The sequence below is a fragment of the Rutidosis leptorrhynchoides genome, chromosome 2 (genome assembly GCF_046630445.1).
Source record: "Rutidosis leptorrhynchoides isolate AG116_Rl617_1_P2 chromosome 2, CSIRO_AGI_Rlap_v1, whole genome shotgun sequence".
NCBI lineage: Eukaryota > Viridiplantae > Streptophyta > Magnoliopsida > Asterales > Asteraceae > Rutidosis > Rutidosis leptorrhynchoides.
The window spans coordinates 169,852,501-169,996,679 of NC_092334.1; the positions used below are offsets into that span (position 1 = coordinate 169,852,501).

The 144,179-nt window shown below is 31.9% G+C and overlaps 1 pseudogene; it reads left to right on the forward strand.

Annotated features, from left to right (window-relative positions):
• Positions 1 to 69,136: 69,136 nt before the first annotated feature.
• LOC139894244 (aldehyde oxidase GLOX1-like) lies at positions 69,137 to 70,630 on the forward strand (annotated as a pseudogene).
• Positions 70,631 to 144,179: the final 73,549 nt, after the last annotated feature.

The window sequence follows — 144,179 nt, forward strand, 5'->3', positions numbered from 1 at the left end:
ACGCGCTCCGAATAAGTGGGGGAGAGTTGTAAGACCCTAATCAGTTTGTACAGCAGTGTAAATATGTTACATAGAGTGTGGGTGATGTTGTGCAGTTAACAGAAGTCACTGAGTGAGCTGAGCCTAGTGCGCGCCGCGCACACTAAAGGGAGCACGCCGCGCACCCCTTACTGTAGCCGGGTTCCAGCTCTTTAAATCAGATATTTTGATGGGCATTTTGGTAAATTCACTTATGGACGAATTAAAGGCCCTAGATCAGTTTGGTTAAGCCTCATTACTCCATTTCTAACCACCAAACTTCATCCACTTAAATCCTAGTGCGAGAGTGTGATTCAAGTGTGAGAAAGCTCAAATCGGAGAAGAAGAAGCGTGTTTCGGGTTTTAGCTCGAGCATTAAAGTTGTTCATCTCCTCGTTAGCTTCGTTTTGATTGTGGTGGTAAGCCCTAAACTTGATTACCTTAGTTTAATGTGTTTAAGGGTTAGGGTTTGGGTTAGTGTTGCACATAAAACCCATTTGTAAGTAATTTGGGGGTTTTGGGTAAGTTTGGGTCATGAAGACCTAAATGGTGACTAACTTAGGGTTTTGAAAGGGTAAATGGGTCTTAAAGGCCTAGCAAATCACTAGTACACTTATAGTTAATGTTAGTGGGTGTCATTTGGGTTGTGGATGACCCAAATGGGTGTGTTGACCTTGAAATGGGTCAAATGGGTCTTTAATGACCTAAGTGGTCTTGCATGTGTGAAAATGAGTTAAATTGGTGATTTAAAAAAATGTAATAAGACCATATTTGACTAGAGTTAGGGTTTTTGGTGAAGTTGACCCATTATTAGGGTTAATGGTGCAAAATGGGTCGGGATTGCACTTTGGTTCAAAATGACTTAGGAATGGTGAAAGAATTGGTTAACCGACTTGACTTTACGTTTGATAATATGTATAATGTGATAGGTACGTTACTTTGAGGTTTCGCAAGCTCGGGTATCTTTTCACAAGACTTTGAGGTGAGTGGAATAATTATATTCGTAGGTATATAATGTATCTATTTGTTGTAGCGTGAAATGTGTAGTGTCGAGGTGTTAAGACACCACGTTTCACGTGAAGGGTGTAGCATCGAGGTGTTAAGATGCCACTCGGGTGTAGCATCGAGGTGTTAAGATGCCACCTAGGAGTGTAGTGTCGAGGTGTTAAGACACCACTCCGTAAAATAATGAGTGTTACATCGATGTGTTAAGATGCCACTCGGGGTGATGTGCCGAGGTGTTAAGGTGCCACCCTAGGGGTTAGTGGTGCGAGGTGTTAAGTGCCCTAATGGATGTTATGAACACCGATGGCTTTTTCGCGAGTGCCGTTCCCTTGTGCTATTGGTCGACCATGGTTACTTGTGTTGTAAGCATATTATATCATTTCGAGTTATATTATTATGCGGTTGTTGCTAACTTGTGGTATTGGAGATTATAGCTTGTTAATGTGACGATAAGATAATTGTGTTGCTAGCATGTTTGCGGTTTGTGTAAGTGTATGCAAGTAGGTATAATTATATATGTATTCGTATAATTATTGCATTCACTAAGCTTTGCTTACCCTCTCGTTGTTTACCATTTTATAGGTTCAGTTTTGGACAAGGGTAAGGGCATCGTATTGGACTAGAGATCCCGCTTGATACTAGGGGACGCTTTTGGCTTTAGTAGCTCTTGGAGTTTGACCGGTAGTTGGGTAGTTTAATCCCAAACGCCATGCTCATTGTGTAGTTTAGAACTTAAACTTTTTGGTGGTCGAAACTCTAAACTTGTATTAAACTTGTATTTTGGGTCGTGTGGGCCCCGCTTGTAAAACATCATTTTTATGTTTGATTCGTGTTAGTTTTACATATATAAGTTTGTTGTGAAAAGCGTTCGGTCTAAAAGTGTCGGGAAGTCGAAGATCTTTTCGCGAAAAATGGACATTTTGATCAGAACTGTCTCAGGCCTTGTGCGCGCCGCGCACCCTCCAAATCAGTTTTAAATTTTTTTTTTATTCCGCGTTTTTGATTGGTTAACGGGTTGGGTTTTTACAGCGATGGAATCTTTTTCCAGTCCTTCAAACCAAGTTTGAGCATGATGAGTGAGAGAATAGGGGAACACGTATAGCCGGACTATATCTTATCCTATCCCTGGCTATTTGTAGGAGTTCGAAAGAGATTTGAATTTATCAAGGTGAGAATTAGGATCGTCATTCGGTAATCCATGAAACTGACGGTTATTCTAAATGAGCTGGATGATGTGATGTTTTAACTCAAACGAGTGTCCATGAATCTCCGAAAATCTGATTGGTCCTCCTCGACCTTCAATCAAGGGTTTGGTGTTTTCTGCTAAAGTAACGTGTAACTCCATTCGATTTCTGATTCGTGCTTCCTTGCGTACTTTAGAGATTATTGCGTCTGGATCAGGTACGAATAACAACGGTCCTGGTCTAGATCGGGTTTGGGTCATACACTGGGTATGCCTTTTTGTTTTTAATTTTTCGCAAATAACCTAAAATTATCGAAAGTTATCTAAAATAAGCTAATCTAATTCTATTGTAATCTTGTCTAGGGTAATCTAATTCTAAGGTAATCTAATTTAATTTAATTTTAATCTAAGGTAATCTAAGGTAGTCTAAAGTAATCTAAGGTAATTAATTAACTATACTACGGTTGAATATGTTTTTGGTTCTGGCTCCTGATTCCCTGGTATTTTGGTAACAGAGCTCCGCACAAACTATTCAACAAACCAAGTGGCCAGGCTAACTACGGAGAGGCAGGAACCTTTTGGTCCCAATATAATTGGCGACTGTTCGGAAAATCCAACAACTAAGTCCGTGTATAATTGTCTTTCTTAGACACCACTAAATGTTTGTGAATGAGTTTGATAGAGAGCAGTATTGCCTGATACCAGTTCCCCGGCAGCGGCGCCAAAAACTAGGCTCCCCCTTGATATGGCCGAAACGGACGGTTTTTGTTCGCGCGGTGTCGTCGGGCCACTGCTCGCCAGGATCGGCCACTCGAGGGGGAGGTACTGTTTTAAATTTATATTTAGCGGGTCCTAAATCTTACAACTCCTTATAAGTAAGGGAAGTATGACCTAGAGTCGTATTTTTGAGATATCAGTAGAATCGAACCTATATTTAAACCTAAGGTAGTTAAGACGGAGTAGTGGTTACCTAATTTTTGGGATTTTATAATATATGAGATAGACAAAGTAAATGCGATAAAATTCGTATTTCAGATAAGGTTAAAGTGAGTGCATACTATGACTTCATCAGTTATTTTGCCGAGATTATGGAATGCTGGCTCATGAATAGGTAGAGGCCTTGTATTCATTGCACTGGTCCTAAACGCCCCTGTCATAAGATATGTCACTAGGTACTGCATTAGGCTTAGAGATTCTGAACAGATAGCAACGTCCCTTACCCCCGACGCATGTGCAGTCTTACTACAGGCATACACGTTCAGACGGCTCATCCAATTGAGCGACTTGGTTGGGTGACGTATTAACATTCCAAAATGGTCTAAACTTTCTTAAGCATAATAGAATACATGGTTTACCATATCTGAGAGACATGATGTGTTTCAATGCTTTCGTTAATGATTGGTCTTAAAAGATAGTTAGGCCCTTTAAAAAGAGTTCAACCATAAAGAACACCATGACCAAGTCAAGCTGACTTCCATGAACACGTTCGGTTATCCTAATGGCCCAATCCTTTATGTGTCTAAACAAATAGTTCCTTAATTAACTAAGAATCCCTCAAGCGGGGTGCAATGCTTGAGACTGCGTTCTGGTGCAGTGTACTGGTCAACAGTAACCGGGTTCCATGGCCTTACTTAGCAGAGGTACAGCTTACAACAACTGCTGTGCTTCAGCCTGCACGTACGAAGTTTATATGCTTGGTGACTACACTAGCATGGTCTATGACCGACAATGTACTAAGGGTCTAGTCAGATGTTTCACTACGAAAGAGTCCTCGGTCAGAGTCCAAAGCTTGATAGACTTAATACAACCGGTGTGCCTCGGTCGATCTTACATTGTATCCGACAAACTTCTCTTACCAAGGGGTGACACAGATAGTGTACTCTGAATCGGGGTTCGCGACTTCCCAATAACAGAGCCAATAACTACGTTCTATTAGTTGGAAAAGCGATTGAGTTTAAAGCATAATCGGAAAGCATTTCGACAGCATACACAAGCCATAATATTATTTCGGCATTATAGCTGCTTACATCATAGCATACACTAAAGATAACTACTCGCTTATCATGGCAACAATATCATAAAACATTATAAAAGATAAGGGATAGAAGTATCAGTAGATTAAACTAGTTCTGAATACAAAAGTGACAACTTCAAGACTCCAGACCTCTCCTAATACAATCTTCAGCGTTCTTCTCCGGGTACTAGGTTTCCCGCACGGAGTCGAAGGCCTTGAGAGTATGACTAATATTGTACAAGAGAGAGAAAGAAGTGAATTGAAGTGTGTGTTGAAATAGCTGACAAAGACCCTTTAAATAGACAAGAATTTTTCCTGCAAATGGCTGGCAAGCCGTTTGGCAAGCCGTTTGGAAGGCCGTATTTGGCAAGCCGTTTGCCAGGCAAGCCGTTTCTTGGGGCTGTTTGCTGGACCGTTTGGCATGCCGTTTTCCATACTGGCAACCCGTATGGAAAGCTGTATGGCAGGCCATTTTTGTGCCTGATCAGTCTTGATTCGCTGGATCTTAACTTGATTTCTTGTGTTTCACCGTTTTCGCTCTAGAATCTTCGTTTTAGCTCTGATTCTCTTGATTCTTTTTGCACCGTCTTCGTAATTACATGTTCTTCAATTTTAACCAACGAAGTGGGTATTTTGCCGACAAAGTTCTAATCTTTCTTGTTTTTTGTCCTTAATACCGGGGTGAAAACGTGACTTTTTAGCCGATATCACTTATCTCAGTAGCATATATATTAAATTCATGATTTATCATAAACTATATAGCGACGAAAATAAACATTCAAGCATGCATAATCATATATACTCGAGCACTAGTCAGGGATACACTATTAATATATAAAAGATAAGATATGAATGCTCACGTATCAATATTGAGATTCAATATTGCAGGAAAGTACGTAGACGTAACGGAGATGATAAACACTAGGTTGACCTCACGAGCTATACCCCTGAACCAAACCCATAACCTCCATAGCTATAACCTGTAATTTCCTTAGCTCTATCCCACTCGAAAAACCCATTTCGAAAAACACTTGGGCAGAACCTCGTCGTAGTAATTTATGTATAATACTTATAATAACGCTTCCTAATAATACTAATACCAAATAATAATAGGATTAATAATCTTAATATTTATAATTTATATATATGTGTGTTTTTTACGGAGTGCAAGAAGAAAAAAAATGAAATGATTCACAAACACAGAGTTTGTTCGGTTTAAAAAGGATGTTGAGCACACCTAACCCCCCATGCGATCGTATGGGGTTTGCATGGGTTAGCCATGCGATCACATGGATCAAGTGGCCAGCTCACTTTCGTTTAACCTATGTTGCCGACACTCTTTTATTATTATTATAAATATATATTTAATCTAATTAATTAATTATATAATATATTATATTTACATGCATAGTGGACTTGTAATTTTTGTTCCAATGACTTGTACGTTGACACTCGACTAATGTCTCAATTTCGGTTTTTCGAACGACGTTTCGTACGCTTAGAAAACTAGCGTTTTACGTTTCGTGATGCGTACATTTAACAAAAATATAGACTTAACTTATCAATAACTAAATCATTCGAAGTGTAACTTGAATGTTAGAGTGTTTTGGTCATTAGCTTTTATAAATCGACGTCTCGTTATATAATAATATTATTTTAAATTTAAACGTTTTATGACTATGTTATTATTATATCTCGTTATATTGTAAAGTATATATATATATATATATATATATATATATATATATATATATATATATATATATATATATATATATATATATATTATCTCAAAATATAAGTTTGAAATATTTATTATATGATATAATATTTAATTTTTCAAAAGTAATTATATTTCAAGACTCATTTATAATCGTTTAAATGATAGAAAATATTATGTCATATTACGCTTACGTTTTGGAAACACAATATATATTTGTAATATATAATATAAAGCTTTAATTAAGTTCTTCAATATTCATTAACAAAGTATCTTATAAAAGGTTTTGATAATAAAGTTTTCTCTAGATTGAAAACATTTTAGTAGTAAATCAAATAAATATGATAGCTTTTGTTTTCCAAAACTAATATATATTTAAGAATCATTTTGTTAAAAGGTTAAAATAATGGAAATCGTTATATCATATTTGAAAAGTAAAATTTATATATAATAGGTTTCAAGTTTTTTTTTTTTTTAAATTACTAAATATTGATGAAGCGTGAGATAAAGTCCAAAGGTTAAATGAACGTACGAAATCATTTTAAGATAAAACGTCGATATTTATTTTCTAAGTTATCTATATCCCATAACTTTACTTTCATTATTTTCATCTTAAATTATATTAAAGTTAAATAGTTGACGCATATAAATAGGACATCGAACAGGGGCTACATTAACCCTTGTCTAGTTCCCGTTAGTTGACACTTTTGTTCTTACTTGTAAATCACTTTACCAACTATTCCGTATACCGTTAAAAAAAGAAAGGTTTCCTAAATCAAAGTGGACCTCTCAACAGAGATCCGTAATTATAACATAATGTATCTTGATAATTTAATCATTTGATATTATCTTATAATTCCGTCGTCAAATACGATCATGTAAAGTATTATACATATAATACTTTGTTAACGTTTTCAATTAATATAACCATATATTATATATACATATCTATACACATAAATGTTCGTGAATCATCGAGCACGGTCAAAGGGTAATTGATTACATGAATGTAGTTCCAAAATTTTGAGATTCAACATTGCAGACTTTGCTTATCATATCGGAAACATATAAAGATTAAGTTTAAATTTGGTCGGAAATTTCCTGGTTGTCACAGTTAGGACCCCAATATGTATAGTGTGTTAATGTCAATGAAGCTTAAATGGAAGGTTCTATAGAGGAGGGCTATACATAGAACCTAAGTAGTCCTAATTATATAGCTATTGCATTGTAGTGAGTTTAAGAAGCTGTGGAAATTTATTTCATCCGAATTACTCTCTATCCGAATCGGCTATTGTTCATCCGAATCTCATTCTTTCTCTTGATTCTTTGATATTCAATCATGATCTGACCTATCAGAAGTTTTGTTTATTGACATCAATACTTCAACTGATTGTCTCGTTGTTAGTGTTTCATCAAAGTATATAAAATTTTACTACACAATATATCGGAATGCAAAAGAAAAAATAAGTTTAGATTAATTTTGCAGCTTGAATGATAACTAAACTCATAAATAATGTTAATATGTGTTTATAATAATACAATTGGATTACTACGCAATAAAAATAAACATGAATTAAGAATACACATATATGATCCATTATATTGCTCATAATGTTACGGATCCAGCAAGTCTCGGCAACAACATTAGCAACCCCACGTTTTTTCTGCTTTGGCATTCGAGCGGGAGGTCATCTGTTGCCGTTTAGATGACCATGAAAGAAGGTTGTTACCGAGAAAAACACAATAGCAATAAGTAGAGCTTCTGGTGGTGGGGCAACCAGCCCAGTCAGCATCAGAGTAAGCGACTAATGTAGTAGGAGAAGATGCATAGAGCTGAAGTCCAAGATCAGTGGTCCCCTTAACGTACCTAAGGATCCGTTTAAGAGCATACAGGTGTTACTCTCGAGGATCGTGCATGAATGAAGAGACAGTCTGCTGCACAGCGTAAGAGATGTCCGGATGAGTAAAAGTGAGGTAATGTAATGATCCTGCAGGGCTCCAATAGAGAGTCGGGTCCTGCACTAGAGGGCCATGAGTAGTAAGTTTGGCACCCGGTTCGATCGGGGTCCTACAAGGATTACATGTTATCATATCAGCCCGCTCAACGATCTCTGTAGCATATTGTTTATGTGACAAGAATAATCCAGAAGCAGTGCGGGTAGCGAAGATGCCGAGAAAGTAGTTCAACATACCTAAGTCAGACATAGAGAATGCTTTATGTGATGAGGTAATGATCCGCTGAAGTAGACCTGCAGAGGACGCCGTCAACACAATATTATTAACATATAAAAGCAGGTAGGCTGTATCAGATCCCAAGTGATAGATAAAAAAAGAAGTGTCACAGCGAGTCGGGCCTTATACCTGCTGGCTGCGACCTATTGGCTGCGACTGTTAGCAACGAGTCGAGCCTTATACCTGCTTAAATTACCATTTGCATTAAACTTGTGCTTAAACAACCACATGGAGCGAACGATGTTCGTGTCTGATAGACGAGGCACAAGTCTCCAAGTACGGTTGTTAATTAAAGCATTATATTCATCAGTCTTAGCTTGTTTCCAGTTATGGTCATTAAGGGCTTCAAGGTAAGTACAAAGAATGGGAGAAATGACAGAGGTGTGAAGATTAAGACGCTGAACAGGTTTGGTGGTGCTAAGGCGGGTACCTGTGATCATGAGATGAGTGGATTGAGAAGTAGACCAAGTGGTAGCCTCGGTAGGAGGAAGATGTGTCTCCGAGAAGGGATTAGGATGATGAGCAGTCGTGGTAGCCTTATTAGGAGGAGGCGATGTCTCCGGGGGCGGATTAGGGGGAGCAGTGGTGGTAGCCTCAGTAGGAGGACGTTGTGTCTCCAGGGGCGGATTAGGAGGAGCACTGAGATGAATTGATCTAGAAAAGAGATTTGGAGGAGGATCTAGGAAGTCGTAGGACGGGGGCTGAGTGGGTGTCATGGAACCGAACGAGAAGGATGTCTCATCAAAAGTGACATGACGAGATAAGATGATTTTGTTGGTGGTTAGGTCGAGACACCGATAACCCCGGTGATTAGAGGGATGACCGAGAAATATGCAGGGGGTAGATCGAGGAGCGAGTTTATTAGTGGTGTAAAGATGGGGATAACAGAGACAACCGAAGACACGGTGGTTGGTGTAGTTCGGTTTTTTTTTTGTAGAGATGAGAGTGTGGGATGTCGTTATTAATGGCAGAAGAAAGCAAGATATTGAGAAGGTAAGCGGTCATGTGAAGAGCTTTAACTCAGTAAGTGAGCGGAAGGTGAGCTTGAAAAGGAAGTGTGCGAATTAGATTGTTGATGGTGCGAAGCATGCGTTCGGACTTTCTGTTTTGCTGAGAAGTGTGAGGACACAAAAATCAGAATTGGATGGCATTAGTTTGCAGAAGTTGGTGGAAGGAAGTGTTATCGAATTCACCACTGTTATCACATTGAAAGGCTTTTATTTCTTTTATAAATTGAGTTCTTACAAAGGAGCAAAATTGTATGAATGTATTAAGTGCATCAGATTTATTGCGTAACGGAAAAATCCATACATAATGCAGAAAATGATCGAGAAAAATAATATAATATTTTAAACCACTTAGACTATAAACATGAGACGTCCATAAATATGAATGAATAATATCAAAAAAAAAAACATTAACATTAGAGATATAAACAGAAAATGAAAGTCGCACGTGTTTTCCAAGCTGACCTGCATGGCAAAACATGGGGGACGTAGTATTATTACAATTAATATATTTATTAAAAATAAGTCTTCGAAAAACATCATGGCCGGAATGTCCAAGACGCTAATGCCAAGTGGCTGGACTAGTGAGAAGACCATGCAGAGGAAAGTGAGAGATGTGTGGCGTAATAGGATAGAGATCCCCCGCGCTATCACATCGAAGGAGGAGGTTGCGAGTTAAATAATCCCTCACAGAAAAGTCAAATTCATCAAATTCAATAGAAACTTTGTTATCACTAGTGAATTGGCGTACATATGAAGATTTTTGACTATATTAAGGGTAACAAGGACATTGTTTAAGTGGAGTGGGTGATGTATGTTAGGAAACATGCTATGACCAGTATTGATGACTGGAATTAGATTCCCGTCACCAATAAAAACATATGGATATATGTAATGATTAAAAATAGTACTTAAATTATTAATGTTAGAGGTAAGATGAGAAGAAACACATGTGTCCATGGTCCAATTTGCAACACAAACATTTTGCGAAGTGAACGTGTTAAAAATCTGCAATAGACAAATATCCTGACATGTGAAATTAGAATGTGAAGCGAGAATAAGAATTGGGTCGGCCTGACATGTGTTGTGAAGGCCTAAAATTAGAGATATGTTGTGGACTGGACTGCTGCATTATGGGCTGCGTATGGGGAGCCTGATTAGGCCCAAAATTAGAATAATAAGCTTGAGTGTTGAGAAGTTGTTCTATTTGTTTTCTTGGGCCTGAATATTACCAATTAATTGGGCCTGTCCATAAATATTATTTTACTTGCTGTTGTTGGAGAACCCAAAATTCCACATAATTGTAATTGTAATTGAGGTACTGGAGAAATAACACATATGGCGCACAATAATTTTACTGGTGATGTTTTTGCTATTGAACTAAAAATAAGAAAGAGAATATTGCTTTGTGTTATATTCTTCTATCCAAAAGATCGAGACTAGATAATATATACATATATTTTTTATGTTGTTGAGTATCAGATATAAAAAAGAAAAGAATAGTAAAGTGGCTATAAGAGCACCAGGAGTCGATGCATTTTTTCGGCGTTATCATATTTTAATGGTGGGGACGGTGGTGGTGTCGACTCCCCGCCGCCGTTAAACCACCGTTAAAGGTCGGCGTTGGAGCTCATCGTCGGGTGGGCGACGTTGTTGTTTCCTTTTTCTTTTTTCTTTTTCTTTCTTTTTTCATTCCTTATTTTAGATGTTATTTGCTTTTCTTTCTTTGTTTTGTGGTTGCAGGTGGTGATGAAGATGAAGATGAGTGAAGATGAAAGTGGTTGCAGGTGGTGATTAGGGTTACAAATAAAAATTGCGCCACGTATCATTTGGGCCATTAAAAATATAACGACCCTGGATTTTCCAACGTTTATTTATTAATAATTATTATTATTAATACGTGTGATTAAACGAAAGTATGTTATTACATTTACATGTTGCCATGATTGCCCGAACTTGACTTTAATTGCCCGAAACGTCTTTGTGACACCCGAAACTTTCACGAATAATATTTTTAGATATTATTTGCATTCATGATTAAGTTTATTAATCATTTCAATTAACTAAAGTTGTTAGTTAATTACATGGGCTTTTATTGGAATTATTTGTTAATTAAGTGAACTTGGGCTTTATTAGTAAAATGGACTTAGCTAGCCCAATATTACATGTAAGTAGTACTTATAAGAGTAACTAGTTGGTTAAGGCTCTTAGAATCTAGTTAGCAACTTATCCCCATGAAACTACATCTTTTAACCAACTTTTGTAAGCTTTTCATGCTAGTAACCAACAAACAACTCCATCCTCCCTCCCCCACTCCTAAACCGTCAGTTTAGGTGCTCCTCATGGAGTGTTTTGTTTCAATTTTGCTTACTTATTCATTCACATACCTCTCATTCCAAAACACACACACACTTACCTCTCTTTTTCTCTCAAACATTTTCTCTCTTATTTCTCTTAACTTGTAAGTATTATGTTCAAGTTTCTTCCTTCTTTCTTGTATCAAAACCGTAGCCTTGGCTACAATAATCATCATCATCATCATCAATTGTTGTTTGTTACTTGTACTTGGTTGATTGTTTGAGTTACTTGAAATTTATTGTTACTTACTTGTTGTTACATACTTGTTACAAGAATCAACTTTCTAGTTAGATTCTTCATTTTATCTTGTATTATCAAGAACACAAGAACATAAACTTACTAGTTTATGATTCTACTTTTATTGTTTCAAAAGATCAAAGTTCATGTGTTGAAAGCATACTTGTGATTCATGAAATAAACTTTAAAGTTTACTTTCCTTAATGATCAAGCTTAGGCTTGAATCTTTAAAGTATGCAACACATGAACTCAATAACTTGTTTAAATTAGTTTGTTACTTCATTTACTTGTACTTTAATTTCATGTTGTTGGTTATTATTGGTCAAGTGTTACTAGTTAACCTTGATCTCATTAATCTTGAACTTAAAGTTAACTTTAAAGTTCAAGAACATATAAATGAAACTTTTAAAATATAACTTTGTATACTTATGCTTGATCTAGACTTTTGAGTCTTGGATCTTCAAGATCTAACTAAGAACTATGTTCTACATCTTAAGATCTTGATTAGTTAGTTTACTTTCAAATTTGTAACTTGTTATTAGCTTTAAAGTTCATGTATGTGTTAGATCTAAGACTTTGATGTAACTTTGGTTCATCAAAACACTTGCAACACTTAAGTGAGTTGTACTTCATGTCTTAGACTTGCACTTGGGTTATGATGGTCAAGTCTTGGTCAATATGATGCAAACACATCAACGAGTTGTACACTTGAAGCTATATGCATCAAGGATGAGAACCGTGATAAGCATCGAGCACCGGAACCCATTATTTTACTGCTTTCTGTCTTATACCTAATGTTTTGCTGATTCTGTAACAGGACAGTAGACCTGGGCTGTTGTGGTTATGATTTTCAAATATCTCTGTTCGAGTAGATAACTTTTCATATAGGACTGGTCTTAATCCGAGTTACGGTTTAGGATTTATGGCCCTCCGGTCGTCACTATGTCCTTTTAACGTTGTGCAGAAATTTCTGACCTACTCGCACTTAGACCGTCACCACGGTCAAACGAAGACGAGTTTGCTTCTGTAAATTTTACCACACTTAAAGGGCTCATATACGGAGCCATGGCCACTGGTCTCACCTTAATTCAGTAAGGGTAGAGGCCGTGGTGACTGACCGAACTCAGCCCTTGTTTTAAACTACTTTCATAAACGAAACTTACTTTACACCTTTTGTTAAATGATGAATGATGATGACCCTTAAGACCTTATTTACATAATTTTAAACCTATTAAGACGATTTACTGACTTAGTACTAGTTGCCTTAGGTTGAGGACCTTCGGGCCGATTACTTGCACACCTTTTCCGAACCGACTTTACGACTACATTATCATTGTGAGTTACAGCATTCCCTTTTTACTTTAACTTATTTTGGGAACTGAGAATACATGCGGATTTTATGTTTTATATACTAGGCACGAGAACTTAAACTTTATATATGTGTGGGTTATACAACGGCATAAACATTCCCTTTAGCTCGATAACGTTTAATCATTGGTTTTTGAACCGTGAACGCGAATCTTAGATATGGATCCATAGGGTTTGACATCCCCACTCGGGCTAGTAGCGCTAGCATTTAATGAGTGTTTAATACTTCGTAGACATACGCACTTGCCAAGTGTACTTTCAGGGGGTATAAACGTTAAGTTAGTTACCAAGTGCCCACGGTTAACATATACTTTATCATACTGTTTTGAAACGCTCTTTGTAGCACTGAAATCTCGTGGCCTACCTTACTTACTGTTATACTTAAACTATAGCTCACCAACCTTTGTGTTGACATTTTTAAGCATGTTTTTCTCAGGTGCTTGAGGTTAGCTTCTGCTGTGTACTAGTCGTGCTGTAGACACCCGCTGCTTAGAGTTGTCATCGCATGAACTACTTTACCTTGCATTCAAACATTAGTACTTTTGAACTATGATTTGTAACGACCATTGTGGTCTCATACACTTATTATTTGCTTCTACTTAGTGAAGCATGCTTTTGAAATGTAAAACATTTGATGTCGGTTATGACATCCCCTTTTTATCGTGAATGCAACATCTTTAATTACAACATATAGTACTTAACCTTGTAATGATCCTGTTGTTGATGATTCTTACACGATGGTTTTGTACGGGGCGTCACATTTGGTATCAGAGCATTGGTTGTAGGGAATTAGGTTGCATTAGTGAGTCTAAGACCGACCCGAGTAGGAATCACTAATAGGACTAATCTACAACTTGCTAGTTTACGTGTTTCTACTGAACTTACTGCATGCTGCTGCTTACTTTTACTGCTATATGTCGTATGCTATTACATGATTTCACTACTGCATGATATTACTTGCTTTCGATTGCATGCTACATCTGTACGATTCATTATTATTGCCATGCTACTTATTGTTATACACAATTTAAACTGTTGGCCTAATACGTGCTTGCTTTATGACTTACTGACATGGAAAATTTATTTTTCCTTGTTCAAATGTCGGATGTACTACCTGCTAGCGTTTTGTGCAGTTTAGACTCTTCAGCTACTCCACCTACCACCGTTGCCGATCCACCGGTCCCGCTACCCATTAGTGATCCCGGCGCTTCTACTTCCGGAGCTAGTAGTAGTACACCTGCCCCAGTGGCTGCTTCCGATGGACACGTAGGCCCTACGGAGATTCCAGCTCTGTCTGCTTCCGGACCCTCGGGGTCACAGCCCTGCATCGGTGGGATTGAGATTCTCGCAGAGTTCGGGGAAGGGCCATTTCGTAACCATATGCGCACGCCTTGCCGACGCACTCCCGACGGACGTTTAGTGCCGATTCCGCCAGGCAGACACAGAGAGATGTTGGCCGCCTTCCGAATACCAGTTCAGCCACCCGTGTCACCACCACATGATTCTGATGATCCTTCATCCGATGGCTCCTCTACAGATGACTCCAGTGACTCCGACGAAGAGAACCTTGATGACGTACCTATACTGATGCTTTTGGTTGGTGTCGGAGGGTTACTGCCCATAAACGGCTAGTGCCGTACCCTGCCGACCCACTCATACGTAAGGCACCTCGTTATGTGCTGACTATTTCTGGAGCCGGGACATCTGCACCCCGTTTTGTGCGGTCTGCACCACCCGCTCCACCAGCATCACCCACTCCACCCGCACCATCGGCATCACTAGCACCACCCGCTCGACCGGCACCGTCTGCACCGCCGGCACCGCCTTCCCCACCATCTCCCACTTTCGAGGAATTGACAAGGGAGGTGGGAATCCTCAGAGCTCGGGTTACTGAGCTCGAGGAGCAGTTGGCTCAGGTTTTGGACATCCTACACCCACCTTCACCGTAGGACTTTTGTATTTAGATTTCATGATGTAATCTAGTTGTAGCTTCTTATATTATTTATGCATTGTACGAACTTATTCAGATGTATGAAGCTTATTATTATTAATGGAACTTTGCATTATTTAAATTCTTGCACGATGTTCTATTTACATTACTGTACGATGATTCTGTGGTATTTGTACCTAGATGCGTTAGTTAGTAACATGTGATGTTTTGATTCCATGTTGGTTACTATATACTGTATTATTACTACTTGCATACTGGATTTTGACTTGAGTCAAAATTTTTGTTTAGAACATCATGGCTAACGGTCGATCCACACCTACTGCTGCTCAAATTGAAGAGATGATCCAAGAACGTGTAGCCGCAGCCCTAGTAGAAAGAAACCTCCAAGCTCCACCTCCACCACCACCAGTTATCCCACCCGTTCGAAATGGGTGTACTTACAAGGAATTCCAGAGCTGTAAACCACATAACTTCAGCGCCACTGAGGGACCGGTTGGTCTCACCAGATGGTTCGAGAAACTTGAATCAGTATTCCGAGTTAGTAACTGTTCGGAGGACAACAAGACCAAGTTTGCTTCGTGCACGCTATCTGACGGCGCGCTAACGTGGTGGAACACGTTAGCTTAAGCAAAAGGTATCGATGAGGCATATGCTACGCCATGGGAGGAATTCAAAGCTGCTATGATTGATGAGTATTGTCCGAGAACCGAAATCCAGAAGATAGAAATCGAATTTATGCAGTTAAAGGCCGTTGGGAACGTGATAAGGCTAAAAATGAACACATATTTCATTGCATTATCCCCCAAGAAAGACAAGATTTTAGTTGCAATTGTTCCATTTTCAAGTAATATTCGTTTATATTAAATAAGTGCGAAGACGAAAGGCGAAAACGACGAATTGAAGACAGAAAGGTCCAAAAAGCTAAAAAGTACAAGATTCAATTAAAAAGGTTCAAATTATTGATAAAGAACGTCTAAAAATGACAAGAGTACAAGTTACAAAACGCAAAGTACACGATATAAAATTGTACGAAAGGACGTTCGAAAATCCGGAACCGGGACATGAGTCAACTCTCAACGCTCGACGCAACGGTGTAAAAATTACGAGTCAACTATGCACAAGAACAAAATATAATATTTAAATAATTCATAATAAGAATAATATTAAATAATAAAAAGTTGTTAATTGAGCATAGTTCAGGGGTTGTAAATGAAAATTTCAATTCTAATTTCGCCTATAAAAGGCTATGTAATCGTAATGTTGGATACATCTTTTTCTAATCTTAAATCTGTATATCCTTTTATCCCTCTTTCTACCGATCCAATATCAAATATCAATATCTATATCTAAAAATCTCTATCATAATGTTAATGTAATAAGATATAACAATAATCTTAATTTTAATTTTAAATTATAATAATAATAAGATTTATGATAGAGATCGTTTGAGTGTATAAGTCGAAATTCTGTCCGTGTAACGCTACGCTATTTTTAATCATTGTAAGTTATGTTCAACCTTTTTACATTAATGTCTCGTAGCTAAGTTATTATTATGCTTATTTAAAACGAAGTAATCATGATGTTGGGCTAATTACTAAAATTGGGTAATTGGGCTTTGTACCATAATTGGGGTTTGGAAAAAAGAACGACACTTGTGGAAATTAGACTATGGGCTATTAATGGGCTTTATATTTGTTTAACTAAATGATAGTTTGTTAATGTTAATATAAAGATTTACAATTGGGCGTCCCTATAAATTACCATATACACTCAATCGGACACGATGGGCGGGGTATTTATATGTACGAATAATCGTTCATTTAACCGGACACGGGAATGGATTAATAGCCACTAGAATAATTAAAACAGGGGTGAAATTATGTACAAGGACACTTGGTATAATTGATAACAAAATATTAAAACCTTGGGTTACACTCAGTCGACATCCTGGTGTAATTATTAAACAAAGTATTAAAATCTTGTTACAGTTTAAGTCCCCAATTAGTTGGAATATTTAACTTCGGGTATAAGAATAATTTGATGAGGACACTCGCACTTTATATTTATGACTGATGGACTGTTATGGACAAAAACCAAACGGACATATTAAATAATTCAGGACAAAGGACAATTAACCCATGGGCATAAAATTAAAATCAACACGTCAAACATCATGATTACGGAAGTTTAAATAAGCATAATTCTTTTATTTCCTATTTAATTTCCTTTATTTTATATTTAATTGCACTTCTAATTATCGCATTTTTATTGTTATTGTATTTAATTGCACTTTTAATTATCGTACTTTTTAATTATCGCAAGTTTATTTTATCGCACTTTTATTATTCGCAATTTCATTATCGTTATTTACTTTATGCTTTAATTTAAGTCTTGTATTTATTTTTAATATTTTACATTTGGTTTTAACTGCGACTAAAGTTTTAAAATCGACAAACCGGTCATTAAACGGTAAAAACCCCCCTTTATAATAATAATATTACTTATATATATATATATATATATATATATATATATATATATATATATATATATATATATATATATATATATATATATATATATATATATATATTTGTATTTTTATAAAAGTAAACTAATATAGCGTTAAGCTTTATTTAAAAAGATTCCCTGTGGAACGAACCGGACTTACTAAAAACTACACTACTGTACAATTAGGTACACTGCCTATAAGTGTTGTAGCAGGGTTTAAGTATATCCATTCTATAAATAAATAAATATCTTGTGTAAAATTGTATCGTATTTAATAGTATTTTCTGCTAAAATTAATAACTATTTTATACCACTCCGCTACCACATCAAGTATTTTTGGCGCCGCTGCCGGGGAACGCCGAAGCGAAACGCCACAGAAAATTTTTTTTTATTAAGTTTTATCTAGTTTTTGTGAAATATACATTTAAAAAAAAAAAAAACCCACTATCATTGTTCCCACTATCATTTTTCTATAAAAAAAAAAAGTTATTACATGTACTAATAACCACCAAATAACTTTAAAAGCCTCGTGGTATATGCTTAGTGGACCGGTCGTTGTTACTAACCCATCAACTTTAGAAAATTTGGAATTCATTTATTTGAATTAGGCGCAACTTTCTTATGTTGGTGGCTATGCTTAAAGCCTTCACTAGTTATAAACTAAATAGAATGTGTGGTACATATTTATTGGTACATATTTATTTATCTACAAATAATACATAATAATAACTTTTAAAAAGCCGATCCATAATGGTCCACTTAATAGCATTTTCATAGCATAAGATTTAACAAGTTTGTTTTTATATTATCTATCACGGGCTCCTACTATAAAATATTTAGTTTGGAACAAATATTCATTTTTTAATCAATTGAGAAACAACCAATTGCAACCCAATTCTCATAATTTACTGGAAAAAGGAGACACAAATTTTTAGACTAGGTTTATTATTATTATTTTTTTTTTCTTTCTTTCTTTGTTTTTCCTTCCTGGTAGGCGAAAAAAAAAAAAAAGAGAAAAAAAAATGCGCACATGGACACTTACATGAAGCAATAATTCTTCTATTATGGGCCCATGAAATTGTAGGTAAACGAATTAGTCAAATTTTTGGTTAAAACCAAAGACACATCAATTATTGAAAAAGAACTAATTTGTGGTACTGAAAAAGTAACTAGGCCGTAGCTAGGTACTGAAAAAAAAAACTAAAACGAATATAGCCTAGTTACTTGTCAATAAAAAAAAAAAAAATTTAAAAATTAAAAACTAAAAATAATATATTTTCAAGTTTTTGTCTATAAAATTAAAAAATATATATATATATTTAGTTTAAGTTTTTTTTTACCTTTAGATTTTTAGACTCTAGTTACAACTTTTAGTATTAAGTATAGTTTTTGCCTTAGTATTTATTTTTACTTCTAGAATTTTTAGGCTTTGCCGTAAAATCCCTTAAGTGCTTATTCCTTAGATTAAGTTTTAGGTGCTTTAGAATTTTGCGACGCCATTTTTCGCGCTACTTTCTTATTTTTTTTTTATTTTTTTTTTATTTTTTTTCGACGCCTTTTACCTATGTATCAATTACAATTCCAATTAGTGATCTCAATTTGTAGTTTTAATTTTAAGATAGTGATAGTAATAAGGATTGATTAGTCGTGTGTTTTAAAGTCTTATAAGCCACTTTTCGCCTTTTTCATTTATTTTTTTCGACACTTTTCGACGCGCAATCTATTTCTGCCTTATTTCTCGACACTCTAGTTATAGGACATTGAATTTTATCTACTTCTTATCTAATATTTCTTAAACGGAAAGAAAAATTATTTAAGTGGTTAAATTAATAGACGTTGACATTTTTCTGGTTCGTAGTAATAGTTGGAATTGTACGTTGAACGGGTTATTGGAGCCAAACAGTCCTCAATTATATTGAGACCAAACGAATCCTGCCCCTCTGCTGCATCTTTTGGCTATTCGAAACGTGGGCAAAAATCAGAAAAGTCTATTAATTGGATAGCTTATTTAAGTTTTTCTTATTATTTTTATAACTAATAGGATATTATGTGAATGCACCGAGCAAGACGTTCGCCGCCGGTCATACGTTCACCACCTGTAACTCGATCAAGACATCGTTTAACGAATATCGCCGCCGTTGATTTTTCTTTAGAATCGTCATCAAGTCGACCAAATCCTCAAACTCAAATTTCCGATAATCCAGTTTTTGAAACAAACCTCACAATTGAGAATCCAGAGAATACTCAGGGACAATTCCTAGACCCTGATCCATTAAACTTTCCTCCGGAACCACCAATCATTCAAACAGAGATTGTTGAGGAACGAACCATTAAATCAGAATCCTCTAGTGATTCCGATTCAACAAATTCAATTATGGAGAATCTGGAACCTTTAAGTATGGAAGACCGAATGAGAGCTAAACGCACTGGCCAAGGTCACGTAATTACTCATCCAGACATTAATGCGCCAGATTATGAAATCAAAGGACAAATTCTACACATGGTGACTAATCAATGCCAATTTAGTGGTGCGCTGAAGGAAGATCCAAATGAACATCTACGTACCTTTAATAGGATCTGCACACTATTTAAAATCCGAGAAGTGGAGGATGATCAAATATATCTCATGTTATTTCCCTGGACTTTAAAGGGAGAAGCCAAAGATTGGTTGGAATCGTTACCTGAAGGGGCGATTGATACATGGGATGTTTTAGTTGACAAATTTCTTAAACAATTCTTTCCTGCATCTAAAGCCGTAAGACTTCAAGCAGAAATTGTTACGTTCACACAAAAACCGAATGAAACTCTATATGAGGCATGGATAAGATATGGAAAGTTGTTAAGAGGATGTCCGCAACATAGTTTAGACACCTGTCAAATAGTACAAATATTCTACCAAGGACATCACTACAAGAAAAGACATAGATATAGCAGCTGGTGGTTCTATTATGAAGAAAACCGAAACTGATGCTTACAAAATTATTGATAACACTGCTTCCCACTCACATGAGTGGCACCAAGAAAAAGACATCGTTAGATCATCTAAAGCAGCTAGAGCCGATTCTAACCATGACTTAGATTCCATTTCCGCAAAGATAGATGCTGTGGAAAGACGAATGGAAAAGATGACTAAGGATATTCACTCAATACGAATTAGTTGTGCGCAGTGTGGAGGACCACATTTGACAAAAGATTGTCTCAATATTGAATTAACAATGGAACAAAGAGAGAATATTTCATACATAAACCAAAGGCCTGGAAATAATTATCAGAATAATTATCAACCGCCAAGACCTATTTACAATCAAAACCAGAATTATAACCGAAATATTCCATACAACAACCAACAAGGTCCTAGCAATCAACAAGTATCTAATAATAATTACAATCAGCAAAGACCGAATTTTCAAAACAAACCACCACAACAAACCGATGATAAAAAGCCGAATTTAGAAGATATGATGACAAAGCTAGTTGAAACTCAAACGCAGTTTTTCACATCTCAAAAACAAACCAATGAACAAAATGCTCAAGCATTTAGAAATCAACAAGCTTCTATTCAAAATCTGGAACAAGAAGTAAGTAACCTAGCAAGGTTAATAGGTGAAAGAAAACCGGGAAGTCTACCTAGTGATACAAATGCTAACCCCCGGAATGAAACAGCTAAAGCCATTACCACAAGAAGTAGTACAACACTTAAACCACCTGAAATACCTGTAACTTCTGATGAAGCCATTCCTACTCCACAAGAACCACAACCTGATCAAGATAAGGAAAAAGAACCGGTAGTTGAAAAGGTTAATGAAGATAACACAGCTAAGGCTAAACCTTATGTTAAATCATACCAACCACCACTTCCTTACCCGAGTAAAATGAAGAAAGAGAAACTTGAAGTCGAGCAATCCAAATTCTTGGATATGTTTAAACAGATAAATATAAATCTTCCTTTCATTGATGTAATTTCAGGAATGCCAAGGTATGCTAAATTCTTGAAAGATCTAATCACAAATAGAAAGAAAATGGAAGAACTCTCGGCTGTTACTATGAATGCAAATTGTTCAGCAGTGCTGTTGAATAAGATACCCGAAAAACTCTCTGATCCAGGAAGTTTCACAATTCCATGTTTTCTGGGTAGTCTTAGTTCAATAGAAGCATTGGCAGATTTAGGTGCTAGTATAAATTTAATGCCGTATTCACTATACGCTAAACTAGACCTTGGAGAATTAAAACCAACAAGAATAAGCATACAACTAGCAGATAGATCAGTAAAATATCCTAGAGGGATAATGGAGAATATGCTAGTTAAAGTTGGTAATTTAGTATTTCCAGTAGATTTTGTTATTCTGGATATGGAAGAAGATTCTCGAGTTCCTCTCATATTAGGAAGACCATTTTTAAACACGGCTAAAGCAATAATAGACGTGTTCAATAAGAAACTGACCCTAAGTATAGAGGACGAGAGTGTTACCTTTTCAGTTGATAGAGCCATGCAACAACCGCAATCTGCAGATGATACATGCTATTATATTCAAACTGTAGATTCATATGCTGAATTGTTAGAAGAATTTCCAGAATTACAAGGAACAGGAGAATGTTCTGTAGGAGAAGGAACTGAACAAATTGATGAAGCTGAAATGTTAGCTACACTTATAGATAATGAATATGAACCAAAAACAGAAGAACTTCAAATGTTAAAAGAGGAAGACAGATATCGATATAAATCATCGATAGAAGAACCGCCGATATTAGAGTTAAAGCCACTTCCAACTCATTTGGAATATGCTTATTTACATGGTGAATCTGAATTACCTGTAATAATATCGTCTTCTCTCACAAACGATGAAAAATCTCGACTCATTTCTGTACTAAAAGCTCATAAACCAGCTATTGCATGGAAGATTCATGATATTAAAGGCATAAGTCCTTCATATTGCACTCATAAAATCCTTATGGAAGAAGGTCATAAAACGTATGTGCAACGCCAACGAAGACTAAATCCTAATATGCAAGATGTTGTTAAGAAGGAAATTATTAAACTGTTAGATGCAGGTTTAATTTATCCAATTTCTGATAGTCCATGGGTAAGCCCAGTTCAATGCGTACCTAAGAAGGGTGGCATGACTGTCATCACAAATGAAAAAGATGAGCTTATTCCTACTAGGACTGTAACAGGATGGCGTGTTTGTATTGATTATAGAAAACTAAATGACGCCACCAGAAAAGATCACTTTCCCTTACCTTTCATTGACCAAATGTTGGAAAGGTTAGCCGGAAACAGTTACTATTGTTTTCTAGATGGTTTTTCCGGATACTTTCAAATTCCAATTGCACCCGAAGATCAAGAGAAAACCACATTCACGTGCCCTTATGGTACTTTTGCTTACAAACGAATGCCATTTGGACTTTGCAACACCCCTGCAACCTTTCAAAGGTGCATGATGGCGATTTTTCATGACATGATAGAAGAATGCATGGAAGTTTTCATGGATGACTTTTCAGTCTTCGGTGATACTTTTGAATCATGTCTAGTTAATCTTGAACGAATGCTTATTAGATGCGAGCAATCAAATCTAGTTCTTAATTGGGAGAAATGCCATTTCATGGTTAAAGAAGGCATCGTTCTTGGTCATAAAATTTCAAAGAAAGGAATTGAAGTGGATAGAGTTAAAGTAGATGTAATTGCTAAACTTCCACATCCCACCAATGTTAGAGGAGTTAGGAGTTTTCTAGGGCATGCCGGTTTTTACCGACGTTTCATAAAATATTTTTCTAAAATTGCCACTCCTATGAATAAACTCCTAGAAAAGGATGCTCCATTCATCTTTTCAGATGAGTGTATCAAATCTTTTAATATTCTTAAAGAAAAACTCACTAATGCGCCGATCATGATAACACCAAATTGGAATCTACCATTTGAACTAATGTGCGATGCAAGTGATTTTGCAATGGGAGCCGTTTTAGGGCAAAGGATTGAAAAACGATTTCAACCTATATATTATGCTAGTAAGACGTTACAAGGAGCACAAACGAACTATACAACTACTGAAAAAGAACTCCTTGCTATTGTCTTTGCTTTTGACAAATTTCGATCATATCTCGTTCTATCAAAAACAATAGTCTATACCGATCATTCTGCTTTTAGATACCTATTTTCGAAACAAGATGCCAAACCACGATTAATTCGTTGGATCTTACTATTACAAGAGTTTGATATTGAAATCCGAGACAAAAAGGGAGCAGAAAATCTCGCCGCCGATAATCTTTCTCGTCTTGAAAATCCCGATTTAGAAGTTCTAAATGAATCGGCCATTCAAGATAACTTTCCCGATGAATATCTATTGAAGATAGATTATAGTGAAATTCCATGGTTTGCTGACTTTGCAAACTACTTAGTATGTGGATTCCTTGAAAAAGGGTTGTCGTACCAAAAACGAAAGAAATTCTTTAGTGATATAAAACACTATTTTTGGGAAGATCCACATTTGTTTAAAAGATGTTCCGATGGAATAATACGCCGATGCGTATTCGGAGAAGAAGCCAATCAAATCTTAAACCATTGTCACACAGGACCAACAGGAGGGCATTATGGGCCTCAACTCACAGCAAGGAAAGTCTACGATGCTGGATTCTATTGGCCTACAATTTTCAAAGACGCACATCTTCTTTGCAAATCCTGTGATGCATGTCAAAGGGCCGGAAAAATAAGTCAACGTGATGAAATGCCACAAAATGTCATTCAAGTATGTGAAGTATTTGACATTTGGGGTATTGACTTTATGGGTCCATTTCCAAAATCTCCTAATAATCGATACATTCTCGTTGCCATTGATTATGTATCTAAATGGGCGGAATCACAACCTCTCCCAACTAACGATGCACGAGTTGTAGTCAACTTCTTAAAACGTCTTTTTGCAAGGTTTGGAGCACCGAAAGCTATAATAAGTGATCGGGGAACTCATTTTTGTAATAATCAACTTGAGAAAGTTCTCAAACGTTATGGAGTAACTCATAAAATCTCAACCGCTTATCATCCACAAACAAGTGGACAAGTTGAAAATACTAACCGAGCATTAAAAAGAATTCTAGAGAAAACCGTAGGATCAAATCCGAAGGAATGGTCCATGAAATTGGAGGATGCACTCTGGGCTTTTAGAACAGCCTACAAAACTCCAATTGGAACCACACCTTTTAGACTTGTTTATGGAAAAGCATGTCATCTTCCAGTAGAAATTGAACACAAAGCATTTTGGGCTTTGAAATCATGTAATCTTGATTTACATGAAGCTGGACATCTACGATTAAGTCAACTAAACGAATTAGAAGAATTAAGACATGAAGCATACGAAAATTCGTTAATCTATAAAGAAAGAACGAAGAAATGGCATGATTAAAGAATCAGAAGTTCAAAAGAATTTAAAGAAGGAGACAGAGTTCTTCTTTTCAATTCATAGTCAAAAGAGTTTTCCCATACGGAACGATAGAATTAATAAATTCAAATGGGATTGAATTTAAAGTTAATGGTCACAGAGTTAAACATTACATACATGGTCCGATGGAAGTCGACAACGAAGTTAATCACAATTTCGACACCACAGCTAACTAAGTGTGGAGAGAATCAAGTCTTTAAAGGATAATATGTATTTCTGTTAGAGTTAGATTGTCTGTTTTCGTGTAGTTCTCGAAAATGGAACCCGAATGGTCTTTCCCTAGCAGACCCTAAAGAACTAGTCTTCTCCCCCCATTCTGAATTTTTATTTTTTTTTAGGTTTTTACGAAATGAAGACTACCTGTGAACTAAACCATGGTCTAATGCTACACGCTTTGATCACTAAACGTAATAATGACATACTCCCGAGTGAATTAGTATCAGTAATCAGAGAAAGAATGGACGGAGTTAGAAAAGAATCCAGATGCGAAGATAATAAGTTACAATTTGGTAAAGGAAAATCAAAATCCGCAGCGAAAAGAAGAGCACGACACCTAGAACGATGTCACAAATGCGGAAAATGGTCACATGGAGGTAAATGTTCAAATAATCAAACATATTCAAACACTGAATTTGTTACTTTATGCAGAGATGGACCGTTCATATGTTTAGAAGAAAAGACACTGAATGCTCGAGGTTACGCCTATGTAGCCATGGAAAACCAATTAAACCGACTATCTTATGAATGGGATAGATCATATAACTAAGAAATCTATTTCACAGGTATGTCTGTACAGTTTTTATTTTTATTTTTATTTTTAACCTTTTGATAATAAACGCTAATTTGTTCGCTAAAAAGTATTAAATTGGTATTGAATAAAATTAGGTTTGGCGACCGAAATTATTGATATCATTCAAAAATTTATTACATCACTGCGAAATTTAACGTTTATTCTTAAGGCATAAATATCTTTAAACAATCAACCCAAAATATTTCAAAAATTCGTCATGAGTTAAATTAGGTTTTGGAACCGAAATTACTTTATCGAAAAGAGGGGCGCATATTTTTGATAATATTTGATTGATTAAAGTGGGATAAAAAGCCAAAAAGATTTTTAATTTTATTTTTACCATGTTTTTAAAATTAATATTTAAATCTTAAATTAATATTGTAAACTTTGTAAAAACAATATATTTAAAATTGTGAATATTTGAAAAATTAATATAAGTTTGGTGTGAATTTATAATATGAATTTTTAAATTAAGATTGGTGTGAATTTTTTCTTATTTTTAAAATATGAATTTTTAATTTTATGCATTTCAAATTTTAAGTTTGGTGTGAATTTTTAATATTAATTTTGAATTTTATATTTAAGTTGTGTGAAAAAAAAAAAAAAATTACTTTATCTCATTAAGTTAAAAATATGATTTTTAAAATTCGTCGTAAGTTGAAGACTAGGTCTTTAAACCGAAATTGCTTTACCCGAGGGAGGGACGAGAACTTTTATTATCATTATTTTTAATCTTATTGAATTAAAGTATGCCAAAAACATTGAAAAAACCCAAAAATCTTAGCTTTTAAAACAATCGCTACAAAAAGACAAATTTTAAAATTTTGTCGAGGGACGGACTAGGGCATCGTTCCAAAATGCCCTCATTCTTAAAAGAAACAAAATTTTAAAATTAATTAATATTTGTTTTATAAGTTAAAGGTTTTATAAATAAATAAAAAAAGTATGTATATATTTGTTTGTAGTTTATCTTATAAACAGGGTAAAACAACGCGTTTTCAAAGACTGGCATTAAGTTCAGCAAAAGTAACTAATTTTAACAACAAGATGCAAAATTATATGTGATGTAACAACAAACGGAATGAACAAATGACGTGCACCATTTATCATTCAAAACAAACGCCAATATGTTTGGAAGTTTTGGTAAAATTTAATCACTTTACTACGCTAATCACCCTCAATAATTTAAATTGTTACTGATTTCTTGCAAATGAGGGCATTGCAAGATCTTAAGTGTGGGAAGGGGTTAAATTCTTTCGGATTTTAAAAATTTTTTGATTTAAACACTTGGTTACCATTAAAAATACTAGTAACGCAGTAGTTGTATTAGAATCTAGTGCTCTCCGATAACAAGGAACAGCCCTAGTCTTATATACTGACTACCCACTTCTAGTAAATTTTTCAAAATTTTTAACAAAATGAATTCAAAATCATGTTTATACATATTTATGAACGATGAAAACTAGGTCATTGAGCCGAAATTATCGTTACCTCGGAAAGGACATAAATTGAGAAACAACTAAAATGTTAGAATTAATTTAAGAATGGAATAGAGGAGAAAAAGGCAAAGAAAAACATAAATAAAAGCCAAGTGTGGGAAAACTTTACCAAGTTATTCAAAACATATATCACATATTTTTGTACAAACAATTGAAAATACTTTTGTTTTGGACGATAATCAACTGTTTTACTCGAGAAAAGAAAAGAGATGGATCTACACGATGAATCAATTCCATCATTTAAAAGGAAGTAAAGTCTTCCGAAAAAGACACGCGCTTCTTGATTTAGGTCAGGAAGTTGTCGTCCAGACCAGCTGTAGGTTGACGAAAAATCTAGAAAAGTCACCACTAAAATCGGTTGGAAATCCACGGACCTCAGCATCAAACAGGGTCGCCATGTGGTCAGATTTATCCTAACCATGAGAAGGATTTATCTCGTACAATGGGGAGGCACCGTGCAAATTAGCTTGATAAGACTAATGAATCAGATCCCCAAAAAGGATAATCTCCTTAAAGATTAAAAATCAGCTTTTAAGACTGATATTACTCAATCCTTGAGATTGACCTTAAAGATTGAGAATTACAAACTCATGGAATTCGATGATATCTAAACTCGAGCTTGAACGAGAAAATATTTTGATCAAAAATACAAACCGATTTGTTTTCTGAAAACCCTATTTTCAATGCGTTCATTACCATTGAACGTAAAATCCTAGGAATTCACCTGGAATTCATTAGGTCACCTGAACTAAAACGGGTGTCAACCGTAAGAACGGTGGTTGCATAGTGGTCAAAGACAGGACCTTGTGCCATACCGAAAAATTATAAGGATGATCTTTACTATTGCTCCTACCAAGGATAGTTCTAGCATCCGACACGTTAAAAGACCATAATCATCTGCATGTCACGGGACATTGCCTTAACAGTTTCTTGTTCATCGCTTTCCTTTACAACCGGACGGTAGTTTACCGAAAGGTAATATACGGAACAAGTAAACTGGATGTGTGCTTTCCGATACCGGGATAGCAGTGGATTACACGAACCTAAAACTTTTAGCCAAAATATTAATCCACAAATATATTTTGCAACACCAATGATGGATCAAATCAGAAAACTTGTCTAGGGTAAAATCTAGCTTGAATTTTCAAAAGATCAAATGTTTTCATAAAGATCCAATTTCCTTAAGGATCTAAATTTTTATAGTCATGTGGGACTGTAAACCGCCTTTCAAATGTGCACTTTGCTTTGGAAACCGAAAGTAAATCGGCTATTTGATTGCAAGTGTCGTTGACCTAAACCCGAGGCAACTGTGGATGACACACCCACCTTTAACCATGGTTACATTGTTACTACCATTGTTCATACCGCCATATTGAAATCACTGATGTACAAAGTGTGAAGAATAAAGAAGTGATTCAAGTGTTTTTCAAGACTATATTGCTTGAGGACAAGCAACGCTTAAGTGTGGAAATATTGATAAGGCTAAAAATGAACACATATTTCATTGCATTATCCCCCAAGAAAGACAAGATTTTAGTTGCAATTGTTCCATTTTCAAGTAATATTCGTTTATATTAAATAAGTGCGAAGACAAAAGGCGAAAACGACGAATTGAAGACAGAAAGGTCCAAAAAGCTAAAAAGTACAAGATTCAATTAAAAAGGTTCAAATTATTGATAAAGAACGTCTAAAAATGACAAGAGTACAAGTTACAAAACGCATAGTACACGATATAAAATTGTACGAAAGGACGTTCGAAAATCCGGAACCGGGACATGAGTCAACTCTCAACGCTCGACGCAACGGTGTAAAAATTACGAGTCAACTATGCACAAGAATAAAATATAATATTTAAATAATTCATAATAAGAATAATATTAAATAATTCATAATCTTAAATCTATATATCCTTTTATCCCTCTTTCTACCGATCCAATATCAAATATCAATATCTATATCTAAAAATCTCTATCATAATGTTAATGTAATAAGATATAACAATAATCTTAATTTTAATTTTAAATTATAATAATAATAAGATTTATGATAGAGATCGTTTGAGTGTATAAGTCGAAATTCTGTCCGTGTAACGCTACGCTATTTTTAATCATTGTAAGTTATGTTCAACCTTTTTACATTAATGTCTCGTAGCTAAGTTATTATTATGCTTATTTAAAACGAAGTAATCATGATGTTGGGCTAATTACTAAAATTGGGTAATTGGGCTTTGTACCATAATTGGGGTTTGGACAAAAGAACGACACTTGTAGAAATTAGACTATGGGCTATTAATGGGCTTTATATTTGTTTAACTAAATGATAGTTTGTTAATGTTAATATAAAGATTTACAATTGGGCGTCCCTATAAATTACCATATATACTCAATCGGACACGATGGGCGGGGTATTTATATGTACGAATAATCGTTCATTTAACCGGACACGGGAATGGATTAATAGCCACTAGAATAATTAAAACAGGGGTGAAATTATGTACAAGGACACTTGGTATAATTGATAACAAAATATTAAAACCTTGGGTTACACTCAGTCGACATCCTGGTGTAATTATTAAACAAAGTATTAAAATCTTGTTACAGTTTAAGTCCCCAATTAGTTGGAATATTTAACTTCGGGTATAAGAATAATTTGATGAGGACACTCGCACTTTATATTTATGACTGATGGACTGTTATGGACAAAAACCAAACGGACATATTAAATAATTCAGGACAAAGGACAATTAACCCATGGGCATAAAATTAAAATCAACACGTCAAACATCATGATTACGGAAGTTTAAATAAGCATAATTCTTTTATTTCATATTTAATTTCCTTTATTTTATATTTAATTGCACTTCTAATTATCGCATTTTTATTGTTATTGTATTTAATTGCACTTTTAATTATCGTACTTTTTAATTATCGCAAGTTTATTTTATCGCACTTTTATTATTCGCAATTTCATTATCGTTATTTACTTTATGCTTTAATTTAAGTCTTGTATTTATTTTTAATATTTTACATTTGGTTTTAACTGCGACTAAAGTTTTAAAATCGACAAACCGGTCATTAAACGGTAAAAACCCCCCTTTATAATAATAATATTACTTATATATATATATATATTTGTATTTTTATAAAAGTAAACTAATATAGCGTTAAGCTTTGTTTAAAAAGATTCCCTGTGGAACGAACCGGACTTATTAAAAACTACACTACTGTACGATTAGGTACACTACCTATAAGTGTTGTAGCAAGGTTTAAGTATATCCATTCTATAAATAAATAAATATCTTGTGTAAAATTGTATCGTATTTAATAGTATTTTCTGCTAAAATTAATAACTATTTTATACCACTCCGCTACCACATCAGAACGACCTTGATGGTTACAACAGGAGGTTTCTTGAGTTAGCTCTTATGTGTCCGACAATGGTCACCCCGGAATTCAAGCGTATGGAGAGATACTTCTGGGGACTCCCTAAGTCCATCAAAGGAAACGTCACATCGTCCAAACCACCGAATGTTCCCGAAGCAATGCGCATGGCGCATACTCTCATGAACCAAATCATTATTGATGAGCTGGAGAAGGCTAAGTTTGAAGCTGGTAGTAGCGAAAAGCGAAAGTGGGATAATAACAACAACAACAACAACCACCACAACAACAGGGGGAGAACCTATGACCAGACCCCCGCCAAGAGGCACAACAACGGTGGAAACCCTAACCCCAACAACAACACCAACTCCAACCCGAACTACAAAGGGACCTTACCACAATGCAAGCGGTGCTACAAGCACCATACTGGGTATTGTAATGTTGTGTGTGAGAAGTGCCAACGGGCTGGGCATATCGGGAAAGACTGCAAGGTCACCACTTTTAATGGGAAGCCGAACACCAATGGACCGAAGAAGTGTTATGAATGCGGGCAGACGGTCCATTTCAGAAATGCGTGCCCAAATAAGCGAAAAGATGGAGGACCACCCCGTGGTAGAGCTTTTAATGTTAATACAAGGGATGCACGCGATAACCCCGACTTGGTGACAGGTATATTCACAATCAACAATCTTTTAGCTTCTGTCTTGTTTGATACTGGTGCGGATAGAAGTTATGTATGTAGACATTTTTGCGATAAGATTAATTGGTCATTGGTCCCGTTAAAAGAAAGTATGCTTGTCGAGGTCGCCAATGGAAAACTTGAGAAAGTTGACCATATTAGTCGAGGAGCTATTATCAACATAGCTGGTGCAGATTTCGAAATTGATTTGATACCAATCAAACTGGGAAGTTTTGACGTGATCGTCGGTATGGATTGGTTGAGAAAGATAAAGGCAGATATTATCTGCGGAGATAAAGCACTTTGCATACCACAAGGAGATGGCGAACCACTGGTTATCTATGGAGAGAGAAGTACCTCGAAGTTGAATCTCATTAGTTGCGTGAAAGCGCAAAAGATTATGAAGAAGGGACGTTTTGCTATCCTAGCACATGTGAAAGCGGTAGAAACTGAAGTGAAGAGCGTGAATGACGTTCGAATTGTGAACGAATTTTCCGATGTCTTCCCAGAGGAATTGCCTGGATTACCGCCGCCGAGAGCAGTAGAGTTTCAAATTGATTTGGTACCAGGAGCTGCACCTGTAGCTTGCGCACCTTATAGACTCGCACCTTCCGAGATGCAAGAATTACAGAGTCAACTAAACGAGTTGTTAGATCGTGGATTTATCCAACCAAGTTTCTCGCCTTGGGGCGCACCTGTGTTGTTTGTGAAGAAGAAGGATGGATCCTTCTGTATGTGTATCGACTACCGTGAACTCAACAAATTGACTATCAAGAATCGGTATCCTCTTCCACAAATTGACGATCTTTTTGATCAACTACAAGGATCGAGTGTCTACTCAAAGATCGATTTGCGATCTGGTTATCACCAGTTGAGGGTGAAAGAAAGCGATGTAATGAAGACTGCATTTAGAACTCGTTATGGTCATTATGAGTTTCTCGTGATGCCATTCGGTTTGACAAATGTGTGATGACCCGGGAATTTCCGACTAAATTTAAACTTAATCTTTATATAAGTTCGACACGATAAGCAAAGTCTATAATGTTGAGTCTCAAAAGTTTTGAACTGTTTCATATATTCATTTAACCCTTGACTGTTCCCAACGATTCACGAACAATGGTGTGTAAATAAATATGTATATATGCATATAAATATAAATACAAATGTATATATACTATTTTTGAATTAATAAATTATACTTTAATCATTAGCAATTTAAAATATAGAAAAATAAATAAAATAATTGAGTTACTATTATATTATTATGAATCTATATATAATTTCTATTAGTAATTATTAATATATAATATTTAATAAATATTATAATGTAAGGTTAATATATTATTTGTAATTACAAAATAAAATATAGATGATATATCAATATTATTACTATTACTTATCAATATTATTACTATTACTTTCGTTATTAATAATAATATAATATATGTATTTGTATTAACCATATTATTAATTCTAATGTGAGATTTGAATGGATATATAAAAAGTTGATATGCTTAAGTTGTATTATTATTATTATCGCTTTATTATCACTATTATAAATTAACCTTATTAAAATTATCATTATCACATTATTCTTATCATATATTTCACTAATCTATTTATCAATAAATTTGCTAATTATTAATAATATTATTAATGGTATTAATTTATTTGTTAATTGTCAAAACTTATGAATTAGGTATATATATATATATATATATATATATATATATATATATATATATATATATATATATATATATATATATATATATATAAACCGATATATATAAAAAGATATATAAACAAAAAGAATCAGATACATAAATACCTATATATATATAATTCGATTATTTATATATATAATACATAAACAACCGTTTATATAATATACGGTATTATACATATATATATATATATATATATATATATATATATATATATATATATATATATATATATATATATATATATATATATATATATAAAACAAATACATATCCTGTTATGCTTCATAATCCAAGTGTGGAAAATTTTTGTTTCTGTCCCTAAGTTGTTAGAAGTCAATCTCATATCACATAGCAACAAAAGAATCGATCAACATCAAATTGCAGCTTTTTATTTTTACTTTTTTTTTTATTTCAATATCTGAATGAATATATTTGTGTACTACTTGTCGAGCCAATGTAACTACAAAACAAATGCAATTGATTCACATTAGCTGGAATTATGTCTTATAACCCCTACATAATTCTCCAGTAATACAATTCGAGTGAAAACGAAGAAAAAAAAATAAATAAAATTTAAACTTTCAAAGAATAGCACTACAACCCAATACTTTTCCTTCTTCCTTGTAATTAATCAAACGAAACCAATCAGCAAATCATTCGCAGCTGCTGCACTTTATTTTGTTGTGATTCGATCAACTCATGAACAAATACTAATTGCCTTGATTACTTATACAGTCCGCCTTCTATTTTCACTTTGAACGTGACCCAAACACCACCATCGATTATCCTCAGCTATTACCAACACTTTCACCCAACAACCAACCCTTGAACATTTTTTTTCTTTCCTTGCTACTCGCTATCCTTCTGTTCCCATCTCTTGTTCGAATTTATAACACACGCAACCAACATAAATTATATATGCAGGTTACAAGAAGGGTTATGGTTCAAAGTGGATATCATGTGATATTTTGCTTTATTTTGTGGCCGACAATTTTGATTAGGTTACACCACTTGTTCCTTCTTTTATTTTTTTTTCGAATTTCTGTCACAACAACATAAGCTGCGTGTTTTATGATACATCACGCACATATCACCATACCACTTCTATTTTCTCAATCTCAAACATGCACCAACAACAACCTTCTATTTTTCTTCTTCTTCTTCTCGGTTGAATTATTTTAAAGAAGTGAAAAAGATTACATTCGAAAGTTTGCCAAACTTTTGTATATATAAACAATTGGCGTTTTTAATTAAGCAAGTGGGCATTATATGATCGACCAAGTGGGAGACAAAAAGAGGAAGTTTTGATTCATTCCAAACCCCACTTGACTAAAATAAGGTTGCATGATGATAAAGATAAGGTATGTGCTCGGTGGATTGTTCACTTCTTTATCTTTAAAAAAATATATAATAATAACATACACTTAGCAAGTGGTAGTATCCAAGGAAATGTGTGGAGTACAGTGCACCTTTGTTTTAAAAATGTTCCATTCCATTTCAATAAACTAGGCAAAACGAATACTAGGTGGTTACCTAGATTGGGCCGGGAACCATCGGAATTTTCTTGTGGACTAATGGACATAAACTCTTGTTAGGCCGTAATAGTAATAGAGTTTTGTTGAGCCTGTGATGATGAAGCATAAGAGACGATGATAGAATGAAATGATGATTCATGGTGAGCTGGATGATGATGACTAGCGAAGTTAGTAATGACATGAAGATGCTGATGACGTTGGCTGTGAAATGAAGAACATGATAGTGATGTTATGCGAAAATAATGAAACTAAGAAAGATGATGACGATTATGCATACGAATGATATAAATGATGACATGATGATCGATTATGTTTGTAATGAAGATGAAGGAAGGGTTATAAAGATGATGATGGTGAAGGTGTACACTGATTATGTTAAATGGGTTTGGAAGAAGAAGGAAATAGATATGTATAGGATAATTAGATTTAAGTTATCATATACTTCAGAAAAACTAAAACGGAGTAACGGTTAGGAGAGGGTTCGGGTTAGCGGGAGGTCGCGGGTTCGAACTCGGGTCGGGGCGTTTATCTTTTTAAAGATTGCTACATCAAGGTAGTCATTTTATTATTTTTATTATTATTATTATTATTGCTAGTAATATTATTATTATTATTATTTATATTATTAATTACTAGTAACATTATTATTATTATTAAAACTATCATTATTATTATCATTAATATTATCATTATTACAGTATTATTATTACTACAAATAAATTGGCTATTATTATTATCAAAATTTTTATTCCCTTTGTCACTAATAAGATTACTATTATTAATTTACTCAATGAATATTATATATATATATATATATATATATATATATATATATATATATATATATATATATATATAAGAAAAATATATTTATGACATATAATATAAATATACTGATATTTGTATAATAAATACTAACTATTTATCTAAAATAAATATAGTTAATTAAGTTATTAATGAAACATATAAGTTATTAAAATAACAATTAATATCAATAAATATATATTTGTGTGATTACAACTACGTGTGTTAATATATATATATACAAATGATATAGGTTCGTGATTCTGAGGCCAACCCTACATTTGTTCAATATCGTTATATGTATTTTTACTACAAAATACATTAGGTGAGTTCATTTACTCCCTTTTTACTCATTACATTTTTGGGCTGAGAATACATGCAAATGTTTTATTAACTGTTTTACAATAATTATATACGTGAGTTTCATTATTCCCTTTTTAAATGCTTTTGCAATATATATTTTTGGGACTGAGAATGCATGCGTTTTTATAAATGTTTTACGAAATAGACACAAGTAATCGAAACTACATTATATGGTTGAATGATCGAAATCGAATATGCCCCTTTTTATTAAGTCTGGTAATCTAAGAATTAGGGAACAGACACCCTAATTGATGCGAACTCTAAAGATAGATCTATCGGGCCCAACAAGCCCCATCCAAAGTACCGGATGCTTTAGTACTTCGAAATTTATATCATGTCCGAAGGATGATCCCGGAATGATGGGGATATTCTTATATACATATTGTGAATGTCGGTTACCAGGTGTTCAATCCATATGAATGATATTTTTGTCTCTATGCATGGGACGTATGTTTAAGAGAAATGGAAATATGAAATCTTGTGGTCTATTAGAATTACGAAATGATTATTTATGTTAAACTAATGAACTCACCAACCTTTTGGTTGACACTTGAAAGCATGTTTATTCTCAGGTATGAAAGAAACATTCCGCTGTGCATTTGCTCATTTTAAAGACATGATTTAGAGTCGATCATCGCAATGGAACCAGATGTTGGTGACTTCGTCCAGATGGATTAGGACGGGTCCTTTCAGTTGGTATCAGAGCGGTGGTCTTAGTGATCCAGGTCTTGCATTAGAATGTCTAACTGATAGTTGTTATGATGCATTAGTAAGTCTGGACTTTGACCGTGTCTGCACGTCAAAAGTTTTGCTTATCATTTTCTAGTCGGAAATCATCTGCTTATCATCCTTAGGAAATTACCTGCTTATCATTCTTAGTCTAGACACGTTTTACTGCATTGACTGCATGAATAGTGTAAAGACCAAAATTCATATCTTAGCGTATCTGCTACTTTATATCTTAGCGTATCTGTTACTGTAACTTTGCCTGACAACTTTCGTAGATTCCTCCGTAACTTATGGGATTTTAGTATTATATATGCATATGTAAATTATGTATTGTAGAGTACCAATCTACATCCTATAACCTATTTCTTATCGAAAATCCTTCATCTGATCGTACGAGATGAATCCCTCAACCAGTTCGAGTCCCTCAGATTTCGATAGCTATTCTGATAGTTATTTCGACAGCTATTCCGACATGGATATTCACCTAAGCTCCGAAAGCGATGTCACCAGAATGAATTAATCAATCAGCCATTCCCAATTCATCTGATGGTTTCGTAGTCGACTAAATCAATGGAGACGAGAAGAAGGCGATCCTTTCCACTCACCAACCTGCACTCTTGGTGAAGAACCTGAAGCACTTACCGGCGAACCTGTTGGTAACACCATTTTCTCTCTCATTTCCAGAGTACCTCACCACGACTATATCACAAGTCATATTCAAAACCTTATTCATTCGCTCGTTCATACCGACAAACATCCCGGAGTAATAAAGTCAATGAGTTTCGCGCCCGAGTTGTAGCCTTGGAAAATATGGTGCAAAATGTACCAGCTTCAGCAACATCAACTACATCAACTGTACCACCAGCAACAACACAAACCACAACAACACACGCCTCAACATCACAATCGGTACCCCGAGCATAATCATCGTTCTACATGACGTCCTGCATCATTTATCTTCGTTCAACATGGCGAATATGTAATCTCTAATGTTTTAGAGATTATGTATTCTAGTCTAACTGTAAACCAAATGAGTTTAATATCATATTAACTCAATGAATCCATGATTACTTCTGAAGAAAATATATATGTATATATGTTTTCATAAAGATTGTAATTAAAAATTCTTTCGTACAAAGTGTTAATTGTGAAAATATTTTAACGGGTTGGTAATACCCGAGTAATATTTAAATTTCACGTTAATAAGTTACACTTACATTCTTCAAAGAGGATTCAACAGTCATTTACTATCCTACTTGCAACCACAGCTATACGAATCCGTTCATCACAGAATAACCATTTTCATTCAATTTCATATTCGGATTTTGATTTATCAGAATCCAACAAGTGGCATAATGAAGAAAACATTTGACAAAAATAAAATTTGTTAGAAACAAACAAATTAACTATGAGAAATTTTGTTAAGAATCCACGCTAACTGTTCCTAACTAATTGTTCCCAGCTAACTGATTACACTTTATTTATCGCAATTTAATTATCGCAATTTACATTCTCGCAATTTTATTTATCGTCATTTAATTTCTGTTATTTACTTTACGCACTTTATTTATCATCATTTAATTTCTGTTATTTATTTTTACGCACTTTAAATATCGGGACACGTATACAAGGTTTTGACATATCATATCGACCCATCTATATATATTATTTGGAATAACCATAGACACTCTATATGCAGTAATGCGGGAGTTAGCTATACAGGGTTGAGGTTGATTCTATAATAATATATATACTTTGAGTTGTGATCGAGTCTGAGACATATACGGGTCACGACACGTATTAATTAATTCGAATATTATATATTAAACTGTATATGAATTATTGGACTGTCAATGTGGACTATCAACTGTGGACTACCAACATTGGACAATTAAATGAATTAAAATATTGATTAAAACATATGAAACTAAACCATTCTTCAAGTTTGCCACTTGATTTCATCCTAAACCTCATTTTTATCTTGAGGATTACAATCTCTATTCAAACCTTTCATGATCCTTGAAAACACCTCAATCGAGAGGATGAACCAACCGCACTTCATTTACGGAAGAAAAGATTAATGCCTAATAGTTATGCACCTGAAAAACTCTCGGAACCTGAACAAATGTTTGACACATATCTGTGCTAACTCCTTTGGCATTGTTATTACCGAAAATAATTTTGCAATCCCTTTTCAAAGTAGTCAATTTTGTCACAGCTCCAGCAAGTCAACTTCGACTTTTCGTTTGAAACAACCTTATTATAACCTTGATATATATGCGTGCTCTTTTATTGTTACCGTGGAACCTTTCATATTCTACCATATTACCAACAGACGTACCAATAACCTCGTTGTTTCTTGGTTTAAATCTCTTCGATAAATCATTATATTTATTCATTGAAACCCTATCATATACTTATCCGCATCGTGTAACGAGAACTGCCATACCAATTACCGGGAATCAGAAATCAGTACTTTGAAAACTCACAGCATATCTACAACAACAGTTATATGTATAACATTTACCTCTTAGAATTATGGTCTTTCATTCTGAAATTCTGAACAGCACTCAGTCTACAAATCAATGCATTGAACTTTGAAAAAGCTGAATGAAGCAGCAGAAACTGTAGACAACCGTAAATGACATTTATCTTCGGAAGTTTGATGATAAAGAATAGTATATTGGAAAAGCTCAGAAAAGTAGGAACTGGAAACCGGATTGAGCAAACTACGAAGGAGTCTCTGAACAAATCACAAGGACTAAACTTGTACATTAAGAATCCTGATGATCCTATTTCTGATGAAATCTCTAGCGAATACCTTACTTCTGACTCCAAACTCTTGCGGACAAATTTTCTTCACCATCCTTCCATATTAGAAATTCCAAGATATTATCGTATCTTTCATTATAAATATCCTCCATATTTCTGGAGATATTTTTATAACTATTCTTATCTGAAATCATTAATCTCTTCGTGCTATCAATATTACATCATATAGAAACTGTTAGTTTCCATATTCTGTAAACTGTCGAGCTTAAAATATGAATGTTATTGAAGTAATGTTGAGAACTGGTGCATGAGTTAGTATAATATAATGACACTTGATCAACGTGATTATATTACAGTAAGTCATGCTGAGTTTCTAAATGGGACATGATGGTTCACAGATTATAACGTCATCATGTGCCATGTTACATAACTCTGTCATTCTGCTTAACTTCTGAACAAATCAAGAAAACATATTCTTGATAGTTCTATACTCAGTGATTATGATGAATTTGAAAATCAAATTGTGCTATCACGTTCCTTCCTGCTTAGAACATTATAATCATTCAAAACTCCATACCTATGAATTCTGGACTGTTACTTGCGAAAAGTAAACAAAAGCATGAAGCTCCGAAATAGAAAGGGGGTATAAATCGCAGCAAATAAGAGAGCGCATTAACTGTGGATGAAAATAATTATAGGAGACAGAAGCAGTAACATTGAAACATAATGGAAGATTTAAAACCAAATAATAACACATAAGTTACAAATCGTGGATATTAATACGAGAAGCAATATAAAGACACGGTATAATTAAGAATAGTATCACCCAAGGTAATAGTAGAAGTAAACAGATTTTTCTGGTGGAAAATTGAAAAGAAGGATGACAGAAATGATAATTAAGAAAATATCAAGGATTAGAACTGAATTAAGCATTTTCACAATCTTTTGGATGTATGAACTAAGAAAAAAAAAGAATAGGGATGGTGAGGATAATGGAATAGAAGAGTTTAATTTATAATGAAAATATCAGACAGAGTAATCGAGGCAGATCACCGTATTTAATTATAGGTATCTTAATTTCCTTATTCGCTGATGAATCAACTCTTTTAGATTTCGAAAATTTTCTATAAATCCCTTGAATTCTGGAATTCAACCCTGTTTACGTCAAAAGCTAAGGAAAATCTTATTTTCTTCAATTCACTCTTTTGCGATAGCTTCACTCATATTCTTAGAATAATCGAATTATTTTATCATTATTATTCAATGATGATAAACCTCTAATTATCAACTCATATTGGTCATGAAAACATTTTTATTGTAAGCCATGACCACCTCACTCAAATTTCGGGACGAAATTTCTTTAACGGGTAGGTACTGTGATGACCCAGGAATTTCCGACTAAATTTAAACTTAATCTTTATATAAGTTCGACACGATAAGCAAAGTCTATAATATTGAGTCTCAAAAGTTTTGAACTGTTTCATATATTCATTTAACCCTTGACTGTTCCCAACGATTCACGAACAATGGTGTGTAAATAAATATGTATATATGCATATAAATATAAATACAAATGTATATATACTATTTTTGAATTAATAAATTATACTTTAATCATTAGCAATTTAAAATATAGAATAATAAATAAAATAATTGAGTTACTATTATATTATTATGAATCTATATATAATTTCTATTAGTAATTATTAATATATAATATTTAATAAATATTATAATGTAAGGTTAATATATTATTTGTAATTACAAAATAAAATATAGATGATATATCAATATTATTACTATTACTTTCGTTATTAATAATAATATAATATATGTATTTGTATTAACCATATTATTAATTCTAATGTGAGATTTGAATGGATATATAAAAAGTTGATATGCTTAAGTTGTATTATTATTATTATCACTTTATTATCACTATTATAAATTAACCTTATTAAAATTATCATTATCACATTATTCTTATCATATATTTCACTAATCTATTTATCAATAAATTTGCTAATTATTAATAATATTATTAATGGTATTAATTTATTTGTTAATTGTCAAAACTTATGAATTAGGTATATATATATATATATATATATATATATATATATATATATATATATATATATATATATTTATTTATATATAAACCAATATATATAAAAAGATATATAAACAAAAAGAATCAGATACATAAATACCTATATATATATATAATTCGATTATTTATATATATAATACATAAACAACCGTTTATATAATATACGGTATTATACACATATATATATATATACAAAACAAATACGTATCCTGTTATGCTTCATAATCCAACTATGGAAAATTTTTGTTTCTGTCCCTAAGTTGTTAGAAGTCAATCTCATATCACATAGCAACAAAAGAATCGATCAACATCAAATTGCAGCTTTTTATTTTTACTTTTTTTTTTATTTCAATATCTGAATGAATATATTTGTGTACTACTTGTCGAGCCAATGTAACTACAAAACAAATGCAATTGATTCACATTAGCTGGAATTATGTCTTATAACCCCTACATAATTCTCCAGTAATACAATTCGAGTGAAAACGAAGAAAAAAAATAAATAAATAAAATTTAAACTTTCAAAGAATAGCACTACAACCCAATACTTTTCCTTCTTCCTTGTAATTAATCAAACGAAACCAATCAGCAAATCATTCGCAGCTGCTGCACTTTCTTTTGTTGTGATTCGATCAACTCATGAACAAATACTAATTGCCTTGATTACTTATACAGTCCGCCTTCTATTTTCACTTTGAACGTGACCCAAACACCACCATCGATCATCCTCAGCTATTACCAACACTTTCACCCAACAACCAACCCTTGAACATTTTTTTTCTTTCCTTGCTACTCACTATCCTTCTGTTCCCATCTCTTGTTCGAAATTATAACACACGCAACCAACATAAATTATATATGCAGGTTACAAGAAGGGTTATGGTTCAAAGTGGATATCATGTGATATTTTGCTTTATTTTGTGGCTGACAATTTTGATTAGGTTACACAACTTGTTCCTTCTTTTATTTTATTTTTCGAATTTCTGTCACAACAACATAAGCTGCGTGTTTTATGATACATCACGCACATATCACCATACCACTTCTATTTTCTCAATCTCAAACATGCACCAACAACAACCTTCTATTTTTCTTCTTCTTCTTCTCGGTTGAATTATTTTAAAGAAGTGAAAAACATTACATTCGAAAGTTTGCCAAACTTTTGTATATATAAACAATTGGCGTTTTTAATTAAGCAAGTGGGCATTATATGATCGACCAAGTGGGAGACAAAAAGAGGAAGTTTTGATTCATTCCAAACCCCACTTGACTAAAATAAGGTTGCATGATGATAAAGATAAGGTATGTGCTCGGTGGATTGTTCACTTCTTTATCTTTAAAAAAAATATAATAATAACATACACTTAGAAAGTGGTAGTATCCAAGGAAATGTGTGGAGTACGGTGCACCTTTGTTTTAAAATGTTCCATTCCATTTCAATAAACTAGGCAAAACGAATACTAGGTGGTTACCTAGATTGGGCCGGGAACCATGGGAATTTTCTTGTGGACTAATGGACATAAACTCTTGTTGGGCCGTAATAGTAATAGAGTTTTGTTGAGCCTGTGATGATGAAGCATAAGAGACGATGACAGAATGAAATGATGATTCATGGTGAGCTGGATGATGATGACTAGCGAAGTTAGTAATGACATGAAGATGCTGATGACGTTGGCTGTGAAATGAAGAACATGATAGTGATGTTATGCGAAAATAATGAAACTAAGAAAGATGATGACGATTATGCATACGAATGATATAAATGATGACATGATGATCGATTATGTTTGTAATGAAAATGAAGGAAGGGTTATAAAGATGATGATGGTGAAGGTGTACACTGATTATGTTAAATGGGTTTGGAAGAAGAAGGAAATAGATATGTATAGGATAATTAGATTTAAGTTATCATATACTTCAGAAAAACTAAAACGGAGTAACGGTTAGGAGAGGGTTCGGGTTAGCGGGAGGTCGCGGGTTCGAACTCGGGTCGGGGCGTTTATCTTTTTAAAGATTGCTACATCAAGGTAGTCATTTTATTATTTTTATTATTATTATTATTATTATTGCTAGTAATATTATTATTATTATTATTTATATTATTAATTACTAGTAACATTATTATTATTATTAAAACTATCATTATTATTATCATTAATATTATCATTATTACAGTATTATTATTACTACAAATAAATTAGCTATTATTATCAAAATTTTTATTCCCTTTGTCACTAATAAGATTACTATTATTAATTTACTCAATGAATATTATATATATATATATATATATATATATATATATATATATATATATATATATATATAAGAAAATATATTTATGACATATAATATAAATATACTGATATTTGTATAATAAATACTAACTATTTATCTAAAATAAATATAGTTAATTAAGTTATTAATGAAACATATAAGTTATTAAAATAACAATTAATATCAATAAATATATATTTGTTCGATTACAACTACGTGTGTTAATATATATATACAAATGATATAGGTTCGTGATTCTGAGGCCAACCCTACATTTGTTCAATATCGTTATATGTATTTTTACTACAAAATACATTAGGTGAGTTAATTTACTCCCTTTTTACTCATTACATTTTTGGGCTGAGAATACATGCAAATGTTTTATTAACTGTTTTACAATAATTATATACGTGAGTTTCATTATTCCCTTTTTAAATGCTTTTGCAATATATATTTTTGGGACTGAGAATGCATGCGTTTTTATAAATGTTTTACGAAATAGACACAAGTAATCGAAACTACATTATATGGTTGAATGATCGAAATCGAATATGCCCCTTTTTATTAAGTCTGGTAATCTAAGAATTAGGGAACAGACACCCTAATTGACGCGAACTCTAAAGATAGATCTATCGGGCCCAACAAGCCCCATCCAAAGTACCGGATGCTTTAGTACTTCGAAATTTATATCATGTCCGAAGGAGGATCCCGGAATGATGGGGATATTCTTATATACATATTGTGAATGTCGGTTATGAAATGTCCCGTTCTTATTGATTAAAAACGTTCCATATTAATTGATTTCGTTGCGAGGTTTTGACCTCTATATGAGACGTTTTTCAAAGACTGCATTCATTTTAATACAAACCATAACCTTTATTTCATCAATAAAGGTTTAAAAAGCTTTACGTAGATTATCAAATAATGATAATCTAAAATATCATGTTTACACACGACCATTACATAATGGTTTACAATACAAATATGTTACAACAAAATAAGTTTATTGAATGCAGTTTTTACACAATATCATACAAGCATGGACTCAAAATCTCGTCCTTATTTAAGTATGCGACAGCGGAAGCTCTTAATAATCACCTGAGAATAAACATGCTTAAAACGTCAACAAAATTGTTGGTGAGTTATAGGTTTAACCTATATATATCAAATCGTAACAATAGACCACAAGATTTCATATTTCAATACACATCCCATACATAGAGATAAAAATCATTCATATGGTGAACACCTGGTAACCGACATTAACAAGATGCATATATATAAGAATATCCCCATCATTCCGGGACACCCTTCGGATATGATATAAATTTCGAAGTACTAAAGCATCCGGTACTTTGGATGGGGTTTGTTAGGCCCAATAGATCTATCTTTAGGATTCGCGTCAATTAGGGTGTCTGTTCCCTAATTCTTAGATTACCAGACTTAATAAAAAGGGCATATTCGATTTCGATAATTCAACCATAGAATGTAGTTTCACGTACTTGTGTCTATTTTGTAAATCATTTATAAAACCTGCATGTATTCTCATCCCAAAAATATTAGATTTTAAAAGTGGGACTATGACTCACTTTCACAGATTTTTACTTCGTCGAGAAGTAAGACTTGGCCACTGTTGATTCACGAACCTATAACAATATATACATATATATTAAAGTATGTTCAAAATATATTTACAATACTTTTAATATATTTTGATGTTTTAAGTTTATTAAGTCAGCTGTCCTCGTTAGTAACCTACAACTAGTTGTCCACAGTTAGATGTACAGAAATAAATCGATAAATATTATCTTGAATCAATCCACGACCCAGTGTATACGTATCTCAGTATTGATCACAACTCAAACTATATATATTTTGGAATCAACCTCAACCCTTTATAGCTAACTCCAACATTCACATATAGAGTGTCTATGGTTGTTCCGAAATATATATAGATGTGTCGACATGATAGGTCGAAATATTGTAAACGTGTCTATGGTATCTCAAGATTACATAATATATAATACAAGTTGATTAAGTTATGGTTGGAATAGATTTGTTACCAATTTTCACGTAGCTAAAATGAGAAAAATTATCCAATCTTGTTTTACCCGTAACTTCTTCATTTTAAATCCGTTTTGAGTGAATCAAATTGCTATGGTTTCATATTGAACTCTATTTTATGAATCTAAACATAAAAAGTATAGGTTTATAGTCGGAAAAATAAGTTACAAGTCGTTTTTGTAAAGGTAGTCATTTCAGTCGAAAGAACGACGTCTAGATGACCATTTTAGAAAACATACTTCCACTTTGAGTTTAACCATAATTTTTGGATATAGTTTCATGTTCATAATAAAAATCATTTTCTCAGGATAACAACTTTTAAATCAAAGTTTATCATAGTTTTTAATTAACTAACCCAAAACAGCCCGCGGTGTTACTACGACGGCGTAAATCCGGTTTTACGGTGTTTTTTGTGTCTCCAGGTTTTAAATCATTAAGTTAGCATATCATATAGATATAGAACATGTGTTTAGTTAATTTTAAAAGTCAAGTTAGAAGGATTAACTTTTGTTTGCGAACAAGTTTAGAATTAACTAAACTATGTTCTAGTGATTACGAGTTTAAACCTTCGAATAAGATAGTTTTATATATATGAATCGAATGATGTTATGAACATCATTACTACCTCAAGTTTAGTAGGTAAACCTACTGGAAGTGACAAGAAATGATCTAGCTTCAAAGGATCTTGGATGGCTTGAAAGTTCTTGAAGTAGGATCATGACACAAAAACAAGTTCAAGTAAGATTTTTACTCGAATTAAGATAGTTTATAGTTATAGAAATTGAATCAAAGTTTGAATATGAATATTACCTTGAATAATAAAGATAACCTACTGTATATAACAAAGGTTTCTTGATCTTAGATGATTACTTGGAATGGATTAGAAAGCTTGGAAGTAAATTAGTAAACTTGAAGGGATTTTTGAAGTGTTCTTGAAGTGTTCTTCCTATGATGATTATAGCTTGATTCTTGAAGTGATTTTTGATGAAGATGATGATTAACTACTGGAAAAATACATTCATAATAGTGTGTGTGTGTGTTGAGAGAGAATTAGAAAGAGAATTGGAAGTGAAATGGAGTGAATGATGAGTGGTAATTGGTGAGTGGTGAGTGGGGTTAAAAGGAGTTCTAGTTAGTTGACTAGCTCATGGTAGAATTTAAAATTGATTAGTCATACATGACATAATCAAGAGTGGAATCCCATGCTAGTTTCTATTGGTATATACCCATAGTAAGTACGTTTTGAAGCTGTGTATAATATGGGTAAGAATACGACTAGAATTCTTGATGAAAGAAAAGAATGGGAAAGTAACTGTAACCATTTTCGTTAAGTATGAGTGTTTTGATATATGTCTTGAAGTCTTCCAAAAGTATTTTAATACATCTAAATACACTACATGTATATACATTTTAACTGAGTCGTTAAGTCATCGTTAGTCGTTACATGTAAGTGTTGTTTTGAAACCTTTAAGTTAACGATCTCAATTAATGTTGTTAACCCATTGTTTATTATATCTAATGAGATGTTAAATTATTATATTATCATGATATTATGATACATTAATATATCTTAATATGATATATATACATTTAAATGTCGTTACAACGATAATTGTTACATATATGTCTCGTTTCGAAATCCTTAAGTTAGTAGTCTTGTTTATATGTATATAACTCATTGTTAATATACTTATGGAGATACTTACTTATCATAATCTCATGTTAACCATATGTATATCCATATATATATCGTCATGTCGTTTTTACAAGTTTTAACGTTCGTGAATCGCCGGTCAACTTGGGTGGTCAATTGTCTATATGAAACATATTTCAATTAATAAAGTCTTAACAAGTTTGATTGCTTAACATGTTGGAAACATTTAATCATGTAAATATCAATCTCAATTAATATATATAAACATGGAAAAGTTCGGGTCACTACAGTACCTACCCGTTAAATAAATTTCGTCCCGAAATTTTAAGCTGTTGAAGGTGTTGACGAATCTTCTGGAAATAGATGCGGGTATTTCTTCTTCATCTGATCTTCACACTCCCAGGTGAACTCAGGTCCTCTACGAGCATTCCATCGAACCTTAACAATTGGTATCTTGTTTTGCTTAAGTCTTTTAATCTCACGATCCATTATTTCGACGGGTTCTTCGATGAATTGGAGTTTTTCGTTGATTTGGATTTCATCTAACGGAATAGTGAGATCTTTTTTAGTAAAACATTTCTTCAAATTCGAGACGTGGAAAGTGTTATGTACAGCCGCGAGTTGTTGAGGTAACTCAAGTCGGTAAGCTACTGGTCCGACACGATCAATAATCTTGAATGGTCTAATATACCTTGGATTTAATTTCCCTCGTTTACCAAATCGAACAACGCCTTTCCAAGGTGCAACTTTAAGCATGACCATCTCTCCAATTACAAATTCTATATCTTTTCTTTTAATGTCAGCGTAGCTCTTTTGTCGACTTTGGGCGGTTTTCAACCGTTGTTGAATTTGGATGATCTTCTCGGTAGTTTCTTGTATAATCTCCGGACCCGTAATCTATCTATCCCCCACTTCACTCCAACAAATCGGAGACCTGCACTTTCTACCATAAAGTGCTTCAAACGGCGCCATCTCAATGCTTGAATGGTAGCTGTTGTTGTAGGAAAATTCTGCTAACGGTAGATGTCGATCCCAACTGTTTCTGAAATCAATAACACATGCTCGTAGCATGTCTTCAAGCGTTTGTATCGTCCTTTCACTCTACCCATCAGTTTGTGGATGATAGGTAGTACTCATGTCTAGACGAGTTCCTAATGCTTGCTGTAATGTCTGCCAGAATCTTGAAATAAATCTGCCATCCCTATCAGAGATAATAGAGATTGGTATTCTATGTCTGGAGACGACTTCCTTCAAATACAGTCGTGCTAACTTCTCCATCTTGTCATCTTCTCTTATTGACAGGAAGTGTGCTGATTTGGTGAGACGATCAACTATTACCCAAATAGTATCAAAACCACTTGCAGTCTTTGGCAATTTAGTGATGAAATCCATGGTAATGTTTTCCCATTTCCATTCTGGGATTTCGAGTTGTTGAAGTAGACCTGATGGTTTCTGATGCTCAGCTTTGACCTTAGAACACGTCAAACATTCTCCTACGTATTTAGCAACATCGGCTTTCATACCCGGCCACCAAAAATGTTTCTTGAGATTCTTGTACATCTTCCCCGTTCCAGGATGTATTGAGTATCTGGTTTTATGAGCTTCTCTAAGTACCATTTCTCTCATATCTCCAAATTTTGGTACCCAAATCCTTTCAGCCCTATACCGGGTTCCGTCTTCTCGAATATTAAGATGCTGCTCCGATCCTTTGGGTATTTCATCCTTTAAATTTCCCTCTTTTAAAACTCCTTGTTGCGCCTCCTTTATTTGAGTAGTAAGGTTATTATGAATCATTATATTCATAGATTTTACTCGAATGGGTTCTCTGTCCTTCCTGCTCAAGGCATCGACTACCACATTTGCCTTCCCCGGGTGGTAACGAATCTCAAAGTCGTAATCATTCAACAATTCAATCCACCTACACTGCCTCATATTCAGTTGTTTCTGATTAAATATGTGTTGAAGACTTTTGTGGTCGGTATATATAATACTTTTGACCCCATATAAGTAGTGCCTCCAAGTCTTTAATGCAAAAACAACCGCGCCTAATTCCAAATCATGCGTCGTATAATTTTGCTCGTGAATCTTCAATTGTCTAGACGCATAAGCAATCACCTTCGTTCGTTGCATTAATACACAACCGAGACCTTGCTTTGATGCGTCACAATAAATCACAAAATCATCATTCCCTTCAGGCAATGACAATATAGGTGCCGTAGTTAGCTTTTTCTTCAATAATTGAAACGCTTTCTCTTGTTCATCCTTCCATTCAAATTTCTTCCCTTTATGCGTTAATGCAGTCAAGGGTTTTGCTATTCTGGAAAAGTCTTGGATGAACCTTCTGTAGTAACCAGCTAGTCCTAAAAACTAGCGTATGTGTTTCGGAGTTTTCGGGGTTTCCCACTTTTCAACAGTTTCTATCTTTGTCGGATCCACCTTAATACCTTCTTTGTTCACTATGTGACCGAGGAATTGAACTTCTTCCAACCAAAATGCACACTTTGAAAACTTAGCGTACAATTCTTCCTTCCTCAATACTTCTAACACCTTTCTCAAATGTTCACCGTGTTCTTGGTCATTCTTTGAGTAAATAAGTATGTCATCAATGAAAACAATGACAAACTTGTCAAGGTATGGTCCACACACTCGGTTCATAAGGTCCATGAACACAGCTGGTGCATTAGTTAAACCAAACGGCATGACCATAAACTCGTAATGACCGTAACGTGTTCTGAAAGCAGTCTTTGGAATATCATCTTCTTTCACCCGCATTTGATGATACCCGGAACGTAAGTCAATCTTTGAATAAATAGACGAGCCTTGTAGTTGATCAAATAAGTCATCGATTCTCGGTAGTGGGTAGCGGTTCTTGATGGTAAGTTTGTTCAACTCTCGGTAGTCGATACACAACCTGAATGTACCATCTTTCTTCTTGACAAACAAAACAGGAGCTCCCCACGGTGATGTGCTTGGTCGAATGAAACCACACTCTAAAAGTTCTTGTAATTGGCTTTGCAGTTCTTTCATCTCACTGGGTGCGAGTCTGTAAGGAGCACGAGCTATTGGTGCAGCTCCTGGTACAAGATCTATTTGAAATTCAACGGATCGATGTGGGGGTAATCCCGGTAATTCTTTCGGAAATACATCGGGAAATTCTTTTGCAATGGGAACATCATTGATGCTCTTTTCTTCAGTTTGTACTTTTTCGACGTGTGCTAGAACAGCATAGCAACCTTTTCTTATTAGTTTTTGTGCCTTCAAATTACTAATAAGATGTAGCTTCGTGTTGCCCTTTTCTCCGTACACCATTAAGGGTTTTCCTTTTTCTCGTATAATGCAAATTGTATTTTTGTAACAAACGATCTCTGCTTTTACTTCTTTCAACCAGTCCATACCGATTATCACATCAAAACTCCCTAACTCTACTGGTATCAAGTCAATCTTAAATGTTTCGCTAACCAGTTTAATTTCTCGATTCCGACATATATTATCTGCTGAAATTAATTTACCATTTGCTAATTCGAGTAAAAATTTACTATCCAAAGGCGTCAATGGACAACTTAATTTAGCACAAAAATCTCTACTCATATAGCTTCTATCCGCACCCGAATCAAATAAAACGTAAGCAGATTTATTGTCAATAAGAAACGTACCCGTAACAAGCTCCGGGTCTTCCTGTGCCTCTGCCGCATTAATATTGAAAACTCTTCCGCGGCCTTGTCCATTCGTGTTCTCCTGGTTCGGGCAATTTCTAATAATGTGGCCCGGTTTTCCACATTTATAACAAACTACATTGGCATAACTTGCTCCGACACTACTTGCTCCGCCATTACTCGTTCTGACACCATTTGTTCCTTTCGTTCTATTAACCCCTGGTCCGTAGACCTCACACTTCGCCGCGCTATGACCATTTCTTTTACACTTGTTACAAAATTTGGTACAGAACCCCGAGTGATACTTTTCACACCTTTGGCATAGCTGCTTCTGATTGTTGTTGTTGTTGCGGTTATTATTGTTGTTGGGATGATTGTTGTAGTTGCTGTTGTTATTGTTGTTGTTGTTGTTGTTGTTGGGCCGTTTGTTGTAGTTGCGATTGATGTTGCGATTGTTGGGATAATTGTTGCGATTATTGTTGTAATTGCTGTTGTTATTGTATTGGTGATTCTTATCACCGTTTTCCTCCCACTTTCTTTTGACTTGCTTCACATTGGCCTCTTCAGCAGTCTGTTCTTTAATTCTTTCTTCAATCTGGTTCACTAGTTTGTGAGCCATTCTACATGCCTGTTGTATGGAGGCGGGTTCGTGTGAACTTATATCTTCTTGGATTCTTTCCGGTAATCCTTTCACAAACGCGTCGATCTTCTCTTCCTCATCTTCGAATGCTCCCGGACACAATAGGCACAATTTTGTGAATCATCTTTCGTACGTGGTAATATCAAATCCTTGGGTTCGTAACCCTCTAAGTTCCGTCTTGAGCTTATTGACCTCAGTTCTGGGACGGTACTTCTCGTTCATCAAGTGCTTGAATGCTGACCACGGTAGTGCGTACGCATCGTCTTGTCCCACTTGCTCTAGATAGGTATTCCACCATGTTAACGCAGAACCTGTGAAGGTATGCGTAGCATACTTCACTTTGTCCTCTTCAGTACACTTACTTATGGCAAACACCGATTCGACATTCTCGGTCCACCATTTCAATCCGATCGGTCCTTCGGTTCCATCAAATTCCAAAGGTTTGCAGGCAGTAAATTCTTTGTAGGTGCATCCTACACAATTTCCTGTACTGCTTGATCCAAGGTTATTGTTGGTATGTAGCGCAGCCTGTACTGCAGCTATGTTTGAAGCTAGAAAAGTACGGAATTCCTCTTCATTCATATTCACGGTGTGTCGAGTAGTCGGTGCCATTTTCTTCAAAATAGTCAAATGGAACAAGTTAATCATACAGAATATTAAGAGTAGTTAATAGTATTTCGTAGCATAATATGAACTCATTTATAAAAGCTTTTTCTTCATATTAGTGTTTTATAAGTTTAAATTCGGGTAGTACCTACCCGTTAAGTTCATACTTAGTAGCTAATATACAATTCAACTACTACAATTCTATATGAAAAACTGATTATAATAATATTTCGCGTTCAAACTTTTACACAATATTTTACAAACTTACAATACCGCTTATTTTACATATAGCATGAAATATAGCACACAATAAATTTGATACAAGATGGTTGTGAAGATAATTCTAGCTAGTACACAAGTCGTTCAGCAAAGGCAATAAAGACACGTAATTCATACGTCCAGAAACAAGTCATGCATTCTGGTTTTACTAGGATTACTTCCCATCCTTGGTCTTGTGGAACATAATCGTTATGGCCGTTGATAAGACAGCGTGTTGTAACGTCGTCAAAGGGACGAGGGTTACGTAATGTCCAACAGTCCCGTAACAATCTAAAAACCTCATTTCTTACCCTAATTACCGACTCCGTCACTTGTGGGAACGTTTTGTTTAATAGTTGTAGCCCGATGTTCTTGTTCTCATTTTGGTGAGAAGCGAACATTACTAATCCGTAAGTATAACATGCTTCTTTATGTTGCATGTTAGCCGCTTTTTCTAAATCACGAAGTCCAATATTCGGATATATTGAGTCAAAATAATTTCTTAACCCATTGCGTAAAATAGCATTTGGGTTCCCCGCAATATATGCGTCAAAGTAAACACATCGTAACATATGGATTTCCCAATGTGATATCCCCCATCTTTCGAATGAAAGCCATTTATAAACCAAGGCATTCTTGGAACGTTCTTCGAATGTCTTACAAACTGATCTCGCCTTAAATAGTTGTGCCGAAGAATTCTGACCGACTCTAGACAAGATTTCATCAATCATGTCTCCGGGTAGGTCTCTTAAAATATTGGGTTGTCTATCCATTTTGTGTTTTTATACTGTAAAATAGACAAGAGTTAGATTCATAAAAAAAAATACTTATTAATACAAACAATTTTTACATATATCATAAAGCATAAGCACACTATATTACATATATTACACCACACGAATACAACTATCATATTCCGACTCGCTTGTTTCTTCTTCTTCGGTTTTGGTTCGTTTTGCCAAGTTTCTAGGGATATATGATGTTCCCCTAATACGAGCCGTCGTTTTCCACATTGGTTTAGAAAAACCTGGTGGTTTAGAGGTTCCCGGGTCATTGTTACAACTTAAGGACTTCGGGGGTTGACGATACATATAAAGTTCATCGGGGTTGGAATTAGATTTCTCTATTTTTATGCCCTTTCCCTTATTATTTTCTTTTGCCTTTTTAAATTCAGTTGGGGTAATTTCTATAACATCATCGGAATTCTCGTCAGAATCCGATTCATCGGAGAATTGGTAATCCTCCCAATATTTTGCTTCCTTAGCGGAAACACCATTGACCATAATTAACCTTGGTCGGTTGGTTGAGGATTTTCTTTTACCTAACCGTTTTATTATTTCCCCCACCGGTTCTATTTCTTCATCCGGTTCCGATTCTTCTTCCGGTTCCGATTCTTCTTCTGGTTCCGACTCTTCTTCCGGTTCCTCTTCGGGAACTTGTGAATCAGTCCACGAATCATTTCAATTTACATTTGACTCTTCATTATTATTAGGTGAGTCAATGGGACTTGTTCTAGAGGTAGACATCTATCACATTATATCAAACGCGTTAAGAGATTAATATATCACATAATATTCACCTGTTAAAAATATATAGTTTCCAACAAAATTTGTTAAGCAATCATTTTTCAAGTAAACACGGTCGAAGTCCAGACTCACTAATGCATTCTAACAAACTCGATAAGACACACTAATGCAAAATTCTGGTTCTCTAAGACCAACGCCCTGATACCAACTGAAATGTCCTGTTCTTATTGATTAAAAACGTTCCATATTAATTGATTTCGTTGCGAGGTTTTGACCTCTATATGAGACGTTTTTCAAAGACTGCATTCATTTTAAAACAAACCATAACCTTTATTTCATCAATAAAGGTTTAAAAAGCTTTACGTAGATTATCAAATAATGATAATCTAAAATATCATGTTTACACACGACCATTACATAATGGTTTACAATACAAATATGTTACAACAAAATAAGTTTCTTGAATGCAGTTTTTACACAATATCATACAAGCATGGACTCCAAATCTCGTTCTTATTTAAGTATGCGACAGCGGAAGCTCTTAATAATCACCTGAGAATAAACATGCTTAAAACGTCAACAAAATTGTTGGTGAGTTATAGGTTTAACCTATATATATCAAATCGTAACAATAGACCACAAATTTCATATTTCAATACACATCCCATACATAGAGATAAAAATCATTCATATGGTGAACACCTGGTAACCGACATTAACAAGATGCATATATATAAGAATATCCCCATCATTCCGGGACACCCTTCGGATATGATATAAATTTCGAAGTACTAAAGCATCCGGTACTTTGGATGGGGTTTGTTAGGCCCAATAGATCTATCTTTAGGATTCGCGTCAATTAGGGTGTCTGTTCCCTAATTCTTAGATTACCAGACTTAATAAAAAGGGCATATTCGATTTCGATAATTCAACCATAGAATGTAGTTTCACGTACTTGTGTCTATTTTGTAAATCATTTATAAAACCTGCATGTATTCTCATCCCAAAAATATTAGATTTTAAAAGTGGGACTATAACTCACTTTCACATATTTTTACTTCGTCGAGAAGTAAGACTTGGCCACTGTTGATTCACGAACCTATAACAATATATACATATATATTAAAGTATGTTCAAAATATATTTACAACACTTTTAATATATTTTGATGTTTTAAGTTTATTAAGTCAGCTGTCCTCGTTAGTAACCTACAACTAGTTGTCCACAGTTAGATGTACAGAAATAAATCGATAAATATTATCTTGAATCAATCCACGACCCAGTGTATACGTATCTCAGTATTGATCACAACTCAAACTATATATATTTTGGAATCAACCTCAACCCTTTATAGCTAACTCCAACATTCACATATAGAGTGTGTATGGTTGTTCCGAAATATATATAGATGTGTCGACATGATAGGTCGAAACATTGTATACGTGTCTATGGTATCTCAAGATTACATAATATACAATACAAGTTGATTAAGTTATGGTTGGAATAGATTTGTTACCAATTTTCACGTAGCTAAAATGAGAAAAATTATCCAATCTTGTTTTACCCATAACTTCTTCATTTTAAATCCTTTTTGAGTGAATCAAATTGCTATGGTTTCATATTGAACTCTATTTTATGAATCTAAACATAAAAAGTATAGGTTTATAGTTAGAAAAATAAGTTACAAGTCATTTTTGTAAAGGTAGTCATTTCAGTCGAAAGAACGACGTCTAGATGACCATTTTAGAAAACATACTTCCACTTTGAGTTTAACCATAATTTTTGGATATAGTTTCATGTTCATAATAAAAATAATTTTCTCAGGATAACAACTTTTAAATCAAAGTTTATCATAGTTTTTAATTAACTAACCCAAAACAGCCCGCGGTGTTACTACGACGGCGTAAATCCGGTTTTACGGTGTTTTTCGTGTCTCCAGGTTTTAAATCATTAAGTTAGCATATCATATAGATATAGAACATGTGTTTAGTTAATTTTAAAAGTCAAGTTTGAAGGATTAACTTTTGTTTGCGAACAAGTTTAGAATTAACTAAACTATGTTCTAGTGATTACGAGTTTAAACCTTCGAATAAGATAGTTTTATATATATGAATCGAATGATGTTATGAACATCATTACTACCTCAAGTTTAGTAGGTAAACCTACTGGAAGTGACAATAAATGATCTAGCTTCAAAGGATCTTGGATGGCTTGAAAGTTCTTGAAGTAGGATCATGACACAAAAACAAGTTCAAGTAAGATTTTTACTCGAATTAAGATAGTTTATAGTTATAGAAATTGAATCAAAGTTTGAATATGAATATTATCTTGAATAAGAAAGATAACCTACTGTATATAACAAAGGTTTCTTGATCTTATATGATTACTTGGAATGGATTAGAAAGCTTGGAAGTAAATTAGTAAACTTGAAGGGATTTTTGAAGTGTTCTTGAAGTGTTCTTCCTATGATGATTATAGCTTGATTCTTGAAGTGATTTTTGATGAAGATGATGATTAACTACTGGAAAAATACGTTCATAATAGTGTGTGTGTGTTGAGAGAGAATTAGAAAGAGAATTGGAAGTGAAATGGAGTGAATGATGAGTGGTAATTGGTGAGTGGTGAGTGGGGTTAAAAGGAGTTCTAGTTAGTTGACTAGCTCATGGTAGAATTTAAAATTGATTAGTCATACATGACATAATCAAGAGTGGAATCCCATGCTAGTTCCTATTGGTATATACCCATAGTAAGTACGTTTTGAAGCTGTGTATAATACGGGTAAGAATACGACTAGAATTCTTGATGAAAGAAAAGAATGGGAAAGTAACTGTAACCATTTTCGTTAAGTATGAGTGTTTTGATATATGTCTTGAAGTCTTCCAAAAGTATTTTAATACATCTAAATACACTACATGTATATACATTTTAACTGAGTCGTTAAGTCATCGTTAGTCGTTACATGTAAGTGTTGTTTTGAAACCTTTAAGTTAACGATCTCAATTAATGTTGTTAACCCATTGTTTATTATATCTAATGAGATGTTAAATTATTATATTATCATGATATTATGATACATTAATATATCTTAATATGATATATATACATTTAAATGTCGTTACAACGATAATCGTTACATATATGTCTCGTTTCGAAATCCTTAAGTTAGTAGTCTTGTTTATATGTATATAACTCATTATTTATATACTTATGGAGATACTTACTTATCATAATCTAATGTTAACCATATGTATATCCATATATATATCGTCATGTCGTTTTTACAAGTTTTAACGTTCGTGAATCGCCGGTCAACTTGGGTGGTCAATTGTCTATATGAAACATATTTCAATTAATCAAGTCTTAACAAGTTTGATTGCTTAACATGTTGGAAACATTTAATCATATAAATATCAATCTCAATTAATATATATAAACATGGAAAAGTTCGGGTCACTACAGGTTACTAGGTGTTCAATCCATATGAATGATATTTTTGTCTCTATGCATGGGACGTATGTTTAAGAGAAATGGAAATATGAAATCTTGTGGTCTATTAGAATTACGAAATGATTATTTATGTTAAACTAATGAACTCACCAACCTTTTGGTTGACACTTGAAAGCATGTTTATTCTCAGGTATGAAAGAAACATTCCACTGTGCATTTGCTCATTTTAAAGACATGATTTAGAGTCGATCATCGCAATGGAACCAGATATTGGTGACTTCGTCCAGATGGATTAGGACGGGTCCTTTCAAAATGCACCTGCCGTATTCATGGATCTCATGAATCGTGTCTGCAAGCCGTACCTGGATAAGTTTGTTATCGTCTTCATAGATGATATCCTCATCTACTCTAAGAGCGAAGAAGAGCATGAACAACACCTCCGACTAGTACTTGAACACTTGAGACAAGAGCAACTTTACGCCAAATTCTTCAAGTGTGAATTTTGGTTGAAGGAAGTTCAATTTCTGGGTCATGTCGTGAGCGACCAGGGTATCAAGGTTGACCCCGCTAAGATTGAAGCCATCCGCAAGTGGGAGACCCCCACTACTCTGACGCATATTCGTCAATTCCTAGGTCTCACCGGTTACTACCGAAGGTTCATTGAAGGATTTTCACTGATTGCGCGTCCTTTGACCGCGCTGACTCACAAGGGCAAGAAGTTCATTTGGGAACCCGCACACGAATCAGCATTTCAAACTTTGAAGAAGAAGTTAACCACCACACCTATCTTGTCACTTCCCGATGGCAGTGACGATTTCGTTATTTATTGTGATGCATCGAAGAGTGGTTTTGGTTGTGTATTGATGCAACTATCAAAGGTTATTGCCTATGCCTCCCGATAATTGAAGATTCATGAGTGGAATTACACTACTCACGATCTTGAACTTGGAGCCGTTGTCTTTGCACTTAAATTGTGGAGACACTATTTGTATGGAACTAAGAGCACTATTTTCACCGATCACAAGAGTCTCCAGCACATCTTCGATCAGAAGCAACTGAATATGAGACAGCGACGATGGATCAAGACGCTGAACGACTACGACTGTGAACTCCGTTATCATCCTGGCAAGGCCAATGTTGTAGCTGACGCTTTGAGCCGAAAGGAGAGGACGACACCTCTTCGTGTTAGGGCTCTGAACATCACCATCCATTCGAACCTCAACCGCCAGATCAGAGTATCCCAAGATGAGGCTCTCAAGGAGGAGAATATATCTCACGAACATTTGAACATACTTGTCTCTCGATTCGAGGTTAGGGAGTCTGGACTCCGATGTTATGCCGGAAGAATTTGGGTACCTTGTTATGGAGATCTACGGAACCTTATAGTTGATGAAGCACACAAATTGAGATATTCGATTCATCCTGGAGCGGGCAAAATATACCACGACCTTAAAGAATAGTATTGGTGGCCAAATCTTAAGAAGGACGTTGCGACTTATGTTGGTAAGTGTTTGACTTGCTCGAAGGTTAAAGCCGAGCATCAGAGACCTTCTGGTTTGCTTCAACAACCAGAAATCCCAAAATGGAAGTGGGAACGGATAACAATGGATTTTATCACCAAGCTACCAAAGACGGTGGGCGGATACGATACTATTTGGGTTATTGTTGACCGCCTTACCAAATCTGCACACTTCCTAGTGATGAAGGAAACTGATACAATGGAAAGACTTGCTCAACTATACATCAAAGAGGTTGTATCTCGTCATGGTGTACCTGTATCGATCATCTCATATCGCGATCCCCGTTTTGCTTCCAGATTTTGGCGTTCTTTGCAAGAAGCCATGGGAACCCGACTCGATATGAGTACTGCATATCACCCACAGACCGACGGGCAAAGTGAACGAACGATTCAGACATTGGAAGACATGTTGCGTGCATGTGTCATTGATTTTGGAAAGGCTTGGGAAAGGCATTTGCAGTTAGCCGAATTCTCGTACAACAATAGTTATCACTCGAGCATTAATGCTGCACCTTTTGAAGCATTGTATGGCCGTAAGTGCCGATCTCCTATTTGTTGGGCCGAAGTATTCGAAAAGCAAATCACCGGACCTGAGGTAGTCCATGAAACCACGGAGAAGATTGCTCAGATTCAAGCTAGACTTAAGACTGCCCGCGATCGTCAGAAGAGTTATACCGATCTTAAATGTAAAGACTTTGAATTCAACGTTGGTGATCGTGTAATGTTAAAGGTTGCACCTTGGAAAGGTGTGATCCATTTTGGAAAATGTGGAAAGTTAAACCAACGATACATTGGTCCTTTCGAAATTTTGGAACGTGTTGGACCCGTTGCTTACCGTTTAGATCTCCCAGCACAATTAAGCTCAGTTCATCCTACCTTCCACGTGTCAAACTTGAAGAAGTGTCTTGCTGCACCTGAACTTATCATACCACTGGAAGAACTTACAATTGATGACAAACTCCACTTCGTGGAAGAACCTGTTGAAATTATGGATCGTGAGATCAAAACTTTGAAACGCAACAAAATTCCGATCGTCCGAGTACGAAGGAATGCCAAACGAGGACCTGAGTTTACCTGGGAACGAGAGGATCAAATGATGCGGAAGTATCCTCACCTTTTCCCAACTCCTCCATCTACCTCAGCTTAAATTTCGGGATGAAATTTTCTTTAACAGGTGGGTAATGTAACGACCCTGGATTTTCCAACATTTATTTATTAATAATTATTATTATTAATACGTGTGATTAAACGAATGTATGTTATTACATTTACATGTTGCCATGATTGCCCGAACTTGACTTTAATTGCCCGAAACGTCTTTGTGACACCTGGAACTTTCACGAATAATATTTTTAGATATTATTTACATTCATGATTAAGTTTATTAATCATTTCAATTAACTAAAGTTGTTAGTTAATTACATGGGCTTTTATTGGACTTATTTATTAATTAAGTGAACTTGGGCTTTATTAGTAAAATGGACTTATGACTTTGGGCTTACAAGCCCACCCTACTCATTTTAATGGACTTAGCTAGCCCAATATTACATGTAAGTAGTACTTACAAGAGTAACTAGTTGGTTAAGGCTCTTAGAATCTAGTTAGCAACTTATCCCCATGAAACTACATCTTTTAACCAACTTTTGTAAGCTTTTCATGCTAGTAACCAACAAACAACTCCATCCTCCCTCCCCCACTCCTAAACCGTCGGTTTAGGTGCTCCTCATGGAGTGTTTTGTTTCAATTTTGCTTACTTATTCATTCACATATCTCTCATTCCAAAACACACACACACTTACCTCTCTTTTCCTCTCAAACATTTTCTCTCTTATTTCTCTTAACTTGTAAGTATTATGTTCAAGTTTCTTCCTTCTTTCTTGTATCAAAACCGTAGCCTTGGCTACAAGAATTATCATCATCATCATCAATTGTTGTTTGTTACTTGTACTTGGTTGATTGTTTGAGTTACATGAAGTTTATTGTTACTTACTTGTTGTTGTTACATACTTGTTACAAGAATCAACTTTCTAGTTAGATTCTTCATTTTATCTTGTATTATCAAGAACACAAAAACATAAACTTACTAATTTATGATTCTACTTTTATTGTTTCAAAAGATCAAAGTTCATGTGTTGAAAGCATACTTGTGATTCATGAAATAAACTTTAAAGTTTACTTTCCTTAAAGATCAAGCTTAGGCTTGAATCTTTAAAGTATGCAACACATGAACTCATTAACTTGTTTAAATTAGTTTGTTACTTCATTTACTTGCACTTTAATTTCATGTTGTTGGTTATTATTGGTCAAGTGTTACTAGTTAACCTTGATCTCATTAATCTTGAACTTAAAGTTAACTTTAAAGTTCAAGAACATATAAATGAAACTTTTAAAATATAACTTTGTATACTTATGCTTGATCTAGACTTTTGAGTCTTGGATCTTCAAGATCTAACTAAGAACTATGTTCTACATCTTAAGATCTTGATTAGTTAGTTTACTTTCAAATTTGTAACTTGTTATTAGCTTTAAAGCTCATGTATGTGTTAGATCTAAGACTTTGATGTAACTTTGGTTCATCAAAACACTTGCAACACTTAAGTGAGTTGTGCTTCATGTCTTAGACTTGCACTTGGGTTATGATGGTCAAGTCTTGGTCAATATTATGCAAACACATCAACGAGTTGTACACTTGAAGCTATATGCATCAAGGATGAGAACCGTGATAAGCATCGAGCACCGGAACCCATTATTTTACTGCTTTCTGTCTTATACCTACTGTTTTGCTGATTCTGTAACAGGCCAGTAGACCTGGGCTTTTGTGGTTATGATTTTCAAATATCTCTGTTCTAGTAGATAACTTTTCATATAGGACTCGTCTTAATCCGAGTTACAGTTTAGGATTTATGGCCCTCCGATCGTCACTATGTCCTTTTAACGTTGTGCAGAAATTTCTGACCTACTCGCACTTAGACCGTCGCCACGGTCAAACGAAGACGAGTTTGCTTCTGTAAATTTTACCACACTTAAAGGGCTCATAGACGGAGCCATGGCCACTGGTCTCACCTTAATTCAGTAAGGGTAGAGGCCGTGGTGACTGACCGAACTCAGCCCTTGTTTTAAACTACTTTCATAAACGAAACTTACTTTACACCTTTTGTTAAATGATGAATGATGATGACCCTTAAGACCTTATTTACATAATTTTAAACATATTAAGACGATTTAATGACTTAGTACTATTTACCTTAGGTTGAGGACCTTCGGACCGATTACTTGCACATCTTTTCTGAACCGACTTTACGACTACATTATCATTGTGAGTTACAGCATTCCCTTTTTACTTTAACTTATTTTGGGAACTGAGAATACATGCGGATTTTATGTTTTATATACTAGGCACGAGTACTTAAACTTTATATATGTGTGGGTTATACAACGGCATAAACATTCTCTTTAGCTCGGTAACGTTTAATCATTGGTTTTTGAACCGTGAACGCGAATCTTAGATATGGATCCATAGGGTTTGACATCCCCACTCGGGCTAGTAGCACTAGCATTTAACGAGTGTTTAATACTTCGTAGACATACGCACTTGCCAAGTGTACTTTCAGGGGGTATAAACGTTAAGTTAGTTACCAAGTGCCCACGGTTAACATATACTTTATAATACTGTTTTGAAATGCTCTTTGTAGCACTGAAATCTCGTGGCCTACCTTACTTACTGTTATACTTAAACTATAGCTCACCAACCTTTGTGTTGACGTTTTTAAGCATGTTTTTCTCAGGTGCTTGAGGTTAGCTTCCGATGTGTACTAGTCGTGCTGTAGACACCCGCTGCTTAGAGTTGTCATCGCATGAACTACTTTACCTTGTATTCAAACATTAGTAATTTTGAACTATGACTTGTAACGACCATTGTGGTCACATACACTTATTATTTGCTTCTACTTAGTGAAGCATGCTTTTGAAATGTAAAACATTTGATGTCGGTTATGACATCCCCTTTTTATCGTGAATGCAACATCTTTAATTATAGCATATAGTACTTAACCTTGTAATGATCATGTTGTTGATGATTCGTAAACGATGGTTTTGTACGGGGCGTCACAAAAAAAATGGCAAAAAAGGTTGAAATTTTTAAAAAACTTGTTCAATTTTATTTATTTATTTTTTTGAAATATCACAATAATACATATTCTTATTTATATTATATATTTTGTTGGTTAAATATAATTAGATAATAAATAAAAGTATAAAAATAAATTAAATAATAATAATTAAATAATGAATTTAACACTAAACGATTTCATCTGTTTTGGCCTCAGTATTAAGCATAACACTGAGATGTAACACTGAGTCCAGTGTCACGACTCCTAATGCTCTAATTATTTTATGATGAGCTTTTGTTCTAGGATGGAGTTTTGTTCCTGGCAAGAATTTTTTGGTAGTAGCGACAGGTAAAATAAAGGTACGGAATGAATATTGACGTCGGTTGGGAATGGGAAGAGTAGAGTATGGGTTATGAAATTTTTTGATTAGACTCTAATATCATGTTGGAAAGTAATGCGTATATTTTTTCTACCTGTCTCAAATGTATATAGACCATTATTATTTATAGACTAAACTCTAGCAATAACTAATGAATAAAACCAACACAATAGAAATACATTGAGTAACATATAATCAGTCTAACACATAAGGCTAAACTTCACGATAGTCATTGACATTTGAATTACTATAATTTGTCAAAGTTAAAGGGTCTCAATGAATCTTTAATATTTATTAATAGAGTTATAGTTTAGAACATAAATATTGTAATTACAATTATTAATGATTAAAAACCATAGTTTAATCATTTTAATAACGTACGTTTAAAAAGGTAAATTAAAACATATATAGATATAAATGGTATAAATATTGAAGGAGTTTTTATATGCGTTAAAGCTACAAATAGGCTATATATACTATCTCAAATGTCTTGATGTCGCACATATACTCAATTATTGATAGGACCCTTGACACATGAATATCAATGAATGTGAAGATTAACCATTAAGATTGAGAGAGAAAGTCAATCAGTCAAGATTGACTATACACGGCTCTCTTGAAAATCTCTACATAACAGTGGCTAAGCTTAGCTAATCTAGGGAGTCTTGGATCCTTTATATAGCCTCGTATAAAGGATCCTCCATAAGGCTAGGGAAACACGTTTTACTCCTTCTCGGGTACCTAACAATCTCCCCCCAGGAGTGAGACGGGTTTTCAAAAATTAACTCCCTAGTAAAACATACAACATTACAAGGAAAGAATCAACTATTACTAACTAACTCCCCCCGAATGATGTACGACCGTTGATGAAGATCTTGAAATCTTCAAAATTTGATGTCATTGTTCTTTCAACGGTCTTTGAGTTTGCACAGCGGAATGCGCAAGGTAGACATTCATCATTGCATCACTTCATGTTGATGAAGAATACCTCGAATTCTTAGAATCTCCCCCTTCAGAGTACTTGGGCTTTCCTACGTGAACTAAGAATGATCTTGAAACAAGCATCTTCTAACTTAGCCCGATTATCGAAAAATTGCTAAACTCCCGGCTTTTGACTAAACTCCAATGGAGAAAGATCTTCTTAGAAATCACTTATCCCCCCCCCCCCAACACTTGACTTGATTAGTAAGCTCGAAAAACTTGAGAAACTCCCCCGGGAATGTATGGGGCATACGGCCAATCAAGTGTGTACACATCACATCTTTGATAGCCTCAATTATTCATATATTGCCGGTATCAATATAGTTGGCTTTGATCGTTGGCTCCTTAGAAGTTCCTAACGTCTCCGATACTCCCCCAAGGATGTGGAAGTCCTTTTCGTTTTCCTTGCTCACTCGTCAAACAAGTAATGCTTTGACTTTGTCTTTTTGAAGTCCGAGTCCAATATCGTACGTGTATTGAAGTCACACGCACATCAACCATATACATATCTCCCCCACAATGATGCTCGCATGAATATCGTATGAAATAAGAGCGTCATTGTATAAAATGGTTGACGTGCTCGGCAAATCTCTAAAATATCATATAGAATGCGTATGAGAAAATCCATGTGAATCCGAGCCTCGAAAATAATTGAAAAATATGTTTTGGAGGTCCAGATTCGGTAAAGGACCATCTCTGAAAATTCTGTCAAAAGCCAGGGGCCAAAACTGTCAATTTTGAAGCCAGATTCGGTAAAGGGACTAGTCTTGCAAAAGTCTGAAATCTATCAAGGACTAAATATGTAAAATTCCCATAAGAATGTCCAGATTCGGTTGGGCTTGTAGATTCGGTAGTGGGCTTAAGGGATTTGGTAAGGTAACTTGGCCATTAGATTCATATGACCCAACAGTTAAACACTTGTAACAGATCTTGGGCCAGATTCGGTTGAAAGCTCAATAACAATTCATTCAGATCTGCTGGTCAAACATATACCGAATATGATTTGAGATTGTTCCTCAGCAAATCCAAATACCGAATCAGAGTATACCGAATCATGATAATTAACCTCCATACCGAATCAGAATCAAGTGAAGTACCAAATCATAATCATCAACAAATACCGAATGTGCAGTAACAAATACCGAAGGTACTGTAACCTCCATCTGCATCGTGGATGAACATCAAATCGAATTTAAACCAATTTATTGAAGAAATCAATCATAACAGCAGCATAAAGCATCGACGAATACATCCTGTGAAGTATTTAGATCTAAAACAGCTTCAAATTTTGTAAAGTAAACAATGAACAGTTCGGTTATCTTCTTGAAGAACTCAAAAATTACAAGCTAGATTGGATGTGTTCAGGTCTCGATTTCTGAATGAAAGATGTTGCAAATCCTTCTAGTAATGTTCGGCAATCATCAATTAATCCTGAAACTCACAGAGTTTGTCCAATTGAATTGTTGATCAAAAGCTATCGAGTGTTGACTTGAAGATCTAGATCGAATTGTTGTTGCTCCACTCAATTCTATGATTCACATAGCATAAACGAGTAGCCAGAGACTCTATTTGTTCATCAATTTGATCGTGGAACAACTAGAATGATCCAGAGACCAAATTAGCTTGATTTTATGATGAACATTCAACTTAAGATCGATTCAAATCTGTTGTTGTTAACTAGAATTATTGATTGACGAAGGTTAGGATTTGCTTCTAGATCATGAATCACAACTCAATTCGTTGTAATAAACATCATATAATGATTTTAAAACTTTAGCTCCATGATGATGAACACTCGTACTGTAGCAGTTTAAAATTGAATCTGAATATTTTGATTTTTTGAATCTGTAACTTGTAATCTGAATGAAATGATCTCAGAAAATAGTTTGTGAATATGTGGAATTGTGTTTTATATTTGAATAAGTGTCGGTGTAAATTTTATTGTGATTTGGATAGATGTGAGATTCGGTAAATGAGATTCGGTATTTAATGAATCTCATTAAGTTGTGTATGTGTGTTAGTGAGATTCGGTATCGAAAATTTTTTCGAAAGGTTTTCGAAAAAATTTGAAGATCTTCATATGTTCATGATGAAGATGATGAAGATTTGAATATTTGGTTGAAGATGTATGTATTTTGGTTTGAAGGTTTTGAAGGTGGAGGGAAAACATTCATGATATTCATTAGGATCTCCTTCGTTTCGTTGAAGGTTAGGCTCTGAAATCAATTGATAGGACCCTTGACACATGAATATCAATGAATGTGAAGATTAACCATTAAGATTGAGAGAGAAAGTCAATCAGTCAAGATTGACTTTCCACGGCTCTCTTGAAAATCTTTACATAACAGTGGCTAAGCTTAGCTAATCTAAGGAGTCTTGGATCCTTTATATAGCCTCGTATAAAGGATCCTCCATAAGGCTAGGGAAACACGTTTTACTCCTTCTCGGGTACCTAACAATTATGCCTCATTGTCCACTATACACTTTCAAAAAGTGTACCAATACATGCCACTATATTTTTTTACCTGCAAGAAAACAATTGATGACGTGACTTCTAAGTAGTTATGACACATCAGTGATATATCGGAACAAAAAATGAAAGTATATTGCCTGCATCAGAACAAAACTGAAACTATATGACCTATTTGTAGGCATATAAAATGAAAAACATGTTAAATAATTAAATTTACCGGTTCAGCAGGTAACCGTCAACGAAATGTTGACATTTGTAACTTGAAAGAATATAACAGACAGTGAGACGCAAATTGGTGGTATATGGGCGACATCGGGACATTTGAGAAAGTATATAACATATTTGTAGCTTAAACCATCTTTATATTATACAGAAGAAAATTCCACTGATATTTATCTATATACTAATAGTGATAAGCCTGCCACTGTTCACAGTGGCATGGATATAATTCTGTACCCCTCCGGGGATAAAATGATCATTTGGTAAAAAAAAAATGTTTTTAAGAAAACCTTTATTTTTTCCATTCTCTTTACAACCTTTTCATAATTTCCTTTTTTCACTTTATTTATTTTTTAAACATCCAAATACCCAATAATTATCTGACCAAAATCATAACCGTTAACTAATCGACACCACCCCGCAACGAAGCGCGAGTCCATTTTTCTCCTTATTTGCCAAACTTAATGAACGTGTTTTAAGAAGATTCAAATGTAGAAAGTTATTATGTATATAAAGGGTATATAATGTAATTTTACACATTGAATTATGGTTATAGCACTATAAATTTAAAAAAAAAAATTAAATGAATGGCTAGATAAATGGATAGGTATTGGATTTGGAATTCAACAATAATAGGAGGTAATAAGTAACAAATTCTCTTCAGCTTCACGTTACTCGGTTATAATCCAGGATACAAAGAACGCGCTTCGTTGTGGGATGGTTTTGGTAAGTTAACGATCGATTAACTGAACGATTAACAATCTATTTACGTGTCGGTTAACGATCAGTTAATTAAACCGTAAAAAATGGTTAACGGTCGGAGCTCCGCTGCGGGGTTGTTTTCGTCATTTAACGATCGGTTAAATGAACGTTTGAAAAAACGATTAAAGGTCAGACAATCAAACGATAAAAATTAAAGGAGTTAAAAAGGAAGGAAAAAAAGAAGTAAAAGAAGGTTATAAAAAAATTAACTTCGTTGCGGGGTGTTTTTTCGGTTAAATATAGGTTAATATAACATTAAAAAGAAAACTGTTAACGCTTGGTTAACTAAACGTATGAAAAATAAGGAAGGAAAATAAAGGAATTAAAAAGAGTCGTTTAAAAGGGAAACGAAATAAAGGGAAAAAGTCGTTTTAAAAAGTAATAATTTTCTTTAAAACACGGTATACGAAAATACCCGAAGTTGAGGGTATTTACCATAGTGCCACTATGAACAGTAAATGAAATTTAGTATAAGAAGGTTATAAAAAAAGAGTTAAAAAGAAAGGAAAAAAAAAGAAGTAAAAGAAGGTTATAAAAAAATTAACTTCGTTGCGGGGTGATTTTTTCGGTTAACTGTAGGTTAATATAACATTAAAAAAATGATTAACGTTTGGTTAACTAAACGTATAAAAAATAAGGAAGGAAAATAAAGGAAATAAAAAGAGTCGTTAAAAAGGTAAAAAGTCATTTGAAAAAGTAATATTTTTTTAAAAACACCGTTTATGAGAATACCAGAAGTTGAGTGTATTTACCGTAGTGCCACTATGAACAGTAAATGAAATTTAGTATTATTGTTAAATAAATGGAATTCAGTATTATTGTTAATGTTAATGTTATTGTTAATTAATGATAATTAAATACCAATGTTTTCAAATTCATTTTAAGTTAACAACAATCTAATAAACCTTTTTCTAATTTTATGTCAATGGCACCACCTTTTCTAATCATTTTATTATTATTATTATTATTATTATTATTATTATTATTATTATTATTATTATTATTATTATTATTATTATTATTATTATTATTATTATTATTATTATTATTATTATTATTATTATTATTAAATGTTCCTTTTTCTTCATCATCATCAGCATTATCATTATCGAATCTTGATTTGATGGACTGAACATGAAAACTTTTAAAGTTCAGTATCGGTATTTCGGCCATGCATATGGCCCTACTACCAAACGACCGACTCATTATTTTCGATCAAACTGGTTTTAGTTATTCAAAGATTACTTTTACACCGGAGAAATGCCCTCCGAAAACTGATTGTTACATTCATTCGGCTAAATTCGATCCTGCAAAACTCACCGTTCGTTCGCTTACTCTTCTATCTGATACATGGTGTTCTTCGGGTTCGTGTTTACCCAACAGTGTCTTAATTCAGTTCGGTGAGACTCATGACACCAAACGCGTCTTGTGACAAATGTGGCTGGATAGAAAATCCAAATGGGCTGGTTTCGCCAAGATGGTATGCATCTAACATTCTAACAGTTATTACTGAACGAGAAGGTGATTGTTGTCGGGGGTAGATTGACGACAATTTAATTACGAGTTCATCCCCAAGCTGGGTCCAAGTGCAATTTCTGGTGGTGAGTAAAGTTACGTTGATAGTCAAGTAATTACAGTAACATTTTTTTTATTTTATAATATAAAATGCTTTATTTTATTATACACATACACTTGAATTATTTTATAAAAATAGAGAATTAATTAGAAAAATTGTAACTCAAAACTTTTGTTTATTACATATTGTATATTTATTTTTATTTATTATATTCTTATCATTTTCGTCGAAACTAACTCTGGTCCATGCAAACAATCGAGCAATTCTACTCGATTACGTGCATAACAAAGTGTTAAGAAGGTATCCGGTCATGCCCGGTGAAGTTTCTGGAAACCACCCATCCACCGTTTCATTGATTTTGCTTCCACTACACCTTTTGGGTACTTCGAAAACCACACTTCCAGTAGCCAAGGTTCTCGTTTGCAGCGGAACATTGCCCAACGCAGCCAATAAGGCTTTTGATAAAGATTTTTTAAAAGGGACAAAAACATGTGGACAACTGAGTTTAAATACGCTAAACCGAAATGGAAAATGACAGAGATGCCATTGGCGCGAATAATGAGGGACATGCTATTGTTACCCACAGGCAACGTTTTAATCATAAATGGTACTGCACGTGGAGCAGCTGGGTTTCATCTAGCAAGAGAACCGGTGTTGAACCCGACTAAGATTCCCCCGATGTATCATTTTACTGCACATTTATTATCGGACGACCGTGTTATTGTAGGTGGAAATAATCTCAATTATCATTATAATTTCTCGACGCTTTTTCCGAGAGACTTAAGTGTCGAAGTATTCTCGCCTCCTTATTTACTCTACCCGAAGTTAAGACCTTATATAACCAGGATTAGAACCCGGGTGAATTGGATTTATGAATATAAAATAACTATTAATTTTCGGCTTAGGCGAGATGGAAAAGAATTAATAAATGAGAAGCTTAACGTGACGATGATCGCACCATCTTTTAGCACCCATTCTTTTTAAATGAATCAACGGTTATCGGTATTGAAGGTCTCGAAGATAGATAAGAGATGAGGGATTACTACAGAGTCGTATGTTTAGCTCTGGAGGGTGTTGAGATAGCACATATTATCATTTGTCTATTGTGTATGACGGAGTACCCGGTAAGAGTAAATGGGTACGAGTTAGTGAGCAATTAGTTATTGTTGAAAATATTTAACATCAAACATTGAATAAATATAATTATTAAAGTTGTAATCATTATATGGTGATTTCCTTTTCATTCTATTTTACTATTTTTATTATTATTTTTATTTTTATTATTATTATTATTATTATTATTATTATTATTATTATTATTATTATTATTATTATTATTATTATTATTATTATTATTATTATTATTATTATTATTAATTAAAGAATGAAGGAATGATGAATGAATGAAATAATGAATTAATTAATTATAAACGAAAGACGTGCAAATTTAACGGGTTGTATTAGTAAAATTGTAAAGTAACATAAGTATATATTTTGTTTCTTTGACGTATATATCAACAATTGCATATTGTGTAGACACGAATAATTCGTAACATGTATTGATACAACGACGATGCGAGGTCCACGCTTTGTTGCGGGAGGTTTTGATCATTTAACGATTGATTAACTAAACCGAACAATTAAAAAACGGTTTACGTGTCAGTTAACGATTGGTTAATTAAACGGTAAGAAAACGGTTAACGGTCGGATCTCTGCCGCAGAGTTGTTTTCGTCATTTAACGTTCAAAAAACGGTTAACGGTCGGGCAAACAAACAATAAAAATAAAGGAATTAAAAAAGGAAGGATAAAAAGAAGTAAAAGAAAGTTATAAAAAATAATTTCGTTGCGGAGTGGTTTTTTTCGGTTTACGGCAGATTAATATAGCATAAAAAAATGGTTAACACTTGGTTAACTAAACGTATAAAAAAGAAAAATAAAGGAAGCAAGAAAGAGTCGTTAAAAAAGGAAAACGAAATAAAGGAAAAAAAGTCTTTTAAAAAAGTAGAGTAACAATATATATATTTTTTTTTTAAAGTTTATGAAAATACCCTCAATTATACAAAAACATATTCAAAAAAGGAAACGAAAATAAAGGAAGCAAAAAAGGAAGGAAAATAAAGGAAGCAAAAAAGAGTCGTTAAAAAAGGAAATGAAATAAAGATAAAAACGTCGTTAAAGTAACAAAATTTTCTTTTAAAAAAGGGTTTAAAAAAATACCCTCAAAGTTGTGGGTATTTACCATAGTGCCACTATGGTATTTATCATAGTGCCACTATGAATATGAACCGTAAATGAGATTTAATATTATAGTTAATTAACACGACCTTTTATCATCCATATAAATGCCACATATCACCCCCTGAATAATTTTTCTAATTTATTATTATGAGAAAAATAGGTTTTGAACACGTACATTGTACGACTACTCAAACACCGTTTCAAAACCATCATCATAAAAATGTTATGACTTGGTGTTCATACTCACGAGGTTTAAAGTGTAATTGAGATGTTCATAATTCATGTTAAAAACAGCCTAAGAAACACAAAAATGTTATGACTTAATGACCGAGGGGTTGTCTTCTTTGGCATGAATAGGTTTTATTTTTTTAATATACTAACTTAAAACTTGCAAGATTTTTTAATTTCGACAGCAAAAATTACAAATAAATTTAGTGTGTATGAGTACATCAATGAAATCGAAAAAATTGTGTAAAAAAAATTGTGTATAAGATACATATGTAGGATGAGGATCCATAACCAAATTAACGGTGAAAATAAATCCCTTCAAGCTCAGCTTTAACAGGTTGTCTCACTTTTGCTTTCAAAATGAGAACATTAACGGAACGAGAGAGCTCAATACACATTTTACCCTACAACAAATCATCAAGACAGTTAGAGCAAAACAAAAGGTCTGATAAAAATTTTGCTACTAGTTAGAGGTGGCTAAATGAACGGGTCCGGTAAAAGAGGTCAAAACAGTTAGAGCAAAACATATAGCTTTTCAGTGCAGGTCGGGTGTGGCTAAGTGAGCAGGTCTGGTAAAAGAGGACAAAAAAGTTAGAGCAAAATGTATAGCTTTTTAGTCTAGTTCGCATTGCATTTAACAGAAACACTTTTACTCCAAAACTTCTAATTTTCTTTTTAAAATATCAAACATGGTTACCGAATTGATATTACTAAGGGCAAATGGCCCGAAAAAGTAACCTATAATATCAAATTTGACAACAAAAATGATTTTTGCTGATGCCCGAAGAGAATTATGTGTTTCAATATTTGCCCGAAAAGTATCATTCTTAGAAAAACTGTGCAAATGAGGTAATATTGGCAAATTCATTGACGACCGTTAGTCGAATTTCGTTAAGTGCACACATGTGAGAGAAAAAATTACACGGTTGATCCTTGAACCCTATAAAAAATAAAAATAAATAAAAATATTCAAAAAAAATTAAAATTTAAAAAATAACTAATAAAATTGAGAAAATCTAAAAAATAAAAATAAAAAGTTAAAAAATTATTTTTTAGAAAAATAAAAAATAAATTAAAAGATTAAAAATTAAACAAAAAATTTAAATCTAAATAATTAAATTAAAAGATGAAAAAATAATTTTATAATTTTATAATTTTTTTTTTTAAATTTCATAATTTTTTTGTTTATTTTTTATTTTTAATTATTTTTATTTTTAATAAGGTTTAGAGACCAACCGTGTAATTATATCTCTCACATGTCAAGCACATGTGAACATTAACGAAATTCGATTAACGGTCATCAATGAAATGAAGATATTACCTCAATTGCACAGTTTTTCTAACAATGATTCTTTTGCTGGCAAAAATTGAAACACGTAATCCTTTTCGGGCATTAGCAAAAATCATATTACCTTTATTGTCAAATTTTATATTATAGGTTACCTTTTCGGACCTTCTGCCCTATTACTAAAGTAACGATCTTATTTTTCGATAAAATAATGCGTAATGTTTAAGGCATACATATACTTTAGGTGACTTACAACCCATTTAAACTGTTTTACCTGCTAGCCTTTTAGCTTCTTTTCACGTGAAGTGATACAGTAAAAGAGTAAATGTGACTCACCAAGCAGAACTTCGTCAAGACTCTTCGTTGCCACTTCATCAGTGACATGCGTATTAATTTCAAGGCCGCTGTGATTACATGCGTATTAATTTCAAGGCCGCTGTGATATGTAACTATGCTTTTCACACCATCAACTCTTTGGAGACTTATGTAGAACCCGCTTTGACAGAACATGTTACAACACAATGATAAGTCAGATCTCAAGAATTGTTACCAGCAATTTAAAATAAAAAACAACAAAAAAAACGTAATCAACACACATTACTAAACAGACCCATAATATGAAATCATAAGACAAATAAACGAAGTACTCACAAGTTGTAGACATTGAAGGACCTAAAAGCAACTGAGAATAAGAAGAGGGATCACCAAGGGTACCGGAATCTGGTGGTAGTTAGTATGGGTAGCCGTAGCCCAAACATTAACAAAAATCCGATATTTATGATAACCAAAATTGAAATCAAAGCTTCAGATCATTGCAGCAGTGATAGAGTTACCTCTCACATCATGAAAGAGGAAAACCGCAAAAAAGTTAAAAGAGAATCAAAACAAACACTTACCAACTGAAAACTATGTACTAAAAAACTGAAGCAAATGATGGCAATCACCCCTCGTGATGATCACACATTGTAAAATGATCTTACTGTGCACTCTCATCACTTAACAATTTTGAAACGAGAGTTTATTCACGTTGTAATGACTCATTTAACAACCTAAAACATCAAACTGCAATCACAGGTTAGTTCTCTTATCTTCACAAAACTACTTTTAGTTGATAGGTATTTACGATTCTAAATTTGAAACTGATATTATATTATGCTTATATTAAAATACAAAAACATGGATAATAAAGTGTTTGGGGCAACTTAACCTAATCGACCCGTACTAAAAACTAACATGTACTAACCTAAACTTGCTTCAACCTGTTAAACTGATCTGCCTATTTTGTTAGGTCTTACATTAACCTCCGAACTTGAGCTCTTCCTGTCATCAAATGCAAAAGAACAAATGAATACCAGAACCAATTTATGTATAAATGCACATCTAAACATCCCGTTAACTAACCTTTCTATGTTGTTATTATTAACCATACATAAGTACCTAATATCATTTTGTAAAAATAAATAAATAGAAAAGACAGTTTATTAAGTACCAAAGCTAGGGCGTATTGTAGCAAATAATTGCCAACAGCCGCACCCTCGGGCTGCAGAAAACAGAAAAGGTCAACTTCATTTTAATGATAACAAAACTCAAACTATATAATGCCAATAATAATTTATATAAAATAACTTGCCATGCATCCCATGGTAGCTGCTCTAACGAAGGCAATTGTTCCAACAGTTATTCACTTTCCAGATACTTTGTTTTGTAAACCTCGCATTTTTAAGTAATATTGACTTCATTATACGCATTTGCTACCTATTAAAAAGTAAGTATATGAATGTAGAAACGTTTAACGAAATTGTTTCACTCGTATAGCTTTAATAATAAAAATATGAAATATAATGAAAGTTCATTCGAATGGCATACCTTATTTTCTTGACCTTGAGCCGATCTTGGGATATGCTCAGCTTCAATTCCGTACTTCAAATTTCTTAAACACTCATGTCGTTCTTCTAAGAAAAGTCCATACGTATGCACCCAGGCAGAACAATCCCAAGCTAGTAAATGAATTTACAAAAATTCGTAAGCTTTCAAACATGTTAAGAATTCTAAGTGTACGTTTAAAAGAAAATATGAAATATACCATGAGCATAAACATTGTGTTGTACCTCATGTGGTAGTGGTCTACCTCTCTTAGCGAGAGGTCAAGAGTTCAACTCCCGTGGGGTGCAGCATTGCACAGAATGTTGTCTCTTTACCCTTGAATTCCACCCATGGGAGCCTTTCGCACATCGCGTTGCGGGAGTAGTGGGGGAGGGGGTTTTACCGCCCATGCCCTTGGATTAGGCCGGGTTTCCTCCTAGGCAGTAGTTGGGGGCAGATTATGCAACTGCAGGGAGATGAACGCGTGAGTGGTTAAGTCCCCCTAGGTGATCCTGTACTGCTGTTCCAAAAAAAATACAATGAGCATACAAATCATTATTTATAGTATGTGTGATTACACTAACCAATGGGACTTGAATCATCCTTGAAGTTAGCTAGTTAAAGAATACGTGCTCTCTGTTGAAAATTTGGAAGTTCTTCTCGAAAAGTAGGATCACCCTCCCTTAGTGTCCTATGGATAACTATCAGAGTCTTTAGTGCCATCTTTTGAAATACCAAAATGTTACAAAAAGAAGATTAAAAATGGCAAAACATTTTAGGTTATTCAATCTACAATCAAAAAATTATAATAAGATTCAGCCTTTCTGAAATTATCAGTCTAATTCTAAGTGACACACAACTTCAAGAACAAAAGAAAAAATTAAAAAGTTGTGTCTTCATTAGTGTACCTCGACTTCGCCTAGTTTATTGTGACAACAAATAAATAATTCACAAAATCTACCAAAAGTAGAAGCAAAAACAAATAAGAGGGTTACCTATTTTGAGATCGATCATTGCAACGTGTTTAAAAGAAAAAAATTTGCAAAACCTTAATATGTATAATAATAAGATAAGAAATCTAAGAAATAAAACCCCTAATTTCAATAAGATGTTAAATTACATATTGAAAAGCAACTACGAAATCATTCATCCTTTAATCTCGAGTGTTAAATATTCGTATATTATTTGGACGAATCTTGAATCTTGTTCATGATTTAGTTTTGATTTTCTATCAATTGTCCAGCAACCTGCATTTTTTAAGAATTCGCATTAATGTTCTTTTTATCGTGATTTTGTAATAGCGATTGATATATCCACACGAGTTTTACTACATTCCGATAACTGTGCACTAACAGATTGTACGATATAACATGTTAATGCATAATTTATGATGTATATAGTAAAAATGGTGGTAAATATATCACTACCTGTTTAAAATACGGGATTCAATTTTTGCCCGTGTTCTTTAGGGGTATAATGGGTAGAGTGTTGGTATGTAGAAGTTATTGTTCAACGGGATTATAGCCAAAATGCCCATTCCCAAACAGTTTCTTGCGCTGGAGCCCAAAAAAAAAAATTTTGCCAGGTTGCCCTCGCAAGACGCAAGGAGACTTGCATCTTGCCCTCGCAAGGCGCAAGCTTGCGTCCTTGCGTCTTGCGAGCTTGCGACCTTATCTGATCAGAAATACGATTTTGTGGATAAGATTTTGTCAGATATCCTAGATTTTTACGGATAATATTTTGTCCCTATATTTAGATTGACCCTGAGACTTTGAAATCACAGTCTCATAACAATTTCAAAAGTTTTCAATGCAGAGCTTATACCCACGTTAAGGTACTATTTTAACCATTTTTTCACTAATTTTTGTCATTATAATTGTGTTAATGATGATAAATTTGTTGTTAATATATGTTGTGGGGGTTATTTTGAGTACATTAACAACATACCCATATATATGTCACGAGATTGTTTTAGAATTCGGTTAAGACTCACAATTGCGCCCGTAAAACCAATGAATCGGAGAATATTGTTAAAAATGTTCTTAAAAAGATTGAATTCCCACCCAATGCAGCTGTTTCAATGAGATACGTTTTTAATAATCATGTTTTTGATATTACTGATGATGATGAAGACTTTCAAGAGTTTTTACAATATGCAATTGTAAATGCTCCTATTGATATTTATATTGTCGATAGAGTAATAATGCATCAGCCACAACGAAATCCAGAAACAAAATACTCGACAAACCAGCCACTACTACAACAAAAACAAGAAACACCCACACCAAAATCACCAAAATCACCAAAATCACCAAAACCACCAAAACACCAACCACAACAATTGTTACTACAACATGATACCGAAGAAAATCTCGCAAGTAACAATTTCGAAATGGAAGAACCTGAATTGCCACTTCCAAACACAGAAGAGTTTGATTTGCATAATGAAGCAACCCGTCCTAATCCACCTGGAAGAAGTCATCAACATTTGGTCCCATTGCGAGGCGTTGACTTAAATATGCCATGAACGACTCCAAGTAATATCTCTATAATGGGCAAATGCCCAGTGAAAGATTTCTTTCGTACCTGAGAATAAACATGCTTAAAAGTGTCAACCAAAAGTTTGGTGAGTTCATAGGTTTATCATAAACATTCATTTTCATAATTTTAATAGACCACAAGATTTCATTTTTCCATAAATATACATCTCATATCAGGCATTTCGCAAACTGCATAGAGATAAAAATCATTCATATGGTGAACACCTGGTAACCGACCTTAACAAGATGCATATAGAATATCCCCATCATTCCGGGACTCCCTTCGAACATGATAAATTCAAAGTACTAAAGCATCCGGTACTTTGGATGGGGCTCGTTGGGCCCGATAGATCTATCTTTAGGATTCGCGTCAATTAGGGTGTCTGTTCCCTAATTCTTAGATTACCAGACTAAAAAGGGGCATATTCGATTTCGATAATTCAACCATAGAATTTAGTTTCACGTACTTGTGTCTATTTCGTAAAACATTTATAAAATCAGCGCATGTATTCTCAGTCCCAAAAATATATATTGCAAAAGCATTTTAAAAAGGGAGCAAATGAAACTCACGATACAATATTTTGTAGTAAAAATATTCATACGACGGAATTGAACAATGCAGGGTTGGCCTCGGATTCACGAACCTATATCAAGTATATATATATATATATATATATATATATATATATATATATATATATATATATATATATATATATATATATATATATATATATTAACACATATAATCACATAATTCCTTCCATATAATATTTATATATATATTAAGTGTTGTAGTTATATAAATATATGTACTTTGTTCATATCAAATCAATAATTTGTTATATGTAATTTTTATATAATTGATGTTAATATGTTTAATATAATTTTATGTAATATTAATATAAGTATATAATATTTATTTGTTATATAAAAATAATACTATTAATAATAATAATAATGATTCTAGTAATAATAATAATAATAATAATAATAATAATAATAATAATAATAATAATAATAATAATAGAATACTACCTTGTAGTTTTTCCCCAAAAAATGCCCCAGACAGGGCTCGAACCCAAGACCTCTCATTTAATACACAACACCTTAAACCATCGAGCTGCTTATTATTTTCTGTTATATTTCGCACAGTAATTCCTTTTAACCCTTATAACTCGTCTTCTTCTTTATAAACCCAATTAACATCTTAATAAATATTCATTTCAATATCATTCCATCACCATTTAAAGTATCACCATCATTCATTAGAATTGTGTTTGGTTTATACTTGTGGGTCGATAGAAACAAATGAAAGCATAATTTTCGAGTAGCCCAACAAAGTATTTGGATTTCGGCCCAAAAAAAATATAGAACATGGTGTCCCAAAATAATTATTGTAGCAGCTCAATTTCCTTATTCTTTACTCAAGTGGGGTTGTTGTTTGGTTGATGTCAGCTCAAAAAGAAAAGAAAAGGACGTGGTTAGTATTTATCATTATCAATCAAAACTTCCCCTCCCATTATCTATACTCATCATTATTCATCACCATTTAAAATGGAAAGAAACAAAATTTGCAGCAGTAAGAATTGGTGTTTCTTGTTGGCAACATGAATATCATGTAGTTGCAGCAGTAGCAACGAGCAGAAGATAGAAGAAGAAGTCGAAACAGATTTTATTAGTAGCAACCGCAGTTGTATTTCAAGCTTGGTGATGTTTATGGTAATCAAAAGAGGAAAAAAAAATTAAAATAAAATATAGCTGCAATATTCATGTGTTGGTGTTTAGTTGTATGAGTGAAGTAACAGATAGACCTAGCGGTTTATGATGGTTCGTGGTGCTTGAGTTGAAATCAAAAATCGTGTAGTAGTATGTAAACTATGATGGTGTTGGGTCGATGAAGTTAGAAAGAAGGTGAAAATAGGTGTTTACGGGTTATCTATCTATCTCTCGTTCAAGTGTAAATGTATGTATATATAAAGAGAAAGAGAGTGGATGGTGAGTTTAGTTAGAAGAAGAAGAAGTGTTTTGTTTTTTTTTTCCATATCATGCATAACACCAGTACATACATATATATATATATATATATATATATATATATATATATATATATATATATATATATATATATATATATATATATATATATATATATATATATATATATATATATATATATATATATATATATATATATATATATATTACTTTGCATCAAATCATTTCACATGTTGAAGAGATAAGAGAGGAAAAAAAATAGTGATAAATAGGGATGGATAGGGATAGATAACAGAAAAAAGAAATAAGGAAGTGGAAAGGAAAAGAAATCCGTACCCTAATTCAATCACTTTTCAATTTGGCACAATACGACACTCTATAAACTTATATCTAGATTCTATTTTTATGTTAAGTGGGGAACAAGCACAATCATAGAATTACAAATATCTAGATTTTAAATTGGTTACCGAAAGTCTATAAGAGTGATGGTGGTAATTTTGTCCATGTAGGCATATATCAATATGATAGATGATAGCTAACAGAATGCAAGAAACAAACACAGTATACATTCATGAATTCACACGGATAATTAATAAGTTAATAATAATATAATAATAATTTAAATATAATTTAAATATCAAATGTGTGATTAAGTTAGCCGTCGTTTACTATTTCATTCATGGACTGAAATTTGTACTCCGTTGATAAATCAGTGGCGGACTAAAAGTTCTCAGAAAAATCCCAAATTTTTACATTAATTATCTTTATTTATTTAAGTTATTATGGTGTAAAATTCGATCATTTACTATTTAAAATTATTAAACAAAAATTAACTCGCTGTCCACGCCCGATCCTAGATAAAATATAAAAAAAATTTAAAACTTAACAAATAGTTCCTAAATACATATTGAATAGGCCTATAAATTATATAACTCATTTTTGACTCACCGTTTATTTTTAAATCACATAAGTTCGAATTTAACTTGCTTAATATCGATCGAATGACAATTGAGTGTTACCGTCGTTTACTAAATAGATTCGAAATCTAAAAATATATATTTAATATACTTTATTTATATATATAGATATGTGTCAAATAATAATTATCATAATATCATATTTTTATTTTATTTTACATAATTAATTTTAATAACAACGACATTTAATATTTAAAGTTATATTTCTAAATTATTATATTTATATATACCTATATATTTAAATACACACAAATCTATTTACAATTATCTGTTCATGAATCGTCGGAATTGGTCGAAGGTCAATTGAATATATGAATCAGTTCAAAATTTTTGAGACTCAACCTAACAGACTTTGTTCATCATGTAAAAATATTAATCGTATTGAGAGTTTGGTTTAAAATTAGTCGAAATTTTTCCAGGTCGTCACAGTACCTACCCGTTAAAGAAATTTCGTCCCCGAAATTTGATCGAGGTCGTCATGGATAACAATAAGAATGTTTTCATGACGAATATGAGTTGATAAATAGAGTTTTATCATCATTGAGTAATATGGATAAAACCATTCGTTTATGTGAAGAGTACGAGTGAAGCTATCACAAAAGAGTGAAATGAGTAATTGTAGGTTCGTCTTTAACCGGTGATGTAGTCACGGTTGATTTTCGGAATTCAAGGAATTTAGAGGAAATCTTCGTAATAAGATTTGGTTCTTCGGTAAATAAGGAAGTTATGATCTTCTTTGGTTAGATGCAATAATCTGTTTCGATTTCTCTGTTGGATATTTCACTATAAATCCACTCCCTTCGTTTCATTATTTCCACAACTCCCATCCTCTATACTTTCTTCCTCTCGCCTTTAATTACAGTAGGTAATGGTCCAGAATTCGTAGGTATGGAATTTCGAATGAACATGCCTAATGTTCTAAGAGAGAGATTGTAATAGCACGATCTTGATTGGTTAAATTACCAGAATTTAAGAGAAAAGATAGAACTATCAGGAAGATATGTTCTCAATATATTTGAAGATTCGGTAGAACGTAATAGTCGTGTAACATGGCACATGATGATGTTATGGTCTGTGAATCATCATGTTTCATTAGAAACTCAGTATGACTTACTGTAATATAATCACGTTGATCAAGTGTCAGTATATTATACTAACTCATGCTTCAGTTCCTAACACTACTTCAAAAACATTCATATTTTAAATTCGAATTTTTCAGAATTTAGAAACTGACACAGTTTCTTTTATGATGTAACGCAGATAGCGCGGAGAGATAAATTATTTCAGATAAGAATAGTCATGAAAATATCTTCAGAAATATCGAGTATATTTATAATGAAAGATACGATGATATCTCAGAATTTCTAACATCGGTGGATGATGATGAAGATTTGTCCATAAAGGTTTAGAGTCAGAAGCAAGGTATTCGCTAATGACTTCAGTAGGTACTGAATCATTTGGGATTCTTTGAAGGCAGGTTTAGTCTTTGTGATTTATCCACAGCCTCCTTCATGGTTTTCTTAATCCGTTTTCCAGTTCCAACATTTCTGAGTTTTGCCAACATACTATTTTTTATCATCAAACTTTTGGCTGTTAAGGTCGTTTATAGTTTTTGCTGCTTCATTCAACTTTTTTAAAATTTGGAGTATTGATACGTAGACTGGGTGCTTTTAAGAATTTCAGAATGGAAGGTCATAATTCTTTGAGATAAATGTTATATGTATACATATAACTGTTGATGTAGTAACGCTGCGAGGTTCAAAATACTGATTGCTAATTCCTGGTAATTGATACGGTAGTTCTCGTTATCAGATGTGGATGAGTATATGAATAGGTTTTAACGAACAAATATAATGGTTCTTCGGAGAGACTTAAGCCAATGAGTAATGAAGTTTCTGGTAAGTTTACTGCTAATGTGGTGGGATATAAACGGTTCTCCGGTAACGATAATGAAGGGGCAAACGTATATATAAAAGTTATAATAAGACTTATTCGAATGAAAGGTCGATGTTGATTTGCTGGAGCTGTGACAAAATTGGCTAATTTGAAAAGGAATTGCAAAGTTATTTTCGGTAATAATAACACTAAAGGAATTAGCACAGCTATGTGTTAAACTTTTACTCAGGTTCCGAGAGTTTTTCAGGTGCATAACTATATGCATAAATCTTTCCTTCTGTAGATGAAGTGTGGTTGGTTCATCCTCTCGATTGAGGTGTTTTCAAGAATCATGAAAGGTTTGAACGCAGATTGTAATCGTCAAGATACAAATGAGGTTTAAGATGAAATCAAGTGGCAAACTTATAGAAATGTTTAGTTTCATATGTTATAATCAATATTTTAATTGTCCAATGTTAGTACACATGTCTCATACTCGATCACAACTCAAAGTATATATATTATTTTAGAATCAACCACGACCCTTTATATGCTAACTCAAGCATTACCGCAATACAGAGTGACTTACGGTTATTCCAAATAATATATATATAGATGACGTCGATATGATATGTCAAAACATTGTATATGTGTCTCGATTTATCCGACGATATTTAAAGTGCGTAAAATAAATAACCGAAATTAAATGACGATAAATAAAATTGCGAGAATTAAAATTGCGATAAATAAATGTAATAAGGAATTAAAAGTTAGCTAGGAACAGTTATCTAGGATTTTGTTAGCGTGGATTCTTAACAGAATTTCTCATAGTTAACTGGTTTATTTCTAACAAATTTTATTTTGTCCAATGTTTTCTTCATTATGCCACTTGTTAGATTCTGATTGGTCAAAATCCAAATATGAAATTGAATGAAAATGGTTATTCTGCGGTGAACGGATACATATATCTGTGGATGTAAGTAGGATAGTAAATGACTGTTGAATCAGATTGGAAGAATGTACAGTATTACTTATTAATGTGAAATCTAAATATTTCTCGGGTATTACCTACCCGTTAAAATATTCTCATCATTAACAGTTTATACAAAAGAATTTTTCAATTACAATCTTTATGAAAATATATATACATATATATTTTCTTCAGATGTAATCATGGATTTAATGAGTTAATATGATATTAATCTCATTTGGATTTCGGTTGGAACTAGAATGAATAATCTGTAAAACTTTAGAGATTACATAATCGCCGCCTAATATTTCTTTAATGAAGTTAAAAATCAATATTTCATCGTTGATTTTTTTTTTATTAGTACTCCTTGGTATCTATGGTGCGTACGATGTTGATTCTCATGGAGCAGATTGTGAAGTTGAGGTTTGCGGTGCGGATGTGGTTGTTGTGGATGGTGATACTGGTTATGCTGCTGGTGCTACTGATGCTCGTAGATATTGCACCATATTCTCCAGAGTCACTATTCGAGTGTAAAGCTCGTTGAATTCTTCTATTATACCAGAATGATTGTCGGTTCGAACGAGCGGGCGAATAAGATCCATAATTTGAGATAGTATATAATCATGACGAGATACTCTGGAAATGAGAGAGAAAATAGTATTACGAACAGGTTCGCCGGTAAGTGATTCAGGTTCTTCGTCAAGAGGAAAATGTGGTGGATGGAAGGGATCACCTTCTTCTTGTCTCCAATGATTTAGTAGACTACGAACCAATCCCCAATTCATCCAGAACAGATGATGGCTAATTGGTTGATCCATTCCGGTCACACTACTTTCGGAGCTCGAGTGGAACTCCATATCGGAATCCGAGAGACTTGAACTAGTGGCGAGCTCTATTTCGTACGATTGAATAAAGGATTTTTCGATATGTTATGATTTCTGGCTATCGGATGGTATTCTAATTACATAGAATATCTAGATATATAGAACAAAGGATTTCGTAGATTACGGACGGATTTACGGAATATGTCAGGCAAGTTTACAGTAACAGATACGCTAAGATATGAATTTTGTCTATACACTATTCATGCAATTAATACGGTAAGATGTGTCTAGACTAACAATGATAAGTAGGTAATTTCCTACGGATGATAAGTAGATGATTTTCGATTAGAAATGATAAGCAAAACATTTGACATGCAGACACGGTCGAAGTCCAGACTCACTAATGCATCCTAACAACTATCAGTTAGACACACTAATGCAAGACCTGGTTCGCTAAGACCACCGCTCTGATACCACATGAAGCAACACGTCCTAATCCACCTGGATGAAGTCATCAACATTTGGTCCCATTGCGAGGCGTTGACTTAAATATGCCATGAACGACTCCAAGTAATATCTCTAAAATGAGCAAATGCCCAACGGAAGATTTCTTTCGTACCTGAGAATAAACATGCTTAAAAGTGTCAACCATAAGGTTGGTGAGTTCATAGGTTTATCATAAACATTCATTTCCATAATTTTAATAGACCACAAGATTTCATTTTTCCATAAATATACATCTCATATCAGGCATTTCGCAAACTGAATAGAGATAAAAATCATTCATATGGTGAACACCTAGTAACCGACCTTAACAAGATGCATATAGAATATCCCCATCATTCCGGTACTCCCTTCAGACATGATAAATTCGAAGTATTAAAGCATCTGATACTTTGGATGGGGCTCGTTGGGCCCGATAGATCTATCTTTAGGATTCGCGTCAATTAGGGTGTCTGTTCCCTAATTCTTAGATTACCAGACTAAAAAGGGGCATATTCGATTTCGATAATTCAACCATAGAATGTAGTTTCACGTACTTGTGTCTATTTCGTAAAACATTTATAAAATCAGTGCATGTATTCTCAGTTCCAAAAATATATATTGCAAAAGCATTTTAAAAAGGGAGCAAATGAAACTCACGATACAATATTTTGTAGTAAAAATATTCATACGACGGAACTGAACAATGCAGGGTTGACCTCGGATTCACGAACCTATATCAAGTATATATATATATATATATATATATTAACACATATAATCACATAATTCCTTCCATATAATATTTATATATATACTAAGTGTTGTAGTTATATAAATATATGTACATTGTTCATATCAAAATCAATAATTTGTTATATGTAATTTTTATATAATTGATGTTAATATGTTTAATAAAATTTTATGTAATATTAATATAAGTATATAATATTTATTTGTTATATAAAAATAATACTATTAATAATAATAATAATGATTCTAGTAATAATAATAATAATAATAATAATAATAATAATAATAATAATAATAATAATAATAATAATAATAATAATAATAATAATAATAATAATAACAATAGTAGAATACTACCTTGTAGTTTTTCCCCAAAAAATGCCCCAGACAGGGCTCGAACCCAAGACCTCTCATTTAACACACAACACCTTAAACCATCGAGCTGCTTATTATTTTCTGTTATCTTTCACACAGTAATTCCTTTTAACCCTTATAACTCGTCTTCTTCTTTATAAACTCAATTAACATCTTAATACATATTCATTTCAATATCATTTCATCACCATTTAAAGTATCACCATCATTCATTAGAATTGTGTTTGGTTTATACTTGTGGGTCGATAGAAACAAATGAAAGCAGAATTTTCGAGTATCCCAACAAAGTATTTGGATTTCGGCCCAAAAAAATATAGAACATGGTGTCTCAAAATAATTATTGTAGCAGCTCAATTTCCTTATTCTTTATTCAAGTGGGGTTGTTGTTTGGTGGATGTCGGCTCAAAAAGAAAAGAAAAGGACGTGGTAAGTATTTATCATTATTAATCAAAACGTCCCCTCCCATTATCTATACTCATCATTATTCATCACCATTTAAAACAGAAAGAAACAAAATTTGCAGCAGTAAGAAGTGGTGTTTCTTGGTGGTTTACGGTGGTGTTTTTGTTGGCAACATGAATATCGTGTAGTTGCAGCAGTAGCAACGAGCAAAAAATAGAAGAAGAAGTCGAAACAGATTTTATTAGTAGCAACCGCAGTTGAATTTCTAGTTGGTGATGTGTATGGTAATCAAAAGAGAAAAAAAAATATAGCAGCAATATTCATGTGTTGGTGTTTAGTTGTATGAGCGAAGTAACAGATACACCTAGCGGTTTATGATGGTTCGTGGAGCTTGAGTTGAAATCAGAAATCGTGTAGTAGTATGTAAACTATGATGGTGTTGGGTCGATGAAGTTAGAAAGAAAGTGAAAAGAGTTGTTTACGGGTTATCTATCTATCTCTCATTCAAGTGGTAATGTATGTATATATAAAGAGAAAGAGAGTGGATGGTGAGTTTAGTTAGAAGAAGAAGAAGTGTTTTGTTTTTTTTCTTCCATATCATGCATAACACCAGTATACATATATATATATATATATATATATATATATATATATATATATATATATATATATATATATATATATATATATATATATTACTTTGCTTTATGAGAGTAATAGATAGAAATATCAAATCATTTCACATGTTGAAGAGATAAGAGAGGAAAAAAATAGTGATAGATAGGGATGGATAGGGATAGATAACAGAAAAAAGAAATAAGGAAGTGGAAAGCAAAAGAAATCCGTACCCTAATTCAATCACTTTTCAATTTGGCACAGTACTACACTCTATAAACTTATATCTAGATTCCATTTTTATGTTAAGTGGGGAATAAGCACAGTAATAGAATCACAAATATCTAGATTTTAAATTGGTTACCGAAAGTCTATAAGAGTGATGGTGGTAATTTTGTCCATGTAGGCATATATCAATATGATAGATGATAGTTAACAGAATGCAAGAAACAAACACAGTATACATTCATGAATTCACACGGATAATTAATATGTTAATAATAATATAATAATAATTATAATATAATTTAAATATAAAACGTGTGATTAAGTTAGCCGTCGTTTACTATTTCATTCATGGACTGAAATTTGTGCTCCGTTGATAAATCAGTGGCGGACTAAAAGTTCTCAGAAAAATCCTAAATTTTTACATTAATTATCTTTATTTATTTAAGTCATTATGGTGTAAAATTCGATCATTTACTATTTAAAATTATTAAACAAAAATTAACTCACTGTCCACGCCCGATCCCAGATAAAATATATAAAAAAAAAATAAAATTAAAACTTAACAAATACTTCCTAAATACATATTGAATAGGCCTATAATTTATATAACTCATTTTCGACTCACCGTTTATTTTTAAATCACATAAGTTCGAATTTAACTTGCTTAATATCGATCGAATGACAATTGAGTGTTACCGTCGTTTACTAAATAGATTCAAAATCCAAAAATATATATTTAATATACTTTATTTATATATATAGATATGTTTTAAATAATAATTATCATAATATCATATTTTTATTTTATTTTAATTAATTAATTTTAATAACAACGACATTTAATATTTAAAGTTATATTTCCAAATTATTATATTTATATATACCTATATATTTAAATACACACAAATCTATTTACAATTATCTGTTCGTGAATCATTGGAATTGGTCGAAGGTCAATTAAATATATGAAATAGTTCATAATTTTTGAGACTTAACCTAACAGACTTTGTTTATCGTGTAAAAATATTAAATCGTATTGAGAGTTTGGTTTAAAATTAGTCAAAATTTTTCCGGGTCATCACACATAACTATGGTCTTGAAAACGTATGTAAAATTAAAGAATTAAACCACCCGTTTGAGGTACCTCTTGTCGAAGATAGTGATTCAGATGGAGGAAAAGACAGAGACGCGGAATTCCAATATGAAGAAGAAAAGCAAGATCCGTTCTGGAATATGCCAACTTTTTTGAGTCAGCATGAGGAAGAGCGCGAACATACGACTGAAATACCAACCACGTATAGGGTGTCAGATTTAATTAAAGTTCGTCAAACTTTCTTGAACAAAGAAGAGTTTATAAACACCCTATTTACAAAATGTCTTGAAGAAAACTTCCAAATAAAGCCTGTAAAGTCAGACAAATCTCGGTACACCGCTAAATGTGTGTTGCCAAACTGTGAGTGGAAATGTAGTGCTTACAGAATACGATTCACTGAAAAACTTTATGGTAAAGAAACTTCATGACGTACACACAAGCTCACGCACATTAATTATGGGAAAAAATAAACATGCAACCAAAAAGGTGTTGGGTAGTATGCTTGTGGATTCATTCAAATCTGCAAACTGGGAATATAAAGCAAACGATATACGTGCGGATATAGGCAGCCGATTCAGTGTTAGCGTATCTTACAATCAAGCATGGAGGGCTAAAGGTGAAAGGAACCGTTCATATACATTATAAACGATTCACAATAGTTTATTACATCGCGAGGTATTTGACCTCTATATGATACATTTACAAACATTGCATTCTTTTTTAAAAGACAAACTTTATTTACATCAAAAGTTGACGGAATGCATACCGTTTCATAATACATCCAACTATAATTGACTTAATAATAATCTTAATGAACTCAACGACTCGAATGCAACGACTTTCGAAATATGCCATGAATGACTCCAAGTAATATCCTTAAAATGAGCTAATGCTCAGCGGAGGATTTCCTTAATACTTGAGAATAAACATGCTTTAAAGTATCAACCAAAAGGTTGGTGAGTACTGTAGTGACCCGAACTTTTCCATGTTTATATATATTAATTGAGATTGATATTTACATGATTAAATTTTTCCAACATGTTAAGCAATCAAACTTGTTAAGACTTGATTAATTGAAATATGTTTCATATAGACAATTGACCACCCAAGTTGACCGGCGATTCACGAACGTTAAAACTTGTAAAAACGACATGATGATATATTTATGGATATACATATGGTTAACATGAGATTATGATAAGTAAGTATCTCCATAAGTATATTAACAATGAGTTATATACATATAAACAAGACTACTAACTTAAGGATTTCGAAACGAGACATATATGTAACGATTATCGTTGTAACGACATTTAAATGTATATATATCATATTAAGATATATTAATATATCATAATATCATGATAATATAATAATTTAACATCTCATTAGATATAATAAACAATGGGTTAACAATATTAATTGAGATCGTTAACTTAAAGGTTTCAAAACAACACTTACATGTAACGACTAACGATGACTTAACGACTCCGTTAAAATGTATATACATGTAGTGTATTTAGATGTATTAAAATACTTTTGGAAGACTTCAAGACATATATCAAAACACTCATACTTAACGAAAATGGTTACAGTTACTTTCCCATTCTTTTCTTTCATCAAGAATTCTAGTCGTATTTTTACCCGTATTATACACAGCTTCAAAACGTACTTACTATGGGTATATACCAATAGGAACTAGCATGGGATTCCACTCTTGATTATGTCATGTATGACTAATCAATTTTAACTTCTACCATGAGCTAGTCAACTAACTAGAACTCCTTTTAACCCCACTCACCACTCACCAATTAACACTCATCATTCACTCCATTTCACTTCCAAATCTCTTTCTAATTCTCTCTCAACACACCCACACTATTATGAACGTATTTTTCCAGTAGTTAATCATCATCTTCATCAAAAATCACTTCAAGAATCAAGCTATAATCATCATAGGAAGAACACTTCAAGAATACTTCAAAAATCCCTTCAAGTTTACTAATTTACTTCCAAGCTTTCTAATCCATTCCAAGTAATCATCTAAGATCAAGAAACCTTTGTTATATACAGTAGGTTATCTTTCTTATTCAAGGTAATATTCATATTCAAACTTTGATTCAATTTCTATAACTATAAACTATCTTAATTCGAGTAAAAATCTTACTTGAACTTGTTTTTGTGTCATGATCCTACTTCAAGAACTTTCAAGCCATCCAAGATCCTTTCAAGCTAGATCATTTCTTGTCACTTCCAGTAGGTTTACCTACTAAACTTGAGGTAGTAATGATGTTCATAACATCATTCGATTCATATATATAAAACTATCTTATTCGAAGGTTTAAACTCGTAATCACTAGAACATAGTTTAGTTAATTCTAAACTTGTTCGCAAACAAAAGTTAATCCTTCTAACTTGACTTTTAAAATTAACTAAACACATGTTCTATATCTATATGATATGCTAACTTAATGATTTAAAACCTGGAAACACGAAAAACACCGTAAAACCGGATTTACGCCGTCATAGTAACACCGCGGGCTGTTTTGGGTTAGTTAATTAAAAACTATGATAAACTTTGATTTAAAAGTTGTTATTCTGAGAAAATGATTTTTATTATGAACATGAAACTATATCCAAAAATTATGGTTAAACTCAAAGTGGAAGTATGTTTTCTAAAATGGTCATCTAGACGTCGTTCTTTCGACTGAAATGACTACCTTTACAAAAAACGACTTGTAACTTATTTTTCCGACTATAAACCTATACTTTTCTGTTTATATTCATAAAATAGAGTTCAATATGAAACCATAGCAATTTGATTCACTCAAAACGGATTTAAAATGAAGAAGTTATGGGTAAAACAAGATTGGATAATTTTTCTCATTTTAGCTACGTGAAAATTGGTAACAAATCTATTCCAACCATAACTTAATCAACTTGTATTGTATATTATGTAATCTTGAGATACCATACACACGTATACAATGTTTCGACCTATCATTTCGACACATCTATATATATTTCGGAACAACCATAGACACTCTATATGTGAATGTTGGAGTTAGCTATACAGGGTTGAGGTTGATTCCAAAATATATATAGTTTGAGTTGTGATCAATACTGAGATACGTATACACTGGGTCGTGGATTGATTCAAGATAATATTTATCGATTTATTTCTGTACATCTAACTGTGGACAACTAGTTGTAGGTTACTAACGAGGACAGCTGACTTAATAAACTTAAAACATCAAAATATATTAAAAGTGTTGTAAATATATTTTAAACATACTTTGATATATATGTATATATTGTTATAGGTTCGTGAATCAACCAGTGGCCAAGTCTTACTTCCCGACGAAGTAAAAATCTGTGAAAGTGAGTTATAGTCCCACTTTTAAAATCTAATATTTTTGGGATGAGAATACATGCAGGTTTTATAAATGATTTACAAAATAGACACAAGTACGTGAAACTACATTCTATGGTTGAATTATCGAAATCGAATATGCCCCTTTTTATTAAGTCTGGTAATCTAAGAATTAGGGAACAGACACCCTAATTGACGCGAATCCTAAAGATAGATCTATTGGGCCTAACAAACCCCATCCAAAGTACCGGATGCTTTAGTACTTCGAAATTTATATCATATCTGAAGGGTGTCCCGGAATGATGGGGATATTCTTAAAAATGCATCTTGTTATTGTCGGTTACCAGGTGTTCACCATATGAATGATTTTTATCTCTATGTATGGGATGTGTATTGAAATATGAAATCTTGTGGTCTATTATTACGATTTGATATATATATAGGTTAAACCTATAACTCACCAACATTTTTGTTGACGTTTAAAGCATGTTTATTCTCAGGTGAATATTAAGAGCTTCCGCTGTTGCATACTAAAATAAGGACAAGATTTGGAGTCCATGTTTGTATGATATTGTGTAAAAACTGCATTCAAGAAACTGATTTCGATGTAACATATTTGTATTGTAAACCATTATGTAATGGTCGTGTGTAAACAGGATATTTTAGATTATCATTATTTGATAATCTACGTAAAGCTTTTTAAACCTTTATAAAGGTTATGGTGTTTTAAAAATGAATGCAGTCTTTGAAAAACGTCTCATATAGAGGCCAAAACCTCGCAACGAAATCAATTAATATGGAACGTTTTTAATCAATAAGAACGGGACATTTCAGTTGGTATCCGAGCGTTGGTCTTAGAGAACCAGAATTTTGCATTAATGTGTCTTATCTAGTTTGTTAGGATGCATTAGTGAGTCTGGACTTCGACCGTGTTTACTTGAAAAATGATTGCTTAACAAATTTTGTTGGAAACTATATATTTTTAACATGTGAATATTATGTGATATATTAATCTCTTAACACGTTTGATATTATGTGATAGATGTCTACCTCTAGAACAAGTCCCATTGACTCACCTAATAATAATGAAGAGTCAAATGTAAATTGGAATGATTCATGGACTGATTCACAAGTTCCTGAAGAGGAACCGGAAGAAGAGTCGGAACCAGAAGAAGAATCGGAACCGGAAGAAGAATCGGAACCGGATGAAGAAATAGAACCGGTGGGGGAAATAATAAAACGGTTAAGTAAAAGAAAATCCTCAACCAACCGACCAAGGTTAATTATGGTCAATGGTGTTTCCGCTAAGGAAGCAAAATATTGGGAGGATTACCAATTCTCCGATGAATCGGATTTCGACGAGAATTCCGATGATGTTATAGAAATTACCCCAACTGAATTTAAAAAGGCAAAAGAAAATAATAAGGGAAAGGGCATAAAAATAGAGAAATCTAATTCCAACCCCGATGAACTTTATATGTATCGTCAACCCCCGAAGTCCTTAAGTTGTAACAATGACCCGGGAACCTCTAAACCAATGTGGAAAATAACGGCTCGTATTAGGGGAACATCATATATCCCTAGAAACTTGGGAAAACGAACCAAAACCAAAGAAGAAGAAACAAGCAAGTCGGAATAAGATAGTTGTATTCGTGTGGTGGAATATATGTAATATAGTGTGCTTATGCTTTATGATATATGTAAAAATTGCTTGTATTAATAAGTATTTTTTTATGAATCTAACTCTTGTCTATTTTACAGTATAAAAACACAAAATGGATAGACAACCCAATATTTTAAGAGACCTACCCGGAGACATGATTGATGAAATCTTGTCTAGAGTTGGTCAGAATTCTTCGGCACAACTATTTAAGGCGAGATCAGTTTGTAAGACATTCGAAGAACGTTCCAAGAATACCTTGGTTTATAAAAGGCTTTCGTTCGAAAGATGGGGGATATCACATTGGGAAATCCATAAGTTACGATGTGTTTACTTTGACGCATATATTGCGGGGAACCCAAATGCTATTTTACGCAATGGGTTAAGAAATTATTTTGACTCAATATATCCGAATATTGGACTTCGTGATTTAGAAAAAGCGGCTAACATGCAACATAAAGAAGCATGTTATGCTTACGGATTAGTAATGTTCGCTTCTCACCAAAGTGAGAACAAGAACATCGGGCTACAACTATTAAACAAAACGTTTCCACAAGTGACGAAGTCGGTAATTGGGGTAAGAAATGAGGTTTTTAGATTGTTACGGGACTGTTGGACATTACGTAACCCTCGTCCCTTTGACGACGTTACAACACGCTGTCTTATCAACGGCCATAACGGTTATGTTCCACAAGACCAAGGATGGGAAGTAATCCTAGTAAAACCAGAATGCATGACTTGTTTCTGGACGTATGAATTACGTGTCTTTATTGCCTTTGCTGAACGACTTGTGTACTAGCTAGAATTATCTTCACAACCATCTTGTATCAAATTTATTGTGTGCTATATTTCATGCTATATGTAAAATAAGCGGTATTGTAAGTTTGTAAAATATTGTGTAAAAGTTTGAACGCGAAATATTATTATAATCAGTTTTTCATATAGAATTGTAGTAGTTGAATTGTAGCTATAGAATTGTAGTAGTTGAATTGTATATTAGCTACTAAGTATGAACTTAACGGATAGGTACTACCCGAATTTAAACTTATAAAACGCTAATATGAAGAAAAAGCTTTTATAAATGAGTTCATATTATGCTACGAAATACTATTAACTACTCTTAATATTCTGTATGATTAACTTGTTCCATTTAACTATTTTGAAGGAAATGGCACCGACTACTCGACACACCGTGAATATGAATGAAGAGGAATTCCGTACTTTTCTAGCTTCAAACATAGCAGCAGTACAGGCTGCGCTACATACCAACAATAACCTTGGATCTAGCAGTACAGGAAATCGTGTAGGATGCACCTACAAAGAATTCACTGCATGCAAACCTTTGGAATTTGATGGAACCGAAGGACCGATCGGATTGAAACGGTGGACCGAGAAGGTCGAATCGGTGTTTGCCATAAGTAAGTGTAATGAAGAGGACAAAGTAAAGTACGCTACGCATACCTTCACAGGTTCTGCGTTAACATGGTGGAATATCTATCTAGAGCAAGTGGGACAAGACGATGCGTACGCACTACCGTGGTCAGCATTCAAGCACTTGATGAACGAGAAGTACCGTCCCAGAACCGAGGTCAATAAGCTCAAGACAGAACTTAGAGGGTTACGAACCCAAGGATTTGATATTACCACGTATGAAAGACGATTCACAGAATTGTGCCTATTGTGTCCGGGAGCATTCGAAGATGAGGAAGAGAAGATCGACGCGTTTGTGAAAGGATTACCAGAAAGAATCCAAGAAGATATAAGTTCACACGAGCCCGCCTCCATACAACAGGCATGTAGAATGGCTCACAAACTAGTGAACCAGATTGAAGAAAGAATTAAAGAACAGACTGCTGAAGAGGCCAATGTGAAGCAAGTCAAAAGAAAGTGGGAGGAAAACGGTGATAAGAATCACCAATACAATAACAACAGCAATTATAACAATAATCGTAACAACTATCCTAACAATCGCAACATCAATCGCAACTACAACAAACGGCCCAACTACAACAACAACAACAACATCAACCACAACAATCATCTTAACAACAATAATAACCGCAACAACAACAACAATCAGAAGCAGCTATGCCAAAGGTGTGAAAAGTATCACTCGGGGTTCTGCACCAAATTTTGCAACAAGTGTAAAAGAAATGGTCATAGCGCGGCGAAGTGTGATGTCTACGGACCAGGGGTTAACAGAACGAAAGGAACAAATGGTGTCGGAACAAGTAATGGCGGAGCAAGTAGTGTCGGAGCAAGTTATGCCAATGTAGTTTGTTATAAATGTGAAAAACCGGGCCACATTATTAGAAATTGCCCGAACCAGGAGAACACGAATGGACAAGGCCGCGGAAGAGTTTTCAATATTAATGCGGCAGAGGCACAGGAAGACCCGGAGCTTGTTACGGGTACGTTTCTTATTGACAATAAATCTGCTTACGTTTTATTTGATTCGGGTGCGGATAGAAGCTATATGAGTAGAGATTTTTGTGCTAAATTAAGTTGTCCATTGACGCCTTTGGATAGTAAATTTTTACTCGAATTAGCAAATGGTAAATTAATTTCAGCAGATAATATATGTCGGAATCGAGAAATTAAACTGGTTAGCGAAACATTTAAGATTGATTTGATACCAGTAGAGTTAGGGAGTTTTGATGTGATAATCGGTATGGACTGGTTGAAAGAAGTGAAAGCAGAGATCGTTTGTTACAAAAATGCAATTCGCATTATACGAGAAAAAGGAAAACCCTTAATGGTGTACGGAGAAAAGGGCAACACGAAGCTACATCTTATTAGTAATTTGAAGGCACAAAAACTAATAAGAAAAGGTTGCTATGCTGTTCTAGCACACGTCGAGAAAGTACAAACTGAAGAAAAGAGCATCAATGATGTTCCCGTCGCAAAAGAATTTCCCGATGTATTTCCGAAAGAATTACCGGGATTACCCCCACATCGATCCGTTGAATTTCAAATAGATCTTGTACCAGGAGCTGCACCAATAGCTCGTGCTCCTTACAGACTCGCACCCAGCGAGATGAAAGAATTGCAAAGCCAATTACAAGAACTTTTAGAGCATGGTTTCATTCGACCAAGCACATCACCGTGGGGAGCTCCTGTTTTGTTTGTCAAGAAGAAAGATGGTACATTCAGGTTGTGTATCGACTACCGAGAGTTGAACAAACTTACCATCAAGAACCGCTACCCACTACCGAGAATCGACGACTTATTTGATCAACTACAAGGCTCGTCTGTTTACTCAAAGATTGACTTACGTTCCGGGTATCATCAAATGCGGGTGAAAGAAGATGATATTCCAAAGACTGCTTTCAGAACACGTTACGGTCATTACGAGTTTATGGTCATGCCGTTTGGTTTAACTAATGCACCAGCTGTGTTCATGGACCTTATGAACCGAGTGTGTGGACCATACCTTGACAAATTTGTCATTGTTTTCATTGATGACATACTTATTTACTCAAAGAATGACCAAGAACACGGTGAACATTTGAGAAAGGTGTTAGAAGTATTGAGGAAGGAAGAATTGTACGCTAAGTTTTCAAAGTGTGCATTTTGGTTGGAAGAAGTTCATTTCCTCGGTCACATAGTGAACAAAGAAGGTATTAAGGTGGATCCGGCAAAGATAGAAACTGTTGAAAAGTGGGAAACCCCGAAAACTCCGAAACACATACGCCAATTTTTAGGACTAGCTGGTTACTACAGAAGGTTCATCCAAGACTTTTCCAGAATAGCAAAACCCTTGACTGCATTAACGCATAAAGGGAAGAAATTTGAATGGAATAATGAACAAGAGAAAGCGTTTCAATTATTGAAGAAAAAGCTAACTACGACACCTATATTGTCATTGCCTGAAGGGAATGATGATTTTGTGATTTATTGTGACGCTTCAAAGCAAGGTCTCGGTTGTGTATTAATGCAACGAACGAAGGTGATTGCTTATGCGTCTAGACAATTGAAGATTCACGAACAAAATTATACGACGCATGATTTGGAATTAGGCGCGGTTGTTTTTGCATTAAAGACTTGGAGGCACTACTTATATGGGGTCAAAAGTATTATATATACCGACCACAAAAGTCTTCAACACATATTTAATCAGAAACAACTGAATATGAGGCAGCGTAGGTGGATTGAATTGTTGAATGATTACGACTTTGAGATTCGTTACCACCCGGGGAAGGCAAATGTGGTAGCCGATGCCTTGAGCAGGAAGGACAGAGAACCCATTCGAGTAAAATCTATGAATATAATGATTCATAATAACCTTACTACTCAAATAAAGGAGGCGCAACAAGGAGTTTTAAAAGAGGGAAATTTAAAGGATGAAATACCCAAAGGATCGGAGAAACATCTTAATATTCGGGAAGACGGAACCCGGTATAGGGCTGAAAGGATTTGGGTACCAAAATTTGGAGATATGAGAGAAATGGTACTTGAAGAAGCTCATAAAACCAGATACTCAATACATCCTGGAACGGGGAAGATGTACAAGGATCTCAAGAAACATTTTTGGTGGCCGGGTATGAAAGCCGATGTTGCTAAATACGTAGGAGAATGTTTGACGTGTTCTAAGGTCAAAGCTGAGCATCAGAAACCATCAGGTCTACTTCAACAACCCGAAATCCCAGAATGGAAATGGGAAAACATTACCATGGATTTCATCACTAAATTGCCAAGGACTGCAAGTGGTTTTGATACTATTTGGGTAATAGTTGATCGTCTCACCAAATCAGCACACTTCCTGCCCATAAGAGAAGATGACAAGATGGAGAAGTTAGCACGACTGTATTTGAAGGAAGTCGTCTCCAGACATGGAATACCAATCTCTATTATCTCTGATAGGGATGGCAGATTTATTTCAAGATTCTGGCAGACATTACAGCAAGCATTAGGAACTCGTCTAGACATGAGTACTGCGTATCATCCACAAACTGATGGGCAGAGCGAAAGGACGATACAAACGCTTGAAGACATGCTACGAGCATGTGTTATTGATTTCGGAAACAGTTGGGATCGACATCTACCGTTAGCAGAATTTTCCTACAACAACAGCTACCATTCAAGCATTGAGATGGCGCCGTTTGAAGCACTTTATGGTAGAAAGTGCAGGTCTCCAATTTGTTGGAGTGAAGTGGGGGATAGACAGATTACGGGTCCAGAGATTATACAAGAAACTACCGAGAAGATCATCCAAATTCAACAACGGTTGAAAACCGCCCAAAGTCGACAAAAGAGCTACGCTGACATTAAAAGAAAAGATATAGAATTTGAAATTGGAGAGATGGTCATGCTTAAAGTTGCACCTTGGAAAGGCGTTGTTCGATTTGGTAAACGAGGGAAATTAAATCCAAGGTATATTGGACCATTCAAGATTATTGATCGTGTCGGACCAGTAGCTTACCGACTTGAGTTACCTCAACAACTCGCGGCTGTACATAACACTTTCCACGTCTCGAATTTGAAGAAATGTTTTGCTAAAGAAGATCTCACTATTCCGTTAGATGAAATCCAAATCAACGAAAAACTCCAATTCATCGAAGAACCCGTCGAAATAATGGATCGTGAGGTTAAAAGACTTAAGCAAAACAAGATACCAATTGTTAAGGTTCGATGGAATGCTCGTAGAGGACCCGAGTTCACCTGGGAGCGTGAAGATCAGATGAAGAAGAAATACCCGCATCTATTTCCAGAAGATTCGTCAACACCTTCAACAGCTTAAAATTTCGGGACGAAATTTATTTAACGGGTAGGTACTGTAGTGACCCAAACTTTTCCATGTTTATATATATTAATTGAAATTGATATTTACATGATTAAATGTTTCCAACATGTTAAGCAATCAAACTTGTTAAGACTTGATTAATTGAAATATGTTTCATATAGACAATTGACCACCCAAGTTGACCGGCGATTCACGAACGTTAAAACTTGTAAAAACGACATGATGATATATATATGGATATACATTTGGTTAACATGAGATTATGATAAGTAAGTATCTCCATAAGTATATTAACAATGAGTTATATACATATAAACAAGACTACTAACTTAAGGATTTCGAAACGAGACATATATGTAACGATTATCGTTGTAACGACATTTAAATGTATATATATCATATTAAGATATATTAATATATCATAATATCATGATAATATAATAATTTAACATCTCATTAGATATAATAAACAATGGGTTAACAATATTAATTGAGATCGTTAACTTAAAGGTTTCAAAACAACACTTACATGTAACGACTAACGATGACTTAACGACTCCGTTAAAATGTATATACATGTAGTGTATTTAGATGTATTAAAATACTTTTGGAAGACTTCAAGACATATATCAAAACACTCATACTTAACGAAAATGGTTACAGTTACTTTCCCATTCTTTTCTTTCATCAAGAATTCTAGTCGTATTTTTACCCGTATTATACACAGCTTCAAAACGTACTTACTATGGGTATATACCAATAGGAACTAGCATGGGATTCCACTCTTGATTATGTCATGTATGACTAATCAATTTTAACTTCTACCATGAGCTAGTCAACTAACTAGAACTCCTTTTAACCCCACTCACCACTCACCAATTAACACTCATCATTCACTCCATTTCACTTCCAAATCTCTTTCTAATTCTCTCTCAACACACCCACACTATTATGAACGTATTTTTCCAGTAGTTAATCATCATCTTCATCAAAAATCACTTCAAGAATCAAGCTATAATCATCATAGGAAGAACACTTCAAGAATACTTCAAAAATCCCTTCAAGTTTACTAATTTACTTCCAAGCTTTCTAATCCATTCCAAGTAATCATCTAAGATCAAGAAACCTTTGTTATATACAGTAGGTTATCTTTCTTATTCAAGGTAATATTCATATTCAAACTTTGATTCAATTTCTATAACTATAAACTATCTTAATTCGAGTAAAAATCTTACTTGAACTTGTTTTTGTGTCATGATCCTACTTCAAGAACTTTCAAGCCATCCAAGATCCTTTCAAGCTAGATCATTTCTTGTCACTTCCAGTAGGTTTACCTACTAAACTTGAGGTAGTAATGATGTTCATAACATCATTCGATTCATATATATAAAACTATCTTATTCGAAGGTTTAAACTCGTAATCACTAGAACATAGTTTAGTTAATTCTAAACTTGTTCGCAAACAAAAGTTAATCCTTCTAACTTGACTTTTAAAATTAACTAAACACATGTTCTATATCTATATGATATGCTAACTTAATGATTTAAAACCTGGAAACACGAAAAACACCGTAAAACCGGATTTACGCCGTCATAGTAACACCGCGGGCTGTTTTGGGTTAGTTAATTAAAAACTATGATAAACTTTGATTTAAAAGTTGTTATTCTGAGAAAATGATTTTTATTATGAACATGAAACTATATCCAAAAATTATGGTTAAACTCAAAGTGGAAGTATGTTTTCTAAAATGGTCATCTAGACGTCGTTCTTTCGACTGAAATGACTACCTTTACAAAAAACGACTTGTAACTTATTTTTCCGACTATAAACCTATACTTTTCTGTTTATATTCATAAAATAGAGTTCAATATGAAACCATAGCAATTTGATTCACTCAAAACGGATTTAAAATGAAGAAGTTATGGGTAAAACAAGATTGGATAATTTTTCTCATTTTAGCTACGTGAAAATTGGTAACAAATCTATTCCAACCATAACTTAATCAACTTGTATTTTATATTATGTAATCTTGAGATACCATAGACACGTATACAATGTTTCGACCTATCATTTCGACACATCTATATATATTTCGGAACAACCATAGACACTCTATATGTGAATGTTGGAGTTAGCTATACAGGGTTGAGGTTGATTCCAAAATATATATAGTTTGAGTTGTGATCAATACTGAGATACGTATACACTGGGTCGTGGATTGATTCAAGATAATATTTATCGATTTATTTCTGTACATCTAACTGTGGACAACTAGTTGTAGGTTACTAACGAGGACAGCTGACTTAATAAACTTAAAACATCAAAATATATTAAAAGTGTTGTAAATATATTTTAAACATACTTTGATATATATGTATATATTGTTATAGGTTCGTGAATCAACCAGTGGCCAAGTCTTACTTCCCGACGAAGTAAAAATCTGTGAAAGTGAGTTATAGTCCCACTTTTAAAATCTAATATTTTTGGGATGAGAATACATGCAGGTTTTATAAATGATTTACAAAATAGACACAAGTACGTGAAACTACATTCTATGGTTGAATTATCGAAATCGAATATGCCCCTTTTTATTAAGTCTGGTAATCTAAGAATTAGGGAACAGACACCCTAATTGACGCGAATCCTAAAGATAGATCTATTGGGCCTAACAAACCCCATCCAAAGTACCGGATGCTTTAGTACTTCGAAATTTATATCATATCCGAAGGGTGTCCCGGAATGATGGGGATATTCTTAAAAATGCATCTTGTTATTGTCGGTTACCAGGTGTTCACCATATGAATGATTTTTATCTCTATGTATGGGATGTGTATTGAAATATGAAATCTTGTGGTCTATTATTACGATTTGATATATATATAGGTTAAACCTATAACTCACCAACATTTTTGTTGACGTTTAAAGCATGTTTATTCTCAGGTGAATATTAAGAGCTTCCGCTGTTGCATACTAAAATAAGGACAAGATTTGGAGTCCATGTTTGTATGATATTGTGTAAAAACTGCATTCAAGAAACTGATTTCGATGTAACATATTTGTATTGTAAACCATTATGTAATGGTCGTGTGTAAACAGGATATTTTAGATTATCATTATTTGATAATCTACGTAAAGCTTTTTAAACCTTTATAAAGGTTATGGTGTTTTAAAAATGAATGCAGTCTTTGAAAAACGTCTCATATAGAGGTCAAAACCTCGCAACGAAATCAATTAATATGGAACGTTTTTAATCAATAAGAACGGGACATTTCAAGTTCATTAGTTTATCATAATCAATCATTTCTCATTTATATAATAGACCACAAGATACTCATAATTAGAAAACAATCTGTGCAGGTCTACTCCTGCTATAAAATCATTCATATGAAGAACACCGGAACCTTTCAAAACAACTCACCAACGATAGCTAATGCATCGTGCAATGCAAAATCATCTCACCGTGGTAGTTAATACAATATAATTTCAAAAACGGTAGCTAATGCGTCGTGCAATGCAAAATCATCTCACCGTAAATAATTTTACAACTGTAGCTAATGCGTCGTGCAATGCAAAATCATATCACCGAGGGTAGCTAAAACGGTAGCTAATGCATAGCTAAAAATCATCTCACCGTTACTAACTACTAAATCGAACCAAATAATTTTACAACGGTAGCTAATGCGTCGTGTGAGACGACCTGTCCTAATCCATAAGGATGAATACAATAACATATTATTACATTGCGAGGTATTTGACCTCTAAATGATACATTTTACAAACATTGCATTCGTTTTTAAAAGACAAACTTTCATTTCAACGAAATTTGACAGTCATGCATACTATCTCATAATATAGCCAAACTATGAATGACTTATTATCAATATTGATGAACTCAACGACTCGAATGCAACGTCTTTTGAAATATGCCATGAATGACTCCAAGTAATATCTTTAAAATGAGCAAATGCACAGCGGAAGATTTCCTCAATACCTGAGAATAAACATGCTTTAAAGTGTCAACCAAAAGGTTGGTGAGTTCATTAGTTTATCATAAACAATCATTTCCAATTATATAATAGACCACAAAATAGTCATATTTAGAAAACAATCTGTGCAGGTCTACTCCTGCTATAAAATCATTCATATGAAGAACACCGGAACCTTTCAAAACAAACTCACCAACGGTAGCTAATGCGTGCGTGCAATGCAAAATCATCTCACCGTGGTAGTTAATACAATATAATTTCAATAACGAGAGCTAATGCGTGCGTGCAATGAAAAATCATCTCCCCATAAATAATTTTACAACGGTAGCTAATGCGTGCGTGCAATGCAAAATCATCACACCGTTACTAACTACTAAATCGAACCATTTCGGTAGCTAATGCGTGTGTGCAATGCAAAATCATCACACCAATGGTCGATAATATAATCTTTATAGAAATCGAACCTCTGAATCCAAATAATTCTATCATAGAATGTAGTTTTGAATATTTGTGTCTATTTCGTCAATGATTTATAAAAAATAGTTCATGTATTCTCAGATCAGAAATATATCTCAAAAGCATTTAATAAAATAGTTATAAAAACTGCGCATGTATTCTCAGTCCCAAAAATGTAAAGAGTGAAAGGGAATCAAATGAACTCACAATATTGTATTTCGTAGTAATTAAGCATATAATGGCATTGAACAAGTGCAAGGTTGGCCTCGGATTCACGAACCTATATCATTTGTATATATATTAAAATATATAACCGTAATCGAACAAGTTTATATATTATATTTTAAATTATATATTATACTTATCTAGTTTGTGTATATATTCAAAATGTTTAACATTTATATAGTTATATTGATATATATTTGATTAGTATTTAATAAAAATACCTAACATGTTATATATGAGTATTTATATCAACTTTGTTAATGTGATTAAAAATATACTTACAACCTTAATAATATCTTTAAAACTTTTATTTTCATAAACGTAATTATTTTTAGTAATATTGATATAGATAATGCTGATAATAATAATAATGATAGTTTTAATGAAAACAAAATAATAATTTTAGTAAAAATAATCATAGTAATAATAATAATAACAATATTGATAATGATAATATCAGCAATTTTTAATATAATGAATAATTTAATAATAATAATGATGATAAAAATAATAATTTTGATATTAATACTTAATGCCTATCAATAATAATAATTATAACAATCTTTTTATGAATGGTAATCTTAATAGTAATACTTTTTGTTAATAATAATACGTCTAAAATGATACTAATACTAATATTAATGATAATATTAATGGTTATAATACTTATAATAATACTAATTATAATATTAATAATAATAATACTACTTAATAATAATACTAGTAATGATAATAATATTAGTAGTAGCAATATTAATAATAATAATCATAATTGTAATTATATTTATGATAATAATAATAAATGGTAACTAATACTTTCATTGATAATAATAATAATAATAACAACTATAATACTAGCGATAATTATAATACTTAGTAGTAATAGCAATAATTAATAATCAATAATAATAATAACAACAACAACAATAATCAATAATAATAATAACAACAATAACAACAACAATAACAACAACAACAATAACAACAACAACAACAACAACAGCAATAATAATAATAATAATAATAATAATAATAATAATAATAATAATAATAATAATAATAATAATAATAATAATAATAAGAAATAAATGAGTATACCCTTAAAAATCTCCTCTAAAAAGAATTGCCCATGACAGGGCTCGAACCCGGGACCTCTCGAATACCCAAACACCACTCTAGCCACTCCTCCGATCCTGTCTTTCTACTTTTATACGATCCTTTTATTTTTTAACCCTATCTATCTGTTTCCTAGTTCTTCTTCTTCTCTCTTTCAAAATTCAGTCGACCAAAATCAACTAATCATAATAATGAATTGGTTTTAGGTTTGATAATCAAAACATAAGCAATTTATCTGTGTGATTGAAATTAACAGCAAAAGAAAAGAAAAAAAAATATTTATAGCAGCAGTAAACTCACGAAGAACACCAAGAACATCAAATCGTGATTTTGAGTTCTGTACATTTTTAGATCATAGTTACTACATGAAATGTGTAGTATAACATTATCAGAAACTTTTCAAATCATTAATTTCAACAGAAACCTCCTCTATAACTTCAATTCGATCTTAGAACACTTGTTTGATGTTTTGAAAAAAATAACATTGACTCAAAAATTGGAATTCGTTAAGAGGAATTGGGACTTCAAATTTTGCAGATAGTTTTAGTAAAGGATTCCTAACATGATTGCATTAACACATTTTGAAATGGTTTATGAAATCATTCAGATTGAAAAATGGAGTATAAACAGAGCAGTCGCCTGTTTATATTCTATTCTTGATTTAATTTAGCGAATTTAAAGGTTGTAAGTGATAATTGTAATTGTGAAGTGATAATGTAGGTTGTCTGGTGTTATTTACCACTGATTGTGATCAAGTTTTATAGCAAGTTATAGTCGACACAGATTATTCATTTGGTACAGAAATATATTAAAAAAAATAAAGGAAATCGATGGTTATCTGAATTTTTTTGGATTGATCCTGTAATTGAAACACTGATTTGTATGATTTTGATAAAGGAAAACAAATCATATACAGATTAAAAGTGATTTGAAACTGAATACGTCCTTATCTGTATATATTTTGTATTTACCAGTATTTATATATATTTATCTATTTATAATACGTATATATATATATATATATATATATATATATATATATATATATATATATATATATATATTATAGATTCCAAACTGATTCCTAATATATATCTGTATATATAATTCAGTATATATATAGATTTATCTGTTCTTGTACATATATTATCTATATAATATAATTAATCTTATTAATTAATAAATATAACTATAATAATAATAATACTCCTCTTAATATTATAAATAATATTATTGATAATAATAATATCTATAAGATTTATAACAATAATATTTATTATAATAATAATATTTATTATAATATTTCTAATAATATTAATGATAATACTAATATTAGTAATGATATTAGTAATAATAATATTTTAACAATTTATATTTATCACACTTCATATCTATATATTATATATTGAGAAATATTAATTATTAATTCAGATTTTAATATTAATGAGAGTAGTCATAGTATTATTAGTATAATAACTATATCTTTAACTTGTATTACATATATTATTATTAAAATTTATTAATCTTGTAGTATTTAATAATTACATGATATATATAACAGCAAATTTTGATTATTTAATATCTATTTATTTTATATATCAATAATTTTGTATATCCATCAAGTATATATATATATATATATATATATATATATATATATATATATATATATATATATATATATATATATATATATATTTCCACTGTTACATATTTAATTATGTTTTGAAGACCCAATAAATAAATATACTAATTATATATATATTGAAACAATAATCTAGGAGTATAACATCTAATGCTTTGTTAATATTGATAAATTATTTTCGAAATCATTTGTGTTCAATATACTCTATATATTCAAAATAACAAGTTTTAGTTATTTTAAGTTGTCTTCCATAATAACTAAATCATATAATAGTACATTCATATATTTATGATATATAATTATATATATATATATATATATATATACACACACATTTCTGTTTACAATTAAAGGTTCGTGAATCGTCGGGAATAGTCAAAGGTTAAATGTATCCATATATACAGTTTAAATTTTTGAGATTCAATTAAATAGACTTTGCTTATCATGTCGAAATCATACAAAGATTAAGTTTATATTTGGTCGAAAATTTCCGGGTCGTCACATCGTGCAATGCAAAATCATCTCACCGAGGGTAGCTAAAATGGTAGCTAATGCGTAGTACAATGCAAAATCATCTCACCGTTACTAACTACTAAATCGAACCATTTCAGTAGCCAATGCGTCGTGCAATGCAAAATCATCTCACCGATGGTCGATAATACAATCTTATAGAAATCGAACCTCTGAATCCAAATAATTCTATCATAGAATGTAGTTTTGAATACTTGTATCTATTTCATCAATCATTTATAAAAAACAGTTCATATATTCTCAGTTCAAAATATATCTCAAAAGCATTTAATAAAACCTTTATAAAAACAACGCATGTATTCTCAGTCCTAAAAATGTAAAGAGTAAAAGGGAGCAAATGAACTCACAGTATTGTATTTTGTAGTAATTAAGCATATGATGGCATTGAACAAGTGCAAGGTTGGCCTCGGATTCACGAACCTATAACCAGTATATATATTAAAACATATAATCGTAATTGAATAAGTTTATATATTTTATTAGTAATAATATACTTGTTATTTTAGTAAACAATTATATGTTATATTAATAGATAAATTAAATATATTTATTATATATTTTAAAATTAATAATATCAATTTGTTAAATATTTATTAATACATTAAATAGTTCTAGTATATCTATACAAAATGTTATATTATAATTACTTGATGATTATAATAGCATAGGTTTTATCAAAAAATTATGTATTATATATATATATATATATATATATATATATATATATATATATATATATATATATATATATATATATATATATATATATATATATATATATGTTTATTCACACACACACACACACACACACACACACATATATATATATATATATATATATATATATATATATATATATATATATATATATATATATAAACATTAGTTATATTTATAACTCACATCTTATATTTATCATTTTACTAATGTTTCATTAATCCATATTAAGTTATATATATATTTTATACGTAATTCTCATTTATAGTTGCAATATATTTTGTACCTTAATATATGCCTAATTTATATGTAACTAACATTTACACCTTAAGGTTATAACAGTTGTTATGTATTAAAAGTAGGTTTATATTAATACTTATATTTAAGTTTAACCTTTATGAGTTTTTTATACATCTATATACATATATATATATATATATATATATATATATATATATATATATATATATATATATATATATATATATATATATATATATATATATATATATATATATATATATATATATATATATAATCATCACAATCCTAATTTTTAAACTATCTTATCATAATATTTCATATTATATTATAAACTTTATGTACTAATCTTATTACTTATCATATGTACATACATATATTCAAACCCAATTCTTTATACTTATCTTTTCTTTACAATCATTTTCATATTATAAATTCATTTTCATATTTCAAGTTAGTATTACCTATTATACTAATTTCACATATCATAATGTTATCATTAACATTTATAATAATAATAATAATAATAATAATAATAATAATAATAATAATAATGTAACAATGATAAAAATAATAATAACAACAACAACAACAACAATAATAATAATAATAATAATAATAATAATAATAATAATATAATAATAATAATAATAATAATAATAATAATATAATAATAATAATAATAATAATAATAATAATAATAATATTAATAATAATAATAATAATAGAAGTAATAATAATAAATTGACTACCTTTAAAATAAACCTCCTTAAAAAAAATCTATCATAGCCCGGGCTCGAACCCCCGACCTCTCGTTACATACAAACACCCTCAACCATTCACTTCATTCTGTTTTTCTGAATTTTACCTGTATTAATTATATATAAATGTTATCTTTCTGTTTTCCTATTTTGCTTCATCTTCTTCAAACTATTCGACCAGGGATCAATTCCCTTAAAATTTATTAAATACATAATTTAGAATTTGAAATTAATACTGAAACATTAGTGAGTAATTAGATTAGTTAAAACAAAACAATAAAAAATAAAAAAATATATAAGAGAGCTGTACAGCTCGTTTTAACCTCGCAAGAACTCAAAGATTAATTGTGGAATTAAGAACGTTTTAGGCCACGACTTCAACATGAAAAAGGTGTTAAATTGTTCCTAGAAACTTTAGGAATGATCAGTTGATCCAAAAACCTCAAAACGAAATCGAATTTCTTCATGAACAAATTAGTTGACTTTTTAAAATTAACCTTTGACTCCAAAATTCGAATTCGATAGAAAGAATTGGAGTTTGAAACTTCACAGATAGTTTGAATAGACAATTCCTAACATCTCTGCATTATTACATTTTTAAAATTGTTTCGAATTCGATTTATGAGCAAAAAGCGAAGAAGCAGAGCAGTCGACAGCCTGTTTCTAATTTAAATTTGATTTTTCTGTTTTTCCATCGAATTGTATTAGTAGAAGTTTATATAGATACTAATAGATATAATTACAGCCAATGTAGTTAAATTAACGTTTGTTTGATGGCTTGATTTACTCGACACTTTCTTTATCCTGTCGGAAGAAAATTCATATAATTACAGTCGATTAAAACTGAATTTGTTTGATATCATGACTAATTGATAAAGATTCGTACTAGTTTGCAGTATTAAAACAATTTATAAAACAGTTTGATAAGGATGGACAACTGAATTCGTGAATTAAAATATATATATATATATATATATATATATATATATATATATATATATATATATATATATATATATATATATATATATATATATATGTATTTTAATCGTATTTGTATAAATATAAGCATCAGTATACGTATTTATATACATATATCTGTATTATATATAAATATATATATATATATATATATATATATATATATATATATATATATATATATATATATATATGTATGTATGTATGTATATATATCTGTTTATATATTTGATTATATATATATATATAATTCATAAATTTTAATATTGATAATGTTATTAATAATAAGATATTAATACTAATAATAAAAATATTAAAATTATTAATAATTACTATAGAAATACTAATAATAATACTAAAAATTATATTAAAAAAATATAACAATAATAATACAGATATGATAATATTAATAATTTTAATAATAACTAATAATAACTAATAATAATAATAATAATAATAATAATAATAATAATAACAATAATAATAATAATAATAATAATAATAATAATAATAATAATAATAATAATAATAATAATAATAATAATAATACTAATAAAAATGATAATAATTATCTTATTAATGATACTAATAATAATACTGGTTATAATGATATTAATATTATTAATGATAATAATAACATTTATATTAAAAATAAGACAACTCAAATTTTATATATATATATATATATATATATATATATATATATATATATATATATATATATATATATATATATATATATATATATATATATATATATATATATATATATATATATATATATATTTAGAAGTAATAATATTACTAATACAAATATTAATATTAATATTAACATTAATGAAAGTAATGATAATAATATTGACCTAACAACTATATTTTAACTTGTAATTTAATGTATTAATATTATTGATTAATATTTAATAATTTTTATATAATAACCTATTTTGAGTATTAATTTCTTAGACATTTTAATATATATATACATTATACATATAATAATAATAATTTACAGAAATCGTATATATATATATATATATATATATATATATATATATATATATATATATATTCATTTTTAATAACAAATTAATTAGTTTATTTATTATTTTACATATTTAATCAGATGATTTTAACTGTGTTCTATCGTTTCAAATTATTATATATACTTATATTTATATTTATATATATACATATATATATATATATATATATACATATTCATTTACAAACAATTGTTCGTGAATCATCGGGAATAGTCAAAGGGTAATTGTATATATGAAATCAGTTCAAAATTTTTAAGACTTAACCTTACAGACTTTGCTTATCATGTCAGCATTATGAAATCGTATATTGAGTTTGGTTTAAATTTGGTCAGAAATTTTAGGGTCGTCACAGTACCTACCCGTTAAAGAAATTTCGTCCCAAAATTTGAGTGAGATCATCATGGCTAACAATAAGAATGTTTTCATGACTCATACAAGCTATAATTTAGAGTTTTATAATTATTGATTAATATAGATAAAACGATTCGATTATGTGAAGCGTATTAGTGAAGCTGTCACAAAAGATTGAGATGAGTAAATGCAGATTTGTCTTAACCGGTGACGTAGTCATGGTTGATTTTCGGAATCTAAGGGATTTAGAGATAATCTTCAAAATCTATATAAGATTTGATTCTTCGGTAATTCAGGAAATTAGGATCTCTCTAATTAAATGCAGAGATCTACCTTGATTTCTTTATCAGATATTTCACTATAAATCAACTTCTTCTGTTCCATTACTTTTACCACTCATATACTCAATTCCCAAAGATTGTGAAAATGCTTCATCCAGTTCCGATCCTTATCCATATCCTGACTATCGCAACAATCATTCTCCTTTTCCAACTTCCATCAGAGGAATCTGTTTACTTCCACTTCGCCCTTGCGGTTATAGTATTTTTAATTCTCCCGTGTCTTTATGTTGCGATAAACATTGATATACACGGTTTGTAATTGTTGTCCGGCTTTATATTTTCCTTTATATTTTGGAGTTCTATACTTTTGTTTTCTCTCCCCGACTTTAAGTCAAGCGAATAATGGTCCAGAATTCGTAGGTATGAGGTTTCGAATGAACATGACTAATGTTCTAAGAGCGAAATTGTAATAGCACGATCTTGATTGGTTAAATTACCAAAATTCCAGAGAAAAGATAGAACTATCAATGTTTAGAGATTAGGTAGAATGTAAGATTCGTGTAACGTGGCACATGATGATGTTATGATATGTAAATCATCACGTTCTATTTAGAAACTCAGCATAACTTACTGTAATATAAACACGTTGATCAAGTGTCATTATATTATACTAACTCATGCTTCAGTTCTCAACACTACTTCAAAAACATTCATATTTTAAATTCGAATCTTTTAGAATTTAGAAACTAAAACAGTTTCCTTTCTGATGTAACACTGATATTGCGAAGGGATAGATGATTTTAGATAAGAATAGTTATGAAAATATCTTTCCAAAATATCGAGGATATTTATAATGAAGATACGATGATATCTTAGAATTTTCTAATATCGATGGATGATGATGAAAATTTGTCCGTAAAAGTGTAGAGTCAGGAGCAAGGTATTCGTTAATGACTTCAGCAGATACTGAATCATTTGAATTCTTTGAAGGCAGGTTTAGTCTTTGTGATTTGTGAAAGGACCCGTTCATATACATTATAAACGATTCACAATAGTTGATTACATCGCGAGGTATTTGACCTCTATATTATACGTTTTACAAACATTGCATTCGTTTTTAAAAGACAAACTTTCTTTACATCAAAAATTGACGGCATGCATACCATTTCATATTACATCTAACTATAATTGACTTAATATTAATCTTGATGAACTCAACGACTCGAATGCAACGTCTTTCAAAGTATGTCTTGAATGACTCCAAGTAATATCCTTAAAATGAGTTAATGCACAGCGGAAGAATTGTTTAATACCTGAGAATAAACATGCTTTAAAGTGTCAACCAAAAGGTTGGTGAGTTCATTAGTTTATCATAATCCATCATTTCCGTAATAGTAATAGACCACAAGATTTTAGTTTCTATAAATATCCGTACACTCGCAAGTGTATAAAAGTATTCTATAAGTTGTAGGCACCCGGTAACAAGCTTTAACGTTCATGTTTTACCCTCTGAAGTACACCAGATCAGGTGTGTTTAAAATAACCTCGAAGTACTAAAGCATCCCATAGTCAGGATGGGGTTTGTCAGGCCCAATAGATCTATCTTTAGGATTCGCGCCTACCGTACATAGACAAGTAGTTTAATGTTACCAAGCTAAGGGTATATTTCTGGTTTAAACCCACATAGAATTAGTTTTAGTACTTGTGCCTATTTCGTAAAACATTTATAAAACAGCGCATGTATTCTCAGCCCAAAAATATATATAAAAAGGGAGTAATGAAACTCACAATACTGTATTTCGTAGCAATTATGTATATGACAGCACTGAACAAGTGCAGTGTTTGTCTCGGATTCACGAACCTATATTAAGTATATATATTTTTATGTTGGTCAATATCTGTCTAACAATTTAGGTCAAGTCGTAGTGTATCACAATCCTAATGCTCGAGACCGACATGCAAAAGTCAACAAAAGTCAACTTGACCCAAAATGACTTCCAAAATCTATACATGTTTATTATATAACTTATATATAGTAGTTTTATATATTTAAATATATTTATCAGATCTTATTATACTAAATAATACAAGTCATTTATTAATAAATAAAAATTTATATTAAAATTCATATATGATAAAAATATACTTTTATATATCTCAAATAATAAAATTTATAAAATTCACTTAATATCATAAAAATATAGTGGTATGTATTATTAATGTAATTACATTACGTGTGGTAAAAATATCTTTGTACGCATATTTATTTGATAAAATAATATTGATAATAATAATAATGATAAAAATAATAAAATGATAGTTTCAATAAAAATATTAATTTTTAGTAATAATGTCACACCCCCAAATTAGGGCCTAGGGTATTTGTGACTAATTATATCAAATCACAGTTGTATAAACGAGAACGACTCTATATGAGACGTTTTGAATAAAATATTTATTAATAAAACAGCGGAAGCATTAAAAGTTTTACATCAAATTTAAACTGAAATAATAATAATAGTCTTAATGCAAAGTAAATGTAATGAAATGAAGACTCCATGTAGCAGCATTCAATTCATCAGGTAGCAATCATGGCAATCATCTTATTCGTCACCTGAGACAAAACATGCTTAAAGTGTCAACCAAAAAGGTTGGTGAGTTCATTAGTTTATCAAAATCAATCATTTCCGTTATAATAATAGGCCACAAGATTTCAGTTTCATAAATATCCGTACACTAGCAAGTGTATAAAAGCATTCTATAAGTTGTAGGCACCCGGTAACAAGCCTTAACGTTCATGTTTTACCCTCTGAAGTACACCAGATCAGGTGTGTTTAAAATAACCTCGAAGTACTAAAGCATCCCATAGTCAGGATGGGGTTTGTCAGGCCCAATAGATCTATCTTTAGGATTCGCGCCTACCGTACATAGACAAGTAGTTTAATGTTACCAAGCTAAGGGTATATTTCTGGTTTAAACCCACGTAGAATTAGTTTTAGTACTTGTGCCTATTTCGTAAAACATTTATAAAAACAGCGCATGTATTCTCAGTCCCAAAAATATATATAAAAGGGAGCAAATGAAACTCACGCATATAAATATTGAAAACAGTTAATAAAGTATTTCCATGTATTCTCAGCCCAAAAACGTTAAGAGTAAAAAGGGAGCAAATGAAACTCACCTTAAATAGCAGTTGAAGTATTCCACGCAAGAAAGGAAAGTAAAGCAAGTAAGTGACCGAGATATCAACTAGAAGTAGTTCTTTAAGAGAGAAATGAGAGATTAAGGTGTAAGTTTGAAATGAGAAATGTATGTGGTATTTATAGTTGAAAATGTTAGGTAAAAAAAAATAAAATAAAATAAGTAAATCTTAAAAGTTAAAATAAGAAAAATTATTTTATATTTTTATTAAAAGTAAATCTTAAAGGTTAAAATAAGAAAAAGTAGTTTGTATTTTTATTAAAAGTAAAATCTTAAAAGTTAAAATAAGAAAAAGTAGTTTGTATTTTTATTAAAAGTAAAATCTTAAAAGTTAAAATAAGAAAAAGTAGTTTGTATTTTTATTAAAAGTAAATTTTAAAAGTTAAAATAAGAAAAAGTATTTTGTATTTTTATTAAAAGTAAAATCTTAAAAGTTAAAATAAGAAAAAGTAGTTTGTATTTTTATTAAAAGTAAAATCTTAAAAGTTAAAATAAGAAAAAGTATTTTGTATTTTTATTAAAAGTAAATCTTAAAAGTTAAAATAAGAAAAAGTATTTTGTATTTTTATTAAAAGTAAATTTTAAAAGTTAAAATAAGAAAAAGTAGTTTGTATTTTTATTAAAAGTAAAATCTTAAAAGTTAAAATAAGAAAAAGTAGTTTGTATTTTTATTAAAAGTAAAATCTTAAAAGTTAAAATAAGAAAAAGTATTTTGTATTTTTATTAAAAGTAAATCTTAAAATAAAAGTAGTTTGTATTTTTATTAAAAGTAAATCTTAAAAGAAAAAAATAGTTTGTATTTTTTTTATTTATTTATTAAAAGTAGATATAGTTTTGATTTTTTTTTTTTTTGTATAAAATTCTAAAAAAAAATTTGTTTAATATATTTCTAAGAACATTTAACATTTTATTTCTATATTTGTTTAATTATTAAATACGAATTTTATATAAAAATTATTATTATATTTAGTTTTTATAAAAATTAAAATTTATGATTATTAATTTATAGTTTTTATTAGTTTTATAAATGTTATAATATTATGTATTATTTAGTTAATTATATATTCTATTAACTAAATAACAAAAGTAATATAAATATTATATATATATTCATTGATGTAATTATGTTATATTATATATCATAATCTTATTTATAATATTTATAATTATATTATTTATTTTAAGCGTACGTTTATTCGGTCAACGTTAAATTTATTCGTATATAACAACTCTAGGTATTTTAGTAAAATCGGAAGTCGAAAAGTGAGGGTTGTTATAGTACCTACCCGTTAAAAGAAATTTCGTCCCGAAATTTAGTTTTTGCCATCAATCAGCGTTGTTCGTACCTAAACGAGGATATTTACGTTTTATCTGGTCTTCACGTTCCCAGGTAGGTTCGGGGCCTTTCGTGAATTCCAATGAATAGAATATTGTTCTGTTTCATGCATTTAAATAATACGAACCCTAATTTCTTACAGGTTCTTCTATAAAGTGCATTTTATCATTAATGCGGAGGTTATCTAAAGGATTAATAAGAGTGTCATTTGACTAGGTTATCCTCAAAAGGGATGATGGTGTTATACGAGCATTTTAGTAAACTGAACACATGAAATGTGTTATGAATAGTATTGAGCTTATTTAAAACTTTGAGTGTTTATGTCACAATATTAGGGTAGACAAAACAGAGAGTAGTTCATGAAAATTATAGTCATGAAGTTTGATAGAGATCATCATTGTTTACAACAAGAATATTGTAATGATGAATATAAGTTGAAAAAATAAAGTTTTATCACTACTGAATAATATGGATAAAACGATTTGATTATAGGAAGCGTATAAATGAAGCTATTGTAAAAGAATGAATGAGAAATTAAATGTTCGCCTTAACTTTTGACGTAGTCACGATTGATTTTTAGAATTCAAGGGATTAAAGGAAATCTTCGTAATCCATAAGATTTGATTCTCCGGTAATTAAGGAATTTGAAATTTTCTTTGATTAAATGAGGTGAATTGCTTCAATTGCTGTGTTTGGAATTTTGCTATAAATTAGCTTCTTCCGTTTCATTATCTTCACCACTTCTATACTTTCTTCCTCAATTCATACTTCCAAAGATTGTGAGAATGCTCCATCCAGTTCTTATCCTGGATATTATTCTGACTATCATTTTAGTCATTCTTCTTTTTCATTTACCACTAGAGGAATTTGTTTTCTTCTACTATTACCTTGGGGTTATAGTGTTTTTAATTCTCCCATGTCTTTACGTTGCAATACGTATTGATATACACGGTTTGTAATTTCGGTATCGTTATCGGGCTACATATTTTCCCTTATATGTCGGAGCTCTTTGCCTTTTTATTCTCCTCTAGACTCTAAGTAAAGCGAGTAATGGTCCAGAATTTGTAGGTATGAAGTTTCGAATGGACCTACTGTTCTAAGCGTAATATCACGATTTGATTTGGTAAATTACCAGAATTACTGAGGATAGAACTATCAAGAATATATTTGCTTGATATGTTCAGAGATTAAGTAGAATGTAAGAGTCGTGTAACATGGCAAATGATGATTATAAAGTCTATGAATCATCATCTTCCATTAAAAATTTAGCATGACTTACTGTAATATAATCATGTTGGCCTGTCGTCATTATATTATACTAACTCATGCTTCAATTCTCAACACTACTTCAAATCATTCAAAATTTGAATTTAAATTTTACGGAATATAGAAACTTAAACAGTTTTCCTTTATGATGTAATAAAGATATTGCAAAGAGATAATTAATTGCGGACAAGAATCGTTATGAAGATATCTTTAGAAATATCGAGGATATTTATAACGAAAGATATGATGATATTTTAGAATTTCTAAAATCGATGGATAATGAAGAAATTCTTCTGTAAGGATTTAGAATGCGTAAAAAGATCTTCTGTGATTTCCTTCAGAAATCGAATCATCTAGATTCTTTAGTTATAGGTTTAGTCCTTGGGATTTGTCCTTGGTCTCCTTCATGTTTTGCTCAATCCGTCTTTCAATACCAGATATTCTTTTGAGCTTTTCCAACACACAATTCTTTATTATCAAGCTTCTGGTCATTAAGGCCATCTACAGCTTTTGCTGCTTCATCAGCATTCTCAAGGTTAACTGATCTGAATCATTGATTATCAATCTGATATGTTTTCAAGGATTTTGAAGAATGTACAATGTAATATATTAATGTGAATGTTAGATATTTCTTGGGTATTACCTACCCGTTAAAATATTTTCACAATTAACAGTTTGTACAAAAGAATTTTTAAATACAATCTTTATGAAAATATACATACATATATATTTTCTTCAGATGTAATTATGGATTTAATAAGTTAATATAATATTAAACTCATTTGATTTACGGTTGAAACGAGAATAAATAATCTCCAAAACTTTAGAGATTACATAATCGTCGCGGAATATTTCTTTAATGAAGTTATGAATCAATACTTCATCGTTCATTGTTATTAATATACCTCAGTAAATGATGTTGATGCTCGTGGATTTCTTGTGAAATTCATAAGGCACAAATGATGTTTTCGAGAAATTTTCGAGTACATCGAAAAATAGGAGTGTAAAATCACACATGCATTTGAATAATACACTTAGTTTATTATGAAATGGAGTTTATTGTACTGAAGCAGTGATTAATGATTGTTAAGTCATTAACGAAGGATGTACATCATAGCGTATTAGTGATATGAATTAACCAAGTAGTACATACTAGTTAAGATTCACACGTAATAGTTTAGTATGAAAAGATTTATTATTGTTCCAAACCATATATATATAAAGTATACATATATAATTCTTCAGGAAGAATGAGTCAATACATCTTAACTCATTATTACTAATATTCCTTAGTATCTATGGGCGTATGATATCGATGTTTGAGGTACCAATTATGATGTTGAGACGTGGGATGCTGATGTTGTTGTTGGTGAAGCTGATGCTGTTGGTGGTGATGCTGATAGTACTGGTAGTGCTGGTGCTGGTGCTGGTGCTGCTGTTGGTGCTGCTTGTGGTACTTGGTTAGTAAGTGTGAGCCTAGCTACCAAATCTCGCACTATTTCCTCCAGGGTTTCTACTTTACGCTCGAGTCTATGGATTTGTTCTACCCATTCCTCTGTAAGGTTTGTCAATTCTTGATATTTAGTTCGAAGTCTTCTAACTTCTTCTAATAACCCTTTCTGGTTAGAATTCGAGAGTAGAGGACGAATATTGTCGTTGGTTACATCGAGTCGACCTTCGAGGCGGAAAATCCTTGCGAAAAGAGTGAAAACGGTATTGCGAACAGGTTCGCCAGTAAGAGGATCGAGTACTCTGACGTTTGGTGGTAAGTTTGGCTCGTGATAAGGAGTACCTTCTTCATTTCTCCATAGGGTGAGTATTTCTCGAACCCATCCCCATTTTCTAAAGAAATCACGGTAATTGATCGGTGGGTGTGCTCCTGTCACGCTATCTTTGGAGCTAGAAGAACTTGAGGAATTAGGTGAGAAATCCATATTATGTGTTTAGAATAGGGTTTGATATAAAATGGGTGTTGAATATTGAATGATATATTCGTCTCCTTGAATACGTATATATAGCAGAAAGATTTCCGTAATTTACGGAGGAAATTTAGGAAAAATGTTAGACAAGGTCTATTGGGAATAGATATGCTAAGATATGATTTGTCTATACTCCAATAATGGTAGTATGACGTGTCGAGATTATAAAATGATAAGTATGTAATCTAATAATCTTTCGATTAAAGACTTTCAATTCGTATACTGTGATAACCCAATGACATTTCCCGGTTCGCAAACCGATGCATAAAGGCATAAGGCATATAGGTTCGTGATATAACAGGGAGTTATATACGTTTGAGTATGAATTATAGGAGTTTCAAAAATCTTAGATAATATTTCATGTAATACATATGTAATAAACAAAACCAGGATAGATGACTAGGTGAGTTGTTCTTAATAAGTTCACCACTTATTAAGTGCGTAAGTGACTAAGTGTTGTATGATCACTATAGTCAGGTTTGATATTGTGCACCATACCCAAACATCTATGCCACCGCCGAGTCACTTGAATGATCAATTGTTACCGGTTGGCCCAGGAATTCTCGACCAAAATCTAAGTTTGGCATTCGAAATCCACAAGCGTCCCATAGTGGTACCAAGGATCACCCTAGGCCTTAAGTAGCGTTGACGTTCGAGTAATTTCACATTATCGTGTATGTTATAATCTTAAGATTTAAGTATAGTTTCTAAGGTATAGTGTAGCATTTATCAATTAAAGGCAACAATTAAAGGCACTATGGTCAAGGAAAGTTGTAGTCCTACATTGCTAAGGTACCTAATTGTATAAGGCACACATAAAATGCAATCCTGGTTCTCTACAACAACCTGCTCTGATACCAATCTGTCACACCCCCAAATTAGGGCCTAGGGTATTTGTGACTAATTATATCAAATCACAGTTGTATAAACGAGAACGACTCTATATGAGACGTTTTGAATAAAATATTTATTAATAAAACAGCGGAAGCATTAAAAGTTTTACATCAAATTTAAACTGAAATAATAATAATAGTCTTAATGCAAAGTAAATGTAATGAAATGAAGACTCCATGTAGCATCATTCAATTCATCAGGTAGCAATCATGGCAATCATCTTATTCGTCACCTGAGACAAAACATGCTTAAAGTGTCAACCAAAAAGGTTGGTGAGTTCATTAGTTTATCAAAATCAATCATTTCCGTTATAATAATAGGCCACAAGATTTCAGTTTCATAAATATCCGTACACTAGCAAGTGTATAAAAGCATTCTATAAGTTGTAGGCACCCGGTAACAAGCCTTAACGTTCATGTTTTACCCTCTGAAGTACACCAGATCAGGTGTGTTTAAAATAACCTCGAAGTACTAAAGCATCCCATAGCCAGGATGGGGTTTGTCAGGCCCAATAGATCTATCTTTAGGATTCGCGCCTACCGTACATAGACAAGTAGTTTAATGTTACCAAGCTAAGGGTATATTTCTGGTTTAAACCCACGTAGAATTAGTTTTAGTACTTGTGCCTATTTCGTAAAACATTTATAAAAACAGCGCATGTATTCTCAGTCCCAAAAATATATATAAAAGGGAGCAAATGAAACTCACGCATATAAATATTGAAAACAGTTAATAAAGTATTTCCATGTATTCTCAGCCCAAAAACGTTAAGAGTAAAAAGGGAGCAAATGAAACTCACCTTAAATAGCAGTTGAAGTATTCCACGCAAGAAAGGAAAGTAAAGCAAGTAAGTGACCGAGATATCAACTAGAAGTAGTTCTTTAAGAGAGAAATGAGAGATTAAGGTGTAAGTTTGAAATGAGAAATGTATGTGGTATTTATAGTTGAAAATGTTAGGTAAAAAAAAATAAAATAAAATAAGTAAATCTTAAAAGTTAAAATAAGAAAAATTATTTTATATTTTTATTAAAAGTAAATCTTAAAGGTTAAAATAAGAAAAAGTAGTTTGTATTTTTATTAAAAGTAAAATCTTAAAAGTTAAAATAAGAAAAAGTAGTTTGTATTTTTATTAAAAGTAAAATCTTAAAAGTTAAAATAAGAAAAAGTAGTTTGTATTTTTATTAAAAGTAAATTTTAAAAGTTAAAATAAGAAAAAGTATTTTGTATTTTTATTAAAAGTAAAATCTTAAAAGTTAAAATAAGAAAAAGTAGTTTGTATTTTTATTAAAAGTAAAATCTTAAAAGTTAAAATAAGAAAAAGTATTTTGTATTTTTATTAAAAGTAAATCTTAAAAGTTAAAATAAGAAAAAGTATTTTGTATTTTTATTAAAAGTAAATTTTAAAAGTTAAAATAAGAAAAAGTAGTTTGTATTTTTATTAAAAGTAAAATCTTAAAAGTTAAAATAAGAAAAAGTAGTTTGTATTTTTATTAAAAGTAAAATCTTAAAAGTTAAAATAAGAAAAAGTATTTTGTATTTTTATTAAAAGTAAATCTTAAAATAAAAGTAGTTTGTATTTTTATTAAAAGTAAATCTTAAAAGAAAAAAATAGTTTGTATTTTTTTTATTTATTTATTAAAAGTAGATATAGTTTTGATTTTTTTTTTTTGTATAAAATTCTAAAAAAAAATTTGTTTAATATATTTCTAAGAACATTTAACATTTTATTTCTATATTTGTTTAATTATTAAATACGAATTTTATATAAAAATTATTATTATATTTAGTTTTTATAAAAATTAAAATTTATGATTATTAATTTATAGTTTTTATTAGTTTTATAAATGTTATAATATTATGTATTATTTAGTTAATTATATATTCTATTAACTAAATAACAAAAGTAATATAAATATTATATATATATTCATTGATGTAATTATGTTATATTATATATCATAATCTTATTTATAATATTTATAATTATATTATTTATTTTAAGCGTACGTTTATTCGGTCAACGTTAAATTTATTCGTATATAACAACTCTAGGTATTTTAGTAAAATCGGAAGTCGAAAAGTGAGGGTTGTTATAAATAAAGATAATTTTAGTAATAACATCAACTGATAACAGTTATAATAATCGTTTTAATAATAATATTAAAATTAATGATAATTCAGTTGACCATATCTTTTAATCCGTTCATCGAAACCACACGATTTCTAAATGAAAAGTTATTAATTTTTTCTTCAGATTTTCAACGACATGCATATCATATAACTTATCTCAGTAGCATATGTATCAAATTCGTGATTTATCATAAACTATTTAACGACGAAACTAAGCATACAAACATGCATAATCATATATACTCGAGCACTAGTCAGGAATACACTATTAATATATAAAAGATAAGATATGAATGCTCACGTATCAATATTGTGATTCAATATTGCAGGAAAGTACGTAGACGCAACGAAAATGATAAACGTTAGGTTGACCTCACGAGCAATACCCTCGATCAATACCCATAACCTTCATAGCTATAACCCATAATTTTCTTAGCTCTATCCCATTTGAAAACTTATTTTGAAATCGTCTGAATATAACTCCGTCGTAGTATTTTATGTATACTAATAATATCTTGAAATAATACTAAGTAAATATATATATATGTAATTCGATTGAGAGAGTTTAGAGAAATATATTTTCAAGTTTCTATGAAATAATGAAACCTATTGAATTCTATTTATAATAGATTTTTGAATTATTAAAGTGAATTATTAAAGTATGAATTATTAAAGTGAATTATTAAAGTATGAATTATTAAAGTGAATTATTAAAGTATAAATTATTAAAGTGAATTATTAAAGTATGAATTATTAAAGTGAATTATTAAAGTATGAATTATTAAAGTGAATTATTAAAGTATGAATTATTAAAGTGAATTATTAAAGTATGAATTATTAAAGTGAATTATTAAAGTATGAATTATTAAAGTTAAAGTAAAGTAAAAGTAAAGTAAAGGTAAAGTTAAAGTATAGTAAAAGTATAAAACTATGTACGTATAATACACATATAAAAATATATATAATATTAATTTAAATCGTTATATATATATATATTTAATAAAATAAAATATAAATATCGTTATCTTTATCATACTGGTTAAGTAATGAGTTTTCAAAAAAAAAATAGATTTCTTAAATCACAGTGGACCTCATAACATAGGCCCGTAATCATATTATAATGTATCTGATAATTCAATCATTTGATATTATCTCTTAATTCTGTCGATAAATATATCGAAACAAATATGTTTATTTAAAGTATCATATATCTAATACTTTGTTAATGTTTTCAGTTAATATTATATATTATATATACATATCTATATACACATAATTGTTCGTGAATCGTCGAACACGGTCAAAGGGTAATTGATTACATGAATGTAGTTACAAACTTTTTGAGATTCAACATTACAAATTCTGCTTATTGTGTCAGAAACATATAAAGGTTAAGTTTAAATTTGGTCGGAAATATCCGGGTCGTCACAGTTTGTCCATAGCCTCTTTCATGGTTTGCTCAATGCGTTTTTCAGTATCAAAACTTTTGAGCTTTTTTTTTTCAATATGTCGCTCTTTATTATCAAACTTTTGACTGTTTGAACAGTCTTCAGTTTTCGCTGTTTCATCAGCTTTTTCAGAACTCAGAGATCTGATTCGTAAGCTAGAGTGCTTTTCAGGAATTCAGAGATTCCGAATTTAAATTCATCAGTCCAGAAGATATACGTTATATATAGATATATAACTGTTGACGTAGGAACGCTGCGAAATTCGAGAATTAATGATTAATGCTTCTCGGTATTTGGTGTGAAAACTATCGTTACAAGATGTCAATGAGTACATGATAGGGTTTCAATAAATAAGTATAGCAATTTTTCGGAGAGATTTAAGCCAAGGAACGAGGTTGTTGATACATCTGTTGGTAATATTGCATAATATAAAAGGTTTCCCGGTAATAATAACAATGGTAATATATATATCAAAGTTATAATAAGGTTGATGTGATGGCCCCATCAAAACACTTAACAGCTCCGTCACTTGGTCCCACAGCTTGATCGAACTTAAATGAATTTAATAAACAACGTTGCATTCTTATCCTGGATATTTTTCTGACTATCATTTCTGTCATTCTTCTTTTTCATTTACCCCCAGAGGAATCTGTTTACTTCTACAATTACCTTGGGGTTATAGTGTTTTTAATTCTCCCATGTCTTTATGTTGCTATACGCATTGATATACATGGTTTGTAATTTCCGTGTTGTTATCGGGCTTTATATTTTCCCTTATATGTCGGAGCTCTATGCTCTTGTTTTTCCTTCCTGACTTCAAGTCAAGCGAATAATGGTCTAGAATTCGTAGGTATGGAGTTTCGAATGATCATAATATACAAAGCAGAAGGAAAGGTAATAGCACGATTTGATTTGTCAAATTACTAGAATTACTAAGGATAGAACTATCATGAATATATGTTCTTGATATGTTCAGAGGTTAAGTAGAATGTAAAAGTCATGTAACATGGCAAATGATGATTATAAATGTGATGACCCGGGAATTTCCGACCAAATTTAAACTTAAATCTTATTTGATTTCGACACGATAAGCAAAGTCTGTAATATTGAGTCTCTAAATTTTTAAAATTTTTCATTTCATCAACTACCCTTGAACTATGCTCGACGATTCACGAACTATTATTGAAAATAAGTTGTTGGTTAGCATTGTCTTTAAAAAAAAAATTATAATTCTTATTATTATATTTATCATTACTATTATTAAATATTATTAGTATTATTATAATTACTATAATTATAATTAAAAGGTTATTATTATCAAAAATAAAGATATTAAATATAAATAATAATATAAGAATAATTAAAATTATAATCTAGTTGTATTAGTTATTACATTATGAATATGATTACTAAAAAGTTATCATTCTTATTTAAGATTTATCATTATCATTAGTAATAATAATATTATCATTATTATTATATTATTATAAGTTTATATTATTATAATTTGTAATATTAAAAGTAGTATTATTATAGTTATATTCATTAATAACATTATTATTACTTATTCCATTAATATTCTTAATATTATGACTTATTATTATTACTTGTATTATTATTATTATTATTATTATTATTTGTATTATTATTAATTTAAATATAATTAAAAATTTATTTATAATAATTATAAAAGATCATACTTGTGATTTAAAGAATCCAAATCGGTTTACAATCTTTTCGAACTATTTGAATTGTTGTTTATATTCCTCAATCGAATGGTCCACTGATAAAATCCAAAAGTAGTTAAATATGCCTTTCTCCTTTTTGACTCTCACGAATAACACTCAAACAACCACATCATCTTTTTGTTTCATTTCATTGTCTTGCACTAATACTATTTTTTTACATTCATGTAATAATGTTATATGATATATGATAGTATAATATCTTTACATATATACACATTACATGCTCCACCCAAGTGAACCATTTAAACCGACACTTTAAACTACTCGGCCAAACCATTTTCTGTTTCAAACGAAGACACCAAAACAACCACACAAGCTGTTTACTACGTACTGCTGCTGCTATACTTATATATCTATTGCTATTACGAAAATCCACCACCACTACTCTTCAAATAATCACAACCCGTCACCACGTGTTGTGGCCACTTCTATTTTCTGTTTCCATTAGAACATCATCACTCCTTGAACTATAAATCATCACCATTTCATCACCATTGTTTCTACTATTCTGTGCAGTAACCAAGACCCATATGGGATATTCGTAGACCACCAGACCAACACCCCCATAACCTATGATTTGAATGTTATGATCAAATCAACTGTAACCTTGCTATACCCCTGCTATACCTTTTGATACTATCACAAACTAACCTCAATAATACCAAATTAACATTCCTGTGATAGCTACTGCAGTTGTCATGTTTTTGTGATTCAACACCGAAGGATTTCCACCAACACAATCATCAAGAGTACCGTAAACCAAAAGTAGCCACCACTATCATCATGGATACCCTTGTTTTCTGTTGCATGTGGAATCCCAAAGACATCACCACTCGTAACCTATATTCTTTCCTGTCTAACAACAATAAAAATAACCCATTTCATTATAAATATATATATATATACATATGTGTATCATCAAACCATAATCATAATCTAAACAACCACTTATGTCTATAGAAACTTACTTGATCTTCACCATTGTGCCACCAGAGGCATCACCTTCATGAAATCATTAATCCAATACTATCACCTTCCTTTTGCTATAAATCGATTTCTTGGATTCTAGTTCCATTGATCACCAAACACCATCTTGATTGTTGCTGCTGTGATACTTTACGAACACCAAAAGCTACCACTAACAGCTGCAATACTGCTGCTTTTATATCTTTTTCAAATCAAAACACAAACAAGTACATCACCTTTGTCTACTTGCTCCTACTTAGACTATCCATTTTGTTCTCTGTTCGAAAATGAAGACCAATAGAACACTGGTACAGTTTTAAATCTATATGTGTAATCATTTATTTATTTGATTTCCTCATTTACCCATTGTAACTAAGATAAAATCAAATTAAAAGTTGCAAGCTTAATTATGAAAATTGAATATACACAGAAAAATATAAATAAATAAAAAAAATATAAATATTAACAATTTTTCAAAACGAATCAGAAAATTTAATTACTCTGTATAATTTATGAACAACCATAGAATTCATATCTTTAAACTATATAATTCGAATCGTATCAAGATTAAAACCCTAATCACACCTACAATCTAATACATCAGTAAGAAGTGAAGTTGAAGGTCTATTTAAGTTGTCGATTTGATAAATTATTCAGATTTATGCAAATCTAAACTTGAGACTAATTTTGAATCCAATTAAATAGAGATAATCGACATACCTGGTGATAATTAACCGATATTCGTGGTGATTGATGCTCGAATAAAGATGGTGATGAAAAAAGGAATTGATTACTTGATCGATTGATCGATTGATTGAATCAAGGATTCTTTGAAACATCGTAATATTTATCTTCTGCATTTTGTTTGTGAACTATCTCGATCTGTTTTGGGGAAGGCAAATAAAACGCGTAGTCTCAATTATTAGGTGTTATTATTTTTATTATTATTATTATTATTATTATTATTATTATTATTATTATTATTATTATTATTATTATTATTATTATTATTATTATTATTATTATTATTATTATTATTATTATTATTATTATTATTATTATTATTATTATGTATTATTATCAAAAAGTATTATTTTTATTATTACCATTATTATTAATAAAGATATTATTATTATTAGTAAATCATTATTTTTTTTATCAAAAACTATCATTTCAAATAGATAAATATTGTATACATAAATATACTCTTTACATATACTATAATTATAATAAAACTTCATATAACTATATATATATATATATATATATATATATATATATATATATATATATATATATATATATATATATATATATATATATATCAAATTTATTAAGATTAATTATATAAATACATACAAATGACAAACTATCAATTTTAAATGTAACACTAAATAATTACGTATATAAATATAGACATATTAATATAACTATACAAATAATAAATCAATTTGAATATATACACAAATCAACTATACATAATACATAAATTAAAATATAATAAGAATATTTATTCGATTACTATTATATATATATTAATGAATATACAATGATATAGGTTCATGAATCCGAGGCCAACCCTGCATTGTCCAGTTGTTAAATATCGTCATATATATTTATACTACAAAATACAGTATGATAAGTTTCATTTGCTCCCTTTTTAAATGCTCTTGCTATATATATTTTTGGGACTGAGAATACATGCGCTGCTTTTATAAATGTTTTACGAAATAGACACAAGTACTTAAAATTACATTCTATGGTTGGATTATTAACCGAATATCGCCCTTCAAGTCTGGTAACCTAAGAATTTTGGGAAATGGCCCCTGATTGACGCGAATCCTAAAGATAGATCTATGGACCTTGACAAGTCCCATTCGGGGTACGAATGCTTTAGTACTTCGAGATTATTATTATACAGACGAGAGGTTCTGTTTGGGGATATTCTATGCATTAACTTAACGTCGGTTACCAGGTGTTCAATCCATATGAATTATATTTTTGTCTCTATGCATGGGACGCTTATTTATGAGAACTGGAAATGAAAATCTTGTGGTCTATTAAAATGATGGAAATGATTATTTATGTTAAACTAATAAACTCACCAACCTTTTGGTTGACACTTTAAAGCATGTTTATTCTCAGATATGAAAGAAATCTTCTGCTGTGCATTTGCTCACTTTAAAGATATTACTTAGAGCCATTCATGGCATATTTCAAAAGACGTCGCATTCGGGTCGTTGAGTTCATCAAGATTATTATTAAGTCAATTATAGTTAGATATATTATGAAATGGTATGCAGGTCGTCAACTTTCGATGTAATGAAAGATTGTCTTTTAAAAAAAACGAATGCAATGTTTGTAAAATGTATCATATAGAGGTCAAGTACCTCGCGATGCAACCAACTGTTGTAAAGCGTTTATAATTGATATAGACTTCATCCAGATGGATTAGGATGGGTCCTTTCAGTTGGTATCAGAGCGGTGGTCTTAGCGAACCAGGTCTGCATTATTGTGTATAACTGATAAGTCGTTAGGATGCATTAGTGAGTCTGGACTTCGACCGTGTCTGCATGTCAAAAGTTTTGCTTATCATTAGTGTTGAAAATTATTTGCTTATCATCCTTAAAGTCTAGACACGTCTTACTGCCTCTATTGCATAGATAGTGTATAGATAAATTCATATCTTAGTGTATCTATTATTGTTACCTTTGCTTGACAGCTTCCGTAGATTCCTCCGTAACTTATGGGATTTTAGTATTATATATGCATATGTAAATTATGTATTGCAGGGTACTAATCTACATCCTATTCTATTCCTTATCGAAAATCCTTCATCTAATCGTACGAGATGAGTCCCTCAACCAGATCGAGTCCCTTAGATTCCGATAACTATTCTGATAGTTATTCTGACAGCTATTCCGACATAGAGTCTCACTCAAGCTCCGAAAGCAGTGTCACCGGAATGAATTAATCAATCAGCCATCCCCAATTCATCTGATGGATTCATAGTCGACTTAACTGATGGAGACGAGAAGAAGGCGATCCTTTCCACCCACCAACCTGCACTCTTGGCAAAGAACCTGAAGCACTTACCGGCGAACCAGTTCGAAACACCATTTTCTCTCTCATTTCCAGAGTATCTCGCCACGACTATATCACAACTCAGATTCTAAACCTTATTCATTCGCTCGTTCCTACCGACAATCATCCCGGAATAATATAATAAGTCAACGAGCTTCTCGCCTAAGTTGTAGTCTTGGAAAATATGGTGCAAAAGTCACCAGCTTCAGCAACATCACCAGCACCAACAGTACCACCAACATCAACACAGTACCACCAACAACCCAAGTTTCAACAATCCATGCCTCAACATCTCATTCTGTACCTCGAGTATAATCATCATTCTACGAATCGTTCTACATCATTTATCTTCGTTCGACATGGCGATTATGTAATCTCTAATGTTTTAGAGATTATATATTCTTGTTCTAACAGTAAATCAAATGAGTTTAATATCATATTGACTCATTAAATCCATGATTACATCTGAAGAAAATATAAATGTATATATATTTTCATAAAGATTGTAATTAAAAATTCTTTCGTACAAACTGTTAATGATGAAAATATTTTAACGGGTAGGTAATACCCGAGGAATATTTAAATTTCATATTAATAAGTTACACTGTACATTCTTTGAATCTAATTCAACAGTCATTTACTATCCTACTTACATCCACAGATATACGAATCCGTTCACCACAAAATAATCATTTTCATTCAATTTCATATTTAAATTTTGACTTCTCAGAATCCAACAAGTGGCATAATGAATAAAACATTTGACAAATAAAATTTGTTAGAAACAAACAAATTAACTATGAGAAAATTTGTTAAGAATCCACGCTAACAAAATCCTAGCTAACTGTTCCTAGCTAACTGATTACATTTTTTTTATCGCAGCTTATTTATCGCAATTTAATTATCGCAATTTTATTTATCGTCATTTAATTTCTGTTATTTATTTTACGCTCTTTAAATATCGGGACACGTATACAAGGTTTTGACATATCATATCGACGCATATATATATATATATATATATATATATATATATATATATATATATATATATTATTTGGAATCACCATAGACACTCTATATGCAGTAATGATCGAGTTCTCTATACAGGGTTGAGGTTGATTCTACAATAATATATATACTTTGAGTTGTGATCGAGTCTGAGACGAAACGGGTCACGATACGTATTAATCCAAATATTATATATTAAACTATATATGAATTATTAGACTGTTAACTGTGGACTATCGACTGTGGACTATCAAGTTTGGACAATTAAAAATGAATTAAAATATTGATTATAACATATGAAACTAAACAATTCTTCAAGTTTGCCACTTGATTTCATCTTAAACCTCATTTGTATCTTGACGATTACAATTTGCGTTCAAACCCTTCATGATTCTTGAAAACACCTCAATCGAGAGGATGAACCAACCGCACTTCAGCTACGGAAGAAAAGATTGATGCATATAGTTATGCACCTGAAAACATTCGGAACCTGAGTAAACGTTTAACACTTATCTGTGCTAATTCCTTTAGTGTTATTATTACCCAAAATAACTTGGTAATTCCTTTCAAAGTAGCAAATTTTGTCACAGCTTCAACAAGTCAACTTCGACTTTTCGTCCGAAACAACCTTATTATAACTTTGATATATATGCGTGCTCCTTATTGTTACCGGGGAACCTTTTATATTCTACCATATTACCATCAGCGTTTAATCATCTAAAAACACAATTCTCTTGAAACCACCTCGAATTAATAACCAATGATTCAGATATGGTAGCATTAAATGCAGAGGAAACAGCAAAATCGTAGATGGTCTAAACGTCCAAAAATTTGATAATAAAGAGTGGAATGTTGGGAACGCTCGATAGAAAATTTGGTACTGGAAAACGGATTTAGCAAACCAAGAAGGAGATTGTAGACAAATCACAAAGAATAAATCTGCCTTCAAAGAATCCAAATGATTCAGTATCTACTGAAGTCATTAATGAATACCTTACTCCTGACTCTAAATTCTTGTGGACAAATTTTCTTCATCAACCTTCGAACTTAGAAATTCCAAAATATCATCATAAATATCTTCGATATTTCTGAGGATATTTTCATAAATATTCTTGTCCAAAATTATTTATCTCTTCCTGCTATCTATGTTACATTATAAAGGAAACTACTTTAGTTTCTAAATTTCTTTAAAATTCGAGTTTAAATTATGAATGAATTTCTTCATCACAATTTGATTCAAAAATTCTAAGATATCATCGTACCTTTATACTATCGATATATCTGAAGATATTCTTATCTGAAATCATTTATCTCTTCGCGTTATCAGAGTTACTTCATATAAGAAACTGTTAGTTTCTATATTCTGTAAACCTTCGAGTTTAAACTATGAATGATTTTGAAGTAGTGTTGGGAGCTGAAGCATGAGTTAGTATAATATAATGACACTTGATCAACGTGATTATATTACAGTAAGTCATGCTGAGTTTCTAATGAAACGTGATGATGGTTCACAGTAGATCATACCATTATCATGTGTCATGTTACATAACTCTTTCATTCTACTTAACCTCTGAACATATCAAGAAAATATATTCTTGATAGTTCCATCCTCAGGGATTCTGGTAATTTGATAAATCAAATCGTGCTAATACATTTCTTTCTGCTTAGAATACTATAATCATTCGAAACTCCATACTTACGAATTCTGAACCATTACTCGCTTTACTAGAGGTCGAGAAGACAATAAAAAGGCAAAGAGCTCCGAAACATAAGGGAAGATATAAAACTCGACAACAACACTGAAATCACAAATCGTGTACATTAATACGGATAGCAATATAAAGACACGGGAGTATGATAAACACAATTACCCCAAGAGCGAAGTAGAAGTAAACAGATTCCTTTGGAGGGAGTTGGAATAGAAGAATGATTGTTGCGATAGTCAGAATGAGGTTAAGAACCAGAGTTGGATTACGCCTATTCACAATCATTGAAAGTATAGATCGATAAAGAAAGAATTGGAGTGGTGAAAATAATGAGACGCAAGAAGTTCATTTATAGTGAAAATACCAGACATAGCAATCGAGACAGATAATCGCAATTAATTATAGAAATCTTAATTTCCATAAATCTCTAAGAATCAGATCTTATAGATTTCCAAGATTTTCTTTTAAATCCCTTGAATTCCGGAATTCAACCAAGACAACGTCAAAAGTTAAAACGAAACTTCATTTATTCATTTCACTCTTTTGTGATAGCTTCATTCGTACTCTTCGAATAATCGAATTATTTTATCTGTATTATTCAATAATGATAAAACTCTATTTATCAGCTTATATTTGTCAGGAAAACATATTTATTGTTAGCCATGACGACCTCACTCAAATTTCGGGACGAAATTTCTTTAACAGGTATGTACTGTGATGACCCGGGAATTTCTGACCAAATTTAAACTTAAATCTTATTAGATTTCGACACGATAAGCAAAGTCTGTAATATTGAGTCTCTAAAATTTTGAACTATTTCATGTCATCAACTACCCTTGAACTGTTCTCGACGATTCACGAACTATTGTTGAAAATAAGTTGTTGGTTATCATTGTCTTTAAAAAAAAAAAATTATAATTCTTATTATTATGTTTATCATTACTATTATTAAATATTATTAGTATTATTATAATTTCTATAATTATAATTAAAAGGTTATTATTATCAAAAATAAAGATATTAAATATAAATAATAATATAAGAATAATTAAAATTATAATCTAGTTGTATTAGTTATTACATTATGAATATGATTACTAAAAAGTTATCATTCTTATTTAAGATTTATCATTATCATTAGTAATAATAATACTATCATTATTATTATATTATTATAAGTTTATATTATTATAATTTGTAATATTAAAAGTAGTATTATTATAGTTATATTCATTAATAACATTATTATTACTTATTCCATTAAAATTCTTAATATTGTGACTTATTATTATTACTTGTATTATTATTATTATTTGTATTATTATTAATTTAAATATAATTAAAAATTTATTTATAATAATTATAAAAGATCATACGTGTGATTTAAAGAATCCAAATCGGTTTATAATCTTTTCGAACTGCTTGAATTGTTGTTTATATTCCTCAATCGAATGGTCCACTGATAAAATCCAAAAGTAGTTAAATATGCCTTTCTCCTTTTTGACTCTCACGAATAACACTTAAACAACCACATCATCTTTTTGTTTCATTTCATTGTCTTGCACTAATACTATTTTTTTTACATTCATGTAATAATGTTATATGATATATGATAGTATAATATCTTTACATATATACACATTACATGCTCCACCCAAGTGAACCATTTAAACCGACACTTTAAACTACTCGGCCAAACCATTTTCTGTTTCAAACGAAGACACCAAAACAACCACACAAGCTGTTTACTACGTACTACTGCTGCTATACTTATATATCTATTGCTATTACGAAAATCCACCACCACTACTCTTCAAATAATCACAACCCGTCACCACGTGTTGTGGCCACTTCTATTTTCTGTTTCCATTAGAACATCATCACTCCTTGAACTATAAATCATCACTATTTCATCACCATTATTTCTACTACTTCTGTGCAATAACCAAGACCTCTATGGGATATTCGCAGACCACCAGACCAACACCCCCATAACTTACGATTTGAATGTTATGATCAAATCAACTGTAACCCTGCTATACCCCTGCTATACCTTTTGATACTATCACAAACTAACCTCAATAATACCAAATTAACGTTCCTGTGATAGCTACTGCAGTTGTCATGCTTGTGTGATTCAACACCGAAGGATTTCCACCAACACAATCATCAAGAGTACCGTAAACCAAAAGTAGCCACCACCATCATCATGGATACCCTTGTTTTCTATTGCATGTGTAATCCCAAAGACATCACCACTCAAAACTTATATTCTTTCCTGTCCAACAACAATAAAAATAACCCATTTCTATATATAAATATATATATATATATATACATATGTGTATCATCAAACCATAATCATAATCTAAATAACCACTTATGTCTATAGAAACTTACTTGATCTTCACCATTGTGCCACCAGAGGAATCACCTTCATGAAATCATTAATCCAACACTATCACCTTCCTTTTGCTATAAATCGATTTCTTGGATTCTAGTTCCATTAATCACCAAACACCATCTTGATTGTTGCTGCTGTGATACTTTACGAACACCAAAAGCTACCACTAACAGCTGCAATACTGCTGCTATTATATCTGTTTCAAATCAAAACACAAATAAGTACATGACCTTTGTCTACTTGCTCCTACTTAGACTATCCATTTTGTTCTATGTTCGAAAATGAAGACCAATAGAACACTGGTACAGTTTTAAATCTATATATGTAATCATTTATTTATTTGATTTCCTCATTTACCCATTGTAACTAAGATAACATCAAATTAAAAGTTGCAAACTTAATTATGAACAATTGAATATACAAAAAAAAATATAAAAAAATAAAAAATATATATAAATATTAACAATTTTTCAAAACGAATCAGAAAATTTAATTACTCTGTATAATTTATGAACAACCATAGAATTCATATCTTTAAACTAATTAATTTGAATCGTATCAAGATTAAAACCCTAATCACACCTACAATCTAATACATCAGTAAGAAGTGAAGTTGAAGGTCTATTTAAGTTGTCGATTTGATAAATTATTCTGATTTATGCAAATCTAAACTTGAGACTAATTTCGAATCCAAATAAAATAGAGATAATCGACATACCTGGTGATAATTAACCGATATTCGTGGTGATTGATGCTCGAATAAAGATGGTGATGAAACAAGGAATTGATTACTTGATCGATTGATCGATTGATTGAATCAAGGATTCTTTGAAACATCGTAATATTTATCTTCTGCGTTTTGTTTGTGAACTATCTCGATCTGTTTTGGGGAAGGCAAATAAAACGCGTAGTCTCAATTATTAGGTGTTATTATTATTATTATTATTATTATTATTATTATTATTATTATTATTATTATCAAAAAGTATTATTTTTATTATTATCATTATTATTAATAAAGTTATTATTATTATTAGTAAATCATTATTTTTATCAAAAACTATCTTTTCAAATAGATAAATATTGTATACATAAATATACTCTTTACATATACTATAATTATAATAAAACTTCATATAACTATATATATATATATATAATTATAAATATTGTATACATAAATATACTCTTTACATATACTATAATTATAATAAAACTTCATATATATATATATATATATATATATATATATATATATATATATATATATATATATATATATATATATATATATATATATATATATCAAATTTATTAAGATTAATTATATAAATACATACAAATGACAAACTATCAATTTTAAATGTAACACTAAATAATTAGGTATATAAATATAGACATATTAATATAACTATACAAATAATAAATCAATTTGAATATATACACAAATCAACTATACATAATATATAAATTAAAATATAATAAGAATATTTATTCGATTACTATTATATATATATTAATGAATATACAATGATATAGGTTAGTGAATCCGAGGCCAACCCTGCATTGTCCAGTTGTTAAATATCGTCATATGTATTTTTACTACAAAATACAGTACGGTGAGTTTCATTTGCTCCCTTTTTAAATGCTTTTGCTATATATATTTTTGGGACTGAGAATACATGCGCTGCTTTTATAAATGTTTTACGAAATAGACACAAGTACTTAAAATTACATTCTATGGTTGGATTATTAACCGAATATCGCCCTTCAAGTCTGGTGACCTAAGAATTTAGGGAAATGGCCCCTGATTGACGCGAATCCTAAAGATAGATCTATGGACCTTGATAAGTCCCATTCGGGGTACAAATGCTTTAGTACTTCGAGATTATTATTATACAGACGAGAGGTTCTGTTTAAGGATATTCTATGCATTAAGTTAACGTCGGTTACTAGGTGTTCAATCCATATGAATGATATTTTTGTCTCTATGCATGAGACGCTTATTTATGAGAACTGGAAATGAAAATCTTGTGGTCTATTAAAATGATGGAAATGATTATTTATGTTAAACTAATGAACTCACCAACCTTTTGGTTGACACTTTAAAGCATGTTTATTCTCAGGTATGAAAGAAATCTTCCGCTGTGCATTTGCTCACTTTAAAGATATTACTTAGAGCCATTCATGGCATATTTCAAAAGACGTCGCATTCGGGTCGTTGAGTTCATCAAGATTTTTATTAAGTCAATTATAGCTAGATATATTATGAAATGGTATGCAGGTCGTCAACTTTCGATGTAATGAAAGATTGTCTTTTCCAAAAAACGAATGCAATGTTTGTAAAATGTATCATATAGAGGTCAAGTACCTCGCGATGTAACCAACTGTTGTGAATTGTTTATAATTGATATGGACTTCGTCCAGATGGATTAGGACGGGTCCTTTCAATAAAGTATATGAATCATCATCTTCCATTAAAAATTTAGCATGACTTACTGTAATATAATCTCGTTGGCCTGACGTCATTATATTATACTAACTCATGCTTCAATTCCCAACACTACCTCAAATCATTCAAAATTTAAACTTGTATGTTATAGAAATATAGAAACTAAAACAGTTTCCTTTATTATGTAACACAGATAGTGCGAAGTGATAAATAATTTCGGACAAGAATAGTTATGAAGGTATCTTCAGAAATATAGAGGATATTTATAACGAAAGATACGATGATATCTTAGAATTTTCTAAGATCCAATGATAATGAGGAAAATTCTTCTGTAAGGATTTAGAATGCGTAAGGAGATCTTTTGTGGTTTTCATCAGAATTCGAATCATCTAGATTCTTTAATTATAGGTTTAGTCCTTGTGATTTATCCATGGTCTCCTTCATGGTTAACTCAATCCGTTTTTCAGTTCTAAATCTGAGCTTTTTCAATATGTCATTCTTTATCATCAAACTTTTGGCCATTAAGACCACCTATAGCTTTTGCTGCTTCGTCAGCATTCTCAAGGTTAACGAATCTGAATCATTGATTATCAATCCGAGATGTTTTCAAGAATTTTGAATTTGAAGTGTTTAAGCGTAGGATGTAACCATCAATGGTTCTAATTTTGGTGGTTTGACGTGATAATTCATCACAAAATACGAATGAATATATATATGAATTTAGTAATCTTTAGGAAGATAACACCTGCTAAAGCTTTACTTGGATTCTGATATGTCAAAATTAGAATATGTAATTGAATTTGTACGAAAATGGTTGTTCTTTAGTGAACGGATACATATATCTTGTGAGCGTAAGTAGTATAGTTACTGATTATTGAATCAGAATTGAAGAATGTATAATGCAACATATTAATGTGAGATATAAATATTTCTCAGGTATTACCTACCCGTTAAAATATTTTCACAATTAACAGTTTGTACAAAAGAACTTTAATTACAATCTTTATGGAGATATACGTTCATATATGTATTCTTCAAATATAATATAGATTTAATGAGTTAATATAATATTAAAATCATTTGATTTGCGGTTGGAACAAGAATAAATAATCTTCAAAACTTGAGAGATTACATAATCGTCGCGAAATATTTCTTTAATGGAGTTATGAATCAATACTTCATCGTTCATTGTTATTGATATACCTCAGTATATGATGTTGGTGCTCGTAGAATTCTTATGAAATTCACAAGACACGAATAATGTTTTCTAAAAAGTTTCGAGTACATTGAAAATGGAAGTGTAAAATCAGACATGTATTTGAATAATACACTTGATTTATTATGAAATGGAGTTTATTGTGCTGAAGCAGTGATTAACGATCATTAAGTCATTAACGAAGGATGTACATTATAGCATATTAGTGATATGAATTAACCAAGTAGTACATACTAGTTAAGATTTACACGTAATAGCTTAGTACGAAAAGATTTATTATTGTTTCAAACCATATATATATATATAAAGTATACATATATAATTCTTCAGGAAGAATGAGTCAATACATCTTAACTCATTATTACTAATATTCCTTGGTATCTATGGGGCGTATGATGTTGATATCTGAGGTACTAAGTGTGATGTTGAGGGTGAAATGCAGATGTTGTTGTTGGTGATGCTGATGCTGTTGGTGGTGATGCTGATGGTGCTTACAATTCTTGTGGTGTTGGTGATGTTGGTGGTATTGTTGGTACTAGTGGTGCTGGTTATGTTGCTGGTGTTGCTTGTGGTACTTGGGTAGTAGGTGTGAGCCTAGCTTCTAAATCGTGCACTGTTTCCTCCAGGGTTTCTACTTTTTGCTCGAGTCTATGGATTTGTTCTACCCATTCCTCCGTAAGGTTTGTCAATTCTTGATATTTAGTTCGAAGTCTTCTAACTTCTTCTAATAACCCTATCAGGTTAGAATTCAGGAGTAGAGGACGAATACTATCTTGGGCTACATCGAGTCGACCTTTGAGGAGAAAATCCTTGCGAAAAGAGTGAAAGTGGTATTGCGAACAGGTTCGCCGGTAAGCGGATCGAGTACTCCGACGTTTGATGGTAAGTTTGGCTCGTGATAAGGAGTACCTTCTTCATTTCTCCATAGGGTGAGTATTTCGCGAACTCATCCCCATTTTCTGAAGAAATCTCGGTAATTGATCGGTGGGTGTGCTCCCATCACGCTATCTTCGGAGCTAGAGGAACTTGAGGAATCAGGTGAGAAATCCATATTATGTGTTTGGAATAAGGTTTGATATGAAATGGGTGTTGAATATTGAATGATATATTCGTCTCCTTGAATACGTATATATAGAAAAAGATTTCCGTAATTTACGGAGGAAATTTAGGAAAAGTGTTAGACAAAGTCTATTGGGATAGATATGATAAGATATGATTTGTCTACACTCCATTTATGCAATAATTGCAGTATGACGTGTCTAGATTAAAAATGATAAATATGTAATCAGATAATGATTAAAGACTTTTAATTCATAATGGCCTATTCAGGTCTAGGGCTTGAGCTATAGGATCCTTTAAATTGGTAATCCAAACCCTTCCATTCTAGAGTTTCGTAGACGCCATCCGTCAAGAAAATTCAATGATAAAAAATAACGAGAAAACAAAGATTTAAAAGTAACGAATATGAGTAGTGATGACATTATAATATCTTTGAGATTCTCGATAACTCAATGACATTTTCCGGTTCGCAAACCGATGCATAAAGGCATAAAGGCATATAGGTACGTGGTATAACAAGGAGGTTGTATACGTTTTAGTATGAATAGTAACAAATATTGGAGTTTCAAAAATCATGGATAATATTTCATGTAATACATATGTAATACACAAAACCATGATAGATGACATAGGAATGTCGAGAACGGTGTCGCATTTAAATGTGGTGGCGGAAGTGAATAGTACTTAGGAAAATGAGCAGAGTTCTTAGATTGGCTCGGCATTCTAAGATAAGTAAAGTTTCTAAAGTATAGTGTAGCATTTAACAGTTAAAGGCAACAATTAAAGGCACTATAGTCAAAGGAAGTTGTAGTCCTACATTGCTAAGGTACCTAATTGTATAAGGCACACTTAAAATGCAATCCTGGTTCTCTACAATAGCCTGCTCTGATACCAATCTGTCACACCCCCCAAAATGGACCAGGGGTAATTGTGACCAATCATATCATAACACAGTTGTATAAACGAGAACGACTCTATATGAGACTTTTTAAATAAAACATTTGTTAATAAAACAGCGGAAGCAGTAATACATGTTTACATTATTATTAAAACGTAAAATAAATGTTTATGAACTAAAATATAATATGCGATGTGGACTCCATGCAAGCATCAAATCTATCATCACAAAGTTGCAAACAGCTAGCTCAATCATCACCTGAGACAAAACATGCTTAAAGTGTCAACCAAAAAGGTTGAGTGAAATTCACAGGTTTATAAATAATATCCAAAGTTTTAGACCACAAGATTTAGTTTAAAGTTGATTGATATAGAAATATCAATCTAAAAGTGTTGCTGCATTTTTAACATCGCTACTAAACAAGTTTACCCTATGACACCTTGTACTGTCAGTGTCGTGGAATCATTATTATGTAACCAAAAACCAACGGTCGAATGGTTAGAGACGTTACTCTCAATAGGCCTACTCACAATAATTAAGTTTGCATTTAAACGTAGCAATTGACGATATTACGGTAGGAATTTAGGATGAATCAAAGCATGACAACATAGTTAACAATTTAGTACTTGTGTCTAAGTGTAAAACAGTTATAAAGCAATCATGTGTCTCACCCCAAAAGTTATAAATAGTTAAGTAAACAGTAAAAGTGAGGCTATGAAAATCACCTTAGTAGCACAAAAGAGTATTCCACGAAAGAATTGAATGAAAGGACGTGACCGAGATCTCAACCTAGAGATAGAACGTATGATCAGACATTGCCTAACAGACAATAGTATATAGTACTATATTGATAGTAATAGTTCACTAAAGAATTTCCATTTTCAGAAGGTTACTATATATGGAAAGTTTCCACTTATAGTAATTTTCCAATTTTAGAAAGTTCGGGTTAATCTTTAGCAAGACGTTGTATAACTTTACTCAAACTTCGTTACTATCAAATAAGTCAGGAATAACCAGATGTAACCGGGGGCCCAGGACTCTTGACCAGAATCTAAGTCATGGCATTCGAGATCCACAAGCTTACTCATAAATGGCAACCTAGACATCATTCACTTACGACCGTGAGTAGCGATGAAGTTCACATGAATTGTACATTATCTTTGATTAACCTTCACTTTAGGTTTATATGTTATTATATATGTTATATTATATTTATTAATGTATTAACAATTTGATTATCTTATATTATATACTATAAGTTATTATTATTAAATTAGTATAGTTATAAAATAAGTGTTTATTAATAATGTATTGTTATTAACTTACATTATAAGCATTATACTTTATTATATAGTAAACTTAGTTATTAACCGTAAGTTATAATAATAATATTAATTTAGTATATGTAATATACTTATGTTAATCGAAAATCATACTAATATATGTTAATTCGAATATTAATTCACTAAATATTATATTTTTAATTTTTATAAACTTAGTTAATTATACAATTCAGTAGGATATTTTATAAAAATAATTTTATCAAGTTTTTGTATTTATTTCCCACTTTTCTTTATATATATACTCGATTTATATTAATCAAATTTAATTAGGTAATAAATATTAAATCGACCTAGATAAATAATTTTATATTTTTTACAGGTTCTATATTATGTAAAAATGTTATAAAAATTATTAAATCAAATTTTATATCAAGATATTATTTATTTAATGTTTTCTAATTATTTAACCATTGTAATCGGCCTATAATTAAATAAATAGGAAAAATAATTTAAAAATAATTTTTATATTTTTTTAAAGTATCTAGTGATACTATTAATCATATAAAAATTTTATAAAAATATTTAATACACGTTTGTATTTATTTTGTATTTTATTTATTATTTCTTTCATTTTAGAATAATGCAAAAGTAAATTCTTTTTAAATACTAATCATCCCATTTATTTAATTTTTATAATTTTTGCTTGTTTATAAAAGTATAATAATCTCAAAAAAAAATTATAATTATTTTTATTACTGTTTAATATTTTATTACAAATTTTATATTTTTTTATGTTTAAATACTACATAATTCGTATTTAATTATAAATAATATTCCATAAATTATCAAAATTATTTTTATACATCTTAATACTTATAATACTAATTATAACATGTAAAAATAATTTATATATATTAAATTCAAATTTTTAAAGAATATACAAAAAAATAAAAGCAATTCGATAAAAAATATAGAAAATACCTCAAGTACTTTTCTAAGTTTGTGAGAGAGTTTTTCCAAAGATTTGATACAAGTTTTTATGAAATGGAAGTGGGTATTTATAGGAAAAAAATGGTTGGTGAAAAGAAAAAATATAAATAAAATAAAGGTGCCAATTTTGACAAAAAATAAAAACATGTTAAAAATGTTTTTAATAAGTTTTTGTTTTTGAAAATATTTAGTAAAAATTCATGGGCTCATTATTTAATTTATAAAAAAAATCTCTTTTTTTTATAAGCTAAAAGTATATATATATATATAATGATTAAAATAACTTATCATTTAATTAATAATTATGTTTCATATAGTTTTAAATATAATACGCATTAATATTAATATTAACTAAAGTTATTTTATATAATTAGTGTAAAATTTAGTTAACAAAAAGTGTCGACTAAAAATAAATATTTGATCAATGTCAAATTTAATTATATATTACGTATGGATAACAATCCTATAGTCAAATTAGTCAATTCAGGTATGGAAATATGAGGGTTGTTATACAAGAGGTGCTACAAGCACCATACCGGGTATTGTAACGTTGTTTGTGAAAAGTGCAAAAAGACCGGTGATATGCCACTAACGGACGGTTTTTATTTTGTGCGGTGTCGTTAGGTCGCACGGTGTTCGATTCGGTAGCACACAACGTCTTCGTTTATTTATATTTTGCGGGGCCTAATTTTACTTTACTTTCTAAGGTGTAGAAGGTGTAAGTTAACCTAGTGTCGAATTTTATGCTGATTAACGAATTGAAGATCAAGTGGATAATTGTCTTTTAGTTAAATTACCTAGATAAAAGATAGTAGTTGATTTTATCTAAAGGTCCTAAATGCAGAAAAGTAAATAAAGTGGGAGGATATCTGGAGTATGCAGATCAAGGAAATGTTGACTAAGATATCAGTATTGGGTTAGGGAAAGGTAATTATGCTTATGTTAAGACTATGCTTGGATTGATGTTGATCTGGTTGGATGAGCCAATTACATAGACCTACTTATCTCTGAACTCTCGGAGTTCTCTTTGAGCAGTGAGAAGTATGTCACTTGGTCGTATAACTGAAGTGTAACAATACCTCGGAGGTTATCCTCAGTAGAGTACTAGGTTATTAGTGAGTTAAGCTCTAATCCTAACCCTCGTTATCAGTTTAAATAACTGAATAACAACGTGCCGTGTTGATTGAACACTGATCACAAACGGGAGGAGTCCGTTGGTTTAAGTTGGCAAAACCTTAAATGAAAACTAACAACCATTTCATCATACTAGTGAGATCACAACAAATCAAACATTATACAGCATTACAGTTAATATACTGATAGTAAAGCAGATAGAAACCTAATAAGTACCTAAACAGTTGATATGACTAAGACCTAGGGCAACAATCAGACAAGAACATGCAATAGGCTTGGGTTATACAGTAGAGGCACTAACTAGATCTTAACAGCTCCTAAGAGGTCTCTTCGGAATAGTTAGTAGGCATACTAGGTCATTCATGTCTCAATTCCTAGGTTCCGTGTCCAAAAAGTGCATTAGATGCCTCTCGGGAACTCCGGCCATACCGAGTTCATAGAATCTTCAGATACAGTATAACCAGGGGTCTTAATCCTATGAAGTAGCTAATTTCATATAGGTGGAAAAGTCCTGATCACAACCT